The 144179-nt window shown below is 38.1% G+C and overlaps 1 protein-coding gene across 1 annotated transcript; it reads right to left on the bottom strand.

Annotated features, from left to right (window-relative positions):
- Positions 1-60293: 60293 nt before the first annotated feature.
- On the bottom strand, positions 60294-111266 carry LOC120529885. Its single transcript, XM_039754101.1, has 7 exons — positions 111188-111266; positions 110841-110944; positions 109385-109584; positions 98174-98325; positions 92747-92919; positions 87612-87712; positions 60294-60368 (listed from the first exon to the last, which is right to left on the bottom strand). Exons 1-7 carry the CDS (start codon positions 111264-111266, stop codon positions 60353-60355), a joined length of 825 nt encoding a protein of 274 aa, XP_039610035.1. The 3' UTR covers positions 60294-60352.
- Positions 111267-144179: the final 32913 nt, after the last annotated feature.

The raw sequence follows: 144179 nt of genomic DNA, 5'->3' as shown, positions 1-144179 counted from the left end.
CTATATGCACAATTTACATGTTTTGCATTTACATGTGTCTGGTCAGCACTAGCTTACGGAAACACATAAAGTACTGACTGAGTGACAAGGAGGCTGCATACTATATATCTAATTAATGTTATTCTTGACCTGGTCTGACAAACTGTGAAATTGAAAAATAAATGCTCAGCATTTATTCTGTTTGAGCGAGCTGTGTTTGATTGGTTAATAATGGTTGTAAGATTACTTCATTTATAAGAAATTACATATGAAACAGAAAACATTTTTTGCAAAAATGCTTTTTTATATTTAAAAATTGAACTTTTTGTTGCTGTAGATTTCCATGATGTCTAACAGCTTACATCTTTTGGATGTTTAATTGTGAAAGTAAGCCAAGAAATGTGCAAGAACCTGACAATAAGACTCCACATTTAATTTCCATTTGATAAACATCAGGCCCCATAACCTAACATTATGTTAAAGACTTAAACAGTATCATAACATACTAGCCAACCCGCGGCATACCATACGCTGCATAATCAGGCCGGTTTTTAATGATTTTTAAGCACAGGGAAAAAATTAACATTTGAAAAATCGGTAATGTAATAAATCAGCAAGAAAAGCAACATTGTAACAAAGCACAGAACAAACCAACACACAATCGTCCGTGACTGAAAACTGGCGGACCGTCATTGCGCCTTCTCCTGCCAGACGGAGGGATGGGGAACATCCATTCAGCTCCCTCCATCATGCTAGTCTGCTGATTTCTCGTTCAGTATGCACTGCCCGCTCATGTGCCCACCTCCAACTCGTCACTTGAGTTGTTGTCGTCTTTACACAGTCCAGATGCACCTGTGACTCATGTAGACGTCTCATTGCTCTGTTCGGTTTTGGGTGCTTTTCTATATATAATCCACCAAGACACCCGACCACGGTAGTAGCGAGGTGGGAGGGGGGTGTGCACAAAGGGTAGGGACTCAATCAGTGGGAGCGTATGAGTCGCACTTAGTGGGAATTCCACAGTTTGCAGCCTGAATGGGGTTCAACGGCTTACCCACGCCTCTCTGCGCCGGGTAGACACACGCTCAATCTCATGCATAATTATGTATGGAATGCTAAACACTTCTGGAAAGACACAGTTGTCTAAAATGGGTTAGTTTGAGAATACAACAGTAAGTGACTGAAAAGATGGAACTCTGGAGAGAGCAAAATATAACACAATAGTGAACCCGCGGCATAACAAACGCCGCATAATTATTTATTGATGGTTGAACACTTCTGGAAAGACACAGTTGTCTAAAAAGGGAGGATTTGAGGATACAACAGAAAGTGAATGAAAAGATGGAACTCTGGAGAGAGCAACATATAATTGTCCGCGAGTGAAGAAGACGCATGTTTGTCGCGGATGCAAATTGCTGTATGTAGCGTGTAAAACAGTTTGCTATGGTGCATGCGGTCGTGCGTCGTAACCGAAAACTCGGTTTTTAAAGACTGCTTACTTCATTGTGTTTTAACCTCAGTTGTAAAGGATTGTTTTAAGGATCCCATGGGATACCCCTCGCAAACCGTTTTACATGCTGCATATGGCGACTGACCTCCGCGAGAAACAAGCCTCTATTAACAGTCAACGTGGCTCGGAGGTACATGAGGCCTCTACGACAAACGAATATAAATGACGCTGTTCTTTGTGTCGTCGCATCTGAGTTGGTGGGCGTGGCTCTGCGAGTTGTCGTCGTATCCAATGGTCTCGGAGTTGGTGGGCGTGGCTCCTCCTTGCGTGCGCCATAGGTGTCTTACTTGTCGGCGGCTTAGTGAATCCACGCCCCTTCCGGCGTGCTTTCCATGGGTGTCTTGCCTTAGTGAATTATATATATAGATGATAATATGTACCCAGGAACTGCTCCTCTGTCACTTCCCTTTAGCCAGAGGTATAGTGACAGGAAAGGCAAGGCAGACAATTGCCTGGGACACTGAAAGGCCATCCGTTTAGATGAGCTTGAAGAACAGTATCAATACACTACAAGGACACAGTTGGAAACAGAACAGGAAGAAAAGAAGAAGATGGAGAGTGATAAACAGTAAAGCATCTGAGTGTTGATTTAATTAAGTACAGCCATGTTAACATGATGCCGAGTATAGTTTACTAAGTTAGTTAGTTAGTTAGTTAGCTAGCTGTAATGTCAGTAGATCACAATATTTGCAGCTCTTTAGACCTGGAGGACATACTGTAGTATGCATTTTCTGTAGTTAATGCCATTAAGCATTGATTTTGGAAGCGTTAGTAATACCCTTACTACATATTTTTTATTTTTTTTAATTTCTTTTACGTACACTTTCTAATTTATTTTTTAAATTATTCAATGTAACATTAGTATTTTTCATTACCATGTACATTTATATTGCATTTTATTTACCATTTTTACTTATTTAGATTTTTAGAATGTATTCTATTGCTGTTTCTATTTCCTGTACAAAGGTTGTATTTATTGTGTTGTTTTATTAATATACTCTGTTTTCACAAAATCAAAATAAAGGATTTGTGTTTATTGAGTTTTTCCTGTTGATCTTATTGATTAAGGCTTTGTGTTAAGATAATGGTAATACATTTTACCATGTAGGGACGCAGGGGAGGATGAGTTGGAGGGCCCCATGGAGTTTTTTGCCTAGGGCCCATAGAGTTCCTAGAATTTTTTCTGCCTTTGGCTACAGGTTTCCTTTTTGGAAGGATGTGTTTAAATTTAGATTTACAGTTTCTCCTGAACAAGTGATACTTACTCACTACATCAAGTAGCAGAAATTTGGATTTTTGGAAATATGAGCAACCTAAACATGACATTAATGCCAGTATTTGGCTTAATAGAAGTTTTAATTTCTTGTGCCAGCATTACATATATGTTTTAAACACATTTGTAGTTGTTAATTTTGATTTCTTTTTCAGATCACTATCTTTTCATCTGATTTCACTTTGATGATGAGCCCTCAAGCTTTAAAGGTTTTGAAAGAGCAGTAATTTGCCTTTGCAACTATATCCATGAATGACACTTTCCATCAATATACAGCAGTAAGAGTTTTCTTTTTGTTACACTCATTACGTGTAGTTTTTTTATTTTTTAGCAGACTGCCAGATTTATTTATTCCTCATAAAATATTTGGCATGTTTTGTTTAAAAAATTGTGGTCATTTTTGACAATTACTTTGTGTTCTTCACTCTTAATTTGTAAAGAAAAGGCTTATGCTTATTTAATATTTTTATTAAAGAAGAGTAGCAAAGATATACAGCAGTTCTTTATGGAAATATGTTAAGATAAATGTTACATATATACATTTATATTTAGGTTTAATGATTAAGTACTGCATCCGTTAAAACTGTAATTGCCCATATACATTCTTTTTGAATTCATAGTTTAAATAGATTATGTAAGTATCCATTTAAATTATTTATCAGAGCCTTAAAATTTAAAGCAGATCAAAAACATGATGTTAATTTGTTTGGTATCTCAAAATAACTGAGTATGGGTATTTGCACCCTGAAGTGGACTAATATCCAATATTTAGCTGATTATAGTTTAACACTTATTGCACAAGCATCATACTATATCCAGTCCATTTAACATAGTCAATATATCTGGACAAGTTCCCATGGTAGGAGGCACATAAAATGGAAACCAGCCTATTGTAATGGTGACTTATATGACTCCTTAAGGTTCATATCTTTATTGGTGGCACTAAATGAAACACAAAACATTGATTATTGTAGAAAATTCTGGAGAGACCATTGAATCTTCTAAAGTAAGCTTTCAATTTGTTTCAAAAATGGTCTCACATCTTGTCATGGTGTTGGGATGCGCATCAAAGTAGCAGACTGCTCATTGAGACCATACCATCAGTGATGAAAGCATTGGCTAAATAATTCCTTGGGGCACTGCATGAGGTCTTCAGGCTCAATGAGAACCTCAAAAAGTTGCTGACATAGAGAGTAATAGGATGATCAGTCTATAGTGGATGAAGAGATTTTCTGTTCAAATAGTTAGGCATGTTATTTCCATTTTCTTAGTAAAAAAAAAGTCTATAGCCCACATAAACTAAAGTGCTGACCATCCGTTGTGAAATGCATATATTCAGCACAGCCAGAATTAAAGAGGCATGGTCATCAGCAAGCTAAACTCTTATAACATTAACACTGAAAGATTTCCAACCAAGCAAATCCTTTGTATCAGCACATGGGGATTTAAAAATGCTGTTTTGGACTGGACTCGCAAGCCTACAGGTCTACAAGTCTGAGAAAATTAAAATCAATATAATGGACCTTCCAGAAGAGAAACACAAAATGGTGGCTCCTGAACAAACAAGAACATACAAATTGATAACTGTAGTGCTAAAACCAGGACTTTTTTTTTCACTCTTTGTATTTATCAAGTTTTTTTGTACTTTTTTGTTATTTTTCAATCATTATCCTCATTTTATATGTAATTTCTGATATGTTTGTCTAAAATGTAGAACTTGTGCATTGTTACTTTAAATGTGTTGCCATTCTATGTATTGTACTATGAGGTTGGAGCCCCAGGTAGCAGGACCACCCTGATATCAGTGTTGCTGGGACATCCCTCTCACTATTTATTGAGCCCGTAAGAGAATCTCAGCAGTTGATCAATGAAAGTTGTAAGTCATTAGTATTGTTATTTCTCTGCATTTCTTGATTTTACTGATTGATTTGCTCTGTTTTTTGTATTTGCGTTTGGGACTCTTTGCTTCAGATTGTCTTTCATGCAATACATTGGTTGCTGCCTTAACCATTTTTGTTTAAGTTTTGTTAATTTATGTAATAAATATTTTCATTTATAAAGGTTCTTCATTGTTTTTGTTTTACAAGGCCGCATTTTTCAGTTTGATTCTCCCTAGAGAGAAATTTTTATAAAGTTTGGGTCTTTCTTTATATTTTGAAAATTTAAAAGTAAGATCCACATTGTTAGGCCTTGGTAGATAGTATCCTGCAGTCTGGGACTTTCTCTTTGAGGTGAGCTTTTTCTGGGCTGGCCATTGAAAAGTGCGGACCTGATTTATGGTAATTTTAGATGCCCTATTCCCCCTTTTTACTCTGTTAGAGACTCCTAAACCACAATATGTCATGATAATTCCTGATATGTCATTGACCTTATGTTTGACAATACAGTAATCCCTCCTCGATCGCGGGGGTTGTGTTCCAGAACCCCCGCGATATGTGAAAATGTGAAAAAGTAGAAACCATATGTTTGTATGGTTATTTTTATATATTTTAAGCCCTTATAAACTCTCCCACACTGTTAACATTATTAGAGCCCTCTAGACATGAAATAACACCCTTTAGTCAAAAGTTTAAACTGTGCTCCATGACAAGACAGAGATAACAGTTCTTTCTCACAATTAAAAGAATGCAAACATATCTTCTCTTGAAAGGAGCGCCGTCAGGAGCAGAGAATGTCAGAAAGAGAGAGAGAGAGTGAGACAGAAAAGCAAACAATCCAAAAATCAATACGTACTGTTGGGCTTTTAAGTATGCGCACCGTGATAAAGCAGCCGCAACAGAAGGGAGCAATGTAAAGGTAGTCTTTCAGCATTTTTAGAGTAGCATCCGTATCTTCTAAACAAATAGCCTCTGTGCAAACAGCCCCTCTGCTCACACCCCCTCCGTCAGGAGCAGAGAACGTCAGAGAGAGAGAGAGTGCGAGATTAAAGCAATCAAAAAATCAATACGTGCTTTTGGCCTTTTAAGTATGCCAAAGCACTGCGATAAAGCGGCATTTCTTACAGGATCGTCCGTATCCTCTAAGCAAACAGCCCCTCTGCTCACACTCCCTCCGTCAGGTGCAGAGAATGTCAAAGAGAGAGTGAGAGAGGCAGAGAAAAGCAAACAATCAAACACCGTGCGGGAAGCACATCATATATCATTGAGGAGTTTTATTTAATATGTAATACATGCTCTGATTGGGTAGCTTCTAAGCCATCCGCCAATAGCATCCCTTGTATGAAATCAACTGGGCAAACAAACTGAGGAAACATGTACCATAGATTAAAAGACCCATTGTCCGCAGAAATCCACGAACCAGCGAAAAAATATATATTTAGATATGCTTATATTTAAAATCCGCGATGGAGTGAAGCCGCGAAAGTTGAAGCGTGATATAGCGAGGGATCACTGTACTACTGTTTTCGGTGTGGTTTTGTGATATCTGCCAAGATCAAAGTCAAGAAAAAACTTGGACCAAGCCAAAACCTGAACAGATCCTTAAACCAGGAGCAGGAGCACAACCAAAAATGAGACTGAATCAATAATCAAGATTGGAACAATGAACAGAACTGTAATCAAAAGCTAAATAATATGGGAAAGCCACACTCAGATAAGGGAAGGATCCTCCACAAGAGTAGTTCATCCATCCATTTTCTAAATATACTTTATACTGAGCAGGGTCACGGGGGAGCCAGAGCCTATCCAAGTAAGCATAAAGCACAAGGCTGGAACAATCTCTGTACAGGATGCCATTTGTGCGCAGGATAAACACACAGGCACACACACTAAGGCCAGTCTACTATCACCAATCGGCCAATTCTGCAACAATGTTGAGAACACAGAGAAATGGTAAAGATTTGAAGAATCACTGAATTGAGGCGGCTGCCAAACACCTGAAAGGTAGATTTTGATCAACAAAAATACTATGAAGCTAGTGGAGGAAACAAGCAAGACTCTGTCATAGAACGAATGAATGTCAAGCAATGCAAGCCCATTATTATATTGGATCGGCAATAATGGGCTGGTAGTATGGTGAAAGATGAAGAAGGGGCTCAGGTAGTAGTTACCGAACTGAGAGATGCATTTTCTAACTTTTGGTGTTTAGCAACTATCAAAAAAACCATATCTAGTTAAATTATGAGTACCAGTGGCTAGTAAATCAATGATAATACATTGATGTTAAATTAGTGACATGATTATTGCACAGATCTTTTTAATCAACCTAGAGCTCCTGTCTCTAAGGAGCTGACAACATCTGCACAATTTACAAATGAAGATCCAGATGTTGACTGCAATGAGCTAATGGTTTTTAAATGCCTGAACAAATGAATGGTGGCAAAGCTCCAGGCACTTGCAACATTACCAATGAAATGATGAAAACTGGCAGCTCTGAATGTATTATTTAGTTAGCTAAGATTTTTTTCTCTAGAGAAAAACCTATTGTGGTCTGCATCTCTAAATAAAATCTTTCCCAACCAAAACTTTGCAGATGATGTGACAGCCCTAGTGGTGGTACTTCTGCTTATGTTAGCCGTTAAGTAACAAAAAGCATCAAGCACTGAGCTTAGAAATCAACTGGTCCCAGACAAAAATACAGGCGACAGGGTAGACACCACAGATACTAGTGCACTCCACGTAAGCAATCACCACATGGAGCACTTTGTCTCATTTGCCTTTCTCCATTGTAAGATACACAATACTGGCAACGCTACAAATATTCTAGCTGGCAAGCTACAAGTTATTGAAAGAATTGCAAAAACTTGAAGCTCTATGAAAGAAAATGACAGACAAAGAGGGATAGGTCATTCTAGCTTAACACTGGAGACCAAAATGTGTCTGTGCCATTGATACATGCAACTAGTCCTTCTTTATGGCACTGAGGTCTGGATCATGACAAACTTGGCTGAGAATAAACCAGAAGCTTCAATAACTGGTGTCTCTGACTAATATTTCTCATATAATACATGTGGCACATAACAAATAGATTTTCATGCATGCTCTAGACAACATCATCAAAACAGAAAGGTGTGATTATTTAGGCACATCTCAAGGGTCAATCCATTGGCTTTTATTGAAGGAGAACCATTTGAACTAAAGTGTCCATGTGTCTGACTGCAGAACATGAGAACCTGCACAAATTAAGATTACCTATGCTTATTTAAATTCAAACTTTATACTGGCTTATTAAAACGTCCAGGACAAAAAATGTTGCTTGCAATTTTTAAATTTAAGTGGCATACAGTAGGATTCAGTACAGATAGTGAGCAACTGAAATTTGCACTGGATGGATAATCACATGCTTCACCACTTTGACCGTAATTTGATTATTAGCTGAATAATGAATTATCAAAATGTTGGATTATCAATATCAGATCATTTGTGGTGTACTGTTTAAATATTCAATGTTTTCAATACGATTCATTCATCCTCCCAAACTGTTATTTGGCCTTTGCTAACAAAATTTCCAGATTCCATTCATTTTTAGTAGCACAGTAGTATATGTAGTGTATCAAAGGTTATTAAAGTTTTTTTTTTCCTTCTGATTTTATCCACATTCAACACAGACACTGTGATGTATTTAACAAAGCATTGAAATTTTTAAGATGAATTAGCATAGCAACACCTTTAATGTTATATGACTATGAATACATCTGCCTTGTGCCCTTTTTCTCACTGTTGTCTCCAGCAAGATGATTAAATGTTCTGGGATGCCCATTTTCCCCAGGGATGAGCAATGGAATCAAAACCCTTTCCATATTTTCCCCTTAGGAATGATAAATGCAATCAAAAGCCTTCCATAGTCTATCAAGTACATGTTGTCTTCTTCCAGATATTGTTTATCTCCCTCCACGATCAATTGAATATTAGCAAAAATGTGCCTTGTTCGTCAGCTACTGCTGACTTCAGCTTCAAAATTAAGCATCTCTCTTTCCTCAAAGGACTGCACTTCATCCTTAATGATCTTCAGTAAAACCATAACGGATTGTCAGATGGGGAAATCGTAGAATAGTTTACATGTTTTGTTGCTTCCTCTTTCTGTGATATTGGAATGTGAACTGACATTTTCAGTTTCTTTGACTATTATAAAGATTTACAGATTTTACAACAAAACTAAGTAAGCAATTTTACAGATTATTTTTTGATGCTGACAGATGCTTTCTTTTGGGATATCATTTATTTCAGTAGCTTACTCTTTTGAAAGTGACTTCAATATACATCTCACATTGCAACTCTTGATCATGTGTATGTAATTTGTATTATATTTCTCATTCTGTCTTGGCTGTTATTGTCCATATCTCCAGTTTACTCTTTCCATCATTGATTGATCTTAGCAGCATATTTTATTATCTGTCTCACTGTGTCATTGATCAGACCAGCTTGAGATATAAGATTTTTCTTGATTTTGTAATCTTTTACAAAATATGTTATTCTTCTGCACCTGTTTCATCCTGTCAATCCCTGCAGATGTTGCTATAGTATTGCTCTTTGCCCCTTCAGGTGTTGCTCAGAAACTCCCTGCTCATTTATTAAAGCTATGTTTTCCTTTATTATTTCCCGCTGTTTCCATAACATTTATATTGTTTCCTTTATCTTTTTAGCTTTTTGGAATCTGTTTTCATATCTCTTGCTCACCATGTCTTTAATTTCCATCCACATTTCTACTTATTCTTAGTGAAAGGAGTTTAGCAGATCTGCCTAACAGCTCCCGAGTCCTAGGTTCAAATGCCTTTACGGGGATTGTCTATGCAGACCTTCTCCCCAAGTCTTTGAATTTTTCTCAAAGAACTCCAGTTTTCCTCAGAAAATCTCTGAAATTTCAAAGACATATGTGAAGTTAATTTGGAGTTCCAGCTTGGCTGAATGTGAGTGAAAGCACCCTATAATTAATTGATGTTCCAACAAGAGTAGCTCCTGTCTTGTACCTCAATCATGCCAAGATGGGCAAAACTGAATTGACTTAAGCAACATTAAAAATGATTGTTTGATGGATGTGGGTTTTGTCATTCCCTTTCCATGAAACTTAAGTGCATCATATGTATTACATAAATGAAAATAGCAGTTATATTTTAAGTTCATACTTTGTAAGCACCATGACCTTGTTGTTCTGATTTTGATTCATTTGAAACTTGCACATAGGATGTGTCAGAGAATATAACAACAACAACATTTAGTATAGCATGTTTTCATACAAATGATATACAGTAGCTCAAAGTGCTTTACAAAATGAAGAAAGAAAAAAGAAAAGATATAAAAATTAGACAATGCTAATTAACAAAGACTAAAGTAAGATCTGAAGGCCAAGGAGGACAGAAAAAAACAAACAAACAAAAAAAAAAAACTCCATAGGGCTGGAAAAAAAACAAAATCTCCAGGGGTTCTGAGGCCACGAGACCTCCCACCCTGCACTAGACATTCTACCTAACATAAATGATCTAAATCAGTCCTCATGGTTTTCAGGCTTCACGTGGAAGAATTAAAAGATGATGGTAATGTGGACCTCTGGCCTTCAATCCATCAATGTAGGGACTGCACAGTGCTTTGATTGGGTGGTGTTGGTGCAGATTACCACCACAGAAAACTAAAAAAAGAAGAGCAGAGAAGGTAGGGATTAGCATGGATTTTGGAACCATGAAGAAAAATAATAATTAAATGCAAATACAGAATATCAGAGTTACACTAAAATGAAGCTATGAGAAAGCCATGTTAAAGTAATGGGTTTTTAGCAGTTTTTTTAAAGTGCTCCACCATAATAATGTTTTGATCTTCTCACATTAATTAATATATTTAACACCATCACTTGCTGTAATGACATCACATGTCTGGAATTTTTTATTTTTGCTTGCTATGACACCATGTGTTTCTGGATGAATAACTACATGTGTAATCATGGGAGTATGGTCATGTGTTTTTTGGTGGCCATCTTATGTAAGACTATAGTCATGTGCAATAGAACATTAAAATAACTGTGAAAAGGCAATTCAACCCAATAAGCTTGTCCATCCTATTTACCCATACTTCAAAATAGCACTAAGTTGAAATTTGAAGGTCATTGAAGTCCTACTCTCCATACTATTTGCTAAATTTTTCAATTTGAATATGGTTCTCAGTATGAAGAAATATTTCCTAACATATGTGCAAAATCTGCCATTAAGTATCCTTGTTCTTGTAGTTCTTTTTTTGAAAGTATCAGCCAGGATGCACTAATACTAATTGTATTAATTGCTTTAATAATTTTAAACATGTTGATCATGGCACCTCTTAATCTGTGTTTGCTTAAACTGAAATGGTTCAGTTCCTCCAATCTCTCTCATAGCTCATCCCTCCTAGTCCTGGAATTAGTCTAGTCACTCTTTTCTGGATTTTCTCTAGCACTGCTATGTCTTTTTTGTAATATGGAGACCAAAACTGCACACAGTACTCCAGGTGGAACCTCACTAGTATTTTATACTGTTACATTTAACAATAACCTCCTTTGATTTGTACTCCAGACAGTGTAATCTTCTTCTGGCTGCTCCCGTTAGGGGTTGCCACAGCGGATCATCTGCTTCCATATCTTTCTGTCCTCTGCATCTTGTTCTGTCACGCCCATCACCTGCATGTCCTTTCTCACCACATCCATAAACCTTCGCTTCGGCCTTCCTCTTTTTCTTTTCCCTGGCAGCTCTATCCTTAGCATCTTTCTCCCAATATACCCAGCATCTGCTCTAGAGGCACCCTGTCATATGCTTTCTCCAAGTCCACAAAGACACAATGCAACTCCTTCTGGCCTTCTCTAAACTTCTCCATCAACATCCTTAGAACAACCATTGCATCTGTGGTGCTCTTTCTTTTTTTTTTTTTTGCTCCGACATAGTGTAATATATAACCTAATACCCCATTAACCTTCTTGATTGCTTCGGTACACTGTCATGTAGATAGTGATGAGCCCATAATGACTCCTAGGTTCTTTGCATAAGGTGCATTTATATATTTAATTATATGTGGTATTACTTATATTAAATTTAATTTGCCACAAATCTGCTCAACCCAGTATACTTTCCAAATTCCTCTGTAACAATTTAGTTGATACTATATTTCTGCCCTTCCATCAAGTTTGGTATCATCAACAAACTTAACCAGCTTGTTTTTTGTATTATTGCCCAGATTATTTATGTATATTAAAAAATGTATCATCCCCATCACTCATCCTTGAGGGAAAATATTCACTTAATTGTAATAAAATGTTCCCATTTATCATCATAACCCTTTGCTTCCTTTGTTTAAATCAATTTTGTTCCCATCTACATAATGCACTCTGCAGTCCTACTTATTTTACTTTTATCAATTAACTTTCGCGTGGTACCTTATGAAAAGTCCTCTGAAAATCAAGATAAGCACCTTTCTTTTTGTGTGCTTTTGTTGCTTCTTTATGGAATTCCATCCTGCTAGTGAAACACATTCCCTTTGTGAACCCATGTTCATTATTTGTTAATATACCTGTTCTAGACATGTGCTGTTCAATCATTTTTTAATAATTTGTTCCATTTGTTTACTTTTGATGCATGATAAGCTTACTACCCTATAGTTATTTGGATCAACCCAATTACCCTGCTGTGAAGAATATAGTTAATTCAATTAAGCAATATTCTATCCTAATATTCCTGTCTACAATCGCCAGAAAGGTATCTTCTTAGCATTTCTTGTGAAATCCTTCCAGAAACTGATCATAAACTTACCTATCTCCTCTTCAACCTCCCGCTGAAACACTTGGCAGCTGCTATTCACTGCTCCAAAATCATCTCTCTAATTTGTATAAATGAATTCCCTAAAAATGTTTCTTAGTATGCCAACAACATACTGCTGTGTGTAGGTAATGCTCCTTCTGACAAGCTGCCTGTCTTTAATGTTCTTAGCACTCCTTTCGTCTTCCTCTAAACTCACACTCTCGTCATTTTGTCATGTCAGCCTCCATTCTTTGAGTCGATGAGTTTAAATACCTGGGTTTGGATGTCTGCAACTCAGACCAAAAATATGGCCATGCCTTGAAGGATGTTAAATAAAAAATCCTTTTGGTAACACCTTCCTTTACCCTTTCATACCACACTTTCAACTATATATCCTATTTAATTTTGTTTGTTCCATGATTTCCCTTTCTCCCTCTCCCAGGTTTTAGTCTAAGGTTAAATAACTGAAATCCTCTTTATATGGAATAGTAAATGATCCTGACTCAGACACAGTATGTTGATTCATTCAAGGTCAAGTGGTCTGTATTTCAGACCTTGGCATTCACCCTTAGACCAATCTTAATTTGGATCTGCTCGGTTAAATGGACATCCACCTGTTCTCTTTTCACTTTCTCATTTCTTTCCAACAGAATAAAACCACTTCCTTTTGTGGTTTGGACAATTGTTACTTATACCAACCAACTTTTCACTCCACTATTTCACAGCACTGCCTTTCATATTGGAAGCCATTCCATCTCTCTTCTTCTATGGGCAGGACAGTGTATTCCTTCTTCTTTTTCTTTCAGCTAAAGTTAGCCCATAGAGCATGTGGAGTCCCATTAACTTTCTCCATTCCCCTTAATTCCTTTTCTCTTTTATCACGTCCCTGTGTTCAAACTTCAAACTTCTATCCCTATTATATTCATTACTTATTAAAATTAAACTCTTTTGTTTTAAATTGGTTTTATGATCTTCCAAACAGTTAACCTGCTGGTCCTCCATTATCCCAAACATAAAAAATTATTTCAAAAACCCTCACTACCAGAATTTAAAGTTGTACTTCAATTATACCTTATCCCTTGAACATGTCAGTACATAAGCCTAGATCATGACACTATATTTCATCTTTGCCCCCCTCAGCTCTTTTCAAATGTTCCTCCACTTGCCCTGGGATATGATCATATGTTGTTGACTCCATATCTTCAATTATTTCTTGCCATCTCCAACTGTCTAATCAAGTGCTACATTTTGCCTCTTTAGCTCAAATGAAGACTTAGAATGTTGGCTTCTCTGACTGTGAGGTTGCTCTGTCCTCAGTTGATATTTGATTTCTGCAAACTCTTACATTTGAAAATGTATGCTCATTCTCTCCACGATTCAGACTTGAACTAATGCAGATCACTTAGTTGAAGGCTGGTCTGTGATACATCACCTTCGTTTTATCATTGGCACTTTTTCTAACACTCCTCATTCTCATCTTAATGGCAGAGGCTCCTCACATAGCTCATATTTTTTATTCCCTTTGGCCTTCTGTACTGGGAAAAAGATCTTTCTTTTGAGAGCAGATATATGGTGCATGCAAAAAATAGCCTTTCCTAATTCTTCTTGTAGAGGCATATTCTAAATCTTTATCTTCTTCTTCTATGTGGAGTTGATGTGGTTGATCAACCTTCTCCAAACAACTGAGTCCAGCACCTCTCCGCCAGTGAAGTCCTTTTCCTTCTGATCTTTTATTTTATTCATAAACCTGGAGAATGCAAAAAGTATATTAAGCATCTCCTGCAACAGCTTCAATACTGTATTTCTCGGACACAGGCTACACTACCCACTAACTTTAAGGCATCCACCATTCTTCCAGTGCCAAATACACTTATAATCTCTTCTCTGGAAGATTATGGTCCTGTAGCACTCGGTGGCTGGCTGTGACAAATATCAAGGGAAGCATACCAGACACATGTTCTTGTATCAGTTTGCTATTGCACAAATATGTTCCTGAAGATTTCAGTTTCCACATCCATGCAATCAGCTCCAAGACCACTTAACAGAAGGAACAGTTAGGTGAAAATACTATTTATTAGTTTGGCATTCAACACCATCACCTCCATAACAGTTAACACAATCCCCTTGAACTGAACCGTGTCCCATTAATTGGATCCATTGTTTCCTGCCTGGTATGTCTCAGATTGTCAGGTCTGGGGAATACATATTGTCACAAATATCACACAGAGACATCAAGAAAGTTTGGGGCATCCACCCTTATATTATGACCTGGCTGCAAAAAGTTGAAAATAAATCACAGATCTTAACAGATCGGAGTCCACAACTGAACTGATGATGTGGAGGTAAGATGGCGGCTTTAATGGCCAGTGGAGAAAGTGACATCATTGGGGCCGGGACCAGAAGTGATGCTGTTGGGACCAGAAGTGGCTTCATCAATAGTGGCGGAACTGGAAGTGACGTCAACAGAGGTGCTGGAACTGGGCGCGTCTGCAAGGAATTGAGAAAGACAGTTAGTGCCAACCCCTGGTCTGGCATGGAATTACTATTATTCAGACCCTTTAGCTGTCTCCTATTTGCACGTGTGTGACAACATCTAATGGTCTCATTTTAAACACTGGAGTACAACAGAGCTGTCCACTCAATTTGCATGAGTGTGTTGCCAAGCATGTTTTGGCTTCATTCATCATGTAGGTTTGATTACAGTGATAACCTACATGTACTTACCTGTTCTGCTACATTTGAAAACTCAACCCAGAAATAACCAAGTTGACTTAAATTATAATTATTACAATGTTAATTATTTGTGGGGGAGGCATGTTGGTGCAGTGGTAGCACTGCTGCCTCGCAGTTAGGAGGCCCGGGTTCGCTTCCCAGGTCTTCCCTGCGTGGAGTTTGCATGTTCTCCCTGTGTCTGCGTGGGTTTCCTCTGGGTGCTCCAGTTTCCTCCCACAGTCCAAAGACATGCAGGTTAGGTGCATTGGCGATCCTAAATTGTCCCTAGTGTGTGCTTGGTGTGTGTGTGTGTACCCTGCGGTGGATTGGCACCCTGCCCGGGATTTGTTCCTACCTTGCACCCTGTGTTGGCTGGGATTGGCTCCAGCAGATCCCTGTGTTAGGATATAGCAGGTTGGACGATGACTGACTGACTAATTATATTATTTGTGTCTTGTGATTTCTATTATATTTTGACTTGGAAAGGTCTTTTCTGTTATGACTGAAACAACATAAAAATATTATGCAAAAATTTTTTTCTATTAGTATTTTTTTATCATTATGTTTTTTATGTTGTTGAACTTCATAGATTCTTGTTGTACTCATTTCATTAACAATTATACAGAATGTTTATGAATTTATTAATTGATTCAACGCCCTGCCCGGGGTTTGCTTCCTGCCTTGCGCCCTGTGCTGGCTGGAATTGGCTCCAGCAGACCCCCGTTACCCTGTAGTTAGAATGTAGCAGGTTGGATAATGGATGGAATTTATTTTTGGTATTGCTGTTCATCAGAGTGTCATTTTGTTTATGTGTGTGGGTGCAGCCATTTTGGGACTCCTGTTGTCAAGATGGCACTCCAGGTTGCTAGGAGAAACAGAACCAATAGTTGCGCATTGTGACATCATTGGAGAGGTGCTTTATAAGCTGATAACACAAATGTTAAATCAACCAAGATTCTATATAAAAGTAAAGATTTATGTCTATATTATTATAGTTAATTCTGATCCTTAAAAGCATTGGCATTTCCTCTTTGACTTTGTTATTGATTAACATTTAGTGTTTGGTGATGGCTTCTTTGACTTCTGGGTTTTCCACTCATTTCTGGTTAAGACTTACAATTCATTTCCTTGCCCTGAAAAATTTTAACCTATTCAATTGGCACAGGAGGAACACTTTCAATACATATTTTTAACATGTCAGTTTCCATTTTCTATCTAATATTGTTAGTTTTTATTTATATATATATAAATGATCTTTTTTCTTTATTCTAGAGGTAGCAAGATAGTGTAGCTGTTCAAGCTGCTGTCTCACTTCCACTGCTGACTGGTCAGGAATCCCAATTTGGTTACCGTTTTTTTATGCATTCCTCTTGTGTTTGAGAAAGCTTTTCTGTACTTACACAATTTTCTCATTCTCCCTAAAGTGATGTATATTCAGATGATTATGGATTTTAAAGGTTATGTGTAATTGTTGTGCTCTGGCAACCCACCCAAGGTTGAGTTCTGCCTTTAACCTGATCCTGTTTAGAATGACCAGTTTGAGAAAACAAATGAATGAACATTTTTATTTTAGTAATTACTTTGCATATTTGAAAATATACATATTATACATTTTTTCCATAAGATTGTACAGGTGCCTTCTGTTAATGATGATCCATAGAATAAAATATGATTAATTTGCAACTCAAAAAAGGGAGAGTTCTGATGTCTGCTTAATGGTGCAAATTTTTCCTTATGCGATCAGTGTAGCCCCTGTTTATTTTATTTATGCAATTTTGGCACATTTCTTTCTAAATTTCTCACTCATTCCTGTTTACTCTGTCTGTTGTAATTAATGCATTGTCATTGCTTCTTTTTCAATGATTTAATTTCACTGATAAGCCATGAGCTTGTAACTATCTATTTTGAACATTTTAAACATTTAATTGAGCTTTGTTGGATTTAATATCCATTACTGAATGAATATATTTAAAGAGATGCAGGTTGTCTTTGTTTTAGACTGTGTGGGAATTACATTTTTATATGATTGGTTCTTGCTGCATATTGATCGTTATTATGTTCACATTTTAAATTTTACCGAATCTTTATTTTATTAGCTATTGTTTAAAAGAAGGGTGGCGCAGTGGAACAGTGGTAGCGCTGCTGCCTCGCAGTAAGGAGACCTGGGTTTGTTTCCTTTCGTGGAATTTGCATGTTCTCCCTGTGTCTGCATGGGTTTCCTCTGGGTGCTCCGGTTTCCGTCCAAAGACATGCAGGTTAAGTGCATTGGCGATCCTGAATTGTGTTTGGCATGTGTGTGTGCCCTGCGGTGGGCTGGCACCCTGCCCGGGATTTGTTCCTGCCTTGCGCCCTGTGATGTCTGGGATTGGCTCCAGCAGACCCCCGTAACCCTGGGTTAGGATATAGCGGGTTAGAGAATGGATGGATGGATGTTTAAAAGAAGTCTAAATTTGTTTAAAGTTTTAATACTTTACAGTGAGTACAGTACATAAACCTGTTAAATGAGAATTACTTTTATCCTTGTTGTTGCCAAATACTTTTTTGAAACAAATCTAAAAAAATGTAATTAAATTTGTGATTGACCCAAATTCAACTGAATAGTCCTTTATTAGGAAAAATCCCAATTTCATTATATAAAAATAGGATACAAGTTAATATGCAGCTGACAGAATGCCATGCCTTGTGGCAGGCTTGCCTTGTAAATTTATCTGAAATTGGAAACTGTTTGTTTCAGTGAACGACTGGACTCCCAGGGCACATTCTGTTCAAAGTAAACTATGGCTGAAGTCAAAATCCTTTTGTTCAAGAGCTCTTTCTTCTTCAGTAATAAACAATAAAAATGTTCTTATGTTACTCACCCACTTGGTCAGGTGAAACTCCCTCTGAAGCATAGAGCATGTTCTTCTGTTGCCACTGACTTTAACCAGTCATCTACACTGAAATTGTAAAACACAGTGTTAATGGTTTCCTCAGGAACTGTTTCTCTTGCATTTTCAGCTCTTCTACCCAATGCATAAGAAACTTAACTGGATGAAGAAGTAGCACCAAAGATATGTAATGTTATTTTGCATTCTTTATGTCTTTACTTAAACTTACCTTCAAACCACCACAAAAAGAGAAGGAGATCTCTGTCTTTATCAGGGACTTTAACTTGGTGGAACACTGATTTTATTTTTGCCATTAATGCCACTAGTTCAACTGTAAATCTTGTGTAAGGACACCAATGAGTGTGTTAGTTAGGTTGTGACCTTTCAGTAGTTGTTCATTAAGAGAAGACCCTTGATAGGTGGCTGTACAATCAAAAACCACTAGAATCTTATTTTTCTTTGGTTGATACACACCATGTTGTGGAATGTACCACACCCTGGCTTCATTACAATTCAGGCTTACTTTGGGGTTCTTGACAGCATAACCCTTCTCAAGAATATTTCTCATGATCTCTTTATATTTTTGTGGAAACTAGAGTTTTTGCTCACTTTTCCAATAGCATGCTGTTCTGAAAAACAGTGATTGTTTGGCATTTTATTGTTTCATCTTTTAAAGGCAGATTTAAACAATAGTGGCCACCTACCAGTCTTGCATATTCTGAGACTGTGCACACTTGATGATCTCCTGAGACATTTCTTCTTTCTCTTCACAGATGCGCTCTGGAAAGTCTGTATTATACTGCTGGTTCTATTTCTTTTATTGACACATGAATGACTGAACATTTAGGCAGGTTAGCACTGTACTTTGTGAGGTCATCTACTTCTTTGTATGACCTACCGACCATCAATCCAAGTGCAGTCTTCACAGCATGAGTTCCATCTCCTGTGCTAGGTATGTTATGCCACAGCTTGAAGACTTTCGGGTTGTTGATACCCATTAAAGGATCAAGTTTAGAATCTAAACATACCTCCTCAAGATACAGTTTGTCAACTTCTCAATGTCTTCCTATCATGGAATGTTTTCACTGTCCACTGGAATAGCGACCTGCGTATACACATTTGGCAAATCAATATATGCATTATCATTGAGACCACAGACTTGCAAATCTCATAAAATACTAATCTTGGTTAGCAATCACAATTACTCATAGTTTTGAGGAATACTTGAGTTCTTCTTCCATGAAGGTTTAACTGTCTCTGAAGATTTTCAGTGCAAATTATTACTTTACTACTAGGGTCTATAAAGGCAGATGTTTTAAAATGCCGTTCTCTCTTCTTGGATTTTACCTTAACAGGTATCACATATAATCCATATTCTTCTCTGGCCCCAGTTAAGTTCACAGAGTTCCTTCTCATTTTGCTCAGTAGTGGATGTAGCTCCATCCACTTTTTTGATATTCAAGATGTCTGGATGCTGAAAATAACATATCTGGCATTGTATTTTTCCTTTCCAGTTCTTACCAAGCTGCTCCTGTATAGACACTTAGATTTTAAAAAGGCAATTCTGTCTTTGTGTGGCAATTCTTTGATTTTACTACATTCCGCAAGAATGTACATGTCACTTTTATTTGCAAAAATGATTGTTGCAGTCTTTTTGACCGAGTTGTCTTGTGTCCTCTTATCAGTAGCTTCTGTAATACTATAAGCACAAGTACTTCCTCTCTGGCCACTCTTTGGGGGGAAAGTATTTACCCTTTCTGTCTTTTCTTTTTCCTTCCTTCTTTGACGTGTACTTCCACATACAGGATGCAAGAATATTTTAGCCTGTCAATGTAGAAAGGTAATTAGCTTGGCCATGACTGCCCTTATGCCTTCATTTTCTTGAATATTGTACACAAACATTCCCCATTCAGTTTGTAAAAGAAAAGGAAGCTTTGAAAAAAGCATGTATATTTAAATTGCTGTTGATTACTTCACCGTTCTCTACATTGGACATTGTATTCATACAACTAGCAAGAAAGGTTGCATCATCTCTCAGAGTCGTTCCATCATTCAGCTTTATTTGAAGCCATTTCAATGCTTTATCCAGGTATGTGTCAGCTATGTCTATCTGGAGGCCATAGCAACTGTCAAGTAGCTTTCTGGCTTCTGCATAGCCTTGTCTTGGTGGCATCCATGTATAACATTTAAGCATACCTTGTGGAGAGCTTCTAGTGTAACGTATTAAGTAATCTAGCTTATTTTGCGGGTTCTCTAACACATTTTCTACAGCGTGATCAAATGTTCTGATAAAATCTGCATAAGCCAATGGAACACCTAAAAATAAAGGGATTTGTCTATTTGGTACTTCAGCATGTGGCGCAGGAGATTTGTCCTGCCGTGCCTTTTATTGGTTTAAGATTTCGGTTTGCTTCCACATGAACTGACAAATAGCAGTCAGATCTTGTTTGACATTCTGAGTGTTTGCACATGCGTTAAAATGTCGGTTGCTCCTGCCTGTCTATTTTAAGCTTGAGCTCTTGAAGCCGTTTGAAGATTCTACTGGTTTCTGAGTGTTTAAGCATGACTATTGATGGAGGAGTTGCTGCTGCTGCAGCAGTTGTCTGTGATAGCAAAAGGTGTTCTTTACTTTCAAATATGTGTGAAGCTTGAAGGATATTGGTTTCTGTGATATTCTGATCTCACAGATGTAATTTGTGAAGTTGATTCAATGATTGATCATTAACTGGACTCCAAACTTTGCTAGTTTCATAAAGCCATATCATTGTTCTCATATGAAATTCTGTGAAAATCATATTTTTGGAAGTAAGCTGTTCTTTTTTGTGTTATCTTTAGTCAGTAAAGGTAATATCTTTCCATTTAACTCTTGAAGTTCACCCTGTTTCATACAGCTTCAATATTGTAGGAAAATTTGTGGGATTGCCTTTAAGGCTTTTGATTTCAATCATAAGATCAGAAAGCTTATTGTGCCTTTTATTTATATGATCATTAGGTATATTTAATTTATCCACATTTGAGTCTGTATTCATATCACTCCCTGTGACTTCAATTGGGCTCTGCTCAGTGGTCTTAAAACTGTGCAAGTTTCTAGGCAACAAGCAAAAGCTTCTTCAACAGCAGCTACATCACAAACACGACATTCATTTGGCAAAGGTGGGTCAAATTTCTTCGAGAGAAACAATTGTCTGTGATGCCTTTATATTATATCACAGCCTATTTAAATTTGGATACAGCTTTAGCTTTCAATACCAATCATTCATAAATAAAAGAGAAGAGCACAGTGCCCCTACAGCAGAGATCTCTTTTCAGAGTTTTCTTTTGTTGAGTACATGTCCTCAGATGGCAGTATCCAGTTAAAACTCTTCTGATGACATTTCTGACAAGAAATATTGGTGTGTTTGTTAAAACTTACCAAAGTTCATGCAATAGTACGATGCTTTTTCAAATAATTACAGAAAATTTCAAAGCAGTTCACACAAAAATAGAAAAAAAATGATATTACAAAGAAAAGAAAAGTTTTTATTTCAAGAAAGTTCTATTTAACACTAGACTCCCTGAAGCCTATGAAAAAATTCCGTCCCACCTTAAATTCCTTCGCACCTCTCCATCAGTGTCTTTTGTTGTGTAAATGTGTTGATCAGCACAAGCAGCAAGCAGCTTGCTATACCATTCCCCGAACAAACCTGATGGAGCTCAACTCGGGTAAAAAGTTCTCCTAGTTCATGTCTCTTTATCTGGCAGTGAGGTGCCAGGAGTTGTATAGGGTAAAAAATACAGTACAGTAATCCCTCCTCGATCGCGGGGATTGCGTTCCAGAACCCCCTGCGATAGATGAAAATCCGCGAAGTAGAAACCATATGTTTGTATGGTTATTTTATATATTTTAAGCCCTTATAAACTCTCCCACACTGTTAACATTATTAGAGCCCTCTAGACATGAAATAACACCCTTTAGTCAAAAGTTTAAACTGTGCTCCATGACAAGACAGAGATGACAGTTCTTTCTTACAATTAAAAGAATGCAAATATATCTTCTCTTCAAAGGAGTGCGTGCATCAGGAGCAGAGAATTTCAGAGAGCAAGAGAGAGAGCGCTCGCTAAGAAAGGCAAACAATCAAAAAATCAATATGTGTTTTGGGTTTTTAAGTATGCCGAAGCACCAAGATAAAGCGGCATTTTTTAGAGGAGCATCCGTATCCTCTAGGCAAACAGCCTCTGTGCAAACAGCCCCTCTGCTCACACCCCCTCCGTCAGGCAGAGAGAGTGAGAGCGACATAGAAAAGCAAACAATCAAGCACCACGCGGGAAGCATATCTTATATCATTGAGGAGTTTTAGTTAATATGTAATACATGCTCTGATTGGGTAGCTTCTAAGCCATCCTCCAATAGCGTCCCTTGTATGAAATCAACTGGACAAACAAACTGAGGAAGCATGTACCATAGATTAAAAGACCCATTGTCCACAGAAATCCGCGAACCAGCGAAAAATCCTTGATATATATTTAGATATGTTTACATTTAAAATCCGTGAAAGAGTGAATCCACGAAAATCGAAGCGCGATATAGCGAGGGATTACTGTATATCGCTATTTGGAACACATGCATTTCATGTGTGTTCCGTGTCTACAACGATCTGAATAAATGTAGGATGAAAGGAAATGTGAGGCAAGAAATGCAGAACACATACCTAAAGCAGAAACTTTTTCCATGTTATATTAATAATGATGTGATGTGTATAATGTATCTTTGATTGCTGGTACAACAAATAGTTCTAAGCAGGCATCAAGAACAGTACCAACTGTGAACATCACTGCTCTTGTTAAAAGAATGGAAATAAACGCCATCAACTCAGAGAGGGAGGAGCAAGTTTGTTGTACCATGTGAATGTCACAGGGAGAATAAAACTGGATAATAAAAAAGCACTAACTTTTACAAGTAGCCAAAATTTACACCAGGTGTTACAGACTCAAATCAAATGTATGTTTTTATCATATTATAGTAATAATAATAGCAGCTCACTACATCAAAACATGAATCACCCGGCCTCAAACCCAGAACCTTTGGATTATAAGGCAGCAGTTCTTACCTCTGCACCATTCAAGAATACATTTCAACTTCCTGTCAATTGACATTTGAGCTTGGGTTTTTAACTCACTGACAGCAACATGTAAATCATTTTTTTTTTCTTGGTTATATTCTTGAATAAAACTGCATGTGTTTATTTAATATTTGGACTAAAGTCTTCACACATTATATACTTCACGTCATTATTAGTATAACATGGATAAAGTTTCTGCTTTAGGTATGTGTTCAGCATTTCTTGCCTCACATTTCCTTTCAAACTACACTTACCCACCACTGTAGACATGGAACACACATGAAATGTATGTATTCAAAATAATAATATTTTATTTACCCTATACAACTCCAGGCACCTCACACCCACATAAATGCACTTGAGCTCTAAGAATTTTGCAACTGAGTTCAGCTCTGTCATTAGAGGATGGGATAGTAGGCTGCCTACTGCTTCTGCTGATCGACACAGCAAAAGACGCTGATGAGGAGAGGTGTGAAGGAATTTATCGTGGCCCGGGATTACACGTTTTTTCTTGAGCTTCAGGGATTCTAGTGTTAAGGCTTATTTATTTTGTTTAATTTCTCTCTAAGTTTAGCACACAGTCATATCACTTGTAGAATGTTCAGAAAACTGTATGCCAAAATCCTATCCGTAAACATATCTAAAAATCCATGCTAACACTGAGACTATTTCCTAACTGACTTAATTAACACTCTGTGTTACAGATATAGCTAAGTAATTTCTATTTCATGTTAACTTATACAGTAGATAGTAAAAAACTATACCATAGTCTAAGTAACTATGAGAAACTTATATTCTAATGAAATTATATAGACACTTATGTGAATTTAACATTAACAGTAACTTTCTAAGATTGGCTCTTATTGGTGCAATAACTTTCAAAACTAGTGACTCCTTATTTAATTTTGCCCAATGACAATTCAGCATTAATAACTTACTCCTTCATTTCATTGCGTCCCATGTGTAAGTTTATATTGAAATGATACACAATATTAGCACTGCTGCTTTATGAATCTGGTTTCCTTGGTTTGACTCTTACTCCTGCACTCTTAAAAATAAAAGTGGCAGAGTGATTTTCCAGAGTGATGCCATAAGGGAACTATTTTGGCTCCCACAAGACCCATCCCCATGAAGGTTCCAGAAAGACCCTTCTGGTAATAGATTTATAAAATACCAATTGATTATGAGTTTAAAAGGATTCTTCTCTTGCTCCCTACACAGGCTAAGCCCAGGTTTTCTTAATCTATTACTGTCCTGCTACATAGCCTATCATTAATTCAATGTTTTAGCTTTTTTACTTCATAGTATAAAGTTTTTCAAAGCACAAAGAACTATCTTTATATGAACCCTTTGAAAAATGAAATCGTGCTTTGTCAAGCAAAGGTTCAACAAGGAGCTACAGAACTCGGTAAGGAAGCATACAGTGCCATTAAAGAAACAATATTTTTTAATGTAGATATTGTATAGTATCAACAGTCTGTTGAGTTTGCATGTTTTCATATGACTATGTGGGTTTCCCTCTTACATACCAAATTGGTCTCATTGTGTGTGAGAGAGCAGGCCCTGTGATGGCTGGCACCATTTCCAAAGTTGGCTTTTACCTTGAACCCAGTGCTGGTGGCATAGGCTGCAGTCCCCACACTGTTCATTTGCATCAAGTGGGCTGCAGAATATTATTTTATGTAAATCCCAGGGATAGCTGAGCTGTTTGCCTAAAATCAATCAGAATTCATGATATAGCTGTCCACATTGCGTTTCACTTAGATGTTTTGTTGTTCTTCTTTTGGCTGCTCTCATTAGGGGTTGCCACAGCGGGTCATCTTGTTGCATATCTTCCTGTCCTCTGCATCTTGCTCTGTCACACCCATCACCTGCCTGTCCTCTCTCACCACATCAATAAACCTTCTCTTAGGCCTTCCTCTTTTCTTCATGCTTGGCAGCTCTATTGTTAACATCCAGATGTTTTCTAAATTGCTTAATAAGAAATAGGTTTTATTAGTAGTGTAGAGAGGTGTCTAAGTCCCTGATTTTTACATAAATAATGCTACTAAACTTTGCAGTCCTCTTAAATATGTGCCCAACTTCTTAGAATATTAAATGTCACCCTTTCTACCTGTCAAGGGAATTTCCTTTCATTATCATGCTAGTTGTCTATATTAGCTGTATATTTACACTAAAGCAGCTCTCAACAATATTTTCATCGTGGTTAGTATATATAAAGCATGCACCCGAGGCTTATTACATTATGTTGGCAGATTTTACTCATTTTAATTAAAAAATGCTACCAAATTACTTGTATTTTTCTTTTCCTACCAGAGGAAATAACACCATAAATATCTGTTATTTCAACACTAATAGGACATTTGTTTTCAATAAGGAGTCAGGAAAAAAACTAGTTACAGCTAGACCAGTAATTATGTTTTGAAAATAATTCATATTAATTTAATATTTAGATATATATTCATTAAATGTTGTCTTGGTCTCAGAGATGGGTAGTCGTGTTGAGAGCACATTAATAGGAACAAACCTCCTACCACTGCTAATAATTCAAAGAAATGAAGAGAAGTAGCAAGTTATTTTGCAGTGGGAAGATTTTAACATGGCAGTTTAAACAAAAACATGTATGTGTGAATGGGTCCTACAATGGAGTGTGGCCCCTCTTGAGTTGGTGCCTGCTTTATGCCTGATGTTTCCAGATGAGACTGCAACTCCTTTCCATGCTGAAACAGGATTAAATGGATTTAGTGAAAGAACCATACATAACTCCTCCAGTGGGACTGGCTGTACTAAAATGCCAAGTCATTTGATTTTAATACTGTAACAATATATGAGCTGTCAGATAATTCAAGTTTGGGAGAGCTCAATTGATCATCATCACAGCAACAGCATGCCTCATCTTTAAGGGGAAATGTCAGCACTTTATGTGTTTCCATGTATGGAAGTAATTCTTTGTAGGGTAATGCTTTTTATATGTTGTAGGTGTAACAAAATTAGATATAATAATGAAACTATCAGCGCTGGAATCCATTAACATTAACCTCATCGATATTGGTTTTTATTGTTTTGTTAAGCGCAAATAATGTGTTCAGCGAGAACAATTCATGTGTACTTTGCTTGGTATGTTTTACTTTACAGACCCTGCTGTTCTGTGTGAGTCCTTATTTAGAAGATTAATAAAATTGGTGAATATTTTTACAGCTATCTTGGAGACATGATGTCAACCATCTTTTTAGCATTTTATGGACAAATGCCGTACAGTAACTTTAAATCCTCTATTGTTATATATTGCATGTTATACTGTATAACACATTGTAATACTTTTTAACATGATATAAAACAATTAAAACTGAATGCAATATATTAAAAGTTATATCATTTTAAATGATTATTTTTTTAGAAAGTATAGAAAATAAAATGTTTATACACTGTGTAAGGGGGAGCAGGTAGAAAAAGGGAACTGTAAAGTAGAATATCTTGCAAACAGGATATTCTTACCTGGCTAGGATTCATGCTAAGCAGCTAGTGAGCAGCAATATTTATCTCCTGCAAAAGTTAAAGTCTTCTCTTAGGCCCCTGGGAACTATAGCGTTTGCAGGAGTGTTTGTAGGAACAGAGGTGACCTGAAAGTGCTTCTTGGCCCTGGAACTTGTCTTTAAACTGGCCTTAGAGGGACTTTGCCTCTTCAGTTGGATAGTGTTGGCATGTCCAGAAAGGCATAGTGTTTATTGTTTATTTTCTCCATTCTTTTTTATATTGTGTTTATTCCATTTCTCTCCATTATACTCTCCCTTGTGTGCTTATTTTTGTTAATGAAATTATCTTCTTATTACCTTCCTGGACTGTGTTGCTGTCTTTAGGTGTGTATAGTGTCTACTTCAGATCACTCCATCTAGTCAAAAGTGTTAAAAGGTGGTTTATAATGGATACCTAAACTAAAGTGTCCATTTTGTTCAAACTTTTTTCAGTATTTGCTCCCTAATTTTGGTTGATTCCTTATTTTGTTAATAATATGCTAGATTCTATCTGTAATTCTCAGGCTCAATTTCCATAGACTGAGAAACAAACCTTCCATTTCTTCTCAAATTTCTTTTTTCCCCGGCTTGTTTTCTTTCAAACCTATTGGCGACAGTTCTTTTTGCTTTGGGACCTTCTTCTGCAGTGGCTTATAGAATATTTTGGTGCCCATCCTCAGTTTTTACCAGTTTGATTTATTTGAGAAGTCTGTACAAATCAACACTTCATCACCATTTCCACCACTCATTCTGCAGAATTATCTAGTATCTGTATCCCCCTCACCTCCATTTTTTATAATGCATATGTTTGCATGCACTTTACAAACAGGTCATACATCTCTGAATTAAATCTCTTAGTCTTTGAAGTAAGCCCCTCTCTAGCCCACTGTATCTCAGTTTTTAAAAGAGAGCAGCTACTGACAAGCTGATCTTCTAGGCCATGGTATGGGTTCTTTTTATAGGTCACACAGTGATTGTCAGTCAGTCGGGATTGACTGCAAATTTCTGCTTTTGAGGGTGTACAATTTTGCTCCAATCAGTTGGCAAGTAAAAAATTAAAGTATTAAAATGTCAAAAAAGGGTGTCACAAAAAGTTTGAGCAGTGACAGGGAGACAAATAAGGAAACAGCGGACAGTGAAACAAGTCCTCAGGGCTTCTACTGCTGATCTGAAAATGTCAATTTCAGTAGCCATGTATTAAGCACATCCATCCATCCATTATCCAACCCAATATATCCTAACTACATGGTCATGGGGGGTCTGCTGGAGCCAATTCCAGCCAACACAGGGTGCAATGCAGGAAACAAACCCCTGGCAGGGCACCAGCCCACCACAGTATTAAGCACACCTAATTGAATATATACTGTACAGTTAATGCCAGCACTTGCCTTATATAAATGAACCCATAATGAATATACTGTATATAACCACACTAATATTTGGGCTTCAGTCTTTACACATTGACAGCATCATAAATTGAATAATTCCTTTATCTTTGGTTATATTCTTGAATAAAACTGCACTTGTTTTGTTATACCTTTCGTTAAACTGTTTATTTGATATTTGGACTTCAATCTTCACACATTATATACACTTGATGTCAACATTTTGTCGTTATTCCTATAACGTGAAAAAAGTTTCTGTTTTAGTTATGTGTTCAACATTTCTTGCCTTATATTTCCTGTCATCCTACATCTACCCAGATTGTTGTAGACACAGAACACACATGAAATGTATGTATTCCAAATAATGACATATTTACTCAATACAATCCCAGACACCTCACTCCCAGATACCCAATACCCTGGTATAGAGACACCACAGTACACCATCAAATAGTCCACAAAAAGAGAGTCCAATAACCAGTCCATGTCTCCAATGTGATATTGATCAAGCAAACTGATCAAAATGTCTTGTTGAAAGTCCACAGATATATAAAGAAGTTTCCTCTGTCCATTAGATTAATTTGTCAATTCCATGGAAAACTTACATGTTCTTTTGTAATGTTACTACCCTAGCTACATTACAGCTCCATGATTGTACATTTTATAGGCCAACTGAATTCAGAGAAATGTATATACTTGGTATTTGCTAACTCCTTCTCCTTTTTTCTTGGTTTTTTATATGAAATTTCTCCTTTTCAAACAGAAAGCTGCCTCGCAGTTAGGAGACCCGGGTTCACTTCCCGGGTCCTCCCTGCGTGGAGTTTGCATGTTCTCCCCGTGTCTGCGTGGGTTTCCTCCGGGTGCTCCGGTTTCCTCCCACAGTCCAAAGGCATGCAGGTTAGGTGGATTGGCGATTCTAAATTGGCCCTAGTGTCTGCTTGGTGTGTGGGTGTGTTTGTGCGTGCCTTGTGGTGGGCTGGCACCCTGTCCGGGATTGGTTCCTGCCCTGTGTTGGCTGGGATTGGCTCCCGTGACCCTGTGCGGATTCAGTGGGTTGGAAAATGGATGGATGAAACAGAAAGCCTACCTCCACCTGGTTACACTTGAGGAGAAAGTAATGAGTCACTGAAGTACGGTACTGTTACAACTGCATAATAAGCAGCATTGCCAGAGGGGGCACTGAGGTCTAAATGAGGATCCAAATGCCCCAATGCAATGATGGGCCCACTGCACTATAAAATTGGTGCCATCCTTTGGATGATTCGTAAAACCGAGGTCCACCTGACAATCTGTGGTCATAAAAGATCCCTGGGCATCCTTTGTAAAGAGTAGGATGTATCCTGATGTCTAGTCTAAATTACCCACAACAGCCTGGTCATTCTGGCCTCTCTAATCATCCCCTGTCTCTAATTGGCTATCTCTCTCACCACTTCACCACCTAAGAGCTAATGTGTGGTGAGTGTACTGGCACAAAAATGGCTGCTGTTGCATCATCCAGGTGGTTGCTACATACTAGTGGTGGTTGAAGTGGTTCCCCACTCAATTAAGTACTTTGAGCAGTGAGAAAAGTGCTATATAAATATAAAGAAATATTATTATTATTACACTTCATAGGGAGAGCAAAACACACTAACTGTGTGGCATGGCTGCAGTCCTCAGCCATCATGTTTGTTCAGGGTAGATGCAGATCAGGTTATGGCGTAACTGTACATTTTTTGATTCTGCAGTTTTTGCTGCTACAGCACTTAACCACGTTACATGGCTTAAACATGCGTAATGAATGTGTCTTCAGAAATAAGGTTGCAGATGTGAAACAGTGGCATCATTACAAATGACTATCCCTAAATATCACCAAGACAATTTGAATCCTTGAGGTCATCAGGGGACCCAGAAATCAACACTGAGAGGGGTATTTGTTAATTGCTTCCGATTGCTTATGTTACAGGCCTAAATGTGATGAATAGACGGATACTCTTTAATTTGTATTTCTGCCCCATAAAAAAGTATTCAAACTGGTAGCATCACTGTGTTGCACAGTAACACAAGACAGAAAGGTAATCGAGTGAACTGTCACATCTGCTTAGAAAGTCACATGATATGACTTGCCAGGGATTGAATCTACACCAAATGCGGCTGTAAAGTAAAACATATGCCATATTAAAAGACCGCTATTACCACAGCAGTTTGGCATATGATAGTATAGAATCAAGTTTCAGACTGGCAAGTTCAAAATTAGTTTTATCACCTTATGTGTGACACACAGTTAAAGCATTATGACAATATGACTAAGACATTTTAACACCATGTAGAGATTAATAAAAATTACTATTTATCCATTTATTCCAATCATTGCATTCAATTTTCACACACAGACAGAAAAAAACTTAAACATATTGCCCATTAAAATGTTAAATCTACTCACCCAGTTAAGTGTTGTAGGGTCCCAGTTTCTATCCCTGAAACACTGGGAGCAAAGCAGGAAGACATCCTGCATATAGTGGCAGATTAGCGCAGTGCACACTCATTCATCTGGGACCAATTTACAGTTACTGATTAATCCAATATGCACATAAAGAATTCAAAAAGATATGTGAAGAACAAGCAGACTCTTTATTAAATGTATGCAGTTAGCATTTCTTTATACTTTATTCTCTCCAGCATTATCTGATAAAGGGAAATTCTGTTAAATTTGTTAGGGAGGCAAGTAACTTAAATAGATAGATAGATAGATAGATAGATAGATAGATAGATAGATAGATAGATAGATAGATAGATAGATAGATAGATAGATAGATAGATAGATAGATAGACAATTTATTGATCCTATGGGAGATTTCAGATCCAGTAGCCATGGTTTGTAATCTTACAGTCCAATACAGGTAATATAGATGGTGCATATAATAATGCCATCTCATTAGGAATTGTGCAGATAATATGTGACAGTTCACAAGTGACATAATATTAAAGTAACAGTAAAATAAAGTGACATGGTTTATGCTGATAGGATAACATGTTTAAAGTGACACATTATGAAAAAAGCAAATAGTGACCAAGCAGTGAGATATTGGATGTAGTGCATACTTAATATAGCTAATATAGCTAAGCTAATAAAGCTTATGAGCTGTGAAGGAGCAACAGGCCCGGAACGTATTTGAATCATTTGTTGAATGTTGGGTATGCAATCAACAGCAATGTTTTTGTTCTTATGATGTTGTTAATGATGGCAGTGAGAATGGAAATATTTTGGTAAATGTACTAAACAGTAAATTAAAGAAAAAGAAAAATTTAGACATGCTAACTTGAATTGTTGTACCCGCCTTGCTTATAGAATTTCTTTACCTCTAATTCTGAAACGTTCATTGTATCGACTGTTTATATGTTGTGTACTTTTTTTTCTAGTAACTTTATTAATTTTATTGCAATCCATACAAATCAATCAAGTTTTTGCAAAAAAGAAAAATTGAGTTAAGAACAGATCGAAACCCACTCCTGAGAGAGAGAGCAAGCCAAACAGCATGAAATTTAAGACCTGTAGACATACCTAAATTAATAAATTCTCTGTGCTTTATGAGCTTATTTTTAAATTTTACTGATTAGATCCTGCCATGTTTTGAAAAAAGTCTGTATGGATCCTCTAACTGAGTATTTGATTTTTTCCAATTTCAAATAATATAACACATCGGTTTCCCACTGACTTAAAAGAGGAGAGTTTGGGTTCTTCCAGTTTATCAGAATAAGTCTGCGTGCCAACAGTGTAGTGAATGCAATCACAATTTGTTTGTCTTTTTCCACTTTAAACCCCTCTGAAAGAATACCAAACACAGCTGTTAATGGGTTAGGAGGGATTGTGAGACCAAGGCTGTCTTAAAGGTAATTAAAACTTTTCGTCCAGAATAATGTTCATTTGGTGCAGGCCCAGAACATGTGACCCAGTGAGGCTGGGGCTTGATTGCAGCATTCGCAGGTTGGGTCCTGCCCTGGAAACTTTTTGGAGAGATTTTTAGTCGAGACAGATGTGCTTGATATATAATTTTGAGTTGTATAATAACTTTCCACTCCTTTTCTGATATATTAATTGAGTAATCTTTTTCCTAGTGTCCTCTTGGATCTTTGAAAGGGAGGGATTGTAAAATGATTTTATATATTGTAGAGATGGTGTCTAAGTCCTTGAGATTTAGCAATATTTTTTCCAACGTTGATGAGGGTGCAAGATGAGGAAAATCTGGAAGGTTCTGTTTAACAAAGTTCCTGATTTGAAGATAGTGAAAGAAATGTGTAGTTGCAATGTTAAATTTTGAATGTAACTGTTCTAAGGATGCAAAGACGTTTTCTATATAAAGATCTCTAAGCAAGTTAATTCCAAATTTTTTCCAGATATTAAAAACCGCATATGTTTGCGAAGGTTGAATGTTATGTACTTTTGTCCATCTTATGTATTAAATCTAATATTTTTAGTACATCTTGCTTTAGTGTATATGATTAGTAATGGTGAACTTCTTTCGATTTTTAATATTATAGCTATATATTTTTCCACCATCTAAGACTACTTTTGCAGTGCATTTACTGAATTATACTACATTATCGTGTTCTTAAGAATTAATTTTGAACGCTTTGAAGTCACTTCATTTTTATCTATTTATTTATTTATTTTATTCGGCATTTCCTAACTCACTGGTACAATAAAACCCCCACCTATGATGTAGGCCTACTGTTTGATGCGTCTTGATGTCTAATTATTCAAGTTGTCATGCTGTTTGGGGTTCCCCTCTATTTTTGGCTGTCATTTTTAAGCCATTTTTGTATGGTATTTTGTGCAGGAAATGACACCCTTATAATAAAGAGTAAACTCTTAAGTGTCTAAAGCAAAAAAAATCACAAGGGCATGCCACTCAACTGACCCAAGGGAATCACCCCCTAAATATACAAAGGGTCAAAGTTTCTCCTTTACATATAACTTAAAGAAAATGGAAATTGATAATATAGGCATTTGCATTGTTGTTTGATGCTATTTTGAAGTTGCTGATCACAAATAGGACCGGTGGTCCTAGCCCTCTAAAAGTCATTCCCAGTGGGTTAAAAATGACAAACTGTAAAGACAGGCACTATTTCAAGGTCAGTGATTATGAGGATGATGCTAGTTTTCATCTGTGGTGGGCTGGTGCCCTGCCCGGGGTTTTGTTCCTGCCTAGTGCCCTGTGTTTGGATATAGCGGGTTGGATGATGACTGACTGTTAGTTTTCATTTTTGATCATTTACTAGGGATCTACCCTCTATTAGTGGAGGAAAAACAGTGTAATAGTGTACTGTTACAATTGAGAATATAGACTTTAACATTTAAATTTGAGCACACATTTTTATATTTAAAATATTTGACACAACTACTCTTATTATGAATTTCAACTTCATGAAGTAAATTGTTTTGTTTTTTATGATCACCATGAATTAGGGTAATGCACTAATGCAGATTTTTTAATTTCCCGACAATACTGAAATGAACTTTGTTGTAAGCATTTTTATCACATTGAAAAACCTTTGTATATTAAATGTGTTCAATGTTTCTGTAAGACATTTATGTAAAATAAGAACTCCAACAATCAGGTACAGAATATGCATAAATGTTATATACATAGTTTGATTTTTTTTTTGGTTCTTATTGTATGTGTCAGATTCTCCCCAAGTCCATATCATTTCTTTCACATTGTTAAATGTGTAGACCTAGTGTGCCATTTTGTGGACAGATTAGAAGGATTCTGTGGGAAATTATTTGAGTGTGGTTCAGCTATTTAAACATTTTCTTCATCTACCCTGAGTCTAGAAGATACAATTCTAGATAAATAGCATTGGCTTCCACCTCTTCCACTTCTTTGCTATACAAAGTTCCTGTCATTTTGAAGACTGATGTACAAATGTCGGCCCACACTGTGCTCATTCTTTTGCAGACCAGCCTTATACTTAAACAGGGTTGTCCTCAGTTATTCCAACCCTCTTAGTGTTGTTCTGCTTCTTTTATTTTTTCCAATGTGCTTCAGCTTCCACTGCCAATATTGGTTTCCTTAGGCCCATATGGGTTGTCTTAAAATTCATTGATTTTCATCCAGATCCCAAAGATGTTCATGTTGGGTTTACTGCCAAGTGTGAACTGGCTTGGCATAAGTGAGGACGGGTGTGTGTAAAATTGTGACCATTAACATTCAGATACATCTGAAGCTGCTAAAATAGATTCTGTATGCCAACCATGATCCCCATTCCTATAACGGAATAATTGGTGGTACAAACAGTAGAAAGATGGCCACATATACCAAATAAAATACCAGTGCTACCTTTTAAAAATGAAAAACTAAATTTCTGAAAAAAAAAGTTGTAGATTTTGACAATGTAGCTGTTTGATTCTTTTTAAAACATTATAAAATGGTAAATTTCAACATTTTTTATTTTTCTTATGAAAGCTTATCAGCAGAAGCCTCAAGGAGTGTATCCCCCTGCTGAACATAATCCATTTCTAGTACTATTTAAAGCCATACCATATAAGCACAAAATCGTTTACAGCACATTGTTGCTGTTCATTATTCTTGCAGCAGAAAACAAAGCAATGTATGGGTAGATTTGAATAGGCCTTTCCAGTTCTGTCAGAGTAAACATGCAGTTATATTTAACTATTATAGGTTTCAAAGAGGCTATAAAATATCCCTTTTGGTACGCCTCATTTCAAAGGAGAATGCATGCAAGGCAAGTGTGTAATGCCGAATGACACACTTTATCCATTTACCCCTTCCAGCAAATATCACATTTTCTGTCTTCTGTCACATGCTTGGAATAAACAGTACCAAAATACATTTTGTGCTTAATTAGTGTGAAGCAATATTTTTGCACATAATGCTCTTTGAGCAGCAAAGACAGCACTAGACAGTAACAAAGAAGTCAATGTTCAAGTGAGTAGGAGGAGTGCCTGGTGGCTACAGCAGGGTTTAAGCGAACATTTAAATGTTTGCCATAGCTAGGAGTAAAGCTTCTTCTGCAAAAAGAGGAAGGTAAAGCCCTGCTATTCTCATTTGCATGGAAGGCAGTAGAGCTTTGAGGTAAAAAATGGTAAAGGAAGAAGTTGATGATGCAAATAGTCTGATTGCCATATTGTGTAAAGCAGATAGAGATAAGGCCCACATCATTTGAAAGAATTCAGGCACACTTCCATTTTTAGATATGTTGCATACTTACAGTAGGGGAACAAAAAATGGAGCTCATAAAATGGTTTGCCAAGGAGACAAAGTATCAAACAATGACCTTTTAGAGAATTATGGGATGGCTGATCTACTTGTCCATACTTGAATATGTCTCAAGAACCAAATAGTCCTCTTTGCCTTCCCTTTTTCTCCCTCTTCTTGTGATTCTGAACACTTTTCTACTAGTATAATACCTACCACCTACTCTGCTGCCCACATTATGCACAATGGTGATGAATGAGCTATGCACCTAGCTCTAGGGATGCCTATGTGTCTGTACCACTGGGCTAATTATAAACCATAAAGGAGCCGAGATTTTGAGTGCCCATAGGTTGCATGTCCTCTACCAGACAGAAAGTTTTAACATTTCCTACATTTAATGCCTGTCCGGCCATTGTTGGGAGTTAATTGTTCAGTGACACCATGTGCATTGTGACAGATGGTCAGGGCCATTACCTGGCTGGGACCATATTGGGGGCATTACCTTCCAAGAGACACTATAGGGTGTCCCCCCTGGGTTGCAGCAGCACCACAGATCCCCACAGGGCATATCGGGAGTTGAGCTCCGTGGGTGCTGCAGGTACAGCTGAGCTCTTTGTGGCACCACTTCTGCCACACCCGGAAGTGCAGCTGGAAGAAGATCAAGAAACACCTGGAGCACTTCCGGGTGTACATATAAGGAGCTCCTTCACCATTAGACGAAGAGCCAGAGTCGGGAGGTGGAGGACAAAGCTTCCAAGGAGAAGAGGAGAAGAAGAAAGAAAGAAAGAAAGAAAGAAAGAAAGAAAGAAAGAAAAGAGCTGGCTGTATTGTATTGTGTTGTGTTTGGTGCTTTTGTACTGAGCTGTGAAGTGGGGAACAACAGAAAACCCTTCCCCACTGAAGAATAAAACATGTCTGTGTTGGGGTTGGGGGAGCTATATGCCCCCTGGTGGTCCACAACTGTCTTCTGCTCTCTGGCATTTAGTTTAAATGCTTCCTACTGCATAGTAGTCTGTCATTTCTCCTTTTAATTGTAGGTGTTCCTATCTGATATCCAGCTGAGTCACCAGCTATGAATGAAGAAAACAACCCCTGGCAGTGTCTAAACACTTCATCGATGCAGACACCAAAATCTCTGTAAGGAATTATTTCCAAATTACCAATAGAGATGCAGTGAGTGATGCTACACTAATTTAAGAAATTAAGGTAAAAGATCATGAAAATACAGCAAAGGAAAAGACTGTATTCATGCTTAACAGAGAGGAGAGAAATTGGGACAAGTGGTAAGAGGGATAATTCTAGGTTTTACGGTGACAGAGATCACAATGGAGAAAGGCACAGAATATTTGGGGAAGATGAATGACCAAGCCATTATGAAATATAGCAAATTTCAAAGCTATAAGGAAAACACTTTTGTCAGAATATCTACAGCCAGTGAATGGCTCTGAACATACATTTTGACTGCTGGTTGTGACAACAATGGAGCCACTTAGAATGTATTATGTGATGGTTTGTTGGAAAATTCATAAGATGTATGTTGTGGTGAGTATTCACAGTTGCAACATGAAGTGACATCTGTAAACTTAGGATGTGTTTTATACGTCTTCACATTTCCAAACAATACATATTAAATTGCAGTTTGCACTTGTCAGCTTACTTGAATGACTTTTTAAAAGCCTTTGGCACTGGCTGACCACTGAGTTTACAACTGATAGTTTCTCCTATGCACTTATCGAGCCACACATATCCTGATGCTGCCTTCCACTGAAAGTTAAATTACATCTTGGTTTAAGAAATGAACAAGCAATGTAATTAAAAACCAAACTGATCCAGAAAACCTTCTCTTATAGTTAACACTATTAAGAAATTGTTACAGTAATATCTTTCCTTTGGCACTTATTCCAGACAATCTAAAAGTTTGACTTAAGGAGTTTGAGAAGACTCCAATCTCCTCCAGAGTTCTAATCCTTTCACTTCAGCAGGTTTATGTTATTAGGACTGATATCATATAGAACTTAACTGTAATATTACTGGTTGTGATATTGCTTTATACATTATGTATTTATTGAGTGCTAGCCACAGTACCTGTTGAAGACAAGTAATTGAATAATTAATAAATATTTGCTACCTCTTGCCCTATGTGCCCTCTGTATTTGTATGATTCTGACCCTTTCTTCACCGGTGCTTTCTTTCTCAAGTGTGTTCCCGAAAGTCCTGCTTCTCAGACTCTTTCATCATTTTCAAGGCAACTTTCTTTACCTCTTGTTCTGTTTCATAATATCTGCCTTTGAATGACAAAATGACCAATTACAGCAAAGGCAGATTACTCTGAAGGACTGGATAAACAAACCTTCGTGTTTTATTATATAGTAGATAAACTATAATATTTTCATATTTGCTGTTGTGACGATGCGGGTTCGCTCCACGCTCCCATCTTGCCTCTGGGAGCCCTTGAACCCGCCACCATCAGTAATGTCACCGATGAGCTTAGCAGTGAGGCAACAACATAGCAAGGGGATGGTGAAAAAGTGCAAAGTGGTTTTATTAAAACAACAACAAAAACAATGTTCAAATTAAATAAAGTGCAGTCATTCAAAAATAGTCAAAAAATAAATAATCCAATGAAACCCAGAAGTGAAAATGCGGAGGTTAAAAACAATAGAAAAAAGTCTTCTTAAAAACAACGAGGTTAAAATAGCACAGGAAGCATTCTTTTGAAAACAACAACAAGCCCGGTACCTTTTTACCAGCGACTCTCCTGCTTTCCCCGTCTGGGCTTCTCAACAGGAGAGTCGCTCTACCTGCAGCTGGCCTTCTCTCTGCTCCTAACTGGTCGGTCGCCTTTCCGATCCCTGGCTCCAGTAGGCACCACCGAACAGTGTCTTAGGATTCCCCAATGACCAAGGCTGTCACGCTGGGGACACCAAGTCTCGACTCCCGCTGCCTTACGCGGAGAGTCATCCAACTTCCCATCACTCCCGCCCTTCAAAGTAAACTCTGTGGGAGTGACCACTACTGCTACTCCTTGGGTGTCGGCCTAACACCCAAGCTTCCTACTCAGCTGTTGCGAGCCTGCTCTCACTCGCTTGTTCTCCTGAATCGACTTTCTCTCTCTCCTCACTGCTTCCAGCTTTTCCTCCTGCAACCTCCCGTCCATCCGTTCTTTCTTTTTTTTTTTCCCTTTCCCTTTAGCCGACCCGCGCTTCTATTTAACTAGAGGGCATGGCAGCTGTGGCAAATCAGCAGCTCCAGGAACAATCATGGATGTGGACAGTCTCTCACCTGTGCGCTGTGATTATTTATTTAAAAGTGGTCCTTTGACAGGAGCTGTGGACCCGCTATACCACAGCTGTATGGCCTGTTAATATACTATTAAAGAGTACCAACAATCACATTTTAACTCATTATTGGATATTAATCAGTAAACTTATAAATTCTAGTACAACTTCTTGGCAGCCAAAATAGGGGAGCCTTAAGCTGTGGTGGCTGCCCACTGCTGTATTTGATTGGCTGATTAATTGTTTTGGTCAATGATGCATGAGATTGTGTTATCTCCATAAAAAATATGTAATATATGAACAAATGACAACCATATATGATTGTAATATGGTGATATGTACATTTGAATGTAATAGATAATGAACTTATTATTATAAATATAATAGCACATCGTGAAATCACACTTTATTAGATAAATTATAATTTGTTTGCTCTGTTAAAAAAGGCACTTACATTCCACATGACAAATCACCAAGAGGAAATTTTAAAATCTATAGCAATGAGCCTCTTAGTAACATTGCAGTGTGTCTAGAGATCAATTCTCTTGAATGTAATACAGTAGGAATTTGTAGATTCCCTTAAAAATGAAAAGAGCATGAAGCATTTGATAATAAGGAAGGCATTGATTTTGCAGTTCATACTGAATATGACAAAAGTGCCAATAAGTGAAGTCAAATGAGTAAGGAATGGTATGCCTTCTTTGAAATGTATGCAAAGAGATTAATTACATTACATTTTTGTTAAAGAGTAGATCGTGATTCTTCAGTTAACGTTCTTGTATGGATAGCAGAGTGTAATTTCATTTTAGTTATCTCCCCTAGGTAATATAGTAAAAACCCCTCAGAAGCTGATAGAAACTGTTCAAAACAACATCAGGCTCAGTGCAACCGGAAATAACTAGAAACTACCAGAAAGGAGCTTCTGTTTAACACACAAAACATCAAACCATTAAAAATCTAATGGGGCTAGCACATGAGTTTCTCCATATTAACAACATGAAAACAGTATGTGTGAAAATACCACACTATATGCAAGATCCAATACCAGTGAAATCCATCCATCCTTCCATTTTCCAACCCGCTGAATCCGAACACAGGGTCACGGGAGTCTGCTGGAGCCAATCCCAGCCAAAACAGGGCACAAGGCAGGAACCAATCCTGGGCAGGGTGCTAACCCACCGCAAGACACACACAAACACACCCACACACCAAGCACACACTAGGGCCAATTTAGAATCTCCAGTCCACCTAACCTGCATGTCTTTGGACTGTGGGAGGAAACCGAGCGCCCGAAGGAAACCTACGCAGACACAGGGAGAACATGCAAATTCCACGCAGGGAGGACTCGGGAAGCGAACCCGGGTTCAGTGAAATCTATTTTATTATATTTTAGATTTCAAGGCAAAAAAAAAAAATAATTTTTGTCTTAACTAAAATGATTACATTTCTGGACTGGAATTTAGTCTAAATAATCAATGTACTAAATCACCTGTAAAAAAAATGCATTTTTACAGCTCTTCTACTCATGGTCCATGGTCCATTGGAAACCCAAAGTTGATTTTTTCCATGAAAGCATTACTTCATACAAGCATGGGTTGCTTTAATTTGGAATGTTTGAAATTTATACTGGTGAGGAGTGTGTTCTATGAATGATCTCTCAAGCCCATTTCAGGATCCTCTTCAACTTTCATCCTCAACAGCAGACAAATTTAAACCAATGATGCAACAAGAGACTCATAACAAAACATGATTAAATCACTGTCTGCTGTCCTTAGGCCTCATGTATAAATGGTGAGTACACAGAAAAATGTTGTGTACACCCATTTTCATACTTACTTCAAGATGTATAAAAACTACACTGTGCCTAAAGCACACATTTTCATGGCAGCCTCACACCATGCGTACGCACATTTTTGCTCGGTTTTGCAAACTGGCGGCACCCAGCATCAAAGCATTGGTACTGTTTCTGTTTTCTACCCCTTTCTTTTTTAGATTCACAGCTATTACACGGGATTTATCAAATACACCAAAATTAATTGCATATCATTTACAAATTTAATTCACTTGATTGTAATCATTCTGTAACAATATAATGGTGCATGGAATTGCCAAACTATTCCAACTACCATAGCTGCTTTAATGTTGACATCACAAATGGAAGAATTAGAAGAGAGCAAGTATTTAAAGATGATGATGACTGGCTTCCAAGTCGATTTTGTTTTCCAAGAACTATCCTTTTGGAGCTTTTTGTTGAACTGGCCCCATCTTTATAAAGACAGACTTTGAGGAATTGTGTTCTTATCTGCTCCTTTGTAAGTTCTGTCCACTCTCCGGTTTTTAACTACAAGAGCTTTTCAGCGTGAACTTGGTGACCAAAAGGGTATTTCACAATAACCACTAAGTCGCGCCATGCCAGATGTCATCCAGATAAATAAGATTTCCTTACACTGTGGTTGAACTGGAAAACATCAAAGCTCATTTTGCAACAAAGTCAGGTTTTTCAAATGTAATCGGAGTGGTCAAATGCACATACACTGCTATCACAGCATCACGGAACAAGTTACTTCTGACAGGGATGAATCAGCAAAAGGATGAACTGGCATTGCATCATCTATAGTAGGAGTGCCTATAAAAATGGTAAATCTTCACAGTCTCAGGTGGTTTTTCCAACTAGTGCGACAAAAAGCAAGCAGTTCTTTTAAGGATAGCAAGTCAACTCAAACAGCCATGTAAAGAATAAAGAATCTGTTTTTTGTGACACTCAGTGCCGATGCTACACTATAAATGTGCCTTCAGAGAATGAATTTGCATATGTAACTATAAAGCATTTACACTCTATTAATGTTCTGGTCTACAGTCTACCAAATGTGATCAGCCAAATTGGACAGCATTACAACATTGTTTGAATGTAATTAGAAGAATGTAAAAAATGGTAATCAGATGCAGCATTTATTTTTTAACTAATTCATTTCATTTGTGGTCAATATCACATAGTACAGACCTTATATTCCTTAGTTCATTGGCCGCAGCTATCATAGCATCCACTATTGCATTTTGTGACTCCTGAAAAGTTTTCCTGTCCTGTTTTCCAAGGCAGAGGTGTGTGCAGCCAGCACCTGAAGATGTGCTGGGCACAGCAGCACCATCACCATCTGGAGTTGTGTCCTTGGCATGGAGGTAGCTTTTATAATATTGTCTGAAACAGAATAAATAGATGGTACGCTGCAACTCGCCTTTTCAAGTGGACTTTGGTATCTGACCACTTCTTTACTATTTCAAGGACTGTGTGATTTTCTGAACGTCTCCGCGATGCTGTTTCACTTCATAAATTTTCTTTTGATGTTTATACCACTGCTTAAACCAACAAATAGTATGTTTTTCCTTGCCTCCACTTCACATTTGCTGAAATTCTTCTTTTTTCCACGTTTTGCCATTGCAGTTAACAAAACACTGAATAGAAGGGGCTATTTATATTGATTTGCATATTCAAAATTGCAGAATTTTGGAAGGAGTCAGGGTGGTTGTAGGCTCAGGCATGTGTGTTAAAATTCACGTTGATAGGGTTTTATAAAGTGAAAGTGCATTGAACTGTGTTTACATACAGTTTAATACATCTGAATTTTTTTGTGCATATGCACATTTCCAGATTTTTCCGTATGCCATGTTTGACTGTGAAATCTACGTACGGCCTTATACAGACCCTTGCCTGACAGAACTTTGCCATAGAGTTAAATGACTGAGTTAGAGGGGATTGGTTGTGCCATTAAGTTGAACCTTCTTGCCCAGAAACTCAAAACATAACTTTTATGTATACATTTTTTAAATATTGATAGAGTGATAATGAAGAATATCTGTATGAGGCATCTTGACCACAACAGAAAACATACATCGCAGTCTGAATGGAAGTTTAATATTCATCCTCTTCATCATTAATATTGACGAATTAACACAATCTATAATAATTGGTAAAATATACTTAAAAGATGTACATCTAGTGGGCTCCATTGGCTGTTCACTATAAACATTTCAGGAAGCTGTGTAATACAAAATGGAAGGCAGATCTAACAGGGGCTAAGTTTCAGAACTTTTTGCATTGCAGTTAGTGAAGAATTGTTTTTCTTTTTAATAAATTTCTGTTTGTTCCAAAATTATTTATGTAAAACAATTCATTTTTAAAGCATCACCTTCCATTCAAACATAAATTAATATGTGTATAAAGCTTATAGTATTAACAGTACAAAATTTCAGCCTGTCTCTCATGTTTCATCCCCTCTGCTGGTTTAATGGCCATTTTCTGGGTTCGCCCAGTTTAGCCGGTTACAAAAATTTAGAAGTATATTATAGAAGATGCTTTTTATATCCAAATGCACTTCCTGATGCTAGCCTTTTTAGTCTCATTTTATGACATGCAACAGAGCTGGAGACCTTATTCTAACCCATGACCACAGGAGTAATAAATAAATCAATACACAAAACATGTTCATGTAAGTATTAACTCCAGGACTGGGATCAGGTATAAATGTTGATATTCAATTTCACGGCAAGGTTTGGTAAGTTTTATTTGAAACTGTCATAGAAGTCAAATTGTTAATATGGCTTTAGTTTACTGAAAAGCAAGATAAACACTAATAACTACATAGCCATTCTAGGTGATCGATTATGGTAGTTCCTGGAGTAGTTCTTTTCCCACTACCATTAAAAAAAAAACATATGATGGAATTTCTCATTGAAAATGGAGTTACTATAATCTATTAAATTCAGTTCTAGGCACTGGCAGCTTCTAATATTTCAACATTCTATTAAGGTAATGTGTGTAGCATTTTGCTTTATTTTGTTAGATACCTATATAGGTTATATATGTTCCTTGTACAAATATGAGACGGTGCAGTGGTAGCACTGCTGCCTCTCAGGTGGGTTTACGTCCTGCATCCTATTTCTGTGGACTTTGCATGATCTCCCTTTGTCTGTGTGGGTTTCCCCTGGATGCTCTGATTTGCTCCCGCTGTCCAAAAACATGCAGAATAGATGAATTGGAAACACAAACTTGGCACCTATTGTGTGTGTTTGGCCTGCAATGAGACTGTCCAGGTTTTGTTCCTGCCTTGTACCCTGTGCTAGCTGGGATAGGCTCCTGCGACTCTGCTCTGGATTAAGCAGGTTAGAAAATAACATGTTCCTTGTACAAATACATATTTTGCTTTTTGACAGACTCCAACAGAATAATGTCTGGTTTTGCACAACTCTAATCAAGTTAAACAAATGGATGGATGGATAGATAGCCAGATGTCCACATGACCATCATCATCTAATTCATCCACGTGAAGCCCGTTAACCATGAGGACTGATTTAAATCAGTTATGTTAGATAGAATGCCCAATGAGAGCTGTGTGGTCTTGTAGCCTTGGAACCTGTGCAGTTTTTTTTCCCTCTCCAGCCCCTCGAGTTTTGTTTTTTGTTTGTTTTTTCTGTGCTCCTGGCTATCTGACTTTACTTTATTCTTTGTTACTTAGTATTGCCTAATCTTATTTTTATATTTTTCTTTCTTCATCTTGTAAAGCACTTTGAGCTACATCAGTTTTATGAAAATGTGCTATATAAATAAATGTTGTTGTTACAATAATTTTAACTCTTACACACCAAGGTGACCTCACAAGCTGTCCTTTTCAGTTATGATCTGATGACAGAAATAAGATGGAGATGACAACAGCCTTCTCTTTAAAGGTGTCAGAGACTGTTACTTTGACTGACAGAAGACCATGCTTATATTACTAGAAATGGGAACTCAAAAACATCACATAGGACTCTTGAGAACGTTTAGCACTAGAATTACCAGAGCATATGAAAAAACTCGTAGATCCGTCCCATCTTAAATTGCTTCGCACCTCTCCATCAGCGTCTTTTGTTCTGTGAATGTGTTGATAAGCAGCAAGCAGCCTGCTATCACATCCCCCCACCACCGCAGTTTTCTCAGGTCAAGTTTGTTTACCTGTGTGTCAGTTGCTTAGAATTGTATACAGTGAGAAGACAAGCAAAATGACACCTTTTATGAATACTGTATCGTTATTTGGAACACATGCATTTCACGTGTGTTCCGTGTCTACAACATTCTATGTAAACACATCATTAAAACAGAAACGTTTTTCATGTTTTAGTAATAACTGACAAAATGTAGACATGAAGTGTATAATGTGTGAAGCTTGAAGTCCAAATATCAAATAAACACTTTCACAAAAGGTACAAATATAACAGAACAAATGCACATCTATCCAAGAATAAAAATGCAGAAAAAGAAGTTGCGTTAAGTTGCGATGTTGACACAAATTTACTATGACCGCTTCGGTGGCGCAACGGTATCAACTGTTGACCAGTAATCAAAACTTCACAGGTTCAACACCAGATGAGTCCCTTTTGAGAAGTGAGCTGCTCTTATTCTTACTATTTTAGAATAAAAACATAAATTTGATTTCAGTCTGTAACTACCGGTGTTAATTTATGATACTTGTTAATATTAGCTTTGTTTTTTTTTTTAATTCAGTTTTACTCTCTCAGTCGCGTTCACAATACCACCCCCCTCCCCATCTGACACTGTTTTTTTCACATAAAACTGTACTTTGTATATTTTTACATGGCAAGCTCTGCAGTCTACTTGTGACTTTACGCTTTAGGAAGCAAGTAAATAAATAAAGATAAATAAGTAAATAACATTCGATCTGGCTCTTGTATACAAAGTACAGCGATGGCAGCTTCCACCTTCAGCTATATACTCGCCACTTTAGTGTTTAGATCTGGACGGTGCATGTGTCTAAAACATTAACATTTATATGTTACTTACATAAAAGCCAAATCGAATGTTATTTACTTTTATTTATTTACTTCCTTCCTACAGCGTAAAGTCACAAGTAGACTGCAGAGCTTCCTGTGTTTGATCGACACAGACATGCTCAAAAAATACGTGTAATGCCACAAAAAGTGCCTGCTGACACTTTAGTACACAAGCAAAGGCAAGAGAATGCAGTCAGACTTCTTTTTTGGGCACATTAGCCGGTTCAGATCTAAACACTACCGTGGAGAGTTGCTTGTGTACTGAAGAGTCTATAGCTGCTGGTGGAAGCTGTTGTCGCTGTACTTTGTATATAAGCCAGATCGAATGTTATTTACTTATTTACGTTTATTTATTTATTTACTTCCTACAGTGTAAAGTCACAAGTAGACTGCAGAGCTTCCTGTGTGCATATACAGAGCACAGCAAGGGCAAAAGTGCATTCCTTATCTGATGGAGAACCATCGTCATGATCTGAGTTCACCTCTGTTATAGCGCATCTTTATGTCAAAACAGCAGTGTCAGATGGGGAGGGGGGTGGTATCGTGAATGTGACTGAGAGACTAAAACTGAATAAAAAAAAAAAAAACCTAACCTTTACAAGTATCATAAAGTATATCTGAAACACCCCACAGTTACAGACTAAAATCAAATGTATGTTTTTATTCTAAAACAGTAAGAATAAGAGCAGCTCACTTCTCAAAACGGACTCATCTGGTGTTGAACCCGTGAAGTTTTAATTACCGGTCAACAGTTGATACCGTTGCGCCACCGAAGTGGTCATAGTAAATGTGTGTCAACATCGCAACTTAACGCGACTTCTTTTTCTGCATTTTTATTCTTGGATAGATGTGCATTTGTTCTGCTATATTTGTACCTTTTGAGAAAGTGTTTATTTGATATTTGGTCTTCAGGTTTCACAAATTATACACTTCATGTCTACATTTTGTCAGTTATTACTAAAACATGAAAACGTTTCTGTTTTAACGATGTGCTTTACATAGAATGTTGTAGACACGAAACACACATGAAATACATGTGTTCCAAATAACGATACAGTATTTATAAAAGGTGTCATTTTGCTTGACTTTTCACTCTATACAACTCTAAGCAACTGATACGCAGGTAAACAGACTTGAGCTGAGAAACTGTGTGGTAGTGAGGGGATGTGAGAGCAGGCAGCTTGCTGCTTATCGACACATTTAAAGGACAAAAGACGCTGATGGAAAGGTGCGAAGCGATTTAAGGTGCGATGGATCTTCAAGGTTTTTCGTAGGCTCTGGTTATTCTAGTGTTAGTGATGAATTATAATAAGCAGGACAGGTTCCAGTTATGGCATGAGTAATGAATAAGATTTCAAGGAATGAGATATGGGAAATAATAATTTCATTCTTGGGCATGTTTATGTATTTTCTCTGGAAGCTTTGATTAGGTCCTTCCCAATTCCAGAACACATTGTAGGTGCCAGAGAGGAAGGACAGACATCTTGACTTGGATAAAGGAAGGATTCAAACCTCACCACGAGGCCGTAATTGAATGACCAGGGGCCTCATGTATAATGCTGTGTGTACGGACAAAAGTTGAAATGTACATATGCACAAAAAATTCCAGATGCTTAAATTTGAGCGTATGCCAAGTTCCACACACTTCCCCTTTACAAATCGCAATGAACGTAAAATTTAATGCACGTGCATACACCAATAGCCCCACCCTGACTCCCTCTAGAATTTTGCCTATTTTAATATGCAAATCAAAATAAATATCACCTTCCATTCAGTGTTTGGTTAAAAAACAATGTAAAAGGCATGTGAAAGAAAGAAGAATTTCAGCAAACATGAAGTGGAGGTAAGGAAAAACATACAATTTGTTGGCTGATGCAGTGGTTTAAGAAATAAAAGTGTAGCGGAAACACTTGAAAGTTCAAGGTCAGAAAGTTGCACAGTGCCAGAAACAAAAAATAAGTGGTCAGATATAACAGCCAAAGTGAATAGGTGAGTTGCAGTCCACTGTCTGTTTATTCTGTTTCAGACAATATTCCAAAAACTGACCCATGTGCAATGGTCAGGCGGTGATGATGCTGTTGTGCCAAGTACATCTTTGAGCGCTGGCTGCACACACACCTCTGCCTCGGAAACCACTGGGAGGCCATCTGGCTGTGTGCTGATAGACTGTTCTGAAGTCACAAAATGTAATAGTAGATGCTGTAAGAGATGTAGCCAATGAACTAAGGAACATAAGGGATGTACTGTGTGATATTGACCACAGATTAAATTAACTAGTAAAAAATAAATGTTGCATCTGATTGCCTTTTTTTGCATTCTGCTAATTACATTCAAACGAAGTTATAACACTGTCCGACTTGGCTAATCATTTGGTGGGTCAAGGTCAGGTTCATCATAGCACATTTGTTCAGGTACATGCTTGCACACTGCGACACACTTTTTGTGAACTATAGAGCAGCACATTAATATAGTGGAAATGCTTTCTATTTACATAGGTAAATTCATTTTCTGAAGGTGCCTTTATAGCATAGTGATGGCACCAAGCACCACAATGGACAGATTCTCTGCTTTTTACTTTGAGGCGACTCACTATCCTTAAAAGGACTGCTTGCCTTTTGCCACACTAGTTATAAAAATCACCTGTAACTTTGCAGCACTGCCATTTTTTATAGGTTTTCCAGTTATATATGATGCAATGGCAGCTCATTCTTTTGGTGATTCATCTGTGGCTGATGTAACTTGTCCGGCGTCGTTGCAATAGCAATAGCTGAACACGCTGATTTCATTTGCAAAACTGGACACTGCTGTGATTTGTGCTTTAATATCTGCCAGTTCAGCCACAGTGAAAGGAAATCGTATTTATCTGACTGACAAGCGGATAATACCATTCTAAACAGCTGGCATGTTATGACTCAGTGATGATTGTGAAATACCTGATCGGTCAGCAAGTTCACTTTGAAAAGCTCCTGTGGCTAAAAACCTGAGAGTGGACAGCACTTGCAAAGGAGCAGGTAGAGCACAATTCCTCAAAGTCTGCCTTTGTAAAGTTGGGGCCAGGTTATCACACAACTCCAAGAGGATAGCTCTTAGAAATCGAAATTGACATAGAAGACAGTCATCATCTGTAAATACGCACTTTCTACTGATTTTTCCATTTGCAATGTGTTCTAATAACACTAAAGCAGCCATGGCAGGTGGAATAGTTTGGCCATTCCGTGCACCATTATATTGTTATAGAATGATTATAATCAAGTGAATTAAATTTGTAAATGATATGCAATTAATTTTGGTGTATTTGATAAAACCCACCTCATAGATGTGAATCTAAAAAAGAAAAGTAGACCACAGAAACAGTAGCACTGATCTGATGCTGGCTGCCACCAGTTAGCAAAACCAAGCAGAACCCTGCCATGAAAATGTGCATGGGTTTATCCCAAGTTTAGTTTTTCTACATCTTAAAGTGAGAGTGGAAACAGATGTATGCAACATTTTTGAGTGCACATACCATTTATACGAGGCCCTAGGTGAATGCACATGCCGGGAGCAGTTTATTTCCCCAGATGATAGGTGGCTGTGTTCCTCAGGGCTAAACCTGATCTGGACTCTCACAGGGTAGCATGGGAGCTAGAGTCCAGAAACACAGCCCTGTCGGGGTTTTGGGGAACATCAAAAGGTGCTTTTAGGGATGGATTGTCCTGGTTTCCACATCACCCCAGAAGTGCTCCGGACTACCTGTGCAGGAGACCAGAAGTAATTTCCAGGTTGACTTTAAAAGAAAGCCTGCCGCCACACTTAGATGAGTCACAGCTGGGAGGCAGTGGCAGTTGGGAGGCAAAGCTTTCTTGGAGGAGGAAGGAAAATTGTGTGTTGTTGTAATTTTGCTGGTGTTCTAATGAAAAGGGTGGTTTTGTTAAATAAAAACCTTTATTTGAACCTGGAATTGTGTTGGGCATTTCTGTGTCTGTGGTTTGGGGCTTAGTGACACCCTCTTGTGGTTACAACATGTATTCTTTAAATCATGGACTACGTACTGGTCCAGTGACCCCACAATGAACTTGCATCCCATTTACAGCTGATTCCTTCTTTGTATTCAGCACCCTAGAATGGGTAATAACATGGATGAAAGGATATGTTAATGTATTTTTTTTTTAATTTCATTGCCAGACATGAACAAGATTTTATAGGGGGACCAGGACTTGTACCTTATCCTCTATAATTCTAATCATGGAAACAAATGGGCGGGTCTAGGTTCTAAAATAAACTATAAATATCCTTCCTCTATACCACAAAAAAGGCAAAAAAAAACTCCAAAGAAGTTATTAATCCATACCATTTAAAGTAGTAGAGAGGTCAGGAAGAGCAATCGGATGAACTCTTTTTCTTGTCAGAATAACATTTTTTTGTACTGAAGTGATTTCAAAATCTAGACATGTATGAAATTGTCAGCGTCTCATAAAACACAAGTTTGAGAGCAAAGAATCAATGGCGGCCTTTTTCAGAAACAAGCGTCTCAGCTGACCTGTCTCATTAGTATCCATCAGCATCAGTGACAGGTGTTAATTAGTGGCCTGCCATACACAAGTAGCACTTGTTAGCATCACTCAGCAACATTTTGAAAAGGGTGGAACAGTCAGGTGCTTCTGAACCAGCACTAATGCACAAATCATGGACTGCAACATGCTGCATATAATTCCACATAATTTTATTTTAAGTTCATTCCTTTATTGACAAAGTGAAGGCATCATTGTTTCAGAATGCAAAGTCATCATAACAAATCGTTATTTGGAACAAGGTGACATCATCCTCGGGGACCAGACCGCTGGACTAACCTCATGGTGTTAAAAAAATAAAAGGAAAAGTGATGAAGAAACTTGACACACTTTCCTTCTCAAGTGCTGAGTTACCCTTGTTGCACCTCAGGCTGCCAGATTTCAATTGATCAATCATTTTCTATGCCCACAAGGGCAGAGTTTCATTACTTGCACCTAATTCTAAACTTAAAGCGTCTCTTTGCAGGAAGAGTAATTTTGCAGAGCTGAGAAATGTGATGTTTGTTGGTAGCGAGGGATCTGAAATGGTTCCAAGAGGGGATAAATGTCTAGAAAAGGTGATGGACCAGGCTCGCTTCATTTCAGATGACATGTGCAGACAACAAACACAGTTTGGTCAAGGTCATTCATTGCATGTTTATATATATATATATATATATATATATATATATATATATATATATATATATATATATATATATATATATATATATATATATATATTTATATATATATATATATATTGTCAGGAGTAGCTGGGTTACTGCAAAATATTTTAAGCTCTGATGAAAATACGACCATCTGTTTTGACTTGGCACTGAAAGAAGAAACAAACACCTTAAAACACAATTGCTACGAATGTGCAATTCATATATTTTATTAGAAAGCATCTAATCCTTGACCACTATCAAAATCAGCACCACCGAATATGCCCTTAACGTTCAGGTTCAGATATTTTTGATCACCTCTGATGTGTGCAAGTTGGGGGAGAATTGGCAATCCTTCTCATTTGGCCAGTATCAGAATTGGTTGCTAGATAAATCAGCATATGTTAATCAAAAAAAGCAACTCTGCAAGGGTGTTCTTGAGCAAAAGTGAATCATCCAGATAAAAACTGACTATGGTTGACCAGGGCTCAGAAACAAACTATTGATAAATTGGATAAACAGAAGCTTACTCAACTGGTGCAGACCTACAGTAAGTCAACTAACATCTGAGTATAACTCTGGTGCTCTTTTAAAGGATACAAGTTCATGCAAAAAATGGCATAATTTTATTGATAGTGTAGCAGCCATTTCCAGTTCTTCTCCTGTTGGAAAAAAAAACAAGAAGTATACCGTATATACTCACCTATAAGTCGGGTCTTGAAACCCAAAAACTCGATCATAAAATCAGACCACAACTTATACGGCCATTCAAAAATGCAACACTTAATTTTTTTTTTACATCTTCTTGCCTACACCAATCTCGCATCAGTTTCTCAGACGCAGCGAATTTTATTGCAGCAACGCAGTTACCAATTTCTTTTGATACTTCAACGACATTTAATATAACACAAGCTTCATATTTTCTTCTGATCGAACACTCCATCATAGATATGGGATGCTTTTACGATAAAGGTGTATGAAGATGTGAGGTACAAAAAACACAAAACAGTGCAAATGTCGCTTCGGAATAGTTTGGGTATTACCGTGTGGTCTCTTAGGCACAATACATAGAAAAAAAAGGCAGCGTGCTCCGTGGCTACTGTCTCAGGTGGGCATTAGCATATGATAATCTCTTGGACCAATAGCGTGAGTTTTCCGCATTCAACTTATACAACCAACATTATAAAATGCCAGAAATTATATGGTAAAATCAAGTCCCAACTTATCCACAGGAGAACTTATCCATGAGTATATATGGTAATAACAATGGATTAAGGATCACAATCATTATAAGACAGTAAAAGATTGGATAAACAATTCTTAATATGAAAAATCTTGAGATCCTCTAATTCTCCCTGCTTGGAGGACCATAATGTGACAAACTGGTACAGTATGAAGTGAAGAGGAGTTTAAAGCAGACAAAAATGGACTAAAAAGTGTGATGGGTGGCCTCAGCCATTACTGTGCCTCAGAGATGCTCTCTCCACTGCTCCTTCCATCCACCTGGCATCCCGGCTGGGTAATGGCCAAGGCTGCCCATCACAAAAGAAAAATTGGAGATGAGGCTTCAACACAACAACATCAAAAAGATGTGGAGGGGATTGAAGACCATTACTGACTATAAACAGATGAGGAGCCAGGCAAGATCAGATGATGAGGACAAGACCAAGAGTTTAACCTGTTTTACAACAGGTTTGAAATGGTGTCCAGCAATGGCTTGATGCCATAAAAATGGTCTCCTGTTCCCTCTCCCACCATGACAGAGGCAGATTTTGCTTCTCAACGTTGCTGCACCTCAGACATTGTTGCTGCAACATCTACTACAAAGGGTCCCACTCCACCGAGCTTCACAGCAGATGCGGTGAGGGTGCAGACGGAAAGGCAGCTGGTCCCAATGGTGTGTTTCCCAAACTGCTTAAAGACTGTGCAGATCAACTTACTGAGCCTCTACAGAAATTGTACAATGTGTACCGTCAAGGTGGAGGAGTCCTATCTCTGTGGAAAACATTATATCTTGTGCCAGTTCCCAAGACCCGGTGACCCACTGAAATAAATGATTACAGTCCAGTGGCCCTCAGATCACAAATCATGCAGACACTGGAGCGACTGCGTCTGTGTTTCCTCAGACCTCAAGTCCAGCATGCACTGGATCCCCTACAGTTTGCATACCATGAGCACATTAATGTTGAATATGCAGTCACTTAGATGCTACTCCAGACTCACTCATTTTTGGATGAATGGCGTGGTTATGTGAGGATTATGTTCTTTGATTTTTCAAGTACATTCTAGAACATTCAATCCTCCATTCTCAGAGATAAACTGGAGAGGATGGGTGTGGATTCCAACTTCACCTCCTGGATTCATAACTGCCTGACTGGATGACTGCAGCTTGTCAAACTGGGGAACAATGTCTTCGGGATGGTAGTGAGCAGTGTTTACATTATAGACAGTAGACTTTAAATATAAGTTGGAGGTTTGCCACATTTAGAAGTACTCTAATGATACAACTATTGTAACGTACATAAGGAATGGTCAGGAAGGGGAATATAGGGATCTGATTGGAGCTTTCATTGACTAGAACAATAAGAGTTGACTGGTTCTGAACACAATGAAGAACAAGATGATTGTGGATTTCTGCAGGTCTAGGCTACTCCTTCTGCATGTTAACATCCAAAGAAGAGGACATTGAGATGTTGCACACTTATAAATATCTAGGTGTCCATCTTGATGATAGACTGGACTGTTTTGTAAACACAGATGTCCTCTACAGGAAGGGGCATAGCAGGCTGTTTTTCTTCAGAAGACTTATTCATTCATTCAGCACATGTAGTGAAATGTTGTCTTTGTTCTATCAGAAAATTGTTGCCAATGTCAACTGTTTTGCTGCCGCATGTTGGGGGTGGCAATATGACAGATAAGAAAACTAAGAGGCTGGACAAGCTGGTTGAGAAAGCTGGCTCGATGCTAGGTAGGACTGTGGACTCACTGGGAATTGTGGTCAAAAGGTGTATGGGGAAGTAGGTTCAAGCAATCCTTGACAATAGCAGTCACTCACTCCACAACATTTTGGCAGGTCACAGAAGTAAACATAGCAGTCGTCTTCTCTTACTGTGCTGTAGAATAGAATGCTTTAGACGATAGTTTGTTCCTACTGCCATGAGATTTTGTAACGCTGTTGTCAATACAAGTGATTCATGACCTAGTCACCACTCTACCTTCCAACACTGTAACAACTAACCTAGTTGTACTTTTTACTATTTATTTATTTATGTACGTACATGTGTATGTATGGGGTGGCATAGTGGCACGGTGGGTAGCGCTGCTGCCTCACAGTTAGAAGACCCAGGTTCACTTCCTGGGTCCTCCCAGTGTAGAGTTTGCATGTTCTCTCTATGTATGCATGGGTTTCCTCCAACCGCATGCAGGTTAGGTGGATTAGCGATTCTAAGTTGTGCTTGGTGTGTGTGTGCGCTGGGCTGGTGCCCTGCCCAGGGTTTGTTTTCTGCCTTGCACCCTGTATTAGCTGGGGTTGGCTCCAGCAGACCCCCGTGACCCTGTAGTTAGGATATAGCGGGTTGGGTAATGGATGGATGGTTGTTTGTTCTCCTTGGTTTTATAATAATTTTTTAATAATTTTACTGATGTGTCTGAGCTACTGTACACCTGAATTTCCCTAAGGGGATGAATAAAGTATCTATCTATCTATCTATCTATCTATCTATCTATCTATCTATCTATCTATCTATCTATCTATCTATCTATCTATCTATCTATCTATCTATCTAAACTACTGAGTGGTTCGATTCATCTTGCAGTCAACAATGCAAACTGGCTGAGATAGTTTATTTGAGTTAGGAGTGGTTTAATCCCATACAAAATACTTCTTAACATGGGAGAAAAAATGTTTAATTGCAATAGGATATATGATTCATAGCAACAATATAATATGATGGAAAGGGACCCCCTTGGCATTCTTCTGTTTCCAGATTGATATCCAGGAGGCAATTAATATACAGACTGTATATTAATATAAGAATACAAAGTACAATATTCAATTAGTAGAGAGCAAAACAACAACTTGCTGTCTTTATTAGCTTAACTATACAGGTTTTGAGACTCGTTTACCAGCTGGAGTCACTTGCCTATTTGTCCACTCCATAAATGCTGCAGCACATTCCTTCTTTCTGTTTCTCTCTCATTCTTGCTGCCTTTTAACCTGAACATATCTCTACATTTCTCCAGGTTACATTTCCCTCAGTCTGGCTAAACTGGGTTTCCAGTGTACCTAAACCTTGAGGCTCCTATTTTGCTTAAAAAGCAAATTCTCAGCTTCTGTTTACTATTGAGGGACAACAGACTCACATGCAGTTCACTAGGAAGCATTCATGTGTTAGTGGATGGACAGGTTGCTAGCTCTCCCTGGACTTACCCTTGAATAGTCTTGTGTTGTCTTCTGCTGCTGAAGGTCATATGCAGCCACCTGTAGAATAAAAGGTCTTGTGGCCTCTGGATTGCCATCTCTAGCTCTCTTTAAACAGGCCAGGTACCTCTGATACTTGCTGCATTTTATCTGTTCTCTATTGCTCCTGGGTAAATTTTTGTTTTACCTGCACAGGTTGCAATTCACCCTCACCTGTGCCTGTTCTAAAACCTATTGCACTTTTTTTTCTACCCCTAGATCTTCAGTCAACACTGTTGTTCTCTCTTAACCCTGTGAGACTTACCATGGCCCTCTTCCAACTTGGCAGTGTACTTTCCCTTGAAAACCTTATACTTGACTGAGATTAGGCTATGCAATGGAATATGTATCACCCTCATTTATACTGCTGTATCCATATTAACTATGATCATAACAGGAGTTGTTGAAGTCACCACAGGCTTAATGTATATTCCATAAGATGTCATATAGTGATTCTTCTTAGGACAGAGCCCTGAGAAGACATATGATGTGCCAAAATGGGAAAGGACAACAGGGACAACTGCAGAGAGGTCTCAAGTTATAGACAGAAAATCCTGAATCTAAGGTATAAAAGAGAGGTTGTACCTAAAAGGTGCAGCTTTATATCAGTTTTATGTAAGGCAAATAATCCTGAACTAATGGGTTAGGAATCAGTATTGTCATTCCTTTTTGCCCTGTGTGTTCTCAATGGTTTATTAAGTTAGTGGAATGAGGCACTGGCTCCAATTTTATCAGAGCAAATGACCACAGTTTTTTAGCCAGTAGAAATGATTATCAATTCTTGAGTGTACTATTTTTTTTTTCTAAAAACTACATTTTCTGTTATATAGTGTAATATGGTATGAAGAAGTGGGAAAAAGTTATCTTGCTCTCTTGCACATGTAGTAGAACAAGCCCTGTAAATAATATTTCAAGGTGTAGTGCACCTTGAGGCTTATAAGTTTATCTCATTGCCAGGTTGGCATAGCTTTCTGGCAGAATGTAGGTGCAAATCATTACAGATGAAATATCTCATGAAATCCGTGGATAACTTATGAGAGGAATATTACTAAATAAGCCCACTTGGAAGATAGCATGCCTAAAGATGTAAATGCAGCATTCCTGTACTGTACATCCAGCTGACATTTCAATTAATCACTTGCATTATTCAGCAATCTGTGTGCACTCACTTATGGCGTCTCCTGCAGTGCCAAATGAATTTCTCATCAAGAAGCTTCTCTCTATTATTCTGCCTATGTATGTCAACAATTAATCAGTTAATCTTTATTTTATGCAGCAATTGTTTGTAAGTGATTTGTGTGATTGTTGAAAATCAACTTCCAGAAGTTCCTATTCTGATGCTAGCTGCACACAGGTGCCCTCTGAAAAATAATAATCTTTACTGTTGTTTATTGCAAATTTATCAGAAACTGCTTTATGAAATGTCATTACCTTAATGCCTACAGTTTGATACATGATCCTTATCAAAGATCTAAATCATCTCCTTTCACATGTCTAATCCAGGGGTTGGCACTGCATATACTGTATAATTTTCTGCTGCCTTAAATATAATTTTGCAACTTCTATTACTTGTGGAGCATTTAAAATAGTTTTTATATTTATTTATTTTTTATCTATTTATTCTCTTTGACTTGAATTGACAACCAAAACAGCCTAGTCGACTGAAACTGATGTCCTTAGCAAATCAGGGTGGCCTAGTGTCAAAGGTCTTAAAATTATGCATCAGGTTGCACATAATATAATATTATGAGCATTACATGTTTTAAAATATAAAAATAATTATTAATTGTTGACACTTGCACACGTTTACAGTTTAGAGAGAAAACCTTTCAAATCTTTAAATGTTGCAGCTTTTTAGACCTGCATGCTAGAAAATGAGGCTCCATCTGTGTCTGTCATTCCCTTAAGATAAATAAGTAATCAAGTGCCTCTAGTTATCTCTCATAATTTCTCTTTACCTTTAGCAGGCATGAGGTGACTTTCAGGCCTAGGCAGAAAACAATTAAACCAATTATATTCTGTGAAACAAACAGGTCAATCTGAATTGCAAAATTATTTACTAATTAAACTGGCCAAGTTTAAAGAAGTAATACCCTAGGATTCTTAATTTTAATAGAAAGGGGATGCACAAAAGCAGAAGAAAAACATCTGCATTAACCATATTAGTACAAGAACAAATCTAAAAAAACTAGGATAAAAACAACTCTTCAATCCAAAGCAACCTGTTTTCACTCCCCTTGAGATTTCATTCAGACATAAAAACATCTGATTCTTTTTGCCAGTTATGTTGTTTTAAGTTTGGGGTCTTGTTTAAAATCACAAATTGTTAAACGGTTCATTTTCACTTGTTTCACAGGTATACTGTAACTGCTGTCCTTTTGTTTTTCTGTTAAACACACAGTATGTTTTCTACTAGTCATTTGATGTTTTGCATATTTAGCTTCAGTCATCCTTCTCACTTGTTTTTGTTAATTGTATGGCTCACTCTACATACACACTTAATGTAACAGGGTAGCAGCATAATATCAATAAACCCCGTCATCTGTTCTCCGAAGACACCTTGTCTAGTGAAAATCTCACCAGCACAAAGCAAGTTTGAATACATCTAGGTAAGTCTGTCTCTGTGAAAACAGTGTTTTCCCAGGAAATTCGCTTGACCTGTGCCATTACCAGCCTTCTGTTTCTTCAAATGTTTTCCAATTAATGAGATTTCATTCAAATTCATTCTTTAGATCAGGGATTATGGAAGCAGCCTGATTTGACCCTTTATTTTCACTGCTTCAGGCACAGAATATATTGTCTTTGAGCCCACCAACTGGTACTGCCACACAGTGACCACCATTAAATATTTCAACATACTCTGAATTTTTACATAAATGATTTGTAAAACAGTAACTTACCTTATATGCTCTGTTTATCAATGTGTATTTTGCATAGCTCGTATAATCAACTGTCCTGTTTTTCAGATTTGTCCTTCAGATGTGGACAAATTTGTTGGTACCCCTCCATGAAAAAAGAAGGACCCACACTTGCCTCTGAAATAACTGCCGCCCATCATTGTTTATACCATATTTAACAAAAAGTCAAACTTTATTTTAGAGTTTTGATTTTATAGAATATTTCAAATAATAACTAAAATGAAAACAGTATGGACAAAAGTGATAGGATCCTTAACCTAATATTTTTTCCACATCCTTTAGAGGTAATCACTCCAAACAAGTGAGACATTGAGACTTCTGCACCTGTCAACAAGTAGTTTGTCCCACTCTTCCTGAGCAAACTGTTTGGAGATGATCTTATAGCCTTTGCCTATACCATGCTTAGCCTATAATTTTCTTTCTGATGTCCTCAGACAACTCTCTTCTTTGCTTTCTCTGGTCCATGTTCAGTGTAGAACACCAAACACCAGAATGACTATTTTTATCCATTTAAATAGGCTGAATGACTAATTGCACAATTGGGAACATATGTGATATTAATTAAAGAAAACAACTATTTTGAAAATAACTTATCCAATTTTTTTATATAATCTCGGAGTACCATTTTAGAATATCTTTGAAGAATAATTAATACCTTATTTCTTTTCACACTTGCTTCTATCAAAGGCATGGAGATATACATGAGACATCTGCTTTTCATTTAATAACTTTTCAGGAGGCCTACAGCAATTTTTCAATGAGCTGTAAAGGTACCAGCAAATATGTCCATGTCTTCTTGTATATTAAACAAAAGGTGAGCTAGGAGAGATTTTAATGTTGTAAATCTGCTATATTCCTTTATATGGCTACAAGGAACTGAAGCCTATGTTAGTAGCATTCAGAACGAAGCATAAAGCAGCCTCAAATGGGATGGTCAATCAGTAGGATGTAGAGCGGTGAAGGAACAACAATAACTACCTTGTCATCCAGCCTTGGTCATGGTGAGTCTTGTATGAATTTCCATTAATAGAGGATCCCCTATAAACAGCATCCACCCATTCATAATTGGACTACTGTCCCTCAGGCAACTGTCTTTTGCCCAGAATGACTTCTGAACTCTTTGGTCGAGAGCATGACCTCTGGGTTAAACCACCAAACTTTAAAGCCCAAGGTCAGCAATTCAGTTTTTACCAATGACATAAAGTGTGGTCCTTAGAGAGTCACTTAATTTGCCTGTGATTCAATCGCAAAGACAATTTTGCTGTGAGCATTAAAGATGCTTGTCCTGAATGACTTAAAACAAAGAGAGAAAGAATAGGGAAATAAATAATAATGCTTTGCATTTATATAGCACTTTTCTCACTACGCTCAGCAATTGCAGGTTAAGGGCCTTGCTTAAGGGCCCAACAGAGAACAGTCCCTTTTGGCATTTACGGGATTTGAACCGGCAACCTTCTGATTGCCAGTGCAGAACCCTAGCCTCAGAGCCACCACTCCACCAATGAAGCTACAAACAAAACAATAACACATAACAATGATACAAAAAAAAAATTACAAATGTAGAGTCATCAATTTAAACAACATGCACATGTTACTCCCAAAAAATCATGCAGGCAAACACTGTGATGGTATTTGAACTTAGTCTTTAGAAATTCCATGGCTGCAGTACTTGGTAAATTTTCAAAACGCTTCACAGTGGGTAATAGCTATCTTCTTATTCTTCTTTCGGCTGCTCCCGTTAGGAGTTGCCACAGCAGATCATCTTCTTCCATATCTTCTTTTCCTCTACATCTTGCTCTGTTATACCCATCATCTGCATGTCCTCTCTCACCACATCCATAAACCTTCTCTTAGGCCTTTCTCTTTTCCTGGCAACTCTATCCTTAGCATCCTTCTCCCAATATACTCAGCATCTAATAATAATAGCTATAAAGTATATTAATTATCATAGATGATTGATTCAAACAAAAGATTGTATCATTCTCTGTATTAACAAAGGTCAAGTCAGGTCAGGTTGGGGAGTATGCACTGGTTCAGTGCGTTGCCACACCCACCACACAGCAAAACAGCTTGGATCCTGGTTGCCACCCCCCAAGGCAGACACGTGGTCCAATCCCACCTTCTTTAAATGACCCTCTATCTGCTGCAGCCAGGTGTTCCGTAGGCGTCCCCTTGGCCTGGACTAGCTGCTCCGGTCCTCAAAATTAGGGAGCCAGATCACCCTCTGTGGAATCCTGCCACATGACTGTAGTGCCATAACTGACGCTCCCTCACAATACAGGTAATGTGCCTCATTCGGGACTCCGAGAGCAATCACTCATTCAACACAAAAATAAACCAAAGGTAGCCAAGGATTCACAAAGGATATAATGTTAATTTAGTTTTTATTTTTAACCTTCACCTCCTTTGCTTTGATAACACCTTTATTTGAGGAATGGCATTGTTTTTAGTTGCTGGCTAGCAAATATTGGATCTGGAAAACAAAAGCATGAGGGAAAACAATTACTGAATATTTTGTTGTTACCATTGGGAATTAAGTCTTCTATGTTCCTTTCAAACACTTATAGGGAAAAATTAGGTTCACAAAATGGATGTTCTTTTTTGCAGAGCTAAATGATGAAAATCTAAAAAGACATGAACAGAGTAAAGTTTGCATCCGAGAGTATATTTATCACACTATGTATTACAGATCTGTTCAACTATTGCCAAACTTTTCTTCATTGTCCTGGCTTTGGCATTACAATAATTTTTTGTCAGGAAATGAAACATTTCAATGCTAATGTAATCAATAGATGTGATATATTAGTAAGGTTTGCTGTGCTTAGCAATGGTATCTCACAATTGCAGAATCCTAGGATCAAATCCAGGTCAGGGCACTTTATCTTCATATCTGTGTTTTCCTCTAGGTATTCTGATTTTCCTCCCACATCCCTAAGATGTTCATATTAGGTACTGTAAATAGCAACTTTAAAATGCAACTGTATAAGTGGGTGTAAATGTAAATAGGTGCATTTTGTGCAGAAATGGCACCACATCTGGGATTGTTTTCTGTTGTATTCAAGAGCTGAATTAAGCATTTTTAAAAATAAATGGATAGATATATTACTAAAGCGTCCATGGGCTAAAGCTCTTGTCATTTTACCAATCACAAAAAGAAAACAAATGTAAGCTTGCTCTAAAGCAGTTTGATTTTTTTTAGTTATTTTTATTTTGTTTCATGCCTAACATTTTGGGCAGCAATGGGACACAAGCGTTAGCCAGAATCAATCTCATTGATCCAGCATCATAGTGGTACCCAGGTGTAGTTTTTGCCAAAGAAAAAAAAAGCTCCTGAGCTGAGACATTTTAATAAAGTTAATTCAAAATATTGAAAGAATAGTCGGAAAGAAGTATACCTAGGCAGTACATGCCTAAGGGATACAGCCAACCCTTGGTTGATTTATCCCAACCAGGATGAGGTAATAACAGGGACTGCTAACAACAGAAGGGAGTTCTTCTTTAGCTCAATTTGTTGCGGCGTAGTACTAAGATTCACATCACCGCAAGGGTGATGATTTATTTATTTTTTCGGTGGAAACCCCAGGAATGCACCTAGCCTTGGCCTAACTTGCACCACTCACATACAGAGATATGGAAACAAAAAGGATTAACTGGCATTCAAACTCAATATACTGTATTAAACAAAAAATAGAAGGTAAAATATAACTAAGCAATAAACAAAAGTAGAATCCCTCCCTGGCAACCAATCAGCGACCTTAAAATAAGAAAATACGACAAGAACAAGAAGCATGACAAACATTTATCAATAAAAACGAAAGACAAAGTCCATAACTCAGTCCAAACACAGCAGCAACAGACGAAATGTAATGAAGGAGAAAAAATAACGATTCAGGGAGCAGCTTGCTGTAAGTAATGTATTTGGAGTGTTCCTGATGCAGCAAGGGGTGGTGAGATTTGGGAATGCTCCTTTCGACTCACTAGTGACATCGCAGGCAGGCAAAAGACAGTCCATACATTTATACACATATGATGATTAAAGGTAAAGGCGATAAACCACAGGTGACGGTATGCTGACAAGACAGATGGGTGAACTTAGACACAAACAACAAGCCTTCTTACTGAGAAGCCGGCTTCCCTTTTCAAAGCTCCCATTGGCTGGTCTTGTCCCTAGCAACCCGTACACTCTCCTCAGATGTCCAGCTACGGCCACAGCAGGGTTTGCAGGGAGTTGAAGTTTTTTAAATCACATAGCACTACTATAAACTGACTAAGACAGCTGCACTCTGACCTCTTAAGTCCAGGAACTACAAGTGAGGACCTGGTACATAGAAGGGCAATAACTGAGCAAACTTCTTGCCAGTAACAATTTGGGGGCTCATTTGCACTTTGCATAGGCAGTGAGGGATGCCTGTGGCAAGGCTGGAATGGAGAGACCCTGCATTAAAAGGAAGACACCCTTGCAGTCAGAATCCTGATTGGCAACTAGCGAGGGAGAGTTCTTGTTTAGCTCAACTGATTAGTAGGGCTGTACTCTCCAATCTGAATCCCACAACTAGAGTTCATGCCCAGCTGCTCCAAGTGAGATCATGCAACTAAGAGGCATGTTGCCTAAGGGAATTGCTTATTGGTGACAACTGGTTACTTTGCCTGACTTGAGTTGGAAATCTATACCGAGGCATATTCATGACATTCAGACCAAAGTGTAAAGCAAATGATTAGTTATACAAATCAGTCTTCTAATAGTTCATTGTTGTGCATTTTCTATTGGCTTTTATGCTACTGTATATTTTTATGTGTATATATATCATGCATTTTTTGTCATATTTTTATTAATTATCTAAATGATACAGAAAATGCAAATAAATATTGTGATCCATCCATTATCCAACCCGCTACATCCAAACTACAGGGTCACGGGGGTCTGCTGGAGCCAATCCCAACCAACACAGGGCGCAAGGCAGGAAACAAACCCCGGGCAGGGTGCCAGCCCACCACAGGGCATGGATGCACACTCACGGAACAATTTAGAATCGCCAATGCACCTAACCTGCATGTCTTTGGACTGTGGGACGAAACCCACGCAGACACGGGGAATGCATGCAAACTCCACCCGGGTCTCCTTACTGCAAGGCAGCAGCGCTACCCACTGCGCCACCGTGCCGCCCTAAATATTGTGTTGTGCATGTGATTTATTGCAAGCGCACTAAATAAACTGAAATAAGCAAACGACTTTAACATATGCACTTTTTTATCAACCATCCATCCATTGATCCATTGCCTTAATTTGTATTTTGCATTGCAGAATTACAGGGATTCAGTAAGCATCCTGGCAACAGTAAATAGCAAGAGGTGACTGTAGAGATATCTATTGCAGGGCACATTCACACATCCATTCACGTTATTAATTAACTTAAGATTTGCATCTTTGTCATATGGGAGGAATGGATGTTGCCATAAACAACGACAAGAGTTGAAGCCTGTTCTCTGCAGTTTTGAATTAGTGTTAACCACTGTGCCTCCTGACTTTGATAAATGGTAGATGGACATTTATTTAAATGTACCTAAACAAATTTTAAATGGCTGATTATGCCAAATCTCACAAGTGTATCAGTATTCTATTAAAGGATCTCAGGCAGGTTTCTCTATCTTGCTATTGTAAAGCTTTGAGCAAAACTAAAAAAATAACACTCTGCTTTGTGGCTTCAATGTTCTTACATTATTAGATTTTAATGTGCTATTCAGTCTTTTTTGGATTTTTGATTAAAAAAAAGGCGATATGACATATATAGTCCTGCTTAGGCCTTCAGTGCTGGCACATCGTCAATACAAATTGGCCCAGCATGTAATGGGGTCCACCCACTTTCTGTCATGGCTGAAAGAATGATTAACCGAGTCCTTAAACAGATAGAGATGGGGTCCTGAGAACTGCAAGTGGACTGTAATCTCCAATAGGACTACTGGATGTGTACTCATGGCTGAAATAATTAAATTTCTTTTAGTTGGTAAAAAAAAAAAAAAACAGAAAAGCTTATTGTCCTTGGTCCCTGCTCACCATGCATAGAACCAGATCTTGAAAGAGGATTCAAAGAACAGGAAATCCACAGTTATTGTTATTTAGAGGTGGTTTCTACCGAATGCTTCTCATACATTCCAGAGAAGCTGACCTCACTATTTCAAGACACAAGGATTGCATTTCAGGGATAAAGAACAATAAACAAACAATCGGCTAATTTCTCTTTACTGAAGATTTTCATTAACTTTCAATTGAAAACTGTTTAATTCATTCAGCCTGAATGAAGCTTGTGCATTGAGGCAAATGCTGGAGAGTCCGGTATTTTGTTAACAGAGAATTGTTTTGAAAAGTTAAAATCAATGCTAGGTAACCTGCCATTGCATTGGGTGTATTGGTATTAGGCGCTGTTATTTTAGTAAAACCCACAGGTGAAACTCAGCTAGCTGAAATGATTACATTTCTCATTAACCTTTAAAGGACTAGAATCTATCAAGGTACTAAATTCTACCAAATATTAGCATACAGTCGGGAGAAAAATATACATTTTCATTGCCTGTGGTAATATTTTCAAAAGAGCTGACCTAGAGAATATGAAGAGTACTCTAAAATGCAAATTTAAGTTTTCATTTATAATTTATTTTTTGTACTTCGTTTTATATTTCATCCCAGCTGTAATGCAAGTCAAACAGTCACAGTGTTTTGCAGAGACTGAAAAATTATTTCTTAGTTTTAGAAATAATTAATGTAGTTTTTATTGTTCTTTTTTATCCTAGCCTTATGATGTATGTTGTGCCCGCTCAAATCAAGAATTATTTTAATTTTTTTCACACATAATAATCTCTAAATGCACTATTCATAGGTGATGAACTAATTAGCTCTTTTACACATGCAAGCTAAACAGAGCCATTTTAAAGAGACAGAGAACCAGACAGCCACACAGGGCCTTCTGCTCTGGGGGATTCCACGGCGGACAACTCCCTCAACTCCCTAATTCATATTCCCTATTCAAACACGCATTAAAAATATAAGCACATAAAAAAATCCACCTTAATAGTAGGATAAGTGTCTGTAAGTCTGTCTGTGTGTTCATCTGTCTCTTTAATTCATAAATATTTCTAGTAATAAAATAAAATAAAGTCAAAATAATCTAGCAGGTGTAGGATAAGAATGGTCATCCCAACCAGGGAATAGCCCGGGTGTAATACCTGGATGGGAGGTCAGAGAGTAACACTGGATGGATTGGCTAGCTGGGCAGAAGTATAATTCTGTGCCCACCTGGTATAAAATAATGGCTGGACCAGCGGAAGCCGGAACTTGGGAAGGGTTCCATCCCCTATGCGCTAGGTGACAGTGGTTCTTATATGATAACCCAGTTAGGACACCCACAGGGGTGCTAGGAAAATGGAGTCCAGAAGTGCAGCCCTGGAGGAGTCCCTTGGGATCAAATGAGGGCACTGTTGGGGGAGGACATTCCTACTTTCATTATGGCCTGGAAGGACTTCCAGAAAATGTGGCATGGTCCTGGAAGCATTCCAGGATCTGGCATAAAAGGAAGCCCGTTGCCACACATAGAAGAGTCAGAATCAGGAGGCAGCAGACAAAACTCAGCGTAGGTTATGAAGGAGGAAGAATTATGTGCTTATTGTGGGTTTTCATTGTGCTTGTGCAACAGGTTTGAGAGGAACTTTGGAAAGGTACATGTAAGGAGAATAAGAATCATTTATTTTATTCTACAAACATGTGGTGCTTTACTGTGTCTGTGGTATGGGGCTCTCTGGCACCCCCTTTTGGTTACACATGTTGCAGACTATGACCATAAACTCCCCTAATCATGTTTGTGATTTACCCCAATATTTATTTAGCTTTTCCAAAGTTTTATTCTTTTATCCACCCTAATAAAAGGATAAGCTTCAGTATGTCTATCTGTCTGGTTGCTATGTCTCTGACATTCCAATGCATTGGGCACCCTAAACATTTCTAGTAAAAAATGCATTGTATTTATCATTCCAATAGATGGTGCATCAAGAACACTAACATTGTCCCATACCAAATGACACATAACAGAGGCATATGAATTGGATGGTGCACTGCAAGTGTTAACACTGAGGTCTAAGTTGATTACTTAGATTTTTGATGTAGTTGATCATTTTTCACATCATTTCATTTCAGTTGTCACAATTATGTAGCAGTGTTTCTTCACCATTACTATGGAAACAATGTAAACAAAATGCTATGAATAACATCACCAGATCAACAATATGAAGTTCCCACTGCACAGATCCTTATTAGAGAAGTTTTACGGATAGTGTCAGAAAGAATATGGAGTTAATTTAATTACTGTTTTTAGGGTACTAGATCTTTTTTCTAGCACTCGTTGATTTTGATTTAGGATTTAGTTTTGACTTGATGAAACAGTGTGATTTTTTTCTGGTTTTGACCTTAGCGTGTTTACTGACTTGCGTTTGACCTTCTAGTCTTTGTTTCAGATCTTTTCAGTTATTCTTTAGGAGAACAAAAGGGGCAGGCAGCAGTCTTATACTAGGGAAATAATAGAACAAGAAATTACTTTTTGGAAACACAAACCAACACTATTGTGATAAAACTTAAGACAGGGTCCTATCACTAAGGTCATCTTGGAAGCACCTTTTAGCTCTCTCTAATGGTAAAGTAAATGCCAAATGGCAGGACAAGGCAAGGATGAGGTCACGGACAGAAACAAGGTATGCACACCACAAAATAGTAAAAAGTAACAATCATCTAAAACTCAATACACCGTTAAAGTAAAAACAGAGCAAACAAAAGTGTCATTTCCTCATCTAGAAAGAATTTTCACTAAGTGAAATACAAAGATGTTCCATTTTATTTAGAGAGAATCAATATCTGAATGAACATGTTACCATACTGCCCTTTTTTAAAGAAACCCATTGATGACATGGCTATAATAAATAACCACAAAAATTGTAATGAAATTGTCATAATTCTAAAAATAAAAATGTGCAAGAAAAATTAGTAATAAAAATGCAAACAATTTACAAAGCAGAATCTGAAAGAACCAAAATCTTTGTAAATATCTGTATGTCTGGACATCTCTGATAGTTTATCTGCACCCTGTGTTATTTGTTTATGTTTTACAAAAACAATTTTAAGGGATTTTTTGGACAAGGTATCTGAACTATCTGGACATCAGCAGAGAAGGGACTCCCTGTTCAGCCCAAGAAGTAAGCCTTAAAACCAGATTTTTTGAAGGAAGGAGGTAAGTCAGCAGCAGCAGCAGTTCACCATAAGATTCTCCTGTTTGGTGTTCCTGTTATGTTTGTAACAGCTTCATCCTTGTCTTACAATTCATAATTTTTTCACTAAAACAAAAGGGAGCTTGGTGAGGCTGAAGAAAACTGAGTCATGGAATTAAAAACATTAGATAGATAGATAGATAGATAGATAGATAGATAGATAGATAGATAGATAGATAGATAGATAGATAGATAGATAGATAGATAGATAGATAGATAGATAGATAGATAGATAGATCAATCCCAAGGGGAAATTCACATAATCCAGCAGCAGCATACTGATACAAAAAACAATATTAAATTAAAGAGTAATAAAAGTTCAGATAAAAACAGACAATAACTTTGAATAATGTTAGCGTTTACCCCAGGTGGATTTGACGAGTGTATAATGTGGGTGGGGAACGATCTCCTCAGTCTGTCAGTGGAGCAGGACAGTGACAGCAGTCTGTTGCTGAAGCTGCTCCTCGGACTGGAGATAACACTGTTCAGTGGATGCAGTGGATTCTCCATGATTGACAGGAGCCCGCTCAGCGTCCATCGCTCTGCCATGGATGTTAAACTGTCCAGCTAGAGTCTGCCTTCCACACAAGTTTGTCCATCATCCTGCTTTACCTCCCATCTTCACATTAGAAAAACACCAGCGGTCAGCATCACCACTGGGGCAGACGCGGTCTGGAGAAGACAGATCAGGAGAGTGTCAGGTTTTGTCAGGTGTCAGGAGAGTGTCAGGTTTTACTCGACCTTACTTTTGACATTGAGGAGTGCAGATTAATACCCGGTGTTAAATGTTAAAGATTGTGCGACAAACACAGTACGTGGTAACCCTGATCCTGCTGAGGACAATCAATTGCTTTGCCCTTGGTTTACTGTTTACCAGCAGAGCAGCTACAGAGCTGCCCTTACGCCACTGCTGTTAGACATGGCGAATCGCTGACAGCCCTGGTCATAATACTATATGAATTTTCCCCATATATATTCAGCAAAAAAAGAAACGTCCTCTGACTTTCAACTGTTTTTACTTTCAGTAAACTTAATGTGTAAATATTTGTATGAACAGTAAAAGAGTCAACACCATAAGACATAAACTAAAAATGTTTCACAATGTGTCCCTGAATGAAGGGAGGCTCAAAATCAAAAGTACCAGTCAGTATCTAGTGTGGCCACCAGCTGCTTGAAGTACTGCAGTGCATCTCCTCCTCATGGACTGGACCAGATTTGTCAGTTCTTGCTGTGAGATGTTACCCCACTCTTCCACCAAGGCACCTGCAAGTTCCTGGACATTTCTGGGGGGAATGACCCTAGCCCTCACCCTGCGATCCAACAGGTCCCAGACGTGCTCAATGGGATTGAGATCCGGGCTCTTCCACTGCGAGGATGATCAGCTGTCCTTCCTGTCTACCTGTAGTGCTGTCTTAGGCATCTCACAGTGCGGACATGGCAATTTATTGCCCTAGCCACATCAGCAGTCCTCATGCCTTCCTGCAGCATGCCTAATGCACGTTCACGCAGATGAGCAGGGACCCTGGGCATCTTTCTTTGGGTGTTTTTCACAGTCGGTAGACAAGTCTCTTTAGTGTCCTGCATTTTTAGAACTGTGACCTTAAATGCCTACTTTCTGTAAGCTGTTAAGGTCTTAATGACCATTCCACAGGTGCATGTTAATTAATTGATTATGGTTAATTGAACATGCATGGAAAACATTGTTTAAACCCTTTACAATGAAGATCTGTAAAGTTATTTGGATTTTTAAAACATTATTGTTGAAATACACAGTCCTGAAAAAGGGACGTTTCTTTCTTTGCTGAGTATATGTTCTAACAAAATTTCCATTAAAATGAAGTATTGTTATGGTCCTGTGAGTTTCATTATAACGGGATTCCACCTGTAGTACCTATCACTTTAGCTTAGACTTTTTGAATCAAACACATAATCTGTGGTGATAGTGAGTAGCTCTATTTACTATAAATCATGACAGTCTGAAGTTCTGCTACTTTTTAGTTTTCTATGAATGGAGCTGTTTATGATTTCAATGATTATTTATGATTGGAGATAAAGAAAAAAAAATGTCTCAGTTAAAAATGGATCAGACTTCCACCCTTAGCTCTTTCCTCTGTATTTTATTTTCCCATGGCCCCCCATCAACTGCTATTTAATACTTTCAGGCCCTAGGGTCCTAAACAAATAAATCTGGCAGGCCAGTGGAACAGTAAGAGAGGAAGACACTAGTGATGTGCAATGAAAGAGCGAAGTAGATCTTTTGTACTTGTCTTGGTCTCTAAATGAACATACTGGTGCAATGACATTAAAGAATTAATCTTTTTGAGGCATGCACAGAATATACTACATTTTATACTGCATTCTGTGACAGTCTGGAGCTATCAACTTAACTTCACTGAAATGGCTGCTGTCTTCTGGAAATTGCCTATAAACTGTAAAGTGTTTCAGTAAAATGGTCATGACGACAACTGGCCAAAGACTGACCTGGTAGATGACACCAAGCACCTGCCATTGGTTGGTTCACTCTGACTGAATGATTATGACCGTCTCAGTGCACTGACTGATTGTATGAACCAGTATGACCCTACTGCTCTGGAGAACCTTTGCAAGAGACTAGTAGTACAGTACACTGAACTAGTTCATCGAAAGAATCAGTCTGCGTACTAGACGGAAGAACGAACTGCAGACAGGAGACTCACAGTACATTGGGAGTACATGAGAGATTGCATCAGAAAGAACGGAAGGTAAAAAGAGGGAATTGTGGGAGATGAGTCCAAAATTGAAATCAATTTTCTTTAGCCATAAAAAATGCTTCTGTTTCTGCTTCTGATATGCTATGTTTCTTTTGATATACTGTATAGGCTATAAAAATGTTTACTTATTTGATTAATATTATGTGTGAATTATTTTGTTTTTTATATTGTTTGGTGGAGAAAATGGTTACAGATTTGTAGACCTTAAACTAGAATATAGCTTGTTGTTGATTTTGAAGTGATTGAATTAGTGTCTCAAAGATTCAAAACATTTTGGTGAACTGAACAAAGTTAATCGAATCACTAAAACTAATCGTTTTGCACATCACTAGTGGACACAGAGAAGCAATGTGAAAAAAAGGGTTCAAATTATTTTCAATATATATTTAAAACTAGTCCCAAAAAGTGCCCTGTGCCAATCAGACATGTCTCCTCAGCTGGCAAAAAAAGTTGCAAAAAAAAATGTACTTCTTAAAACCTTATCACAGTTTCCAATCGTGCCGCGTCCAAACCCAAGGCAACAAGTAAGCACCTCCAGAAGAAATGGACGAGTGGTGGCCAACACAACTCCATGAGGGCTGTTTGAGGAGAGATGCCTACACTATGTGGTCTATGGCTGGCTTGTCATCCTGGCCAATACCCCCAGGTCGCCAGATGGAGCTCTCCCTGCAGCATGGCGGTGCCCCAGACACCAGCAGGGAATCATGGACAATGGTGTTTTCCTCAACAGCCCCGCTGGATACCACAGGGCCCAACAGAGGATGCTGCATGGAGACCCAGAAAGTCACATGTGCCCTATAACCCGGAAGTATGTCATAGGCAAAGCGACAACGGAAGTGACGTACTTCCGGGATGAAGAAGAGAATTTTTATCTTACCCGGAAGTGATAAGGAGTCACATGGACTGAAGAATGAGAAACACTTCTGGGTCAGGGACTATAAAAGACTCTGAGGAACACCAGAGCATTGAGCTGAGCTGGGTGGAAGGGTGGCAACGCGTCTGGGAGTGGTGGATTGGTTTATTGTGTATTATTGAGGAATTTCTGAGTATTGTGGAGAGGAGGGTGCTTTGTGCACTGATTTGCTTTAATAAAGTCAACTTTTGGACTTTTACCTGGTGTCTCACGTATTGTCCAAGGGTTCAAGAGGATGAGAGCGCCCTCTATCTGTCACAAATGCTATCCCAAATCCTCCTAAGGGCCAGTTTATATATCACCCTCAGAAAGCATACATGCATGCATCATGCCTGCCAGCGTTATTTTGATGCATCCTCTGAGAAATTAACATGATGTGTTGCCTCAGTTGCAGTACCAGTAAATATGGGTGGCACCTGTGTTCAAGTTTTGATACGTTACATCAACAATGTTGTTTACTACCAACATGCGATGGCAGGCTTGTAGCTCCAACTGGATCAATCTACATGATTTGATTTTTGATGACTGATTCAACGTGGTGAAGCAAATCATCAAACATAAATGATGACATGTGAATGTCTTTATGCTGCTTTTCTTCATCCATTTCCCTTATAGGAAATACAAGCATCACATTTTCCTCATCTTAATTACACAAAACATTTAAAGGTGTCACATGCCATCTCCTGTGTCACTGTTGCCATCTTTTTTTTTCTTTGCACCTTCGCAGAATGCAAAGAATTTTTATTTTTAACATATTTTTTCCCTCAACTTACAACACAGCAAAACCGGATGTTGTTTTCTCAATGTCATGATTTCTCACACTGCCACCTGGTGGAATCCTCCAGATTTACTTAAAGTACAAGCGCAGGTATAGTCAGTACACTGCTTGAGTAGCAGCAGTGTCCTCAGGTTCACACGTTGTGTATCATTAATTATGTCCCCAGCCTAAGTGGGGTCACCCTGTGGCAGCTGACATCGTTCTATACCCCTTCATGTGCACCTGAAAGGATGTAGGTACATGACATTTCTCTTCTCTTTATTTATAATACTGAGGACTAACAGGGCACAGTTAATTATAGTTAGAAGGACACCTCCTGGATAAAATATATAGTGTCCTGCAAAAAACTGATGAGGGCAAATATACCATTATACTATTGTGAATGGAGTTACATCTTCACAAATACTTATTACATACTGGACCAATCATGTGGTGGTGCAGGAGATGTAAATTATTGGAACGTGTATTGTGCCTTTGCTTGAACATGGTGTTTCTCACTTGTGTAACAGCCTAACCAGATCTCCACTTGTTTAGTGTTTTCTAGTGTTCACCTTTTTTCTGATTTAATGGTTCTTTTCTTGGAGTTTAGTAAAATAAAAAAACTAGTGAAAATCTATAATTTGCCACTGTAGTTTTTTCTTTTTGTTAAAGACTTTCTGTGGATTTGGTTTTATATTCTCAACTCATTTAATTTAACTTTCTTTTAATACTAACTTGCCTGCTCATTCTGTGGCTCATCTTGATTTATACAAATCATTTTGTGTTATTTTATGGAATGATGTGGTGTGTAGCGTTCTCATATCGATGTATGCCCGATGGTCTGGAAGACAATGATAACGAAACAAAGAGCTTTAGTTTGCCTGTTTTCATTTAGTTACAAACAAAAGTTAAAGCAACTTTTGCAATGTTATGGTTTTATTGAGCACATTTAGGTTCCACCTGCCCTTACCTGAGACTATCATGAATGAATTCTGAAAATTCAGGAATTATCACATCATTGAAATATTTGTAATTTTTCCTATCTCACTAAATTGCTATGATGATTAACACTAATAATTTTACAATTATGTACAGTAGTTGAAAGGGGCTATTTTGAGGTATAGTCTCTATATAAAGGCTGTAGAGAACAATAAAGCTGATAATGGATGTGTTGTCCACAAGGTCTAGTAGATTTTCAATATATCTTGCTTGAAGGAAAACACAGTGTATTATTAAAACATAAATATTAGTAATTTAATGCAAATTAGTTATCTTGCATTTTTTCATTTCATGTATTTAATCTGTTTCTTTCTCAGAATTTTCATTTGCTGGCAAACTAATGTCTTTCCCAGATGCAGTCCTTTGCCAAAAGCACTCATACGCACACTCACACTAACTCCTGCTGGACCAATTTAGAAATATCTATCAAGCTAAGGTGTCGTTTAAATGTGAGTTGAACTCCGATTTTTTAGAAAACCCAAGTTTTCTTTTGGGAAATGAACTCAGGTCCCTGGGTCAACTGCTTGATTGAAAGGATACAAAGTGCTGCTGCAGGTATTGCTGCCACCTCAAAATGCTTGAGCCGCTGTTTAATTCCAACCTGTGAATTTCCACTTGAGGCTTAAGTTTCTTTTAAAAACCCAAAAATAGGTTTATGACTTGGGCAAGAGACAGAGAGTTTCATGCAATTACCTTGACTAGATTGTGTTTCTTAACATTCTTAGAATGGATAACTGAATTTGAAAAACAGTTTAGTGAATGGATGAATTATTGGTATATTAATAATATTATGAAACAGATTTACCATAGATTTACCACCGTTCCACAAGATACAATGTAATCAAGCTTGCTACTGAGTTTTGTTTAATTCTGAAGCAGTCAGTCATGCTGTTTACAGTATAAATTTTTCAGAGAAGAAACTTTTTTTAAAGTGAAATATTTTAATCAGGAAAATAATGAGCTACTGCACAGCACCAGCAAAGCTGTAGATGCATTTTTTACACAATCAATATCTACTCTACATAAAGCATGCGACAATGATACTTTGAAAAGGCGTATTAAAACAGAGAGAAACTGCAAAGTGCAAATTAAGTTGTGGAAGCACGCAGAGTTGCTTAAAGATAAATGTCCTTAGCATGTAATGTAAGCCTTGCCGGATGCATCTGACAGAGCTAAATATTCAAACTATTAATCAAAGGATGGCATAAAAAAGCCTGCAGTCAAGACAAGCACTCTGTCATGTAACAGAGTTGACCAGCAGTACAGATGCTACTTGCCACTTCCAAAATCCATTTAGAGAACAGAGCTGACAAATCAATTGCTGCTAGTTAATTTTTGCATATCATTTCCTTTTTACTTCTTAGCCTTATTATCAGCTTTAAGTCTTGTTGCGTGGTTTTGATCACTTGTTCTCGGCATTTAGCTAACTTGACACTCTCTAGATAATTGCAAAAAGCATGTTTACATGCTAGCTTGTGAAAAGGTGTGAACAGTTACAACATGGAAAGAAAATCACTAAAAAGAATCTGATCTTTCTAATTGCTCATCTGTTTAAAAATATATATATATATAAAACTATCATGCTTTGGTCTAACAAAGCAGCCACTTGGAAAAACTGTTATATTGCATTGAAAAGAAAAATGAGATCCTGTGCCTTAAGGGTATTCTCGAGAGGGTAAAATGTCAGGTTGTAACTCTCAGTGACCTTAGTTAGCCATATGCTTCCAGATTTAGGAGCCCTCTCAGCACATATGGAGTTATGTGACACCTTGATTTCTACATTTCAAGCATCTGTCACTGCCACAGGGCTGTCTCATCTGACAAGAGAACGACCATTTGGAGCTGTTTGGTGGAATATGCATTTTATTCCCTTTGCAACATTCTTTTAAATCCATTATGGCTTCCTGTAAAAAGAAGGCTGATGTTTGACCTTCATCACAAACGGGTTAAAAGCCATATGAAAGTTAGTTATGCATTATGTACCAGAAATTGTGAACTAGATCAAAGAAACATTTAGTTTCTCTACAAATATGTAACCTTTTATTTAATCTATTTTCATTTAGTAATACCATTAATCATCACAAATATCCATATTTTAAAATGAACTTCACTGTTCTTTACTGACACTCCACTTATCCTGGTGAGGGTTCTGGCTGCTCGGCGACTTCTTTCAGCTCATCCCAAAGAATTTCCAGATGCTCCCAGCTCAGACAATATAATTCCTTACAGTATTTCCTGTGTCTAACTGTGGTTCTCTTCTCCCTGTGGGATGAACTTTGTACATCCTTGATAGAAGATTCCTTGAGAGCATCCTAACTACTTGACCTAAGTTGCTACAGCTAACTTGATCAGAAGCTCCAATTTTACTCTTTAATTCCTCCCATAATTCTGACCTCCTCACTAACTGCAGAGAAACTTGATTTCAGGTGCTAGTCAAGACTTAACTGAACCTATAGGTATGTTATTTGAAAATTTCAGTGTGTTGTTTAGGAAAGACAGGAACAGAATGAACAAGTGAATGGGCTCAATAGAGAATGTTTTGGAAAGAAAATGTTCCATATTTTTCACTGAAGAGTTTCTTCAAGAGTATAGGTAACATTCTCATATTGATCAAGGGAACACTAGTAAGAAAAGTGATGCGGAGGATGAGCAAAACAAAAACAGTTACTTTCATCCCTCTGAAAGTCCCTCAATAGTCCACGGAAGAAACTATAGGGATCTGGCTATCTATGTTCAAGAGTGGGAGGTCCAGGAGCAGCCATTTTACTGAATTTGGAAGGAATGCAAGGTGCTCAGGGATGACCCTGAACTTTCTAGAATGTCAGGTGTTATTAAGGGCCACCACTGGGAAGTAGAGGTCCAGTGATTTTTTACTGGCATTTTGGATCTGAAAAGTAGTTCCAGAAATTATTTGGAAGTAACTCCTGCCTCAGGTCTGAAGACCATGCCATGACTTTAGCACATAGGGCCTATAGTAAAAAGTTGGGGCAAATTACCAAATGGCAAGTAGTGTGGCTAGAGCATTTTGTTAGAGGTAGAGAGTGAAAGGTGACTGTGAAGAGCTTTTGTACAAAGTTTAGAGGTGATCAAAATGGTGAGGCGCCTCAGTGGATATTCTAATAAACACCAGAGGAGGCCGTCTGGGGCAGTCTTTATTAAGGGTTTTCACTGTGTTCTTTTGAATTATAAGAGCAGAGATGTCTTGGAACATTTTGAACACTAAAAGTGCAATTCTTTCACAAACAATGGAATTACTAGAACATACATTATTTCCTTTGCTCTCTGAGTTCCCCTCTGGAAACTGAAAATCAAAATATGAATGACATACTTGTGGTTAAATAAATCCAGAAAAAAAATCCAAAAATGAAAAATTACTATATGATGGCAAATTAACAATACACCAACGTGATTATTTTCAATCTTAAAAGATATGAAAATGATGTTTAGGCTAAACCTTGTACAAGAGCCAGAAAAGGGCAAATTAGAAGAATGTAGACTAGAAAAAAAAGAAGAAAAAAAAGTGTAGCATTAAAATGGCATATCTTAGTACAACATGCACATTTTCTTTGTTGATGTAAATGTTCTTATTTCTTCAAAATTTCAAAACACTTGGAATTCTGATTTTCAACTACCACCAAAAACCAGCTGGAATAAAGGTAAGCCTGTTCCTGTTTTACTTGAACTACCTTTTATTGTGAGGGTTCCTGGAACAATTCAGAAAATGTCTGTGCTCAGTGGTTTCTTCTTTAGTATGAGTGTTCACATTTAAAGAGGCCATATCATCAGTAATATCATGGCCATGGATTAATTTAAGCTTGTACTTTTATGCTAGTGGTAAGGCTATAGTCAAAACATTTTAATCTGTGCATTTTGCCTGTTTTCAAAATTTTTAGCCCTCCCCAGTCATTACTAGATATTTTGTTCTGAGATCTGTATGAAGACCCTCCCTTTTACCAAATCGTCATGTGTGGGAAAGATTTTGCTGATATTAAATCTCATCGAAGGAATCTACGTCTTGTTGTATGTGAAAGAGAAGCAATTCATCAATATGCAAATGATTTAAATTTATCAATCAGAAAATGCCCCCACATCCCTTATGAATCATCACAAGTAAAAAATGATCAAGGGCCTATGTATTTTAATAGGTTTAGGGACACAAAAAATTAATCCAGAAAAGTAAAGGGTGAAAATTGGATCTCTCACAAGTTAATTTAATTTTCTACTCCTTCTGCTCAGTTTGTGAACGCAAATGTATTTATTAATAATACAAAACCAGTGGATGAGTACTTTATTATCTTGAAAGTTGCATTTTATACTAACACATACTACAGTAATTGCCTTTAAATCCAGATGATCATGCTCATATATGATTTCACAAGAATAGCATGTTATTATTAAAATTAAACGAGTCTCCTTCATCTTCTAACAGCTCTATAAAGGTAAATAAATGTGTTGCTGGACTCAGAGATGTTTTCAAGAGACATGATGCAATAATTTAATAAAAGCCCATTCTGGTTGCATGAATGGCAGTTTGAAGGTGTGGGTTAGGACATAGACTAGACACCCACATCACCTTATGATGCTGTGATAATTCTTTGGATGTGAGATCTTCCACCAGCTGAGTACTAGACCAGTGACTTCACTGTTCCACTTTTCTGATGGTTTTTACAAAAATGACTTCATCATGCCACCCTACAGTTTTTTTCAGAACATTTACAGTAAAGTACTTTTTCATCTTAAAAGATAGCAAAATGTGACTGTTACCCTTTAAGGAAATATAATTACATGAGCAAGGTAGAAATCACTTCCCTGGTAAAATCTAACCATGTGTATTATATTGACACAAACTGATTTTATAAATACAAAAACAGCATTATACACAGTGCAGCCAGGGAATCAGCCAATAAACACAGATAACTTCAGCACATTATTTATGAGCATAATGTACAGGGTAGGGTAGAATACTTGTACACATAAGGCTGTGAATTCATTTATAGATGGTATTTTTATGATGTGGCTGCAAAGCTACATCCAACCTCTTTATTCCAGTTCAGGATCACTGAAGCCTAAACCTATCCCCGGATTAGACTCTTGCACAAACTTGCAATTAATAATTGGCAATTAATCAAACACACATCCTGCTTCACAGATCCAGCATTTTTGGTTTGAATCCCTTGACACATTTTGCATGTGTTGTCCTCTGGGTACTTTACTTTTTCTTCAACCTTCCCAACAATTTGCAGGTTAGGTTAAATGGAAATTCCAAATTATGTTTTTGTATGTGTCTGAGTGTGCCCTTTCTGCCTTGCACCTTGTGCTTCATGGATAGGCCTGAGATTACTATTTTGTTTCACGCTCAATTTAATAGAATAAAATATGCCTTATGACTAACCATTTTAGTTTCTATTTTAGAAAGTATGGTAGAAAATGCAATATACCATCAGTGACCAAAGGAAATTTTTTAAAATGTTAACATGGTTCAGCACAATCTTCTCTTCTGCAGCACACTTGTGCAGTGGTTAGTGCTGCTGCCTGGCAGCTCTAGGGGTTTTGGTTGATTTTGTGTCCTGGTCACTGATTTATATAAAGTTGAGACATTTTCCTGTATCAGCAGAGTGTTATGTGATATACAGATGGTAATCATGGTGAGATGACACAGTCTAATCTGCATGAACCAATGTTAACTAGAAATATTACACCCAAGTTGAATGTTATCTTACGACCTTGTCTGCATATCTTTGATAATTCCATAGAGTTTTTATTACTGTGTATGCAGAAAACTCCCTAAAATAATAATAAATCATCGGTAATTCCATTCATATGCATTCATTTATTTGACTAGAAGTTGCAGTATGAAAAGGTTTTACCAGATGCTTGAGCTTCACTTTAGCAGCATTATGTTAGATTGCAGTTATGTTTTAAATGTAATGTATTTAACACTCATTCAGAACCTTACTGCAAATCATGTTAACCGCTACAGCACAAATAAGCAAGTCTTGTTTAAGCTATAAGGAACTAAAGAGCTCAAGGAGCAATCTGTGCAGCTTTAATACAGATGTTTGCTTTTATTTTTGAAGTTGTTTGTTGTGTGTAATCCTTCAAGTTTGTTGAAATAATTCTACATGCATTATGCTCATGGTGGATGCTTGTCATTTTAAATTACATTTATTCATACTGTTACTATTAAACACTTACAATTCTAGGCACAACAGATAGTTAAATAAACATGATGATGGTGTGGTTTAATATGAAAGTAAGAGAAAAAGAAAAATGATTTGAATTATAAAATTTACTGACTAAGGGCTATAATATATGTGGTTCTAAACAAACTGTTCAACATGTAATCATACATAATATTTTATGAAAGATAATAAATATATATGAAAGATAATATATATATATATATATATATATATATATATATATATATATATATATATATAGTATTGGCTGATGAAATTCCACAACCACCTCTTTGCGTCCTAGAACCTTGACTAATGGTAGAGGCCAAAGTGAAGTGGTACAACACACCAGTTAGAACACTTATTTGGTCTCATCATGGCATCATTAAACTAAAAATTATTCCAAGGAGCTAGGGCATACCCTTTAGGTGACATATGGTGCCCTCACCCAAAAGGTGTGAAAAGTATGCGAGAGCTATTCACCGAAAGGCAGAACTGGCTAAATAAGCTAGTCCTCTAGCATCAACAATGATGACAAAAACTCCAATTAGCCACCATCAATGTTGGAACACTCATTGGCCGAAGCCAAGTTCTAGGAAGCATTGTGGACAACTGATGTGTTGACCTTGCATGCAAGCTATTCTGTACTGGCCAAACCACAAACCAAAACAGAGTCACGATCTCTGTCAGTAAAAAGTGGTGGAACCAAATTTTGGAAATCTCATGTTAATCAAGATTGTGCATTGTGTCATGTTATGCACCACAAGAGGGCTGCTCTGACAACGAAAATCACGATTTCTGTGAGATTCTCAATGCGCATCTGCAATCAATTGCCCCTAATGAATACATTGGTGATTTGAATGAGCTTGTAGGCCAACCAAGGGATGGGTATGAGAAAATATGCAGTGGTCATGGCCAGGGTGATCAGAACAATGATGGTGCTGAATCCTGGACTGTGCAGCGGCACACGATTTCCCTGTCGCTAATATGTTTTTCAAAATGTGACAAACATAAATTGTCTCCTATACCAGAGGCACATGATTGACACAAATGGACTACTGGCCATTACAACAATGCAACCTGAAGCAAGTTTCAAATGCAAAAGTGATCCCATCCACAAACATTACCCCATTACACCACCTTCTCATCCTGAATCTGCAACTCAGCTTCACACGTCTGCCAAGAGTATGAAAGACAGAAGTAGAAAGGATCAAGTGGTGGAAGCTTTCCCAATACAAGGACCAGATGGCTCAAGCATTGGACACCCTCAGTGTCAACGGTGAACAGCTGGCAGAAGCGCTTTCTGGAACAACGGCACTGGGAACATCTGTAATGCTACGTCTGAGATACTTTAGAAGACGTAACCCGAAAACAGCCTCATTGAAAAGGAAACGTGGTGGTGGAATGAAGAAGTACAAGTCGCCATCAAGGAGAAGAGGACGGAACAAAAGACATGGAAGCAGACATACCTTAAAGACGACCACTGTTACTATTAATATTCTGCATGGACAGCTCTATTGCAGACATCTAAACTGAGATTTCATGGACACTCCGCTATGTTGATGATGTCTTATTTATGGAGGAAACGCACCAAGAACTGGAAATGATTGTGTAGTGATGGAAAGACCATCTGGAAGCAAATGGACTTCAGCTCAACACAAAAAAGATGGAATACATGGAACATGGTCCATACGTGTTGACAAATAAGACCTCAACAAAGTCACTGACTTCAAATACTTTGACTCGTTTATTTCATCAGACAGCGACACTTTTCCAGATGACCAAGTGGGGGTTAACAAGGCCTGGCTGAAATGATGTCAGGTTACCAGCGTCCTTTGTGACTGTAGAATGTCCAACTACCTCAAGGTGAAAATTTATAAGTCTGTCCTCTAATTGTACTTTATAATAGGGAGTGTTGCCAGCAAAAAGAAAGCACTCCAATTCTTGGAAATGAGGATGCTACACAAGAGCCTAAGCCTGACCTGGTTGGATTGTGTAATGAACGAAAACATATGAAGAGTGATGGGAGTTGTGCCAATCACTGTGAAAATGTGAGAAACGGACATATAGTGGTATGGTCATGTGATGCAGAGCAGTGACCAGAGGGTGGACAAGAAAGTACTTCACTTCAACCCTGGAGGCAAATGACTGCACGGAAGAGCAAAGAAGCAATGGCTGGATTAGTTGAACGAGGATATGAAACACGCTGACATTGCACCTAAAATCAGCTTGGACAGGTAGGAGTGGAGAATGATATGCCAAAAAGCAGGCCCTGCATCAACAAAGGATAAATGTTAGAAAGATGAAGATGATATATATATTAATATATTATAAAAAAAATCTTGGGGAGAGAGATGAGACATGATCTTCTCGAAAGACAATTTGAAGTCCCGCAAATGACACTTTAACTTGCTCAAAGCTCTTAAAACAATGACAAGTGACAAGCAAAACACGCAGCTCGCCAGCAGTAGAAAGCCAGCAGATGATCCGACCGCTTCTCCTTGCGTACGTTCAGCCACCCAAACCCCACATCCCCTGATGATCACCATATCCACGCCCCCAACATTGCGAGCGGCAGAAACGCAAAATGGCATAAGGACAGCTGCTCTACAGGCTTTGAAATGGGTGGGTAGCGCAACAAGCAGAATAGGCAGCTCGCCACCCCCCACCCCCGCAGCGCAAGTGGCAGAGACACGAAGTGGTAAAAAGGACAGTGGCTGTACAGGCTTTAAAATAAAGTATATTTTAAGTTGAAACAATGTCAGGTGAATTTTTCACCTCTGAGCTGTTCCCAGACATGTCAACTATATCAGTGCAAAGTTTCATGTTTATAACACAAAGATATGAATAGTTATAGCATTTGGCACCATAAGCACCCCTCCCACCTCCAGAACCTTTCCAGACAGGGATGTACAAAATATAAATATAAATAATTTAAAATGTATATAAAATAATACAAAATATCTCTCTATTATAAAAAAAAAAATCTTGGGGAGGCAGACTAGGGAGACGAGATGTGATCTTCTCAGAAGACAATTTGAAGTCCCGCGAGAGACACTTTAACTTGCTCCCAGCTCTTAAAACAATGACAAGCGACAAACAAAACATGCAGCTCACAGCAGATGATCCGACCACTTCTCCTTGTGTGCGTTCAGCCACCCCAACCCCCCTCTTCACAACGCGAGTAGCAGAGACACGAAGTGGCATAAAGGACAGCGGCTGTGCAGGCTTTAAAATGATCGACGGGCAGCGCTGCAGCAGCAAGACAGCAGATGATCTCCTTAGCATGCGTTCAGCTGCCCCCCCACTTCACAACGCGAGCAGCGTTATATGTCCTGCGAGACAGAGATTTAACCACACCCGGGGCTGGAAATAAAGGACAAGTATTGTTTTTACAACATCATGTGAGACAAGGCAGTGAGACATAATTTAAAACAAGTCCACGGACATCTAACCTACCAGTTGTTGGATTGCTTTTAGCAGACACACACCATGTGCTCACAGCTCTTAAAACAACGACAAGCGACAAGCAAAACACGCAGCTCACCAGCAGCAGAAAGCCAGCAGATGATCCGACCGCTTCTCCTTAGCGTGCTTTCAGCCCCCCTAATATAGTGTTGTGCAAAAGGGTTAGATGCTTTAGATAGTTCACAAAAATATTTGTCACAGACAATTATTTTGTGTTTTCTGGATTTTACAAAAAGTTAACCAATATAATAGGATACCTGAATGTTCTTAAAGTAAGAAACTAACAAAATAATAGTCCACTTCCCAGCTAAAAATGTAAGTTGTTTGTAGCCATACAGCTCAGTGCTTGATTAATCAAGTACAACAAACAGTTACTAATAATCAATGGCATAACATGTACGTTGAACCAAATGACTATCTAAAAGGAAGAAGTTTTATAAAAGGAGTAAAACTGGTCAGAGAACAGTCATACTACAAGGGTGAGATTGTAGATCTTACAGAAATTGCAAAAGTAAGCATTATGACAGACACATGGTACTCTCTTCTTGCCCCAAGATCTCTCCCAAAGAGTAATTTCATGTTAGGCAATTTCCAGATGTGCTATCCATGGTATTATGGAGAAGCACAAACAGGAAATGTTGAGGGCCAAAAATCGAGTAGTTGGCCATGGAAGCTGAGTTCAGTTATTGAGTGATATAGATATCAACTTTAATTCCCTTCAAAATCAAAAGATGTTCCGCAACACTCTCAGTTCTGAACTAGCAGATGTACTGGGAATCTGGTATATCCATTTACAGCCCAGAAACATCTTATCAGAAGCTGTCTTCAAGGAAACCAAAAAGCATTTCTACAACAATCAAAATAAGGCCAAATGACACACCTTTGCACATAAACACAAGGACCAGGAAGCAGAAAAACGGCAGCAGGTGCTCCAGACGGATGCATAAAAATCAAATTTTTTTTTTACTCTAACAAAAGACAGTTTGTCTTCCAAAAGGACTGGAGAACAGTACATGGATGAAATTCAGACAGCTCAGAAAGAAAGAAAGTATAGTTCTGAATCTGTATTTCTATTTCTGTAAACAGTGCAGAATTTGGTCAAGAATGATAGCCCCTTCACTTCTAAGAAGAACAAACAGATTGTTATCCATCATGCAATACCATCAGGGTGGCAACTGATCAGTCCTGACATTTTTTGTTCAGCATGATAACAACCCCAAAACACACAGACAAAATCATAAAAAAAATCTTCAGTGAAAACAGGAACAGGGGAATCCTGCAACAGATGGCATGCCCCTCACAGATCTTAACATCATCAAGCCAGTCTGGATTACCTGTTGAGACAGAAGCAAGCAGGGCAGCCAAAGTCTGCAGTGCAACTGTGGCAAGTTTACCATGAGGCTTTCATCATCTGACCACAAGAGTACCTTCAGAGACCATACGCAAGTGGTATTTTAGGAAATTACTGCTGTTTTTAAGTCAAAGGGTGGTCTATCACATATTGACTTGTGTTTCTTTCTATTTCCTGCACTATCTAAGAAGAGTATAGATCAATTAAAGCCATTCAATGCATTAGTTTAAAAGCATTCTTGCACAAACATAGGTGCAAGGGCAATGGAAGGCAGGAATGAATAGCACAAACAGTGGAAGGGCCCAGCAAGGCTAGAGAGTAAGCACTGGGAAGGATGATATACTGTAGATCAGGAGTGCCCAGTGACCAGTAGATCACAAAGGTAGTGCAGGTAGATGGCGTTGCATTCAAAAAAATTTTTTTTTAAACGTTAGCCTATCATATATCCTCCCTATGGAATTTGCCACTTGATTGACATACAGGGTGGCCAGTCTGAGATCTCTTTTCTTCTAACACACTGGTCATCCTGCACGCACAAACAAATTTGCGAGTTACTGCAACACTCCAGCTATCTAAGTGATCTAGTCAGCCTTCCAATTTATATTGACTAAAGAAGGGATTAAAAAAAAAATTGTTTGGGGAGAATATGGGCTGGATGTGGAATTGGAAGAGGAATTTTTTTCTCACAATGTCACAATCGAAGTGCGTTTGTCTGATCTGTCAATCTATCATTGCTATTCCAAAGAAGGAAAATGTGGAAAGGCACTTTCAAACTATTCATAAAAACTACGAAACTGACTTCCTTCCGAAAAGCGATCTGAGAAAGAGAAAGGAGAGGGAACTAAAATTGCAGTTAATCGGATAGCCGTCATTTTTCACTTGGCTGAATTCAAAAGCAAAGGCAGACACACCAAAGCATCTTTCCGGGCGAGTCACTCGATCATTAAGCATAAGAAGTCCTTCTAAGAGCTACCTCCTTGACTGCATTATTCAGCTCTACTTATTTATGCGAGTCAGCCTTTGCCCACATGAAGATTATTAAATCCAAATACTGTAGTGACCGTAAATGTATTGAATTGTTATTGTGCCATAAAGGTTATTCAGTTATGCAAGGTACGACAACATATATTTTATGTATACTCAGTACATATATAATTTATAATGTAGGTAGATCATTTTGACCTGGTCATTTTAAAAGTAGCTCGCAAGCCGAAAAAGTGTGGGCACCCCGATATAGATCATCATCATCCTGCAATACATAAAGAAGAAAATGGGAGTATGAAAATCATAAGGCACTAAAACACGGAATTAGTAAACTCTATCCCACTGATTCATGCTAGGGCTAGAGTTTGTTATCTCATATTTTAAGTTATAGAGTGTATTTTTAATCACTTGTTGTTAGTATCTGGATTTTATTGAACTGAATGTTAAGAATGGAATACCTGTGGGTAAAGTACTTTTCTGCATGGCAGTTAGGTTAATTAACTTATTTCTATGTTGAAATTCTGTGGTGGAAAAAAAATAATTTGAGAGGAGTAAGTGGCATTATGCAGAAAGATCTCCCAAGACACTGATTAAACACACGCACTCACATCTATATCACCTTTTAAAGTATCACCTTGCAATATACACTTGAAATGTAAGGAGAAATAATTGGAGAAATAGTCATTGTATACTTTGTATTTCTGAGATAACTACAGCCAACAGCAAATAAACTATTTTGCAAGATCTATATAAAATAAGAAATACACTACCAGATTTATGTCTTTGAAAATAAGACTTGCTTAATCAAATTTAGGATCCTGGCAGCACTGGAAGCAAAGCAGGAAACAATGCAGCACTCCATCAGAGGGCCAACTTCCACATACACTTAACACTGGGCTAACTTCAGCGATTTCAATATCTATAAGACACAACTTCTGTTTGATGTGTATGCACAGTTTCTTTTTCAAGCCACAGACTTGAAATTTGGTATTTTGGTCTTTCAAAGTAGCAGGAGGTGGGTAACCTATGGTAAAAATGAGGAATAACAAAGACTATAGCCTGATATATCAATAACAAAATAGTGACCCACTAAATTTTGCTTATCCCATTGGCAGATTTGTTTGCTAAATAAAAGCAAAACAAATCCCATTTAAAGCTTTTTCTCTAGTATTTGCATATGAATTTTCAATGGCATTGTAACGATTTGCAATTTTGCCTTTTCTGCACGGAATCTGAGTTTGATTCCCACCCATTTTATTTAACGTTTTCTTTAAACTTTCCGTTTTTGTCATGACCCCTAGCTACCCTCAATGATGCTGTATTTTTTCTGGAGTTTTCTTATTGCAATTTGAGGTCACACACATAACCTCTCACTATCACACTACTATCCCAACCTAACTAGAACTGTTTCTCTATCACATCTGAAATTGGATTTGACTAACAAGTAGCCATAACGCTACATGTGATTTCAGCTATGATCAATAATGAGGTCAATAATCATATTTAGTCCAAATGCAATATTTTTCTCACTTTAAATGTATAGTATGCTTTTGAAATAATCCTGTGCGAAGCCAGACATTACAGCTGTATCTTTATAAATAATGCTTGCATGTATGTATTTATGTATGCATGTGTTTTTTCCTATATCACTCAAATTCAGCTATACATATTTTCATGAAAATGAGAGAATTTTCTTAACAGAGAGAGTAGCAGACCAGAAATCACAGTTAAATTAAAAAAATACTTTTTCAGTTGTGTCAATACTATTAAAAGGGCATGTGCTGTAAATAACATTTATGTCTATAGCATATTTGCATAAACAAGGCTGTAGCTCAAGATACTGTACAAAATGTCAAAGAAATAGCTGCAAGAAAAGAAAAAGAAAACATTATATAAGAAAATGACAATAAACCTACCAAAACACTCAAAGATTAATTTGAAATGATATCCCACTAACACTCTATTCATCATTTCCACTCCATGTTTCATAATAACACAAGTCTTTCCAGCATTTGTCGCTAGTAATTCAGGTGTAGGGATTTACTTTATTTTGCAACATCTCTTGCTTCATAGTTGATGTGCAGTAGAAATACAGAAACATACAGGAATCCTGACACCTAAATAGATTTGATTCCAGGATATTCTTGCACCTACCATAAGACCTCATTAATTTAGAGTACAACTCATTTTAAAGTAAACTGTATTGTTGGAATCTATCATTTCTGTGACTTTGTGACCGCAATGTAGGGAAGGGAAAGGGATTGGCAGCGAAACAATACCTATCTCTTCATGCCTGGCTACAATTCATCAACTCGCCAAAGTGAGGGCATGATGGTGTGGTGTGTCCAACCTCCCCACACTTGAAACAGCAGGATAGGGGTATGAGGTCCTCCTTGGGCCCAACCAATGGTTCTGTCTTATAGCAGATGGGATAAGGCATGGCAATGCATCCCAATGCTGGTGGCGATCAGCGGACTGTTCTGAGTACTCTATTTGCTAGGCTGCTCGGTGTAGTTCAAAGCTGTTATGAGGTCATCCATTAATTGGGTATCAAGCCGCCAGACTGGCTGGACAAGGAAGTCAGGGAGGACATTTACATGGAAGTTGCAAGCAACAACCTTGTCAACTTTTTTGGCGTCATTTTCCCTCAGCTTTAGCTAATGCCCAATTCCGCCTCATAATACAAACGCTTGGAAACGGGTTGGCCTCTCTGGGTCAAATTTTCTTGTTTTTTAGTTTGGTGTAGTCTGTGGTGGTCTGCTCTTCAAGTTTGTAATAAACTGAGCTGGTCCACTCAGGGATGCTTCTAGTATGTGTGCCCATTCTGTTCACTCCCAGTGATGACTCCCAGTGCTGTACATTGAAAGATAAGAAAATAAGTATCACAATTGTCATCTGGATGTAAAGCAACAATACCTGGAATGGTCCCATCTGCTGTTCCCACCAGAGGGCCTCACATACCCGAGTAAGCACCTCCACCTCAACAAGGCAAATTCATTGTTCTCCCACCTGAGATCGAAGTGCCTGTAGCTCCACTGCCATGGCCTGCAAAATTGGGGCTCTGGGACTCGCTTGTCTTGTGAATCGTCATCATCCTGCTGAGTACACCTCTGTAAAAGATGACAAAAGTCAAAGAACTGCGCTGACACCGTGACCCTGTATATTATTAAGACAAAATATTTAAGTCTTTTCAGCAAAAGAATATCCCTCATGACACAAGTCTCAGACTAGACTGGCTAAGATGATGACACTTTCTGTTAAGTACAGGCCAGGCAGGAATAGGCGGGGCCAGGGGAAGGGGCACTGGAAATTACATCATAGGTGGTCATGTAATGAATCATTCAGTCTGTAGCGGGAAGAAAAGAAAACGCGTTAGTATACATCACCATTTTCTTGATCTGCTTTGAATTACCACCACCAGGGCCTTTAAACTGTCCCCAAGTCGCATGTGTGTGACAATGCATAAAATGTAAAGTGTGGTAATTAAATCTCTATAAAATATACTTATTCAAAAATGTATCAGCGACACTAGATTATGTTATTTAATGTTACCAAATTTCATTGGGGCAATAGACTGCACTCATTTTTGAATTACGGTATCGCCAAGCCAATGAGAGACTGAATATGTAAAATAGAAATCATTTATAACATCAATGCACAGGTCATCCATTTAAAAGACGCCGACTATTTGTATTGTACAATTACACATTCTTATAAGGCTAGACTCCTTTAGTTGCTGTGACATTGGAGCATCATGAAGCTTTCATTTGGGTTCCTAAAGTGCAATATGTGTTTACATATACTAAATGTACTGTTCTAAGTTTTTGTAAAATAAGTTATGTTCTTGTGTATAATTTCTAATTGCTGCCTTATGTGTTAAGTATAGCTATTGAATACTTGTTTTAAGTGTTTGGAGTCTCATGTTCACAAACTAATACATTCACAGTCGAACTGGGCAATTCAAAAAGGAACTTATTTTTAAATTGAATTGGATTGCCAAGCAGCCTCACTTGTTTTCTTTAAACTCTAAACTTTTCCAAGCTGTCCCATAATAAATCACATATCCCATCAGCTTCCCACTTAAAGTCACAGGTACTCAGCCATCAGATATTGCATTCTTCTGTGTGCTTTCTCATATATAGATAGATAGATAGATAGATAGATAGATAGATAGATAGATAGATAGATAGATAGATAGATAGATAGATAGTGTGACAGATAGAGGGCGCTGTCATCCCCTTGAACCCTCGGATCAGTCGTCAGACACCAGGTAAAAGTCCAAATATTGACTTTATTACAAATATACAGTGGACTAAGCACCCTCCTCTCCACAATACTCATATAATAACCAATTCTCAATAATAAGCTATTCCTCCACTCCCAGACGTGTTGCCACCCTGCCACCCAGCTCAGCTCACTCGTCTGGGATCTCCCATAGTCTTTTATAGTCCCTGACCCAGAAGTGCTTCTGAACCCGCAGTTCATGTGACTTTCTAGCACTTCTGGGTCAGAGCAAAAGTCTTCTTCATCCTGGAAGTACGTCATTTCCCCTGTCGCTGAGACTAAGACGTACTTCCGGGTTATAGGGCACGTAAGAGTCTCTGGGCCTCCCTGCAGTGTCCTCTGTTGGCCCCCATGGTATTCAGCAGGACTGTAAAGGAAAACTCCAACGTCCATAATTCCCTGCTGGCATTCGGGGCACTTCCATGCTGCAGGGAGGGCTCCACCTGGCGGCCTGGGGGTATTGGCCGGGATGACTGGCCGGCCATATTCCACAATAGATAGATAGATAGATAGATAGATAGATAGATAGATAGATAGATAGATAGATAGATAGATAGATAGATAGATAGATAGATAGATAGATAGATAGATAGATAGATAGATAGATAGATAGATAGATAGATAGATAGATAGATAGATAGATAGGAGGAACAAACCTGGGGAGAATTTGCCTTTTTACAGAAGTTCTTTACATAAATAAATAAATACACACACTATCAACTTATGACTTGGTTGTCACAGTCACAGTGAAGCATTATATATGCATATTGCTGTTAATATAAAGGAGCCCCAGTAGCATTTCTCGACACACTTTTGCTGAATAAGTTATTGTCTGAAAGTATTTAATGTTAGTGTGTCACAGAGAGGTTGTGCTGCATTACTCAAAAGGCCCTAGCATACAGCTTTTCTAATAATTTGCCTCCTGAATAAGCTGCTGAGTTCTTTTGTAGTGATGACAGGAGGGTGAAGCTGAGTACAGGAAGAGTATGAAGTGACAACAGTGAGACCATCATGCTGATTTATGTCCCTTTGTCTCATGAAGCTACCATGAAACGGATACAACTGATTTGCCAGACTGGGATCAACAGAGCTGTTTGATGTTTTTTTGTTGTAGTTAGTAACTTGCTCCAAATTGATGAGCTGTCATTTCCAGACAATTGTTCCTGTATCTTATTTAAGTACTTTCTCTTGGTAACATTAATCCCTTTCTTCTGTATTCTTCATGATTGCTATTTCTGAAAACTCTTTGTCCTAATGCAGTTGTCTGAGCTTTCGGGTGAACCAAGGCTTATTAGTCAGTCAGTCAGTCATTGTCCAACCCGTTATATCCCAACATAGGGTCACGGGGGTCTGCTGGAGCCAATCCCAGCTAACACAGGGTGCAAGGCAGGAACAAATCCCAGGCAGGGTGTCAGGGACACACACAAACACACCCACACCAAGCACACACTAGGGACAATTTAGGATCACCAATGCGCCTAACCTGCATGTCTTTGGACGGTGGGAAGAAACCCACGCAGACATGGGGAGAACATGCAAACTCCATGCAGGTAGGACTCCAGGAAGCGAACCCAGGTCTCCTTATTGCAAGGCAGCAGCGCTACCACTGTGCAACCATGCTGCCCAAGGTTTATCATAAGAATATCTTCTTATATAATACGCTACCGTTGCTGTTCGTTTGACTGTTCATGATTTTAAATCACCTGTAGCTTGCAAACCGTTTCACCTATTGACTTGAAATTTGGTACACATATACTACGTGACGTCTACTATCCACTTTCAGGGTGATGATTTTTATTACTCTTTTTAGTTTTATTTTGCTTTATTGTAGAATCAACTCTCTGCAGCAGGGCGGCCATGCGGCGCATGCGTATGGGCGCCGTTCTCATTCCCTACCACCTTCGCTAATCATTCTTGAGGCAGATTGAAGACTTAAGTGCCAGCTTAAGTGAAAAATTAAAGAAAACGTACTAAGTAATTGCAACACAAAATCTAACTAAAGAGATGCCAATGAAAGAAGAGAAGCAGCGGGGCTGCTAGGGTGGAGAAAAGAAGAGCTGCTCAGGAAGCAGTAAGCGCATCAACCTCTGAACAAATGAATGCTAAACAGAGACAGAGAAAGAGTATGAAAACTAGGAATGCTCAAGTCAAGTGTATTCATTGCACATTATCGTGCAGTATGCCGTTATTAGTTTAATAATATTTTGTTAAGCCATAGCCTTTAAGTAATTCATTTAATCCATATGAAGATGACGATGATACAGGATTAATTTACTGGTAGAGAAATTCCCAAGCAAGAACTATATCTACACTTTCTCAGAGTTATCTGATTAATAAGGGCCCCAGTTTTATATAATGCCACCTGGATTAAACATAATTACACCTAACCCAAAAGCTTTATAAAGCAGAAACTAAGCTGGGATGAACAAATTCTCTAGTAGTATAAGACTAGTGATAAGCCAACCTGGCAAGATTCACCTAATTTAAGGTTTTCTGAAACTAACGGTAAAGGTAATTTCTCAGGCAATCTCACAGTCACAAAATATGAAACTCACTTAAAAGAGTTTTTTTGAATTTTTAATTTTTTTAGGTTGGGAAATAAGGATTATTGCTCCCTAAAGCCTTGCTACAATTCTGTGTTCTTTTAGCTGCATAATGCATGTAATGCATATCTGTCAACCACTAGTAAATTCAATTAAATGTATACCTCTCTTTTACATAACCATGGAAGAGTGCAGTGGGTTTTTTTTTTTAAATATGACATACTTCATATATTTCTACATGAAGACTCAATAAAATGCACCCTTGTGTTAATTACTTTCTCCTCTTCACAGGAAGTGTGAAACCACCCCAACCCACTCCCTGCCATTCTCTAGCATCCTGTGTTGTGATTTCTGCACAAGAAGTTAAGGACATGCAATCTCCAAGTCCCTGATGTATCTTTAGGACTGTGATCACCACAATTGTCATTATAATTGGCAAAGATGGGATCATACTATCAGAACACATTTGTTGGCTCAACAAAATGTCTACACAAGACAAAAAGTCCAGTGATTTTTATTTTACCAAAGAAGAACTTTACTTAAATACTAATTGACAGGAAGCCACTTGTGGAATGAAATCATGGTAACGCTTTCAGTCAGAACTAAACATCTTTCTTCTTATGTCAATGGCACACATTTTGCTTAAAGCAAAACACAGATTGTTTTGCTAATTTTTTTTTTTTTTTAGAAGCAAACACTTGAGTTTCACTGTGAATTCAATTTCCAGCAAAATTGTTTCATTTATTACTAATTATAATTTTACTAAAAATTTGATCTTAATGACCTTTGCCATATAGTCACAGTAGCTTTTAAAAGTTATCCTTAATTTCACTTCAAAACAAATGTGACAGTTGCATCAGGAAAACTAATCACCTCAAAAACAATGCATAATGATTGCTACACCACACAAATGGCAAAAAGGTGAAGCCTTCAGAAAGACCCACACAACATACAGTCCAAAATCCTAACTGGACTAACCCTAGGTAATTGGGAGGCTTCAGGCTTTTTAAAAATAAAAATACATAAGACTGTCTTAAATATCTCAAAATATGTCTTGGAAGTGGGGATCCCACCTGAAACTTTATAAAAGAAGATTAATAAAAATTGTGAAAATATACAAATAAGTCATGAAAACAATTGATACAAAATAGCAATAATCAAAATGAGAACTCACTAAACCACCAAGCACATTCATTCATAACATAGTCCCCTCTTTAAGGGGACACCATAAACAAAAAGAAACATTCCATTAATTAGAGAAATCCTAATGTAGCTGGTGACATGAGTAATGCAGCAAAACAAAAAGGTGGGACATACGAGATTAGAAGACTTTGGACCACTGGGGAAGACGAGACGACTTGAGCTTGACTTGGGAAACAATACCAGAAGACTTTGGCCTGGTGAGGCAGGTGACTGGACCACAGGCAGGACACCTCCTGGTAAGGATGACTGGGCAGCAGGCAGACCACATCCAGGCTGGGTAAGCTGGTCTGAAAGACAAAAGTTAAATTGTGAGATCATAAGTGTTATACTCACTTTTAGAGTTTTAGGGTTTACAGGCAGAAAAGCAGACATCAGCTCAAGGCAATTGGGCAGTGAGGCAGGCATTGTGGCACTCCCACTAGTAACATGGTGAACTTCAACAAATTACCGCCTGGGGACACAGTAGGCAACACTCTAACGCCTTGTCCTCGGACATAGGCAGCAGCTCCAGAGATCCCCCTCCTGGGGACCCATTAGATACTCAGAAACATCCTGATGGGAGACAGTAGACTCACATAAACAGGTACAAGCAGAAGGAGAAGACTCATTCTGAGCAACAGATGCATGAAGTTCAGTTATAACAGCGGCAAAGACTGGAAGTGATTGGTCCACTGCAAATGAAGCAAAGCCAGAAATTACTGGTTCAACAGTGACTGTGGCAAAAAAACGGAACTGGGAATTAAACATCAATTGTACCATTGGTTTGATAACAACAGAGGCAAAAACTGGAACGGGTGCTTTAACAGCAACTGTAGTACAGACTGAAGACATAGGTTTAAAGACTTTAAAAGCTTTTTCTACAGCTCTAGAAGCATAAAAGTCTATTAGATATGTCATGTTGCTGTAAAAACTGGCAAAACAAAAAGTTCTCATTGCATAGCTGCTGTATATGTACGGATCCATTCCAGACTGTGTGGTATAGTGTCATTCAAACCCTTACAATATTTCTGAAAAATTTGGTCCACAGACTCCACAGATTTCTAAACATAATGAGACTCATCATGGACTCTTCAAAACACAGTTTTTGTTTATCATACGGCTGTTCATTCCATAATGAATGCTGCAGCACATAAATGACAAAAAAGCCCACCAAAATACAGGCCAGAATGCTAATGGGACTGCACGAAAAAACAGGTCTCATTCCAGGAAAATAGGAGGCTTCAGGTCTCCCTAGGCCTTAAAATAGAGAACAAACATTCAAAATGCAAAATGCAAAAGAGAGAGTCATGTCTCACAAAAGGAACTACCATGAAATTCTAACTTGAACAGAGATACAGTAAGTCTCACCGAAATCTTTATAAGAGAGGATTTATTAACAAAAACTGCAAAATAAAATACTTAAAAAAATACCAAAAAAGGAGGCAAAAGGGTATGTTCTGAAAGGCAATCCTAATCAAACAAGTCCGAGTACAAAAAACAGAAATCAGAATCCTTAAAACAGTAATAGAATTCACAAAAACCAGTAAATGCAAAGAAGCAATAAGTCATGATTTCAACTGAAAACTAATGCTCCGTAGCCTTTTTCTTTAAGAGAAGTTATGTTGTATAGTCTTGTCAGGGTCAAGTCCCTCACTTCTAGGGGTGGGGTCTCCAGAGTTGTGACCTTGACTTAATCAACAACTGGCATAAAATGTCAGCCTATCACTAAGAAACTTATCCGATCTGTGGAAAAAATCTTTAATTTCATTTTGATCTATTGTGTGTTTTCTGTTTTTCTATTGCCTGGTTCCGACTTATTGCCTGTTAATCGACCTTGAATTTGATGTTATCTGGGTTACAGTTGCTATGGTTTATTTTTATTTTCTTTTGTTTTGCCTTTTGCCTGTTTCTCCTGGTTTACTCACAAAATCAGTTCTCTTTTCCTGCTGCGTCAGAACACAATAATCACAATGGGAACTCATCAAACCACCAAGCACATTCACAATGAATGGCGAGGAGCCACATTGCCTGTAAGGCATTACAGGACTGGGCACAGACCCTCAGTGGTGATGGACAGGTGGAACCACCTAAAAAATCCAAGAAACATCAGGGAACATATTCTTACACATAGAAACTGCATAAAAACTAAAAAGAATAAATTAACAGATATTATATAATATAATAAGTGATCAGAGCAATATTATTAATATATTGAAAAACAATGAGTAATAATGAACAGAAAGACAAAAAAAAAAAAAAAACTTTAAACAGGATCTAGGGGAGGAACACTGGCTTAACCATAACACCAGGCAGGCAATTACCAATGATTCATGACTACAGTTCAGTTGATAAGAATGTAGGAAGAAGAAAAGACAGGTGAGAAAGAACATGGTGACAGAAATAGGCATAGGATGACAGCACTTTAATTCAACAAACATAACAGAAACTTGGAAAAACTGCCAGCACTGATCCTAATTTAAACTACTGTACATCTAATTTTGTAGCCTACACTTTTGTCCAAAGGAACCTGAAAATTACAAGCACATTAATCTTTGCAAATGTTTTTTACTGGAGCACAGGTGGGTTGAATGAGTTGCTGAAGGTCACACAGTGAGTCAGATGCAGGACTGACTTACAGTATGAAGCCTTAGCCACTAGGAAGGAAGGCAGACAAAGCAAGACAAAGAGGCAACCTTCAGCTGTGTTTCTGGTTACATGTAGGAAGTTATTTCATTAGTAATAAAAATGATGAAAGAAAAAATCTTAAATTTTGTGTTTTCCATATATTGGTGATGGCTTCATTTGCACATAGAATATTAAAATGAATATTCCAGTCATCCCTGGCTGTGTTCCAGTGCATCTGTCAAAAAGCAAAAGTTGCTGGGGCTTGGCAGCAAAATGGGTACCTGCCTCATACTGCATATCCATGATTCAGTTCTCATTATGTCGGAACAAGGTAATTTTCCCTCTTGAGTATTTTGTTTTGCTTTTTCGCATAATTGTTTATGACAAACAGGCCAAGCTAGTGGAACTAAATGGTAAAGAATTCCAAAATTTGGAAGAAAGCTCTTTAGGGCAAGATATTTAGGTGGCTGCTTTATTACATTCATAACATGTTTTACACATAAAACTGAATATATTAAAAATGCATAGACCACTTTTTTGGTTTTATTACTAGACCTGCAGTAGTTGTTAAAATAAAAAAAATAATGCTGAAAAATTAGGGCGGCATGGTGGTGCAGTGGTAGCGCTGCTGCCTTGCAGTTAGGAGACCTGGGTTTCCTTCCTGGGTCCTCTCTGCGTGGAGTTTCCATGTTCTCCTTGTGTCTGCATGGGTTTTCTCCCACAGTCCTAAGACATGCAGGTTAGGTGGATTGGCAATTCTATATTGGCCCTAGTGTGTGTCCAGCAGTGGGTTGGCACCCTGTCTGGGATTGGCTTCTGCTTTGTGCCCTGTGTTGGCTGGGATTGGCTCCAGCAGTCCCCCGTGACCCTGTGTTCGGATTCAGCGGGTTGGAAAATGGATGGATGAAAAATTAAATTATACTGTATGTCCATTCATCCATTTTCCATTGCAGGAATGCAGAAATCTTACTGACTTTGCTGACAAATGACTGACTTTGTTGATGTACTTAGTGTATACTGCGTGTTGATGTCATCCTTTTGTGGTTGTTGAAGGGTTGCACTTCTTAACGTACCTGTATGCCAGGATAATGTCATTTACAGTGTTTTGTCTTGGGGCCAATTTTTTTTTTTGCTTTTTTTTCTTTTAGAAGGATTTTTTTACAGCTGCATGGGAGCAACATTGAGCAAGTGAGTGAGAGGAGCTAAAGATGGTGGTACACAGAGGAACTATAAGTTAAGTACTTTTTCAGCCTTATAATAACTTAAGACAAAAAGAAAGTGTACACCCATAGAAAGAAGAACATAAGATAAGACAGGTTTTTCATAATTTTTGTTCTGGTTATTCTGGTAAGTATCTTGGTAAAGGCATGCAGTGCTAGGATGATTTTGTTTCTCTATCCATATGAACTTTCCAAGATAGTTAAAAGATATGATCTTTCCAAAATGTACTGGGTTTATGCAATGTTTCTCATCAGGTGTCTGGGCTTCATATACTTCCCAAGGAAGGTACTCTTTAGGGATTCTCACTACATGACCAAACCACTTTAAATGGCTCATTCTGATCTAAAGAAGCAGTAGTCCTTCTATGATGTCCTCCTGTATTTCTGAATTCTTCACCCTCACCAGAAAATTACTTACAATCCCTTTCCTTCAGTAAGAAGACTGAGCAGTAAATAGATAGATTTGTCTGATAATTTAGCTCTCGGTTAACCACCATGGTCAAGTACAATGTTTGTTAAACTGAGTGAGCTGCCCCTATGGGCTTATCATACATGACAAGGCCCAGAATATTGGGTCTCAGCCATACATTTACAATATTAAACACAAGCATTATTAACTGGATATTATCAATATGTATTTTATAAAATTAAACAAAACTCAAAAAATGATCAACAAATATTGTGTAAAATTTAAACCCAAATGCAAAACATTTCCAGTATGTACTTTTTACATATAAAGCCAAATCTAAAGGTTTATAGCCTTGTATTTTATAACACTGTAAACCAAATGCAACAAAACATCCTTTCAACATAATATAAAACAAATATAGTAAATAATAGGTATAATCTTACTGAACTAATTTTTGAAGGATCTACAGCCATGTTTTCGCTATTGTGAATCATTAATAACACCTGCAAAAATCCCTTGATGCACACACTACATTTTTTAGACAAAATTGTGAGACTGTTCAGTCTTTCTTGGTACATGGTTGCACTTAAATAATAATTTCCATTGTATTTATGACTGCTACCCTTTAAAGGATCAGCCACTATGGTACAACTAAAATATGACTGAGGTTGAGGGACACTTTTATCCTGTGGTGGGCTGTGGAGCAGTAATAACAAGGAACTGATTTGCATAATGGCCCATTCAAGCCTTACAGTTTTTAGAATTGGCATTAGATTATACTTTACTCCCATCACTTTTGCCAATACTGTTACTGATGTGGGTGGCACGTTACAAAAGCTATGAATTGCTTCACAGATAACCCTGGCCCCCTCACAAGCCCCCACACAATCTATCTCATCTAGCTCTATCTCATGACCACCTCTACTTCTGGTGAAGAAGACCTCAAGATACTTGTACACCACCACTTAGACCAGCTGCATTCTTTGCCTTCAGGGAATAAGCCACTCTTTTCCAGGAGTTGGCATATTCCCAAACGCATCTCACACAGATGGAAAATTTTCCATTGTTCACTGGAGATGTACAAAAGTGGAATCTTGCGTCTATTTACTTTTACTATTATTTACTATTATTGTCTTAAAGTTTAAACAAAAGGAGGCCAATTGTATGACAGAAGAGATCAAAACTGAAAGGAATTAATACAAAGTAAATAAAGTATTAACTGTCACTTTAAAGCTAGTTATTCAATTAGATCACAGAGGCTAGATATGGGTAAATTTCAAATAAACAATAAAATACAGAGTACAGTACCTGCAACATCAGCAAGACAAAAGAGGTGGTGGTGGACTTCCAGTGTGCCAAGGAATCTTTGAGACCCTGAATGGTGCATCAAGGGAAGGGCGTGAAAGTGGTGCACAGCTTCCAGTACCTGAGGGTTCACATAACTAACAAACTGAACTGATCTGACAATACAAAAAGGGCCAGAGCAGACTATACTTCCTAGGGAGAGTCAGATCTTTTGATGTATGCAGCAAGTTGTTGGAAATATTCCATGAGTCAGTAGTAGCCAGTGTGTTGTTCAAAGCTGCATTCTCTTGGGGATGCAACTTGAGCTGAAAAGAAGCACAATGCCTGAACAGCCATATCAGGAAAGCCTACTCCATCACAGGTCGAACCCTGGACAAAGAGGAGGCTGTTGTAGAAAAGATTATGGCAAAATTTGATGCCATCATGAAAAATCCCCTCCATCCCTTCCACGGGGAGCTCTCTTGGATCACTTTTAACCACAGGCTCACTCACCCACGGTGTGCTAAGAATCACCTCTGGTGGTCTATTCTGCCCACTGCTATCAGGCAATTCAATGCTTTCACCCGATGTACTTGTTAATTTTATTTACATTTATTTATTTATTTATCAATTGATTGATTGTATGTTATATCTGTCCTGTAAGTCTGTATTCTTGTTTTTTTATGTTTCTGTCTGCTGTATTCATTAGAATTTTCCCATCAGATTAATAAAATTGTATCTAATCTAATACAAAAAAATGTTTTTCTTTTTTTGTTTTTTTTCCACAGGGAGTGATATTTTAAATTGCCAAGTATTGTGGTAGGTAGCATTTCTTTGGGGACCTTCAACCCAACAAAAGTTAGGAGAATAGGGATTAAAAAGCTATTATGAAATTAATTGCCCGTTCATAAAAACTGATTGCATGTTCTCATGTTAATCCCTGTATGTGATTTTGATTTATTATAGGATACGTTTACAAACTTACACATACACACACACACTCATTTCTAACAAGGTAATTTAGATTCACTTAGGGATTTTAGGGATCAGGAACTTCTGAAGAAGGCATCATGCTGACACAAGGAGAAGATGACTTGGAATCTGAATCCACATTCCTGGAACTGTAAGAAAACATTTGTAAACTTTATTAGCATTTAGAAGGCATGCAAATGAACAAATTACCCTTCGGAGAATCTGATAGTGTAATAAAGTCCAGTAGTGAAATTTTCCTCATGCTTTAAAGCTTTACATTTGCCATTTCTGATTTGTGTATCTTTGGGCCTATAGTACAGTATGGACTTTTATATATGCTTAAGTATTTTAGCACGCTTTGTTATGAGTTAGGATGGCTTACTTCTGGGTTGGTGTTAATCATTTATTCTCAGTGGGTATTGAGATTATTATTATTGTTATAATTGAGGTTTACATGCAACAATAATAACCTTGCAAAGTTGTTAAGTTGTTGGTTGCATTATATATTGAACTGGAATTTTTAACACATTATGATGTGATTGCTGGACGGACTTTTTGCGAAGGTCTTCAGGTTTAATAAAAACTTTGTCTATCTATCTATCTATCTATCTATCTATCTATCTATCTATCTATCTATCTATCTATCTATCTATCTATCTATCTATCTACCATGTCTCTTCTATTCACAGAGAAATATATTTAATTTTCATTTTTTCCTTTCTACTAACAAGGGCATTTATATTTTACGCATGTTATGTTAGAGGAGGTAATTGTACCCATCATACCCTTAGTCACTGGGTTTAAAGACAATGAACCATAATGATACTCAGAATATATCTGAGTGTATTTAAATGAAAAGAGAATTATACTTAAAATGGATTACTGACAACTCGGCATATATGTTAGAATATGTCGAAAGCCTTTAGATGAAATTACATTTAAATATAAAGGAAATGTTTTGTGGTTCTGTGAAACAAAGTTGTTAAACACAGAGGGTTAAGGGACAACGGCAATGCTTTCTCTGACTTTATCTCTCTCTCTCTCTGTATCCACTTGAACAGGCAGTACACGTAGTTAAAATTATTTTCATTATTGCTTCTCCAATACAATTAAATACTAAATTCTTGCCACCTGTCTTGTTTTTAGATTCTCTTTCTTGTTCCCTGACTTCTAAGGCTTGTAGAACAGCAAGCTAGCCCTGCTTAAATCTCTGACCCAATTAGTAGGAGCATGTCTTTTTAAAAGACTTGCCTAAGCTCTTGCAGATGAGCAAGAAAAAAAGGGGGCTTGAGCTTTTGAGCACATTTGTTTTGACAGTAGGACAAAAGAATCAGTCATTTCTAAGAGGAGCGGTGGGTCAAACGTTGCTGTCACCGTATTTTTTTTCTTTGGTTTGTTTGGAGAGGAGCACTCAACTTGGATTTAGAAAGGACACTGTTAAAAAAAAAAAACAAGATAACATTAACTATGAGCGTCAAAGTAAGGCCCCCTCATTTCCCACTGACTAACTTGGTCTTGTGATTGTCAGTTAATTTGGGAATTAGAAGATTTATACTCATTAGTACCTTAGCATGAAGCCTCAAGCATTAAGAGCATTAATACACCTCATATTTTAGACTGAATTACTGACATTTCTCTTGCAGTCTCGTCAAGCTAATTCCACACTGGCTTTTTTGAAAAGCTTTAGTGTGTTTTGTATTAAAAGATGAAAGGAACTTCACATTCTTAAATGTTTTCAGTAAAACCAGACCTTTTATTGTATAAACTTTTTCAATACATTTTATGGTATTGATTTGTGAGGCACAAACTACCTGGACCAATGTTGTAATTAATTGAAAAAATCACATTATGTATTTTGTTCTTTTATTTTTGAATAATGTGCATTGCAATTTAAGTTTTTTTTTTTCAAAAGAAACAGTATTACTGCTTTTTGACTTTTTCATATACTTTAACATGTTTCCAGTTATAATGGAATTATTGATCTGTCTTGACCTCCAATGAACTCTGTTTCTTGCATCTTATGCCACATCACTCTAGTGAAAATCAAAATAACATCCAGTGAAGTGTATCTTAGCTGCTTTATCCACATAATTTTTTCTAGAAATACAGTAGGTTTCATTTTAACAAGTTAACATCCCAGAAAGGTGATGAAGGTTAAATTTGACATGGGGATGAAGATAATGAATTATGGGAAAAAAATATAATGAAAATGTCAGAGTAAAACAGTCATGTACTGGTTAGTGCTGCTGTCCTTGTACAGGATTTGTATGGGCCTTTTGGTTTTATCTGATACCCCAGACACATGCTAACTAGTGATTCTAGACGAGACCATCCTAACAGAGTTTAGGTGGGAATATGGTCATAGATGAACTGGTGCTACATCCGGTGTTGGTATCTACTTTGTACCTAACACTCATAAAATAGACTTCAGATCTCTGTCACACTATTAACCCAGCCACAGGGGATGCACAAAACAGTGTGTATCTTTATGTTGGTCCCAAGCCCGGATACATGGGAAGGGTTATGTCAGGAAGGGCATTCCGTGTAAAATTTTGTCAGATAAATATGCGAACAACAATACAGATTTCATACCTGATCGGTTGAGACCCGGGTTAACAATGACCACCACCAGTACTGTTAGCCAACAGGGTGCTGGTGGAAACTGAGCTACTGTTGGCCGAAGAAGGAGAAGATCGGGGCGGATGTGTGTTCTTAGGCAGAGTAAGAACAGGAAGGTAAATGGAATGGAATGGAACTAAGAAACTTTGAATGTTGGCAGTATGACTGGTAAGGGGAGAGAGTTAGCTGATGTGATGGAGAGAAGGAATGTTGATATATTGTGTGTGCAAGAGACTAAATGGAAAGAGAGTAAGGCCAGGTGGATTGGAGGTGAATTCAAATTGTTCTATCATGGTGTGGATGGGAGGAGAAATGGGGTAGGGGTTATTCTGAAGGAGTATGTCAAGAGTGTTATGGAGGTGAAAAGAGTGTCAGACAGATTAATGATTATGAAGCTGGAAATTGAAGGTGTGATGATGATTGTTGTTGCATATGTCTCCCAAGTTGGTTGTGTGATGGATGAGAAAGATGATTTCTTGAGTGTTTTGGATGAAGTGATGGACAGTGTACCGAAGGGACAGAGATTGGTGGCTGGAGCGGATTGTAATGGACATGTTGGTGAAGGGAACAGAGGATATGAGGAGGTGATGGCTAGGTATGGTATCAAGGAGAGGAATGAAGAAGGTCAGATGATAATGAATTTTGCGAAAAGGATGGATATGGCTGTGGTGAATACTTATTTTTAGAAGAAGGAGGAACATAGGGTGACATACAAGAGTGGAGGAAGATGCACACAAATAGATTAAATCCTATGCAGGAGGGTCAATCTGAAGGAGATTGAAGACTGCAAAGAGGTGGCAGGGGAAAGTGTAGTTAGGCAGCATAGGATGATGGTCTGTAGGATGATGTTGAGGGCAGAGCCAAGAATCAAATGGTGGAAGTTGAAAAAGGAAGACTGCAAAGTTGAGTTCAGGGACAAGGTAAGACAGGCACTGGGTGGCAGTGAAGAGTTACCGGACAGCTGGGCAACTACAGCAGTAGTAGTATACATGACAGCTAATAGTGTGCTTGGCGTGACATCTAGACAGAGGAAAGAAGAAAAGGAAACATATTGGTGGAATGGGAAAGTACAGCAGAGTATACAGACGAAGAGGTTAGCAAAAAAGAAGTGAGATAGTCAGAGAGATGCTGAAAGAAGACAAGAGTACAAAGAGATAAGACGTAAGGTGAAGAGAGAGGTGGTGAAGGCTAAGGAAAAGGCGTATGATGAGTTGTATGAGAGGCTTGACACTAAGGAGAGAAGACCTGAAAAGGACCTGTACCGATTGGCCAAGCTGGGAAAGATGTGCTGAAGATTAGGGTGATAAAGGATAAAGATGGAAATGTATTCAAAAGTGAGGAGGGTTAGGGTTAGTAGTCTGTGGAGCAGTCGGAAAGAGTACATTGAAAGGCTAATGAATGAAGAGAATAAGAGAGAGAAGGTTAGATGGTGTGGCGATAGTGAATCGGGAAGTGCAATGGATTAGCAAGGAGGACGTAAGGACAGTTACGAAGAGGATGAAGAATGGTTGGTCCAGATGACATACCTGTGGAAGCATGGAGGTGTTTAGGAGAGATGGCAGTGCAGTTTTTAACCAGATTGTTTAATGGAATCTTGGAAAGTGAGAGGACGCCTGAGGAGTGGAGAAGAAGTGTACTGGTGCCGATATTTAAGAATAAAGGAGATGTGCAGAGCAGAATGAAGTTATGGGAAAGAGCAGTGGAAGCTAGGTTAAGAAGGGAGGTGATGATTAGTGAGCAGCAGTATGGTTTCAAGGCAAGAAAGAGCACCACAGATGTGATGTTTGCTCTGAGGGTGTTGATGGAGAAGTATAGAGAAGGCCAGAAGGAGCTGCAATGCATCTTTGTGAACCCGGAGAAAGCATACTACAGGTTGCCTCGAGAGGAGTTGTGGTATTGTATGAATAAGTTGAGAGTGGCAGAGAAATATGTACAGTAACAGTTGTACAAAATATGTGTGAGGGAAATGTGACAGTGATGAGGTCTGCGGTAGGAGTGACAGATGCATTCAAGGTGGAGGTGGGATTATATCAGGGATCTGGCTCTGAGCCCTTTCTTATCTGCAATGGTGATGGATAGGTTGACAGACGAGATTAGATAGGAGTTCCCGTGGACTATAATGTTTGCTGAAAACATTGTGATCTGTAGCAAGAGTAGGGAGCAGGTTAAGGAGACTCTAGAGGCGTAGAGATATGCTCTAGAGGGGAGAGGAATGGTCAGTAGGAACAAGACAGAATACATGTGTGTAAATAAGAGGAAGGTCAGTGAAATGGTGAAGACGCAGTGAGTAGAGCTGGCAAGGGTGGGTGAGTTTAAACACTTGGGATCAACAGTACAGAGTAACAGGGATTGTGGAAGAGAAGTGAAAAAGAGAGTGCAGGCACGGTAGAATGGGTGAAGAAGAGTGTCAGGAGTAATTTGTGACTGATGGGTATCAGCAAGAATGAAAGGGAAGGTCTACAGGGTAGTAGTGAGACCAGCTATGTTATAAGGGTTGGAGATGGTGGCACTGACCAGAAAGCAGGAGACAGAGCTGGAGGTAGCAGAGTTAAAGATGCTAAGATTTACACTGGGAGTGACAAGGATGGATATGATTAGAAATGAGTGCATTAGAGGGTCAGCTCAGGCTGGACAGTTGGACAAAGTCAGAGAGGCGAGATTGCGTTAGTTTGGAAATGTGCAGAGGAAAGATGCTGGGTATATTGGGGAAAGGATCCTAATGATAGAGCTGCCAGGCAAGAGGAAAAGAGGAAGGCCTAAGAGAAGGTTTATGGATGTGGTGAGAGAGGACATGCAGGTGATTGGGGTAACAGAGGAAGATGCAGAGGATGGGACAAGATATGGAAAAAGACAACCCACTGTGGCAACCCTTAATGGGAGAAGCCAAAAGAGAAGAACAAGATCTCTGTCACACTAGGATGGATAATGCATTTAACCACCGTGGTTACTTGTTTCTGGCTTGTTACCACTGGTAGTTATTGACTAAAAATTTTAACTGATCATCACCCATAAACATACATCACATTAATAAAATGAATACCAACCATTAAAAATATTGTTGATTCTTTAAAATCGATTGACCACATCAAATCACTTCTTTCTGATATTCTTTATTTATAACTGCTGAAGTTTTCTGCACATTTGATTTCTAAGCCACTTGCTCTTTTTTTCAATTGTTAAGTATTTTGAAGATTTTAAAAGAAAAAACCTAAATTGAAAACAATTCTAAGTTTAGAAACAAAACACAGTTTCAGCAGAACAAAAATCTAAATTCTTTAAAAACAGTAAATCGTGTAATAAAGCTCTAAAAACAAAACACTTAAATACACTGTATACTGCAGTATTAATATAAACAACTGACATTGCTTTATTCTAATTGGAGCTTTTACTAATGCAAAGGTTAAGTCAAAGTATATAATTTCAAACCTTCTGAAACTTTTCATATGATAGTGTAATAAAAAGTATATGTGAAAAAGTAAATGAATCATTTAAGAAAAATAATGAAACTTTCTTAATCTGTCCTCTTTAATAAAACCCCTGTGTGCGACCAGGTGTCCGTGTGTGTGTGTGTGTGTCTTCTGGTGAAGTGCGCATGCGTGGGGCTCGGTGTGATGCGCATGGCACCGTGGACGCACACACACTGAAAGCTGTGCACACAGTGAATGGCGTAGTCGCGGCCACGCATGATAAGCAAATAAAGGACATCATTGCTGGGGAGAGTGCTGATTGGGTAGACGCGGTCGCGCACATAAAATCCGTTGCTGGGGAGACGCCACACATACTGTCCCGCACATGTTTACTAACTAACTATCTACTAACAACATGCCACCCAAATAAAAGGACACGTCAAATAGGACAAAAGACACAGACACTCAAATCGTATATATAAGCAACATCTCCTGGAAGAACGGTCAGCTTAGCAAGTAAACATCAATAAAAGAAAGGCTGAAAGACAAAGAAAAATACAAGCAAATAGATCGATTGAAGAAAAAGAAAATGAGCGTCACAATATTCCCCGCATTGATTTGGCTCCATCCTCTACTAATTCACCCTTTACCTTAAGAAGGTGACAATTTCCAGTTACATTAGCCTTTGCCATTACAATTAATAAAACTTAAAGGTAAACCTTAGAAAAAGTTGGCATTTACTTGCCAGAACCAGTATTCAGCCACAGTCAGTTATATGTTGCATTATCAAGATGTTTTACAGATGTTGTTGTCAACGTTGTAGATGGTCCTGAACAAGGCAAACTGTTGCCAAACTCAGAGTATTTACAAAAAATGTTGTCTATCATTAAATTTTATAGAAAAATTTCATGAGAACAAAAACTTTTTCCTAAATATCTTCTTCAGATATTGTGTATTACAGATTGTTACAAAGTTTTACACTAAGGCAATATTAATTATACTTACTGTATTGTCATATACATTTCTATTTTATTTTTAATATTATTTTACTTTAGGCTTCTTGCAAAAATATTTTTAACAAAAAAAAAATTAAGACAAAAATAAGAATGAGGTCAAGGTCCCTTGCCATTTAATATAGACTGTTCCTACTAATGTTTATGCAATACTGTTCTAGCGCCCGTTATTGTAACGGGCTTAATGTCTAGTATCTTAATAATAACACAAAAACACATGTATGCACTACTGGAAAAAGTAAATTAATCATTTAAGAAAAATAAGTAAACTTTCTTAATATCTTAATAATAACACAATACACATGTATGCACTACTGATGTTTTCTGTTTTTGATAGAAATGTTTAATAGAATAAAGTTACACAGAAGAAGTTTTGTAATGACAAATGAATGTTGAGATGTTTTCAACCATAATAGATAATGCATTCCTACTGAATTTAGACTTTTGTTAAACAATGTGATGCTCACTCCTGTACTCTGGAAGAGCAAGGAAAAAGGGTTAACTAAAATAAATCTTTTTAAAATGTTAGTGTTGCATTAAGTAGGGTGTTATAGGAATAAAAGAATTTAATCTACACATGACACATTTGCTTGAGTTTGTTTCTTTGATATTCATGCATAATGAATGCTACTTTCTTAGTGATCAATTAATAATCGAGCACTTGGTATCTGATCATGCCATTGCCTTTATGGAGACCAACTTAATAGAGAGACAGGGAAACAATTTCAAGCTGGTGGTCTGTTTAGTCACTTCCTAGACATTTCCTTTTGCTCTACAGCTTTCACAATGCACTTAAATAACGTTTTCAAAATACCATTCAAATTAGTAAGATAGATAGATAGATAGATAGATAGATAGATAGATAGATAGATAGATAGATAGATAGATACTTTATTAATCCCAAGGGGAAATTCACACACAACAAAGTGCAGTTTAACAGCATTTAAATACACACTAAATAACATAAAAGCAAAAAACAATTGTATTTACATAAGAAGACAGTGAACACAACCACGTGTATATTAGTCCCATAGGCACAGTACACGATAAACAGTACACTAAAAAGTACAAATTCGTAATGAGCACCACAATATTCAGGCTAGAACGAAAAACAAAAAGATGGGTTTTTCCAGTTGTGCTTTTTAACATTAATAATAAGGGTGTTTTTCAGGAGAAAGTTCTGTACTATAATTGCTACAAACCTCAAAGTGCGTTTGGTCGATTTCTTATAAAAGATGCTTTTGTTCAAGAGAGGACAGCAGAAACCAAGTTTCATGTGCAAACAATCGTGGCTAATGAAACTTTACATTAAGACAATGTGTTTTAGTGAATGTCACTGCCTCCAAAATTTATGATTTCATCAATCATAGGAAGAAAATCGTTTTCTTTTAGAGTGTAAGGCCTGTAAATATGAAATGAAAAACTTTACATCAGAGAAAATTATAATTTTGTTTGGAAAAGCTTTTAATGGTAAGTAATAGATAAGACTGTTAAGTAACTGAGAAATCTAAACTATAATTTGCTGCATTATAATTAAGTTGTACGCTTCAATGTAAATATTCATATTGGTAACTTTGGCTTTCAAAACATTTTCACTTTCTGTTTCATTATGGTGTGTTTTATATAAATTACTGTTGGCGGGGTTGTACTTGAGAAAAAGTAGATTATAAATTCCCACAAGAATTCAGTTTAAGAATTAAAAGATAAAAAAATAAGAATGTCCAACATTAAAATACATTTTATTTAATTAAAAATGAATTGTATTATTCAAAACACTACAGCAAAAAAAAAAATCAATTTATATGCACTTACATGAGTGCATATAAACATCTCAAACATATCACAAATTGTTTTTCAAATTTATATCAACAGCTCCACCAGAAATGGAAATAAAATGCCTAACTCCCCAGCTGCTCCAATATTCAATCTATCCTTACATCCTTTGTGCCAAACACCAGCATAATTCAAAGCAACAAGATGAAATACAAGATCACTCAGTACGCTATAAAGTACATGCTCAAAATAACTACCTGCACTTTAAACTCAACTATTTAGGATATTTAATATAAATGTCATAATGTATTTTTTCATTGGTTTTGTTCTTGTTTTTTATTGCTGTTATATTGGGAGAGAAGATAGTAATTTAATAAATGCATTGTGCCTTTTTATGTTAGATATCATCGTGTACAAATGTACTCTTACCTGTGCAAATTTAATTACTCAGGTATTTTAAATGATTCAATTAGATTAGCTTAGATTAGATTAGATGAATGTAAGAAACCAGAGTCTCTATGTCATAATGTTGAAGTTTGAAATGATTAGACATTTTAGGACAGAAATGGCAACACTTCTGCTACTCCAAACCACGAGCAGAGTGAAAACAGAGGCACTGATCCTGCTAAACATAAGAAACATTCTTTGGAGTACAAGATTCCTGTGATCTAGGACCACCTGGTTGCTAATGTTCCTCTAAAGCTTGTAACAGGCCAAGTCACATTCCCATACACTAAACTTTGCTAATATGGGTAACTAGATATAATGAGTTTATTTATGGAAGAAGATGTGTAGTGAGATGCATCACGTTATAAACATAGCATGCCACAGGTAAAAAAAGCTGTTCTACTGCAGTTTTCCCTGGCAGAAAAAACAAGTAAAATTTCAACCAAACAATTAAACATTCCTTTTGTACAAAAATCTGAGCATTTCTGTTGGTAAGGCCTGATGGACTTACTATAGTAACATGGAGATCATATTGATTTTACCTGTGAGGTTGGTCTCTAAGACTTGTGATGAACATGCTTAAAGCTTGACAATGTTTGCAAGATGTAAGAAAGTTACCATCACATTTTGCTTCTCCAGTGTTGCTCCATGTCACACATCACTTGTCATTCCTCATTACTCATTTTTGACTCAACATGTGAAGAGTGCATAATGATGAATGAAAAGTGATAAGAGCAATTTGATAATTGAGTAGTAATGTGCAATAAGTGACTACCAAAATAAGACATGGAGTAATGCTTGATGACTAAAAAAAAGTGAAAAATGATGATGTCTTAAATTGGACACCGTGCTAAGGTCCACTTGTGTAGTTTGTGATGGACAGTAACTCTGTAGAATGCAGCAGACATTTGCTTATGTGTTGCAACTAATGATGAGAAAAAAATGTAGCTGAGGTCCAGTATTTGCTCTGAGGATAGTGCTACAAGAGGGTGTTAGCGTTGTACTCTGTACCCAGAACTCCAAAAGATGATTCTTCTTGCTCCAGGAGTTTATTGGAAGGTAAGGTGTAGCTGACCATATTGTTATCTGCCACATTGAGGTAGATGTGCAGAATGCTTCTGGAGATTGTGGAGGGATTACCAAACATGCCCACATCATATGTGTTTGTAAGAGCATATGGGATGACTGTCTCCTTGATATCTAGCTTTTTAAGTTGAGATATTGGGGTTCAACTGTGTTTTTTTTCCTCTCTTTGAAATGCCACCCTATCATGGTAGAGAAATTTGAGGGCTTCTGTGAACCTGGGAGCTATGTTGTCCAGAGCAGAAACTCCTGGTAGGGCCTCCCAAAGCAAACTGTTCCCAGGTGAGGGGTCATACAAAGAGAGATTCACAGCTCCTAATAATGCAACTCCACAAAGATAATAAGATTATCCTGCCTGCTAATGGGTTACCGGGGTATCCTCCTGTAGCCAGGGCAAGGCAAGTGCCTGGTGGCCAGGTCTACCATGGTGCCTAGTTTGGCATAGCCCAGAAACACAACATGGGACTACCCTCTTGTGTACCCACCACCTTCTGGAGGAATATGGAATAGGTGCAATGTCACCTGTGGGGGCAGTGAAATGCAGAGACTGGAACACTTACACATTAACTGCTTCTTAGAACATGGAATGTCACCTGTCTTTGGGGTTAGGAGCTGGAGTTGATGGGTGAGGCAGAGAGATACCAAGCAGATATAGTATATATATTTGCATAGATTTGGAACCAAACCTTTTGAAGGAGAATGGACTCTTGTATATTTTGGAGTTGCCCAAAGAGTAAGGTGTCAGACGGGAGTCCCTATCTGGTTGATGCCATGTTGGAGTTTGTCCTGGAGAATAAGAGGGCTGTCTCTGTGTGGCTGAAGGTCACGGAAGGGAGGACTCTGCCTATGCACCAAATGTCAGTCTGGAGTACCAGGCCTTCTTGGAGTTTCTGATGGGGATCTTGGAAAGGGTCCCAGTTGTGGATTCCATAGTTCTGCTAGGAGACTTCCGCACCCACGTGGGTAATGATGGAGACAACTGAGAGACGTGATTGAGTGGAACAGCTTCCCTGATCTAATCCCAAGTGGTGCTTTGTTATTGGATATCTGTGCTAGGCATTGTTTGTACACAATGAGCACCATGTTTGAACATAAGGTGGCTCATAAGTGTACCTGGTACCAGAGCACCTTATTCTAAAGATCTATGATTTCATAATGGTATCATCAGATTTGCAGCCATTTGTTATAGACAATCGGATGAAGAGAGGGGCAAAGAAGTTAACTGATCACCACCTGTTGGTGACTTGGTTCAAATGGTAGAGGAGGTGCCAGGACAAATCTGGAAAGCAGAAGTGAGTAGTAAGGGTAGCCTGGGAACAATGGAGAGGAGCCCCAATCTAGAAGACTTTAAACTTCAACCTCCGAAACAGCTTTTACCGCATCCTGGAGAAGGCTAGGGTTATAGAGTCCAAATGTGCTTTGTTTAAACTCTCCATTGTGGAAGCAGCTGCAAAGAGCTGCAGTCTGAAGGCCATAGGTGCCTATCAAGATGGAAACACAAGGACCCAATTGTGGACAGCTGAGTTGAGGAATGCCATCAAGTTGAAAAATGAGGCCTTCTGTGTATGGTTAGCATGGGAGACTCCTGAAACAGCAGAGAGGTGCTGACAGGCCAAAAGGGCTGCAGACTTGGTGGTCAGAAAAGCAAAAACCCTGGTGTGGGAGGATTTCAGAGAGACCATAGAAAATGACTATTGATCAGGCTCAAAGAGGTCCTGGCTAACCATCAGGTGACTTTGAAGGAGAAGGCAAGTCATTGAGAGCTGTGCATCTGGAGTGGCAGTCTACTGTGGTGGTCCCCATTTTCAAAAAGAAGGACAAGAGGATGTGCTTCAACTATCGGGGATCACACTACTCAGACTTCCTAGGAAAGTTTAAGCCGGGGTACTAGATGATACCCAGTCATTAAACTTCAGATCCAGGAGGAGTAATGTGGATTCTGTCCAAGCTGTGGAACAGTGGACCAGCTCTTCACCCTCAAAAGGAATCTGGTGGGAGCATGTGAGTATGCCAAGTCAGCATGGCAATGTTCCTCGAGGGATGCTGTGGGGGATGCTGGGAGAGTATAGGGTTCCGGGGTCCCTAATAAGGGCTATTTTGTCCTGTTGGCTTTATTGAACTGTCAATTCCATCACACAAGGGATGGTGAAATCAAATGATGGATTGGGGCTGGTGAGCACAGTTATGCAGTCACTATACCGATCTGTAGTGGGTCATAAGATTTGGGTAATGACCAAAAGAATGATCGCAGGTACACATGGCTAAAATGAGCTTTCTCCAAAGGGTGTCTGGGCTGTTCCTTAGAGACGGGGTGAGAAGCACAGACAACCAGGAGCAGCTCAGAGTAGAGCCACTGACCCTCCGCATCGAGAAGAGCTAATTGAGGTGGTTTGGACATCTAATGCAGATGCCTCCTGGACGCCTCCCTCTGTAGGTTTTATGGGCACGACCAGCTGAAAAGAGACCCTGTGGAAGATCCGGGGCTTTCTGGGAGGATTGAGTTGGCAAGTGTAGCTTTAATTGCTAAGACTATTGCGCTGTGACCCTGCTTCGGATAAGTGGTGGAAAACAGATGGATGGATGGATGGATGTTGGATTTCACCCAGTATTGCAGGGTACAAAACGATTCAATGGTTCAAACAGATACAATATTACTAGGTGCTAAATTTATTGATGGGCCTTGAGTTTCCGTTATTAAAATATATTTTAAAGATTATCATTTATAAAACTAAAATGATCATTTTTAATTATAAATGAATGTTTAAGCTGGCAAAGGATTCATGCAATTTCATCTGTATATTATTTGTTCAGAAAGTCAAATAAATTTATGTCAATTAAAATATTACACTCTAATGATTTCTTTATTGATTTATACTAATAAAAGGCAAAGCCCTCACTGACTGACTGACTCACTGACTGACTGACTCACTCACTCATCACTAATTCTCCAACTTGCCGTGTAGGTAGAAGGCAGAAATTTGGCAGGCTCATTCCTCACAGCTTACTTACAAACGTTGGGCAGGTTTTATTTCGAAATTCTACGCGTAATGGTCATAACTGGAACCTATTTTTATCCATATACTGTAATAGACTGCAGCTCGGTGGCCATGGCCATGTCGCGAGATACAAGTTTAATGAGAAGACACTAGGTATAAACGAGACTTTGGATCACTCTGTAACAGAGTTAAAATTGCTGTAGCGAGAAACTTTTAAGTGCCGGGTCTTAGCTAACATTAAATAAAGCCGTGGATATCGCAAACATCACACAAGAGAGCAGCTCACGTGAACTGACTTAACACAGTACGAGTGATCACTTCCATGAATCAAACCTGTTCAAAAGATGCATTACACAACTGACTATTTAGGAAAAGAATATGCTCTGAGCTGAGCTCCACAGCTAACGCGGTCTTGCGGAAGCAACTTCGTCACGCTGCCACCAAATACTCACAGAAAAATCCACAAGTTAATACACACGCTGTCTCTAGAGTTTCTCCACACTCAATGTATTCCTCGCATCCCCGTTATACCCTCTGATCTCCCATTTCAATTCAAATGCCTCTAATTTCCAGTAAGGCTCTGCTTCGCGATGACAAGCAATAAGTCTCAGGGACAGATCCTACAAAAGGTTGCCATTGATTTGAGGCAAGATTGCTTTTCTCCTGCACAATTATACGTTGCATTCTCAAAAGTAAGCTCGCACAGCTTGGTCATATTACAACCGGAGTGCTGAACTGACAATGTGTTACACAAAGAGAACTATAACAATCGTAATAAACAAACAATAAAACAGCAGAGAACCCATGGATTAAATAAAAAGGCAGCTTCCTTGGCGAAGCAAGTAAAAAGGATGGCCTTATATGTTGTTCGTTTATAAAACAGCGGAGAAGCTGTGTGAAGGCTGCTTCACAAAAAAACAGCGGCAGGCAGTCAGCTAAAGAAGGAAATCAATAAATATCTATAATCATAATAACAAACAAAAAATAGAGGAGAGGCCGCAGATTAAATAAAGGAAATGGGTACCTGAACAGTAATGTACTAAGTCTCAAATAGCTACACAATAACTATAACAATTGTAATAAACGAACAATAAAACAGTACAGAACCGCAAAGCAAGGAGAAAGGACGGCCTTATATGGCGTTCGTTTATAAAACAGCAGAGAAGCTGTGTAAAGGCAGCTTCACAGAAAAACACCACAGCCCCACACTCTGAATGTATTCCTCGCATCACGGTTATACCCTCTGATCTCCCATTTCAATTCAAATGCCTCCAATTTCTAGTAAGGCTCTGCTTCGCCATGACAATTAATAAGTCTCAGGGACAGACCCTACAAAAGGTTGCCATTGATTTGAGGCAAGATTGCTTTTCTCCTGGACAACTATACGTTGCATGCTCAAGAGTAAGCTCGCACAGCTTGGTCATATTACAACCAGAGTGCTGAACTGACAATGTGTTATACAAAGAGATCCTTAACAGATAGTTATTGGTATATTTTCCCTCAGTTTAAAAAGGTTTTCTTTTCTTCTTAATAAAAATTTAAAAGCAGTACTTTGTCGCTGTGAGGCACGGGGATTTTGCTATATACAGTATCTATATATGTAGATATGTATATATATATGTATGTATGTATGTATGTATGTATATATATATATGTAGATATTTATATATGTGTATATAAACTGCTCAAAAAAATTAAAGGAACACTTTGAAAACACATCAGATCTCAATGGGAAAAAGAAATCCTCCTGGATATCTATACTGATATAGACTGGGTAATGTGTTAGGAACGAAAGGATGCCGCATTGTTTGATGGAAATGAAAATGATCAACCTACAGAGCCCTGAATTCAAAGACGCCCCAAAAATCAGAGTGAAAAAATTATGTGGCAGGCTAGTCCATTTTGCCAAAATTTAATTGCAGCAACTCAAAATTGTATGCAGCACTTTGTATGGCCCCTGTGTTCTTGTATACATGCCTGACAACATCGGTGCATGCTTCTAATGAAATGACAGATGGTGTTGTGGGGGATCTCCTCCCAGATCTGGACCAGGGCATCACTGAGCTCCTGGACAGTCTGAGGTGCAACCTTGCATTGGATGGACCAAAACATAATGTCCCAGAGGTGTTCTATTGGATTTAGGTCAGGAAAGTGTGGTGGCCAGTCAATGGTATCAATTCCTTCATCCTCCAGGAACTGCCTGCATACTCTCACCACATGAGGCAGGAATTGTCCTGCACCAGGAGCCACTGTACCAGCATAGGGTCTGACAATGGGTCCAAGGATTTCATCCTGATACCTAATGGCAGCCAAGGTGCCTTTGTCAAGCCTGTAGCGGTCTGTGTGCCCCTCCATGGATATGCCTCCCCAGACAATCATTAACCCACCACCAAACTGCTCATGCTGAATGATGTTTCAGGCAGCATAATGTTCTCCATGGCTTCTCCAGACCCTTTCACTTCTGTCACGTGCTCAAGGTGAACCTGCTCTCATCTGTAAAAAGCACAGGGCACCAGTGGTGCATCTGCCAATTCTGGTATTCTATGGCGAATGCCAATCAGCTGCATGGTGCTGGGCAGTGAGCTCAGGGCCCATTAGAGGACATGGGGCCCTTGGGTCACCCTCATGAAGTCTTTCTGGTTGTTTGGTCAGAGACATTCACACCAGTGGCCTGCTGGAGGTCATTTTGTAGGGCTCTGGCAGTGCTCATCCTGTTCCTCCTTGCCCAAAGGAGCAGATACTGGTCCTGCTGATGGGTTATGGACCTTCTATGGCCCTCTCCAGCTCTCCTAGAGTAACTGCTTGTTTCCTAGAATCTCCTCCATGCCCTTGAGACTGTGCAGGGAGACACAGCAAACCTTCTGGCAATGACACGTATTGATGTGCCATCCTGGAGAAGTTGGACTACCTGTGCAACCTCTGTAGGGTCCAGGCATTGCCTCATGCTACCAGTAGTGACAGTGACTGTAGCCAAATGCAAAACTAGTGAAGAAACAGTCAGAAAAGATGAGGAGGGAAAAATGTCAGTGGCCTTCACCTGTTAAACCATTCCTGTTTTGGGGGTCATCTCATTGTTGCCCCTCTAGTGCATCTGTTGTTAATTTCATTAACACCACAGCAGCTGAAACTGATTAACAACCCCCTCTGCTACTTAACTGACCAGATTAATATCCCATAAGTTTCATTGACTTTATGCTATACTCTGATTAAAAAGTGTTCCTTTAATTCTTTTGAGCAGTATATATGTAGATATGTATATATATGTAGATCTGTATATATATATATATGTGTGTATGTATGTATGTATGTGTGTATATATATGTACTGTATATTTATGTGTATGTATGTATGTGTATATATGTATGTGTATATATGTTTATATTTGTATATATATATATGTAGATGTGTATATGTATATATATGTATATATGTGTATATGTAGATATGTAAATATGTATATATGTATATGTATATATATGTTTATATGTGTGTGTGTATATATATATATATATATATATATATATATATATATATATATATATGACAGCAACACTCATAACAGTGACAAAACAATTACATTTACAATCATGTTACTTTTTTTTTAAATGTTTCCTTTTCTTTTTCATAACTTCTGTAACACACTACTCCTTTGCTGCGAAGCGCGGGTATTCTGCTAGTAGTAGAATAAATGGAACAAGAAGAATTGGTAAACTACATAGTAAATTTGACACTGATAATGTATTAAGCAATTATAAAAATTTACAGTACAACAAAATGATCATCCCAAAGATAGTGCTTTCATTTTGCTAAAGCCGTCTCAATAGCAGGGTTGTTTCTGAACATCTGGAAGGCCTAAGCAACTTCTTACTTACCCAACACCCAACTCCTATGCATATTTGAACAAGCAGGAATAAAATCTAATGAATGCTTCATTAAATTTTGATCAGAAAATTAAAATATTCTTTTTAGATAAATACAATATAACAATACAAACAAAGTATGTGATAAATAACCATTTACAAAAATGCAAATAATATTTCTTCAATTGAACTGTATATTAAAACTGTACATCTGGCTCATTTCAGCTCCCTGAAAATAAACAAAATTAATTAAGTTAAAAATTATGAAGTCTTGTGTTTAGTTAGCCTTTAAATGAAGCCGCAACATTAGGGCTTTTTCTGAACATCTGGAAGCTTTAAGCAACATCCTACTTGCCCCACGCCCAACTCTCAGGAATATTTCAAAATGAAGAATACTCCATTAAATTTTGATCAGAAAATTTCAATAAGCCCTAAGATGAGTACAACATCACAATAAAAACAACTGAAGAATAAGCAATAAATAACCATTTATAAAAATGCCAGGAATATTTCAGCAGTTGAACTGTATATTAAAACTGTACATCTGGCTCATTTGGGATCCCTGTAAATAAACAAAATAAATGCAGTTCAAAATAAGGAAGGTTTTGTTACTCTTTAAATGCTTGCTTCTGGCCTAGTACATTTTGTCCTATTGCAGTTATTGCAGTTATAATAATCAAATTTGTTACTCTTGTAATTAATAGTAATATTAATAGTAATATTAATTACACCAGTTACTAGCAACATTTATATGCTGTGCAATATAATAGGTTCTAAGTTCATTTATAGGTTTATAGAGTGATGACAGTTACATGTACTGAGCACATTGAAATACTTACTTGTCACCAACACTTCCGAACTCTGCAGCGCGATGAGTATCAGTACTTTACCTTGAAACTTCTTAAATGAAGCAATAAAAACCCAGATGTTCTTCATAAACCTGGGTTTTCATTTTCAATGAACTAAAGGTTTTGAATAGTTCTTTATTGGGCATAACTGAAGAAAAATCCATTCCATTAGTCAATAATAAATAAATGAAAAGACGCTTACACCTGAGTTATTTCTAATGTTTTCTCTGCCACAGGTATAGAACCTTAAAACACATCAGCACAGGCAAATCATTCAATTACCTGTCAGACTTGTAGTATATTCACAGTACATTGAAAATTTTACAAATGCGCTCTTGGGGAGAAAAATATTTCCAAGATTATTCACTGTATAATGTTAAAATATGTCTTTTTTGTTTTGGAATGATTTTATAGTAGGGTGTACGTGGTCAGAGCACTGCTGCCTCACAGAAAGGAGACCAAGGTTCGTTTCCCAGGTCCATGGAGTCTACATGGTCGCCCCGTATCTGTGTGGGTTTCCTCTGACAGTCCTAAGACATGCAGCTTAGGTGAAATGGCGATACTAACTTGACCCATGTATGTGATTTGAGGTTGTGTGTTTGCCCTGTGATGATCTGGTACCTTTTTCACGGTTCAGGTTGTACCAATAGTCAATTGTTTGACATCCATTCTGCAAGCACTGTTGGACTTTTTATTTTAACTTTCAACATATTCTTTGTGCAGTGATTCTGTAGTCATGATCAAGCTGGGGATTTATAATGACGAATATCACTTTTTAAAACCTTCTTAAGGGAAAACTAAGCCCTAGCAGAGCCAGAAGCCTAGCAAATGAAAAGCCCCATCTATTACCAAGAAGAATTGCATTGATAATGAGAGAATTTCATGAAGGCGCAAAGCACCCAGATCACAAATTACCTGTTTTAATTGGGCAAAAAGGCTTTGCAGACCAACCAGCCACCTGCAACCATCTTGATTCAAACATAACAATGCTCAAAGCAGCTGTAAAAAAAACTCTTAAGCAGAGAGATAGAAATAGATGAAATTTTAAATATAAAGTATACCTTAATTAGTCGATAATTTTCTCAGTGACAGCTGTGGTTTTGTCAATGTTAAATCACTGTATAATGGCACACACATTTGCTGTTGTAATTCAGAGGATAAGAGAGTAACTCTTTCAGCATTTTGTTTATTATATTTAGACCTATTTGACCTTCACTTAATCTTCACCAAACTTATTAAAGTAGTGATACCTTTATTAAAGAGTAATGCTACACAACTTACTGCATTTTTTGTAAACTTAGGTTACTTGTATCATCCATCCATTTTTCAAACCCACTTATTCCATTACAAGATCAGTGTGTTTTCCTTTGTATTTTTTTACACCTGCTACCTTATTGCTGGCCTATTTATGTGTTGTTTTATGTTTGTAAGTTCACCTTGCTCACTCTTGGTTGTTATTGTACTGATTTTACCAGTGTGGTGCCATCATATGAATTACCCCGCCGTTGCCGCGGCCTTGTTGCTGTGACATTACCTAGGTTCAGCTTGAATGTTTGTTGGCATCCTTTTTTGTGCTTATTCCTCAGCACGTAGTTTTGAAAATGATTACTCTCTCTTTTTATTTCTTTAAGACTTTACGTATGAGTTTGTATTTTTAACATATTTTTATAATTACTGTTTGTCCTTTGAATTTTCCCTCTAACATAGTTATTATACTCATATTTACTGTGTTTCTTTGTTCTTTAAGGTTTTGGTTAGTTCACTCAATTAATTTTCCATTTCTTTGTACTCCTATTTCTTGAGTTCATTACTTTTTAAATGATTTGCTTTTTACACTTGTTTATTAGTTATTATCAGTGGCCTTTTCTTGTATTTTCTATTCATATTTTGTTTATCAGTTATTTATTTTGCATTTTACTAATTATTAAATCTAAAAGTGTTGCTTGGTAGCATTTTTTTGAGTTTTGGGATACTTTATAGGTTTTGGTCTTCCTGTTTGAGACGGTGCGGGCGCAGCTCCATGCTCCTTCCTCTTTTGGGAGCCTCTTAAACCTAACACTGTTGATAACATAACCAAATGAGCTGACAGATGGGGACAAACCACATGCTAAGCAAAGGGATAGTGCAAAATGCAAAAGTGCTTTTATTAACAATATAAAAAAATCAAAACAGTTTGTGTTAAAAAGTGCAATTGTCAAATTCATAAATAATCCATACAAACGGTGAAAAATCCAAATGTTTAAAACCACGCTAAAAAACAGGAATAAAAACCACCAGACATTATGTCAAACTCCTTCTAAGTCTTCCAGCTCACCCATTGCTAGTTCAGCTGGAGAAGACTTCAGTAGTCGCGATTCTCTCAATCCCGACCTCCGTCTTGGCAGCCTTTAAGGGCGTCTGCCAAACCACTTGGGGTCAGTTGTCCTCTTGTCATCCTTCATCTCCACACAGTCATTCCTCGGATTCCTGGAGAGGACACCACCTCGAATGCACCCACTCCTCAGCACAATCCGTGGGTACGATCCATCCCTAAAGTGCCAATCCCTTGTGGAACCTCTGATTGCAATGTCTTCTCTTTTTCTCTGCCCCAATGCCACACACTCCTTCTGCAATCCTCTCTCTCTTTCCTTTTTTTCCAGTTTTGTTTTTTTTTACATCTCCTGTGCCAGCCCTAACTTATATGGCTCTGTGGGCATAGCGTCTCAATCACGCAAAGCAGGAAGCCGATGAAGCTATTGAGGAAGATCGCACCCTCACATGCAGGTGTGACTTGACCCAGTTACCTCATCAACTCCCAACTGCTGTGCGAGGGTGCCACGGAGACTGACATGGCCAAACAGATTATTTATTAAAAACTGGCAATTCATTTAAAGCCGCAGACCCGCTATATCACAACGTTCCAGAATTACATGTTGAACGCGTTGTGGTGTTATGGGTCCACAGCTCATTGAGTAAAGGCCATTTTTAAATAAGTAATCGATGAGCTCGCGGCTTAGTGAGGGGACGTTGGGCCATAGTGGGCCGCGGGACGATCCGTAGGGTGTGGGCGTTTCTCACCTAGTGCACAGGTGAGGAACTGCCCACATTCATGATTGTCCCGTGGCTAATGCTGCAGCTGCTGTGGCCCTCGTCATTTTAAAAAGAAGCGCGAGTCGGTTTTAGGGGAAAAAAAAAGTGGAGAGAGCAAGGAAAGGAGAGGACGGAGGTTACCGGGAGCAGGAGAGGAAGCAGGTCGGTGAAAGAGAGAGAGCCGCGAGCGAGCGGACGGGCGAGGCGAATGAGCGCTCGTGGACAGCTGCGTGGAAGCTGGGTGTTAGGCCGACACCCAGGTGTTTGTGTTGATGTCGCTCCCGCTGAGCGATCAGGTAGCGGGAGTGACCAGGGAAGGCGACTGGCCGCAGAGAGGCCATGGAAAGGCAGCGGAAGTCGGGAGACTTGGTGGTGGGAATCCCCAACGTGAGCGACCTGGCCGTTGTGGGAAACCAAGTTCTCTGGGACTGGGATGAGTGCCATACCGGAGCCAGGGATCGGGAGGTCTCCAGTCTCGAATGTGAAAGTGTAGAGGAAGGCAGCTGCAGAGAGCGTCTTGCCTGCTGCTTGGCCCATACGGGATAAGCAGGTGAGACGCTAATAGACGATGCACCGGATTTGTTATTGTTTTAAGATTGTTTCCTAGAGAAGATTTAACCTCACGTTTTAAAGGATTGTTTTTTCTAATGATTTTTTAACCTCCACGTTCTTTTAATGGATTCTTTATTTAATGAAGAACTGTGAAGAACTGCACTATTTATGAACACTTGTTTTTGTTGGTTTTTTAATAAAAGCACTTTTGCACTTTCTACCTTCCCCTTGCTCAGTAATTTGCCTCCATTGACTAGCTCACTCGGTAACATTATCGACGGTGTTAGGTTCAAGGGTTCCCAAACATCAAAGGGAGTGTGGAGCCAGAACCCACATCGTCACACGCGTGTGTTTCAGAAACCAACCCTACATAGCGCCATTCCATTACTAGGCAATGCACTACTCATACTACACCAACATAATCTGTATATTTTTGGGATATTAGAGGAAAGCCACAGATATACAGCCAGATAAATATAAATCATGTCAAGTTCATACAAACAGAGCCTGGAAAAAATGCAGCCAGAGTTCCTGAAGGTAAAAAAATGCACAAGTTATTTGTTAAAAAATATGTATGTGATTTTTCTCTCCTTTTATTTTTTGTTAAGATTTGTCTTACTTATTTGTTTGCTTGTGTATCTGTCTTGTGGATGATGTCATTATTTCTGAGAGTATGAGAAGTGAGCAGTCATGACATTTGGGCATGTGCTTGTATGATACAGTATGTGATGATATGGCAGACATGTTATTCAACATTTGCTCGCATCTGCCCATTCTATTTTTCCAAATGAAAAGGCTCATTAAAAATCACAATTTACTTTCCAATTGTTCAAATCAATTTACTGATTTCTAAATGTCTTGTCTGATTAATAACTTGTTTTGCCCTTTGGTTGTGCTGCTTAATCCCTGGGGAGTCTGACCCTGCTGCTTGACTACCTTTCTGTATCACTCCCAGAGAAAATAAGATGTCTTCTTGTATTTTGAAGCCAGGAAAATCACAATAACAATTAGGCACAGACTTCTTTACAGAACTTGAGATTTTCAACTGAGACGTTCTGACCCAGGTGCTATCTTCTAAATCCAGATGGTCAAAAGGAGATTTTCTTTATATAAATATTAAGTAAAAGTGGTAAAGTAAGTGTTAAAGATGAGTATGCCCAGAGAGCTGCCACAGTGCATGTCCATTAGCCCCCAAAGTTCACATAGTCTCCCAAAAAGGTATTTTCTTTTTTAACAGATAACAGGTTATAGCAACATTAACATATGTAAAATTTAAAATTACATTCTATGTAATAGAAATTCTACATTTTTTCCATAAAATCACTGTTTCCGCTAAAGGTAAAAGTTCTGCATCGGCAATGCTTTAGCATTCCAAATGCTGTACATCAAGCAATATAGTCATTGCTCTCTTCAACTTCACTCTCTATTGTAAAATCGATAACTGTCTTTCAGAAGATCTGATTAATTTATCAAGATCATAGTGCAGTTATTGGATTAATTAATCTTTTTGGATCACTTGCTCAAAGTTTTATCATTATACATTCCAGATGACTTTTTTTTAAAAACTGCATCACTCAGAAGCTAAGGCCATCATTTTAATAATATAACCTGAGGAAGATATTTCTAAGTCCACAACATCCCAAGTTGCTTTACAGGCTCACTTATATCATGGATTGAATGCAACTGAAATGCTGGTAGGTTAGGTGTCCTGCTCATCATCACACAATGAGTCAGTTGTGTTGATTTGGTAATTGCTTGAACTATTTCCGAATCTTGTAACTGTTAGTCTTCTTAACCTGACTTGTAAATTATGGACCTACAGTATATCTACAAAATATCTGCTGAAATGTCAATGTATTTTCTTTGTCCCATATATGTTGTATGTCTTTAAAAAATGCACTATTCTAGACATTGTGGATAAACATGAAATTCTTATATATTTAGAAATATACCTGTTCCTCCTAAATTTAAGAGTAGAATTTTTCTCCCTCTTGATTTCAGTGCAAGGCAAGAGGAGGATGCTGATGAAAAGGCTCCTTTGCAATCATAGGCCCCTGGCCACACACCCAGAAAACCCTGATGGTAGACCCGTCCCTGCTCCAAACAAGAAAGTCTTTCAAATCATACTTCTTCCACCAAGCAATGGAACATTAACCTAAGCCCTGCTCATATCTCCACACTCAAAAAATCTCTGGCAGAAGTATCAACTTTTTACTTTTCTAATCGCAAAGCCCCAAGATCAGTTCCAGCAGTCAGGATCAGCCTGCGTAGGCTGTAATAGGACTAGTTTAGATTTTCTTTTAATGGCTCAAAAATCATTCCTAGATCCATGAACATGAACTCCAAGTAATGTTTAAAAGGCCCAAGGAAGCTCTCTAGTTATCTGTTTTCTTAAATGATCACTATGATAGCCTCTTTTCCATTTTAGCTCTGCACCTATTATGTTAAACTGGAAAGCTGTTGTGTCCAGTTGTTTGTCACTTCTAACCATCTTTTCATCAGGGTTGATGTACTGTATGATACTCTTCAGGTTATGCTTTGATTTCTTTTTTTGTCTATTCCTGTTTCATAATTTCCTTTTATAATTAGCTGTTTTCCTCTTTTTTTCAAAGTGCCGTTTATTCTTTGTTAAATTCATCTTGTGTATTTCTTTTTGAACCTAGTGCCTCAACAAGGTTGGCCTTTGTTTTCCTTTTTTGTCCTTGTTTTTATTACAATCATGGTTTAATTTTGATGGATGCTAGTTGGTTTCCTTATTAACTATGGTCTATGTTTGGCTTTAGCCCCACTTTCAGTTGTTGTCAGCAACTAATCATTTGCTATTCTGTGATGTATGTTTGTACACAAGTTAATTATTATTTATCTTAATTTTTATCTGTTATTCTTTTGTATATATATATTTATATATGTGTGTGTTTGTGTGTTTATGTTACACTAAAGGTCTCGATAATTGGCATTTATATGCAATATCCATTTTGTATACATTATTCACTAAATACCTGGGGGTTGTATATATTTTATCAACAGCTTCTAGACTTCCTGAAAGAGGTCAGCCCGAATTGCTCAATAATTTAAACCAAATGGATATCTTTCTACTGTCTGGACATCACATTTCGTTCCTGAGATTCTGATTTAAGTCTTGAGACACATGGACATTGGCTTATTGGGCCTTTATCCTGGAGACTTTTAATATTTTATTACTTGTAACATTCTGATTTAAATCTTTGCATATTCTCCCATTGGTGTTTGTATATATGCTATTATAGTCCTGAGCTAATAAAATTAAGCATTATTACCACCATTTAGCTGAAATAGATCTATTGTGTGAAACAATAACTTGCTCCTTTAGTTATTTTTATTAATTTACACATCGGGTTATATATTATACAAATGGACAGCTATTCTTTTCTTTTGTACTAAAAATGTATTCCCATGGTAATAATATTCAGATCTCTAGAAGCTTCATCTTCCCATACCTACCTGCAAAACTGACTCCTTAATGCCAGTGTAAAGGCTTTTTCTCCTTAACAAATCTTTGTTGGGAATGCTTTATGTCGTGTTCAATTTTGGTAGAGCTACTATCTTAATTTATTTTGGGCTCTGGGCCACAGCATTTCATGCCATTTGAAATCTTTCCACGTACCATACAGGGAGAAAGTTGAGAAGACAATTGCAGAAATCTAATTAAGAAGTAATGAACACATGGCTAATTATGTTTGCATATAATATGGAAAGGCACTTGTAACACTGAAAATCTTCCAAAGAAAATAAACTGAAATTCGAATTGTAACCACAATGTGACAAGAAGAAGAAAATGTACCTTTGGTAGATTTTGTTTAATCAAATATGTTTCTTTCTTTAATTATTTAATATATAATTTACAGCACCCCTCCTCGAACCGCCATCTTATCATGGTGGAGGGGTTTGAGTGTCCCAATGATCCTAGGAACTCTGTTGTCCGGTGCTTTATGCCCCAGGTAGGGCCACCCAAGGCAAACTGGTCCTAGGTGAGGGATGAGACAAAGAGCGGTTCAATAAAATTTCCATGATGTATGAAAACTTTGGACGGTGTTTTCCCTTGCCCGGATGCGGGTCACCGGGGCCCCCCTCTGGAGCCAGGCCTGGAGGTGGGGCTCGATGGCGAGCACCTGGTGGCCGGGCCTGCACCCATGGGGCTTAGCTGGGCACAGCCCGAATAGGTAACGTGGGTCCCCCTTCCCATGGGCTCACCACCTATGGGAGGAGCCAAGGAGGTTGGGTACAGTGTGAGTTGGGTTGTGGCCGAAGGCGGGGACCTTGGTGGTCCAATCCTCGGCTACAGAAGCTGGCTCTTGGGACATGGAATGTCACCTCTCTGAAGGGGAAGGAGCCTAAGCTAGTGCGACACACAGCCTGGACTCTGGAACCGATCTCCTTGAGAGGAGCTGGACTCTCTACCACTCTGGAGTTGCCCCCGGTGGGAGATGCCAAGTGGGTGTGGGCATACTTATTGCCCCCCAACTTGGAACCTGTTCATTGGGGTCTACCCCAGTGTACAAGAGGGTAGCCTCCCTCTGCCTTCAGGTGGGGGGACGGGTCCTAACTGTTGTTTGTGCGTATGCGCCGAACAGCAGTTTGGAGTATCCACCCTTTTAGGAGTCCTTGGAGGGGGTGCTAGAGGGCATACCTTGTGGAGACTCCCTCGTTCTACTGGGAGACTTCAATGCTCACGTGGGCAATGACAGTGAGACCTGGAAGGGAGTGATTGGGAGGAATGGCCCCCCGGATCTGAACCCGAGCGGTATTTTGTTATTGGACTTCTGTGCTCAGCATGGATTGTCCATAACAAAAACCATGTTCAAGCATGGGGTGATCATACTGTATGTGCACTTGGCACCAGGACACTCTAGGCCTCAGTTCAATGATTGACTTTGTGGTCGTATCATCGGACCTATGGCCACATATCTTGGACACTCGGGTGAAGAGAGGGGCAGAGCTGTTAACTGATCACCACCTGGTGGTGAGTAGGCTTTGATGGTGGGGGAGGATGCCAGCCAAGCCTGGTAGGCCCAAATGTGTTGTGAGGTTCTGCTGGGAACTTCTGGTAGAGTCCCCTTTCAGAATTAGCTTCAACTCCCACCTTCGACCACATCCTGAGGGAGGTGGGGGACATTGAGTCTGAATGGGCCATGTTCTGTGCCTCTATTGTTGAGGCGGCTGACCAGAGCTGTGGCTGTAAGGTGGTCGGTGCCTGTCGTGGCGGCAATCCCCGAACCTGTTGGTGGACACCGGCGGTGAGGGATGCTGTCAAGCTGAAGAAGAAGTCCTACAGGACCCTTTTGTCCTGTGGGACTCTGGAGGCAGCTGATGGTTAGCAGCAGGACAAGTGGAATGCGGCTTCGGTGGTTGCTGAGGCAAAATCTCGGGCGTGGGAGGAGCTGTGAGAGGCCATGGAGAACGACTTTCAGATGGCTTCAAGGAGATTCTGGTCCACCATCCGGCGTCTCAGGAGAAGGAAGCAGTGCATTGTCAACGCTGTATATGGTGGGAATGGTGCGCTGCTGACCTCGACTCGGGACGTTGTGGGTCAGTGGGGGGAGTATTTTGAAGACCCCCTTAATCCCACTAACATGCCTTCCAATGAGGAAGCAGAGCCTGGGGACTCGGAGGTGGGCTCCCCTATCTCTGGGACTGAAGGAACAGTGTGGTTTTCATCCTGGTCGTGTAACAGTGGACCAGCTCTACACCCTTAGCAGGGTCCTGGAGGGTGCATGGGAGTTTGTCCAAGCAGTCTACATGTGTTTTGTGGACTTGGAAAAGGAGTTCAACCATGTCCCTTGGGGAATCCTGTGGGGGGTACTCCAAGAGTATGGGGTACCGGACCCCCTGATAAGGGCTGTTCGGTCCCTGTACGATCAGTGTCAGAGCTTGGTCCGCATTGCCAGTAGTAAGTCAAACCCATTTCCAGTGAGAGTTGGACTCTGCCAGGGCTGCCCTTTGTCATCGATTCTGTTCATAACTTTTATGGACAGAATTTCTAGGTGCAGTCAGGGCGTTGAGGGGGTCCGGTTTGGTGGACTCAGGATTGGGCCACTGGTTTTTGCAGATGATGTTGTCCTGTTTGCTTCATCAGGCCGTGGTCTTCAACTCTCTCTGGATCGGATAGCAGCTGAGTATGAAGTGGCTGGGATGGGAATCAGCACCTCAAAATCCGAGACCATGGTCCTCAGCTGGAAAAGGGTGGAGTGCCCTCTCTGGGTTGGGAGTGCAATCTTGCCCCAAGTGGAGGAGTTCAAGTATCTCGGGGTCTTGTTCACAAGTGAGGGAAGAATGGCGCGTGAGATCGACAGGCGGATCGGTGAGGCGTCCGCAGTAATGCGGGCTCTGCATCGGTCTGTCGTGGAGAAAAAGGAGCTGAGCCATAAGGCAAAGCTCTCAATTTACCAGTTGATTTACGTTTCTACCCTCACCTATGGTCATGAGCTATGGGTAGTGACCGAAAGAACGATATCACGAATACAAGCGGCAAAACTGAGTTTCCTCTGCAGGGTGTCTGGGCTTTCCCTTAAAGATAGGGTGAGAAGCTCAGTCATCCGGGAGAGGCTCAGAGTAGAGCCGCTGCTTCTCCGCATCGAGAGGAGTCCGCTGAGGTGGCTCGGGCATCTGATCAGGATGCCTCCTGGACGCCTTCCTGGACACGTCTAACAGGGAGGAGTCCCTGGGGAAAACCCAGTACACGCTGGAGGGACTATGTCTTTTGGCTGGCCTTGGAACGCCTCGGGATTCCCTCGGAAGAGCTAGAAGAAGTGGCTGGGGAGTGGAAAGTCTGGGTATCTCTGCTCATGCTGCTGCCCCCAAGACCCGATCTTGGATATGCGGAAGAGGATGGATGGATGGATGGATGGATGGATAATTTACAGCATCTATAGAATTGTATATTTTAATGTAAAGTGTGGAAATGGAGTTTGAGCTGCATTGAATGTATCTGAAGACTTACTGTACATTTATTATTATCATCATCATTATTATTGTTATTATTATTGTTCCTGTTGTTATTTTTGTTATTATTATGTTTATGACTTGTAACAGACAAATGTGAATCCATTAGTGTTATATAATAGTCTGTATTGTATGTAGCTTTGAATCATTATTTTTCATATCTTTGTTAGTACTGATGTTAACTCCTGTTACTTTAAGTGGGACTCCATTCCTTGTACTTTGCAAGTGGAGCCCCAGGAGGTGGGGCCATTATGACATCAGCACTCCTGAGCACTCACTCTGCCTATTTAATTCAGTGCAAGGAAGGCTTAGATTAGGAGATCATTGGGCTTGTATTTGGAGTTGTGATTATTTCTGTTTTTCTTTTTGTTTGCTGATTTCTTGTTTCTGATTACTGCATTGGTGGTAGCGCAGCTGCCTCACAGTTAGGAGACCCGGGTTCGCCTCCCGGGTCCTCCCTGCGTGGAGTTTGCATTTTCTCCCCGTGTCTGCGTGGGTTTCCTCCGGCGCTCCGGTTTCCTCCCACAATCCAAAGACATGCAGGTTAGGTGGATTGGCGATTCTAAATTGGCCCTAGTGTGTGCTGTGGGTGTGTTTGTGTGTGTCCTGCGGTGGGTTGGCACCCTGCCCAGGATTGGTTCCTGCCTTGTGCCCTGTGTTGGCTGGGATTTGCTCCAGCAGACCCCCGTGACCCTGTATTCGGATTCAGCGGGTTAGAAAATGGATGGATGGATGGATTACTGCATTGTGTATTGGGACATGTTTGCTATGAAGTCGCCTTTAATGTCTCTTTTTCTGCTATTGAGTATTTTTGCCTAATTTTCTATTTTGTGTCAAATAAACTCCATTTATAAAAGAATGTCTTCCCTTTCGCGTACAAGCTGGAAGTTTACAGTAATCCTCCCTCTTATGAAGTTTTTGCTATATTTTGGGACATTTCTCTTTTTTTTTTGCTCCTCTTGCTTGGGATCTGCAAGGCCATGAATAACAATGAGGAGTAAACTTGATTGGGTGACACTCTTTTGGGCTGTCTACTGTAGTGAGTATTCTGGCCTTCTATTTCACTATATTTGTGACTGGCAATCACAACAATTGCAAATTACCTCCTCTTGATACCTTGTATTGTGTCTTTCAGAGGTTCTATATTGCTTGCTGGTACAGTGCATTAATGGTTTAATCCCTAGCAAAAGATGCAAGAGTGAACTTTTAAAACTGTACTTCATCCTCTGTGAGAATCCTTCTAGCAGTCCAGGAATCAGTTTCCCACCCTGAGCCAGCACAATTAAAGTGCAAGTTACCAATACCAACTCTACTGTTCTTCTATTTTTCTGCTAGCCACCATCACAACTATTTAACACAACAGAAGTAACTAAAAGTTATCATTATCATCCATCCATTTTCCAATCTGCTGAATCCAAACACAGGGTCACGGGGGTCTGCTGGAGCCAATCTCAGCCAACACAGGGCACAAACCAACCCTGGGCAAGGTGCCAACCCACCGCAGGACACACACAAACCCACACTAGGGTTAATTTAGAATCGCCAATCCTCCTAACCTGCATGTCTTTGGAGTGTGGGAGGAAACCCACGCAGACACGGGGAGAACATGCAAACTCCACGCAGGGAGGACCCGGGAAGCGAACCTAGGTCTCCTAAGTGCGAGGCAGCAGTGCTACCACTACGCCACTGTGCCACCTATCATTAACAGAAAAACACAAATTTATACTATTTACAAAATCGTGTTCTTAAGCTCAACCCCCAACACAAGGAACGCTAGAACACAATTTACAAAAATAGAACAGGGTATTTTGCAAGACAGACACAAATGTCCTTTAAAAGTATATTACAAAATATGCTTGTATTTTAATGATACTTGAATCTCCCTAAATGGTCTCTCTTTCTCCAATTTCTAATTGGCCCTCAGTGCCATGTGCCATTTCTATGTAGTCTAGGCTTCTAACTGTCTATTGAGACACCCTTGTTTTGCAGAAACAGTTAAAGGTACATAAAGAAAATGGCCAAGAAACATGCGCGAGAGCTGCTACTAACTGTGTCAGATTGTGGTATTTTAAAACTATTGGTATTGGGACAAAGGTTGCTTGTGAATGATTAGCTAGCAAACTGGTTAGCCAACCATTATTCATATAAAGTGAGATCTTTTGCTTTTGAGTCTTGGTACAATTCCAGCCCATTCTTGTTAGCTGAATGAAGCCAGTAAAATTCTCAGTGTCCATACCCTAACTGATTTGTTTGACTTCAAATTTCTTAATTATGCATTCTTACCAACACTACTTGTTTCAACACAGTTCTACTCTGTGCTAAAATAACAGTTTCTAAATTGAATCCAAGAAAAAAGTAAAATGCCCTACAGAGAGTAAACCTGACAGTGTGAAAATAACACTGCTGAATAATCAAAGAACTGATTAATGAAGTAAATACGCAAATATTTACAATCTAAGAAATAGTGGATAAAGAATGTCTCTCTAAAGCTCAATACATTGTATTTATTTAGATAATGTTCCAGCTGCAGTGAGCAAGAAATAGTGATTGTAAAATGGACTGCTGGTGAATAATAACCATTTTCATGGAGTATTTTACTTGCTTAAAAAAAGGGATACCTTGTTCTCTTACACTCAAAGAAACTCCTATAACTACTTCTCTTTTTGACTCAGCACCACAAAGTGTCCTTCATCAGTGGAATGTCTTTTATGTTATTTCACAGATGCAAATCTTCATCTAAAGTCATTTTGTGTCCATAGAACAAGAAGATTCACATATGACACCTGTTTTGCATCTTGCACATCTTGAGCCCATTAAAACATCCTCCTGAAGTCATTCCTCAGAACTGATCTATCAAACATCAATGTGCTCTTTAAATTTATTTTACTGGTAGGAACTTCTTGCCCTTTTAAAATAGAGAAATATTTAATGGCTGCTTCATGAGCTAACTTTATTCAAAAGTATTGGATAAAAACAGTTGACTGTAGGGAAACAAATAGAACTGAATGCATTTCAGATTGGCTTCAAGCAAAATTATTTGAGTAAATAAACACAAACAGAAAAAAACAGCTTTGTTGAGCACGAACTTACAAGTGGGAGAGATGTTTACAGTTCCTGCCTCCTGACCACACAGTTATTCTAATTCCCAGTAATAGTTTTTTCCACAGCTTCTGCCCAGTGAATTGTGACCAGCAGCATTTTACAATATATTGCACTGGCTTAGCCACATGAACCTTAATAAACCTTGCCTTGGGTATATTAAACTTACAATGCTCCTGAAGGGCCTAACTATTCCCCTGCTAGGCAGCCAGCAGCCAGCTAGCTGGAAGCCTTCTTATTCTTGTTCTGAAACTTACTGTAGTTTGAAGAAAAACTTACTGCTAATAGTTTCCTAAGATGTCTAGTAGATATACTTTTATAGTTAGATATATCTGATTGATTTCTGTAACAGCTACAGTATAAATCTTTAAAAAGCAATATTATAGATAATTAAGAAATGTAAATTATGAAAGCAATGCCCCAACAGTGTATTGATTTCTTTTCATAGGCTGGTTTCCACTTTGCATCTGCTACTTCTATTACTTATCAGTAAGTAGAACTTTAAGTCAACTGATTAAACTGAGCTGTTGTGGAAAAGTTAAGTCATCTCAGAGGCTTTATTTCAAAAGCTTCTTAAAGTACCTGAAACTAGCTTAACAGTTGGCATTTGCTCATTTTTCTAGACCACACTTTAACAAATGTAGGCCCCAAGTGCACACTGCGGCAGCTGGCTCTCATTTCAACCAGAGTGTGTCTTTGACTCTACAGACTAAGAACGGAAACCAGGTAAGTAATTAAATGACAAGTTCAATTAAAAGCAAGAATTGGACTCAGATGAAGAAACTGACTGAAATGAAAAACAAACGCCACACTGTTCCCTCAGGACCATGTGTGGGCAAATTGAGCACTCAATCTCACCAACACATTTCTCTCTAATATATGAGTAGTTCAAGACAAAAAGTGTCACAACTAATTCAATAAATTAAATAAATGACATTTCAACAATTAATTAATTGTTTTTAGTTGTGTGATTTACATTTGTAGCTGCTCTTTTTTAGCACCATAGCCTATAAATGGAGGATTTAAACCTAACAGAATATTAGCATATGAGTGTTTTGCTTTAGTAATTTAACGGGATGTAGTTAGAATTTAATTAGCTTAATTTTTTGAGTTTACCACTGTTGCTACATTTTATAAATGAATACAGCATTGAACTCTTTACAGTTTTTATCTCATAGCAGTTCTTCTATCAGCTTTGTTAAGGATTTCATGACTTGGTTTTGGTACCGACTTCTGGCTATTCTCCTTTTGAATTAATTCACAGTGAGTCGGTTTTGGCAATGGTGTGTCCTCCTACAGTGTCTCCACCAAACATGCATTTATTGTTCTTTTTAGCCCCTCCATTGCGGCTTGTCACATCCTGTTCTCATAATCATTCAGAGGGATTTTCTTTACTGAAAAAATAAATGCAAATATTATGAGTGAGCATAGGGGTATTCATGAGTGTACTCTGCAATGGACTAGCACTCCATTAATGTTTCTTTCCCTTCATACTCATGTTGCAGGTATACAATAGATTTTACCTTACCCTGAATAATTAACTATTTTTAGACAACCAAGGGAAAGACAGTTCTTAAAAGAAAAGGTCTCAAAGCAATTTAGCCTATAAAAATCAAAAATAACCAAAACTATACTACTGTTTTGTACTTAATAGTCAGAAGGATGATCTTAATACATCTGTAGATGATGTCTGACTGCAAGTCAGTGGTATCATGATTCAGTATTTTTATTTTTTATCCTTATTTTATGTGAGGTATATAAAATTATATAGGCAGAATTATAATGATCAACAACACTGTGTAAATGATATAAACAATTACAATTTATTACATATAATCTCAAAAATGTAAGATATTCACATCATTCCATCTTTTCTTCTGTTTATTTCTTCTTTCTATCTTATATATTAAGATGTGAATTTACTTTGTATAATTTTTTTCTGGAATTGCCATTTCCGTCTTCCGTATTCTGTAATTTAAACTGATTACATTACTAATGTCCCTAAAAAATCTATTGTCTCCTCTCTCTCTCTCCCCCTCTATCTTTCTGTCTTTCTCTCTCTATATATATACAGACAGGTAATTAATGAAGCAAATGTATTGAATTTCTGAAAGTAGCATATACAAAGTCAAATCCTGAATATATAAATTAATTGTCAAATTTGTTCTATATAGTTACCTCATTAAATGCATCCCTGGAGGAACTTAATTTGCAGCAGGAATGTGCCAATATATTACATTGTTCCACAGATATTAGAGATAAGCCAACAGGCTAGACTTTTCAGGTTTTTTTTTTAAATAATCACAATACACACCTTGGTTTCTTATTTAATTAGTAAAAATACTAACCTTCTAAATGTTTATATTACTCAGATCAAAACTATTTTAAATGTACTGCTTTTGTGTCTGGAAATCTAAATCTGCAACCTGACAGCAACAACTGAAACTTTGAAATCAGAAGATGGCTACTGTCTGACAGACTAGAGTTGGCATTCTTATTAAAGTGTTTGTGCTGTAGTTTAGTGGTACAGGACTACTCCAGATCAGGAATTTTTCTAATAATTTTGACAAAGTTGTAAAGAATTTTTATTCTTAATAATAACATTCTAAAATCAACCTATTCAAGTAAAATGTAAAAAACAATTTAAAAACACTCAAAAAATGGCATTACAGTTTTGTCTACTATAAAACCATTTGAATTTCCAAAGAAGAGATAGCCATTTCCATCTTTTCTTAGTGATTTGGGGTACGTTACCCCCAAACGATAAATATTTGTGAATCACAAATGGGATAACGAATGATGTAGGCAAGGAATGAATGAGTTTTACAAGCCTTTACCAAAGCTCTTCCTTAATCAACTTTTACATCAACTAATAGATATAATTAATCTAACCTATTTGTCAAAAATCTATAATTTTTCCAAAAGTGTGAAGCAGCTTTCTTGCAAAAAAGAATAGTGCAATAGGAAAAGAAAGCAATACTTCACAGAAGAGGAGTTAAAATTACATATATAGGAGGTGTTAAAAATTAAGAAGTGTTGTTTTCCAAGGTGGATGGAAGCGCCCAGGCACCAGGAATCGCATCTTCCACCTGTACAGATAGCGCTTTTCAACAACGGGTGGACTTTGGTGTGTGGGTTCTACCTCTCCTCAGCCACAGTTTGAGGATTCAACACTGAGGTTGTCAGGTATTTGTGAAAAGGATACTCACTGACTCCCAGTAACCAGGAAATGCACCATCCCTTACAATCTGAAATACTCCACAGTTGGACCAGATACAGTAAAAGTATTTTCCATACTTCCATGCCATTTGAGCACAATGGCATAAAAAGTCTCTGATGATTGTTACATATCACATGGACATTTAGCACCGAGAACCCCTTTTGGACAGGTGAAATGGATAGGGTTCAAGAAGCTGGGAGTATGAATAGGAGTGATCATTCCACCCACTGTACCTACAATGCCTGATATACCTGCAAAAGCATGAAAAACAATTTTAGTGTAATGGAAGGCATTGTATTTTTGTTAATACTATTATTATTACAATTATGTCTGTTATATAGTTGTGGATAAAATATAATGACATACTGCTCATATTGGCTGACCACTGTTTGATTGTTCTATTTTATGCAAAAATGGAAGCTGAGCTTATTGCCTCCTTATGTATGTTAAACTAATGGGGTGATAATAGCCATCTAAAGATTATTTATTGTTTGTTAACCACAGTCAGAACTTGGTTACTTTAAATAAAGGTTTTCAGCTTTACACAGATATTTAAAGAAATAAATGTTATGACTTGTATGATCTGAGAGCCAATGTTGTTACTTTTATCAATAAACGTATCACATTTAAAAGAAGATGCTTTGTAGATATTCAACATATATGTTACTATTCTTCCAATGAATCTCTAAAAATTACCTGTTCCTTCACAGGCAGCCCTTTCCAATACTTACACTTTTATAGAATTAGGCATGCATACTAATTTCCACCCTATGTCTTTTTCATCTTTTCAAAGTCATTGCTAATGAATACTCTATTAACATTATATTACAGATCATGAGATCACAAGATGCCTAGTCAACAAAATAAATACACATATATTCAATCTTGAATATACAGTATATAACTTTTGGTAGAACACATTTGAATAATTATGGAAGCAGTATACAGTAGTTTGCTTTATAATTACTTGCTGACAACCTACTCAGACCAGTTATTTGCTTTCTGTATAATTCTATCAAGGTAACTATAGAAACTAAGGGCTTTACTTTTGCATATTTAGAATCTCATCATAATTTCAGAAAGGATTTTGAAACATATCAGAAAAATGATTCAGGTTGTCTGTGAATAAAGAAGTTAATTTTGTAACATACTGTATCAAGAGACTCACATGTAGTGGATAAATTGTTACAATTTGCTCAACAGCCAAATACTTTTATATTTATATGGTGATGTGGTTTCACAAGCAAGTGACTGAGTGTCGGAGAAGTAAATGATAGCAACAAACAAACTATGAAACTAAATATTATCTTTGGGAGTAGATTCATAGATCCCAGAAGACAGGCAAGACAATTAAATCCAAAAGGAGTCAACTTCAATGATACAAAATTAAGAAGATTTAAATCATAAAAGGGTTCTTAACATCAGTTTAAAGAAATGATTTTGCCTTCCTGTCTACCTATATCATAGTCGTAAGTTATGCAAAATAAGAAGAAAGTGTGGAAAGGATGGATGGCAGACCCAACATTTGAATTAGCAGATGCCAGACACATAGACAGCTAGAGTTCTTACTTGTTATTAAAGCCAACATGAAAACTGACTTGTTAAAAGCATACACTGAAGAAAAAAACTGTCCAGGAGGTAAGTTTAAAAACAGGCAAAATAAAAGAATTGTTATTTAAATGGGCAAATGTCAGAGGCTGAAAGAGGACAAGAACATCAGATAACATACCAAAAAAAAAAAAAAAAAATTGATATCCCAACCATTACTAAAGAGCCTTTAAATAATTATGGCTAATAACAAGACGGGTTTGTCTGTTATTAAACAAATCCAAAAGGAACACTATAGCAACCGCTACAACAGAACACAGAAAATGGTGGTGCCCATTAGAAAACCAAAATGGCATTGCAGTGTAATGGTAAAAATTGTCAATTCTACAGCAGTGTTTTGAAATGAAAACAAATGCTGGAAATATATTCCTTGGGGCCATTAACCCACAAACATAAATCAGAATGAACTCAAAACTAAAAGAAAACTAAAAAAATATATATAGAAATGGGCAAGAACTGTAATCTAAAGGTTCAAATGCAACAGGTCAAGGCTGAGAGAGTCAGGTATGTAAACATGTTTTCAAAATAAAGGTTTTAGAAATCCATGAACTTGGAGAGGGAAGTGAGCAAAATATTGTCTTTAGCCCATCACATCATAAGCAATGTGTCTTGACCTCTGCAGAAATGCCTCTCATAACACCGGAGTGGTCCTAATGATGGGAATAAATGGCGCTGGCCTGTAATGAACAAAAATAGTGATGAAAACAGCTGTAGTATAATATGAAATTAAAAGGTATACACATAATGAAAAACTTGTTACCAAAAATGTATTATTTGGGTCAGGAAACCCCTAAAATGAATGCTGTCAAAAAAGATAAAGAAAGTCTGTTAAAACCAAGTATAAATTTCATGATAGACAAATAAAGCGGACAGCCTGGGAAATATGCCAAGGAGCTCACTGTCTTCAAAATGGGGCTACCATGACTGGTTTCAGTATCCGTTTAGCAAATTATTGTTGCTTTAGGACTGGGAGAGATGGATGAATTAATTAATGATATATTTATGGCTGTTAATCATGCCACCTTGCAATCGGCAAACTACTTCAATCATAAACTTTTCATCTCAATCATAAGCTCAAGAAAATAACCATACCAACACAAGTTTGTAAAAAATTAAATCTAAATGTTGACTTGTTCTCATTATCTCTCCAGATTAGAAATAGAAAATGATTCTAAATTTGAAGCTAATAGTTAAGGAAGTGATTATGATGATTTGGACACCAGTATTGCTGGTAATAATTAGGACAACAAAACCAGATCAACTGGTGTGGCAAGGACATGTATCCATTCCGCACAGTCAAACTACAGTATACAGTATGTCCCAATAGAGAGGCATTTATGTTTACAAGCAGCCCTTGTACTGTGTGAATTTTCACTGATATGCAAGAGGCAATTTTAAACTGTTATACATAAACTTACAATCTGCATAACACAATATAGCTAAACATTTACTATAACCATTGATGAATGGGAAGTGATGTAAGTAATGCATTTTTTCTCACCTTTGCATGTTCATAGCCCTGAAACAGCAGTTGTTACCCACTGCTCAACAGAGTGTGCTTTACGAGATCATGACTGAGTTGCAGTTTTTCTTCCTGTAGAAAGTTTGCATTTTATGAAATTTCTTATTTTACTATTATAACACTAAGTGATTGGTATAAAATACTTTAAAGGAGGTTTATAATCATTATTTAACATACAGTAACAGTTGTCATGCTTATTAAATTTTGTTACAAATAAGTAAAATTTTAGGTTTTCTGGTAACATTATCTTACTGAAATATTAATGAAAATCAGCAAGAAACAAAGACACATAAAGTGTAGCACTTGAAGGTAAATCCTGTATAATTGAATTGAAAAATAAAATGCGTTAAATAAATGGAGTTGCAAAAATGTGTTTTTTCAGATGGGAATCGTAAACAGACTGACTAAGATGGCACTGACTTCCTTTTTGAGTACTTCCTGGCAGAATAGGTAGGTCCATGTGGACGGAAACCAGAAGTGACATCATTGGTGCTAAAGCTGTCAATTTTCCGGTCTGCAGAGGAAGAGGAAGAGAAAATGTGCTAGTACACAGTGTCGACTTGTGGAATGGAGGGGAATTACCACTACTAGAGCCCTTAAGCTCTCCCCTTTGTGCGCACTCATGACACTATGTTATCTCCCAGGTAAGGGCTTACTAGAAAAAAGAGGATTCAACAAATTGATAAATGGAGGTAATCGATATACTGTAGTACTAGACAATTACACATAGGAAAAGGCCACTCTATGGTGAAATTGATAAGGAAAAGGAAAAAATTGAAAAGAAATGTAATTTTTTAAATTACGCAACTATCAAAGCCTGCAGAAATAATTAAAACGGTTATGAAAAACTGGAGACACAGCATAAGATTAGAGTTAAATGTGTGGCAGTTTTATTAGATCTTCAAAAAGGTTTTGATGTTAAAAGTCTAATTTTGATTCCATTGCATGGGTTCTTGTTTGCTTTGAGGGTCATGGTGGTGAACCAACATTTCATCCAAAGTAATCATCTGTGAGAAAAAGTCAGTAGAATTTCCTTTAAAAAAGGTCAAATTTCTTGTGACTGAATTCCTAGTGACATGCTTTCTGATCCGGTGTCATCATTTGCGGAACTCATCAGAACTGTCCTGTGTCATCATCAAATTATTAATGATAATTGTGGAAACTATGCTAGCTGAATTTCCTAGTTCATGGGCTATAACACTGACCTTAATACAGGAATCTTCTATAATCATGGCCTTCACTTTCGGGCCCATTCCTAGGATGCCATATGTAGAGGGTCTTTGCCAGTCAATTCCTGACCCCATTTAATTTGCTTGACCCAAAATGTCACCTTATAGTACGAAGATGCATCATCACCATACACAACATTCCACCACTCATTGATTTCTTTTGGCTTTAATTTGATGGAATGATGCTCCTAATATGCAAATGCCTTTGCCATCCTCTCTGTCTAAGTGTTTGCTATGAAATGACCTCAAACAACATGTATGGCATCCTAAGGCTTGTCCTGATCTCCAGTGACAAATTTAGATCTTTAACAGAAATATGCGATACTCAAGTAGATAAACTATTGAATAACTCTTATGGGTTCTCACTTAGAGTTTTATTTTCTTTCAATTTTGATTTTTTTAGTTCGACTTGAACACAGAACAATTTTGACTTTCTGATTGTGAATTTTTTGAAGACTTTACATTAAATTTCACCTTGTCATTCTTTATCATCAAAAATCTGCATCATTCTTTCTGTGAAGAAATAGGAGTATGGTATCCTGTTCTGGCCAATATAATGTAAATAAAGACATAGTAGCACTACAAAATGTTATGAGAACAGTAGGCAAAGACATTTCTAGACTAAAGGTACTTCTTGTTATAGTGTAAAGGAATTAGACATACTAGCCAACCCGCAGTGTACCATACGCAACAAAATCAGGCCGGTTTTTTAATGATTTTTAAGCACAGGGAGAAAGTTAACATTTGAAAAATCGGTAATGTAATAAATCAGCAAGAAAAGCAACATTATAACAATGCACGGAACGAACCAACACACAATCGTCCGTGACTGAAAAATGGCGGACCGCCATCGCTCATGTGCCCACCTCCAACTCGTCACTTGAGTCGTTGTCCTCTTTGCACAGTCCAGATGCACCTGTGACTCACGTGGACTTTCCGTGTTCCTACAGGAGCATCTAAGAAGACGCATGTTTGTCGTGGATGCAAATTGCTGTATGTAGCGTGTAAAACAGTTTGCTATGGTGCATGCGGTCGTGCGTCGTAACCGAAAACTCGGTTTTTAAAGACTGCTTACTTCATTGTGTTTTAACCTCAGTTGTAAAGGATTGTTTTAAGGATCCCATTGGATACCCCTCACAAACCGTTTTACACGCTGCATATGGCGATTCACCTCCAGCGTGGCTCCTTCCTGCGTGCACCATAGGTGTCTTACTTGTCGGCGGCTTAATGAATCAACGCCCCTTTCGGCGTGCTTTCCATGGTTGTCTTGCCTTAGTGAATTATATATATAGATAATGCACCTATTGCAAAAGCCCATGTCCGTCTGTCTGTCTGTATATTTGTTTTTCCACATGAAATAACTTGACCCCATCCCCACACTGGACCAATTTTGTTGAGATGTGGCACACATATTCTTTAAAATTTTTGTTGTGATATCTTGAATAGATCACAATGTACAAATATTTAAAATTTCAAAATTTCCCACAACATTTGTGAATTTGTGAACTCTTTTGTCCAACTTTAAATGGAGAAATGTTTTGTATGACTTCAACTAGGAATTAGTTTATTGTTTCAATTTTACCATGAAAGTGGTTGCTTGAACTTGTGTATTTGGTATATCTCACTTTGGCTCTTTTATAGAGCATTCTTTACACATACAGTGCGTACCAGCTCTTGGTGACGACTGTACAGTATACAGTAATCCCTCCTCGATCGTGGGGGTTGCGTTCCAGACCCCCTTGCGATAGGTGAAAATCCGCGAAGTAGAAACCATATGTTTGTATGGTTATTTTTATATTTTTTTAAGCCCTTATAAACTCTCCCACACTTTTTATAAATATTCCCCGCACAGTTATACGGTATAAACCCTTTTATTCTCTTAGATATTAGGTAAGATTCATTGAAATTATGTATGTAAACACACTGTTTATATAAAGTAAAACCTAAATATTATTTTAAAGATATCGAGCATCTCCAATATCACATATGTTACAGCCATTATGATAGACAGGCCACCAGCAATAAATACGTACAATGCAAGAAAAATCGTTTACAGTAAATGTGTGTACAGTGACACTAAACGTACGTACATGAACTAAGTACTGTAAGTAGAAAATTAATTATGGTTACTCACCAAAAATGACACGATGGCTTGTCCGATAACAATGAGTTTAGTTTTACTGCACAACAAAGGAGAGTGTTACAGCCCTTGAAGGAGCCACTTCAGGCGACTGTGTAGCACCATCGTTGTTCTTCTTCAGGCAGTCTTCAATCCAAATCCCAAAAGCAGATTCCATCCAGACTACTGCCTTATTACATCCACTTACAACTCATTTTGCATCCTGGTTAAAAGGACACTGCGGCTGTAGATCTTATATTCCTTTCCTACTTTTTAAATAAAAAGAATCGTAGCCTCGTTGATGCTGTAATGGCGTCCTACAGCAGTGTAGCTTTTCCCTTCCTTCAACATATCCAAAACGTTTACCTTTTCGGCAATCGTTAACATCTTCCATTGGCGCTTGGGCACGGCCCCTGAAGCAGTACCAGGAGCAGATTGTTTTGGAGCCATAATAATGGGCTTGACTATGAACAAAGATAAACACAAAAGTGCACAAAAGTTAACTATTTACACAGCGAAACATGTTGATGCTGAATGAGCGAGACAAGACTTCCTGGTTAACGCCGAAGAATCGAATTCAGCACTCCGTCGCTGAGCCATTCAGCACACAGGAACTTAACTGTCTGCTCTGATTGGTTAGCTTCTCAGCCATCTGCCAATAGCGTCCCTTGTATAAAATCAACTGGGCAAACCAACTGAGGAAGCATGTACAGGAAGTATAAAGACCCATTGTCCGCAGAACCCGCGAAGCAGTGAAAAATCGGCGTTATATATTTAGATATGCTTACATATAAAATCTGCGATAGAGTGAAGCCGCGAAAGTCGAAGTGCGATATAGTGAGGGATTGCTGTACTCACACTTTGAAGAGGACCTCCAGTTTATAACATGGTGTACTCTGTTGGGAATTTCATCCTGTCCTGTGCCTCTTTTGCCCCTTCTGAACCAGCTAACAACTTGCCACAAAAGCCATCTGTTATATCTTTTTTTGAGCCTTCTCAAATGCTTATTATATATTCCCAGGAACCAACAGGTCATTAAAGTAGTCATTTGAAGTGAATTTAAAAGCTTTTGCCATATTTTTCCTTAAATATCCAATACTAAAATACATTTTTAGAAATACTGAAACCTCCAGCATTTCGGTCAGCTTGTTTTATACTATTTTCTTTTGTAAGTCCTTGGCAAATGTGAATTTTTAAGACAGGTGGTGTTAAAATCAGTAGAGCAGAAAAGTGACAGACTAAGAATTCTCCTGGAGACGTTTTTTGCAATAATTTGAGCACATTACACATTGCAGTGTCTTGTACATTGTTCTGCTAAGATATTACATCATCGTTGACACAGAACATTTAGCCAATCATTTGTTCTTATATCTTATATCTGTTCTTTTCTCCCAAAAGCAGCGATTTCCACATTTATGTATCCTTACGTTACATGAATATCTGAGACAAAAAGCATTTACATCTTACAGTTGCTGCTTCCAGTTGAATTATCATGTTTGACATGATTTCGCATTGATGAGTTATAGGAGAATATGCAACTGAAGCTGGAGCTGTGGCAACAGAGGAACTGCCTCCAGGGATAAAATATCCACTGCCTTTGAAAGTTTATCCATTTAATTTGTACTCAATATCAGGCAAAGAACTTCTTGAAAACCACTATAACTCATAATGTGAGTAACAATATTGTGAGCTGTTGAGTAGTCAGGCATATACTGTAATCTTCCTCAGACAGATGGTCAATGTGATTTTCATTTAGTAGCCTATTGCACTGGTATATTATAGGTTACAAAATGCAGGAATGCACTAAGAACACTGAGGTTCTCTTGAAAAAAGGATAGAATTGCCTCCATTTTGTCAGACTCCTCAGATCCTTAGAATATTCAGGCCTGTGTTGCTGATGTTTAGTTAGCTTGTTGTGGCTGATGGATATTCTTTGTGGAAGTCTGCTGGCAAAAGCAATTTCTGTGGCAAACTCAATTAGTGAATAAGAAGTTTGGCTCTGTCCTGGAAGGCAGTGGTTGAGAAAATTACACTTAATAAAAAAAACTAGTAGCCATCATGGCAAATGACACTCATGCTCTTTATGTCTTAGTTAAATGGAGGAGCATGTTCATCAGCAGTCTAATCCAAGTATACTCGGCAGAGAGTGCTTTGTGAGGTCATTACTGATAACAGCCATTACACCCTATGATAAGTCTACTTACTTATGGGGTGGTATTAAAGGATAGGTTTGGCATTTTTCAAAGTTATGTTTTAAGAAAAATGGGATTTTTACATTTGCCATGCAAAATTTTGCTCTAAAGTTCATTACTTTCCATTATTTTCAAAAATTATCTTACACTGGCTCTGTACATTGGAGGCTATGGAGCAATGTAAAAATGTACCAAATGCATTAATTTTTCGTGCCAAGACAGGTGCTGAGTACTGATCCACGTCTTATTATTACACACACATTGTAAAATAGTTTATACAAGTCACTTTAGAATAAAAACAAACAATATTATGAGAGTCAGACATTTTAAAAGAAGTCCAGTTGTGCACAGTCTTCCCGTGAAACAGCCCAGGGGTTGGTCTCCTCTCAAAAGACCAAATCACAGTCAAATTTTAATGCTGTGTGCTTGGTTTTGCTTGGATTTACTTCTTTTATTTATGTGAGAACTCAAACAAGTGAAAAGAAAAGGTATCTTTAACACAAAAAAACAGTACCAGGAATATGCGATAAAATGATTATTTCTAGATGTTTTTTGTTGTTACAAGCATGTGCTCGAAAACAGAAGGCACAGAACAATCTTGGCTTGAAAAATTGATGTATTTGGTACATTTTTAAGCTTTTCCTCTGTGCCTCATACCCTCCATTGTAAAGCTCCAGTGCAGGAAGATATTTTTTTTTACTTTACATGAACACATTTTTATATTGCAAATATATATATATATATACACCATGTTTGTGAAGAAATAACTTTGCCTTGAAAATTACTTATCTTTTAATCTTTTACTCTCATTGCATATTCCCATTACTGCCAGAAGGGATACTACTCCTTTGAGCCACTGAGCAAGGCCCTTATCCTGAATATTGCTCCAGGGTGGCGCTGTTCAATGCCTGACCCCCAAAGATCATAAAAAAAAAAAACATTTTCCACACGGGGATTAACAAAGTACTGTATGTCAAATCAAAAAAATCTAAATCAAAATTAGCATATGAAAGTAATAAGTTTACTATATTCTGTACATGTGACAATAATAACCCTGTAAAACTATTCATGTGTTGCTTGTACTTTATATTGGCCTACACTTTTTGACACAATATTCATTGTAGTGTCATTGCTGGAGTTACCTTTTGCAAATGTATTCAGGTTTAATAATGTTTTTGTCTATCTATTGTGATATAATAAATGACTCAGGAAGTCTCAAAAAGAGTTGGCGAATGACCCTGTATAATGTCCCAGGACAATATGCAAAAAAATAGCGAAAAATGGATCAAAAAACCAAAGCATTTTATACTAAGCAGTGAAAGCAGGGTGTTTTTATAACAAAATGGTGGCAGGAAATGAGATTACAGGAAATGACATCAAAAGCGGGTTGCCGGAAATTGCCCGAAAAACTGCCGTCATAAGGG

The sequence above is a fragment of the Polypterus senegalus genome, chromosome 5, assembly GCF_016835505.1.
Source record: "Polypterus senegalus isolate Bchr_013 chromosome 5, ASM1683550v1, whole genome shotgun sequence".
Lineage (NCBI taxonomy): Eukaryota > Metazoa > Chordata > Cladistia > Polypteriformes > Polypteridae > Polypterus > Polypterus senegalus.
Note: the sequence above shows the minus strand (reverse complement) of the source record. Positions and strands in the feature narration are given on the sequence as shown.

What these genes read in the sequence shown, in the direction of transcription:
- LOC120529885 (XM_039754101.1), bottom strand. Translation starts at nt 111,266, where the DNA reads ATGGGGACCACCACAGTAGACTGCCACTCCAGATGCACAGCTCTCAAT. An exon ending in CTAGCCTTCTCCAGGATGCG is followed by an intron (nt 109,585 to 110,840) that starts GTAAAAGCTGTT and finishes CAACTTAAAAAG; the next exon opens with CTAGATATCAAGGAGACAGT. An exon ending in GTCCAAAGTCTTCTAATCTC is followed by an intron (nt 87,713 to 92,746) that starts GTATGTCCCACC and finishes CATCTTTTACAG; the next exon opens with AGGTGTACTCAGCAGGATGA.